At 40.2% G+C, this 121,896-nt stretch overlaps 3 protein-coding genes across 5 annotated transcripts; all 3 read right to left on the reverse strand.

The window, feature by feature from the left end:
* Positions 1 to 43,723: 43,723 nt before the first annotated feature.
* Positions 43,724 to 52,046, reverse strand: LOC124112342. The gene is made up of 4 exons (XM_046472412.2): positions 51,435 to 52,046; positions 48,288 to 49,448; positions 46,048 to 46,135; positions 43,724 to 45,040 (listed from the first exon to the last, which is right to left on the reverse strand). Exons 1-4 carry the CDS (start codon positions 51,508 to 51,510, stop codon positions 44,485 to 44,487), a joined length of 1,881 nt encoding a protein of 626 aa, XP_046328368.2. The 5' UTR covers positions 51,511 to 52,046; the 3' UTR covers positions 43,724 to 44,484.
* Positions 52,047 to 54,044: 1,998 nt separating this feature from the next.
* Positions 54,045 to 92,287, reverse strand: LOC124112341. 3 transcript variants are annotated; one of them, XM_046472408.2, is made up of 10 exons: positions 92,172 to 92,287; positions 90,902 to 90,931; positions 90,382 to 90,507; positions 89,474 to 89,626; positions 88,417 to 88,641; positions 84,819 to 85,046; positions 82,963 to 84,403; positions 81,090 to 81,129; positions 80,480 to 80,507; positions 54,045 to 56,127 (listed from the first exon to the last, which is right to left on the reverse strand). In XM_046472408.2, the coding sequence occupies exons 1-7, from the start codon at positions 92,218 to 92,220 to the stop codon at positions 83,679 to 83,681; spliced, it is 1,536 nt and encodes a 511-aa protein (XP_046328364.2). In that variant the 5' UTR covers positions 92,221 to 92,287; the 3' UTR covers positions 54,045 to 56,127; positions 80,480 to 80,507; positions 81,090 to 81,129; positions 82,963 to 83,678. The 3 variants fall into 3 exon arrangements, with proteins under 3 accessions (XP_046328364.2, XP_048245603.1, XP_046328367.2); XM_048389646.1 differs by lacking the exon at positions 54,045 to 56,127 and adding an exon at positions 80,287 to 80,315; XM_046472411.2 differs by lacking the exons at positions 54,045 to 56,127; positions 80,480 to 80,507; positions 90,902 to 90,931 and having other exon boundaries at positions 80,769 to 81,129; positions 92,172 to 92,284.
* A 3,319-nt stretch (positions 92,288 to 95,606) lies between these two features.
* Positions 95,607 to 116,139, reverse strand: LOC124112340 (neutrophil cytosol factor 2-like). The gene is made up of 7 exons (XM_046472407.2): positions 115,870 to 116,139; positions 110,041 to 110,123; positions 108,661 to 108,769; positions 107,024 to 107,161; positions 104,669 to 104,776; positions 102,447 to 102,503; positions 95,607 to 100,906 (listed from the first exon to the last, which is right to left on the reverse strand). Exons 1-7 carry the CDS (start codon positions 116,047 to 116,049, stop codon positions 100,580 to 100,582), a joined length of 1,002 nt encoding a protein of 333 aa, XP_046328363.2. The 5' UTR covers positions 116,050 to 116,139; the 3' UTR covers positions 95,607 to 100,579.
* Between the last annotated feature and the right edge of the window lie 5,757 nt (positions 116,140 to 121,896).

The following is a 121,896-nucleotide window of genomic DNA, read 5'->3' on the forward strand; positions in this document are numbered from 1 at the left end:
TTATCCATCGATGACATCTGTATATGATAATGCTTATATAATTATTCTTAGATGATTATCCTTAGATATCATCAAATGATTATCTTTGAAACCAACATGCACTGACGTGGTACGAACAAACCTGCGATTATCAGGACTAATAAGGATTTCGACCCAATATCGTTGAGATGCTCATGCTATCAACCATTTTTTCGTGTGTACCAGGCTCGTGCGGTGAGTGTGTTTCAGGTCGCTTTCGGTATTCATTCCAAAAAACCACCACCGGAGACATAAGGAATGGACTCCAGACATTATACCCATGTTGGGAATCGAACCAGGTCCTGCGAACGCTTTCACCACCAGGCTACCCCGTGGCCCCATAATGACTCGTCAGTTACGTCACACGTGACAATCCGATCCTTGTCTTTATATGCTTTTGAGATAATGATCGACGGTCGCCCACGTTTGCACACGACTCTCCATGGGTTAGGACCGCCTCCGTGGTCTAGTGGTAGAGCGTCCGCCCGGAGAGGGGAAGGTTCGGACTTTGTTCCTCGGCCGCGTCATACCAAAATATGTTAAAAGATGGTACTTGTTGTTACCTGCCTGGAGCTCGGCATTAAGGAGCTAAAACAAGGATTGGTCGGTTTGGAGTCAGTATACTGTGTCTGAGTGGGGTATTCATGTTAAACTGCGGCATGGTATCTCAGTGAGCTAGCACTATAAATCGGCAACAGTCCGGACTAGTACAAGCAGCCACACACACACATACACGTGCATGCACATCGCTATATAAGTGCAATAATCTTGGACGCGACGTTAAACCCCATTTCACCTCACCTCAACTCCATGAGTTAGGTGAGTGAGTATTGTTTTACGCCGCTTTCAACAATATTCCAGCAATGTCACGGCGGAGGACACCAGAAATGGGATTCACACATTGTACCCATGTTGGGAATCGAACCCGGGTCCTCGACGTGACGAGCAAACGCTTTAACCACCAGGGTACCCCACCGCCCCACGATGATGATGATGATGATGATGATGATGATGATGATGATGATGATGATGGCGTTCCTCCCATAACAAGCTGACCTGTCGTTATACAACTGAAATACAATTCAAAGCAACAACAAACCAAAACTGTCTATCTCACTCTGAACTCATTACCAGTTCAGACACGGGCTCCATATTGACAAAAGGAACAGTTTTAAATTCACGCTTTTAGTAATATTAAAAACAAGTATTAGCATTAGTATGTCATAAAACATACTTGGGTTTTTTATTATATGCTGACCAAAAACTAGTAATTGCAATCGCATTTGGGGGATTTAAAACAATTCGACTTTTCTGCTCCTGTGATAAAGGAATTAGCTTTGAAATCAGGTCGTTGTTGACACGAGAAATTTAATTTGCACGTGCGAAATTGATTAGGCGACGGAAGAGTCTACTTCTTTATAGGGGACAAATAATATTTTAAACGATTAGTAACGTTAGGCTTCTTTATTTGTACCCTCAGATAAAACACTCAATTTATGCATCGTTATCATCGGAATTTTTTAATGCAACGGGGTAACTGAGGCTTTCAGTGTTGATAATGTACTCTCAGATATTCGTAGTTTTACTGTAAGCAAAACAAATACAAGATGTTGCATGAAAAACACGTGCTGCAAACAATCCTTCACAAATATACACGATATGTTGTCGACCGATCTCGATGGGTATGTGGTGTGAAGTACCCTGTGTGCTTGCTTATGTACCCGAGTCGCCAGTCTCGCGCACAGGGTACATCACACCACATACCCCGAGTGATCAGTTGACAACGAATTCATGTAATCGACGTTCATTCATACAGACCCGGAATATCTGTCTCAAGTTTCACCGAGTAAATCGCTGTGATTCAGCCTTTTGGACAGCTAGCAGACGACGCGAACAAACCGAGTTACTTCCCTTTACCTAATAAACATCGGCTCATTTCAGTTCAACGATACGTGTGTGAGATAAGCAAGTTACATTAGGTGTGTTCTGATTGATTTCTCAGCGGGCTACATGGAAAACTAGATATCTTTCATCCAGATTATCAACACGGCACAATTGTTTTTGTAGCATACATACCTATTGCTGCAAGTACCTACACTGTCATAAAGCGCACGTGTAATCCCGAAGATGAAACAAATTATAATTTGCTTGCGGTACCTCCAGAATCAGGAATGAGAATATGGCACATTTATGTCATATAAAAGTGGAAAACAAACATATTATGAAAACAAACTGATAATATGTTTTCACAACACGTACAATGATTTCTGGAAACATTTGTGAGCGTTGACGATCCGGGTCAGAATAGATCTTCAGTTGCCTATGTTTGTCGCAAGAGGCGACTGTCGGGATCGGGTGGTCAGACTCGCTGACTTGGTTGATGCATGTCACCGTATCCCAATTGCGTAGATCTGTGCTCATGATGTCAATTACTGGACTGTCTGGTCCAGACACAATTATTTAGACCGCCGTCATATAGCTGGAATATTGCTGAGTGCGGCGTTAAACAAAAAAACAAACGGAAATATTTTATTGTTTTCAAGATCATGGATATGGGGTACGAAGCTGATACAATCATAGTGGTATACATGATACTGTTGACACTGATATATCTACAGTGGTAAAGTTATTAATATTTTTCAAAATTTATTTTTTCCATTGTTGTGATATTATTTTATAATGAAGTAGATCTGCATATGGAGACATGAAAATATTGATAAAATTGAAAGCCACAACGTTGGGAGTGTTGTTGTTGTTGTTGTTGTTATTATTATTATTATTATTATTATTATTATTATTATTATTATTATTATAATTCTCTATGGGAGTTACCTCCCTAACGGTAAAATGCATGCTCCTGTAGCCAGACAAGTCAATTATTCACACTGTCCAAAAGTGATGATATCTCGCCATCTTTCGTTTACATCTTTCCAACAATTAGTCGACCCCCTGCTCCTTAACTAATCAGAAGCTAGTCTTTTAATGTGGGTTAGAAAATCACTCCTCGAGATCAGCTGACATTTTCAAATTTAATAATAAACAAACATGTATGTATGTGTGTATTTTGTTGTTGTTGTTGTTTTGTTTGTTTTTTGGTGTGTTTTTTTCCCCGTTGTCACCCAAGTTATAACAAATTACAAATAATTCTAAAAAATGTCATTTGACAAATGATAAAATGTTGCACCTTGGGTAGAGCTTGACAACGGAGATGAGTTCAAATGAGGTGAGGTGAAATGGGGTTACGTTCAATTATTGCACTTGTATAACGACGCACATGCGCGTGTGTGTGTATCTGCGTATGTGTGTCTCTGTGTGTGTCTGTGTGTGTCTATGGCTGCTTGTACTCGTAAGAACAAATGCCGTTTTCATATTGCGACCCAAACAGTCCCTGTTTTATCCCCTAAATGCCGAGCACCAGGCAGCATAACAACAAGTACCAAATCTATCTTAAAGGAACGTCGGATGAAGTTGAGTTTAAATTTCAAAAATATGTCCGAAAATAATATCAGCGACAAAAGCAGCGTGCGTTTCGGTTCCCAGATGAGGAGCAACTTCGGCGAGAGTGAGTAGAAGCTCTCTGGCATCTGAAGACGCGAGATCGAGATCGGATCGATATCTTGGGCAGGTTGCGTTGACATGGAACCAAAGAGGCTTGAACAACGAAGATGTCTGTGTGAAGAGACATGCGATATGAAGCAACAGGCGTTAAGACAGACTGGCATATATTTTATTAAAGTCGAACTACATGTACAGCTTTATAATACACGAAAAAAGCACGAGAACGTAAGAAGATGGTTTGGGCAATACAAACAAATTTATTGGATATAAGGAAACAAAGCTTCCGTAGATCAGTGGCATCTTCATAATCAATATCAAAATAACAGGCCATGCAGTCTAAATAACTTAATCAATTCAGTGATTAAAACTCAAAGGAAATGTTCGCTATTCTGGTGCCAAGTGACACGTGTTTATTTTGCATATTCTGTGACAGGTTTGTTTGTTTGTTTGCTGTTTGTTTGTTGTTTGTTTGTTGTTTGTTTGTTTGTTGTTTCACGCCGCAATTGTCCAGCTATATGATGGAGGTCTGTAAATAATCGAATCTGGACCAGACAAACCAGTGATGGACATCATGAGCATCGTTTTACGCAATTGGGATACGATGACATGCATCAACCAAGTCAGTTATACCTACATCCCAATCCCGTTTGTTGCCTGTTTCTATAAGCATGGGTTGCTAAAGACCAATTCTAACCGAAAACTGAGGGACTGTAATTATACCGGTCAGAAAGTCATTAACTAACCATCAGAAGAAACACACGGATGTCCACATAGGTTAATGCCATGAAGCATGGATGCTAACCAATGGCGTAGTGATTGTTATATACTATTTCAATGAATAAGGACCAACATATCATTTCATATCACTATAATAAATCGGTCATGCCATGACAGATTAACTATAGTAATGTGAAAGAATCGGGTGATATGACAGATTAACTATAGTAATGTGAAAGAATCGGGTGATATGACAGATTAACTATAGTAATGTGACAGAATCGGGTGATATGACAGATTAACTATAGTAATGTGAAAGAATCGGGTGATATGACAGATTAACTATAGTAATGTGAAAGAATCGGGTGATATGAAAGATTAACTATAGTAATGTGAAAGAATCGGGTGATATGACAGATTAACTATAGTAATGTGACAGAATCGGGTGATATGACAGATTAACTGTAGTAATGTGAAAGAATCGGGTGATATGACAGATTAACTAAAGTAATGTGATAGAATCGGGTGATATGACAGATTAAGTCTAGTAATGTGAAAGAATCAGGTGATATGACAGATTAACTCTAGTAATGTGACAGAATCGGGTGATATGAAAGATTAACTAAAGTAATGTGAAAGAATCGGGTGATATGAAAGATTAACTTAATAATATGAAAGAATCGGGTGATATGACAGATTAAGTCTAGTAATGTGAAAGAATCAGGTGATATGACAGATTACCTATAGTAATGTGAAAAAATAGGGTGATATGATAAATTAAGTATAGTAATGTGAAAGAATCAGGTGATATGACAGATTAACTATAGTAATGTGAAAGAATCGGGTGATATGATAAATTAACTGTAGTAATGTGAAAGAATCTGGTGATATGACAGATTAACTATAGTAATGTTAAAGAATCTGGTGATATGACAGATTAACTATAGTAATGTGAAAGAATCGGGTGATATGACAGATTAACTGTAGTAATGTGAAAGAATCGGGTGATATGACAGATTAAGTCTAGTAATGTGAAAGAATCAGGTGATATGACAGATTAACTCTAGTAATGTGACAGAATCGGGTGATATGAAAGATTAACTAAAGTAATGTGAAAGAATCGGGTGATATGAAAGATTAACTTAATAATATGAAAGAATCGGGTGATATGACAGATTAAGTCTAGTAATGTGAAAGAATCAGGTGATATGACAGATTAACTATAGTAATGTGAAAGAATCGGGTGATATGATAAATTAACTGTAGTAATGTGAAAGAATCTGGTGATATGACACATTAACTATAGTAATGTTAAAGAATCGGGTGATATGACAGATTAACTATAGTAATGTGAAAGAATCGGGTGATATGACAGATTAACTGTAGTAATGTGAAAGAATCGGGTGATATGACAGATTAACTAAAGTAATGTGAAAGAATCGGGTGATATGATAAATTAACTATAGTAATGTGAAAGAATCTGGTGATATGACAGATTAACAGTAGTAATGTGAAAGAATCAGGTGATATGACAGATTAACTATAGTAATGTTAAAGAATCGGGTACGGGGTGGTCCTAAACTTCTTTTAGTAGTGTACACTATGCAGTTTAGTTGCTCGAAAATTTATGGTGATTTCTGATTTGTGTAAGGGAACTGATAATTCTTGTTGCTAAAATGAGACACTATACATACACAGAGTAGGCCATTGTACATTAGGTTAGATAATTGGTTTATTCAAATTGCGTCAGAATGTTTGTTTATAATTTTTATAATAACCAAAGAAATAGTGGGATTTCACCAAGGTATGAAACGGTATGTTGTTTGTTTGTTGTTAACACCGCACTCCGCAATGCAAACGATGACATGCATAAACCAAGTCAGCGAGCCTGACTACCTGATCCCGTTAGTCGCCTCTTACGACAAGCATAGTCGCCGATTGCAGCAAGCATGGGTTGCTGAAGATCCATCTTTACCCGGATCTTCACGGGTCAGCTCGTCCTATGTGTTGCGTCAGCAAGCAAATGGATTTCTGGAGCCATATTAGCCGGCAGTTGCGCAACTGACATGTATTATGCATAGATTACGCCATGATCACATACAAATGTATCAACATAGATGTATAGCTTGCGTAAAATCTAATTTTAGTTCCACTGATAGAAGAGGTTTTTCCTTCGCTAAATTACGTCAAATCTATGGTAAAGCAAAGATTAGATTATCCCTTTTTTCAACCATTGATGTCTGACATATATATCGTATATAAAGCATTTAAAACAGTTGAACCTGGAGCCTTGCAACACCCTTCAACAAAGTATTATTAGTGGCAGACAATATATTTTTTGTCCTAACTCTTAAGCAAAATTATTTTTTTCATTTTCGGGGACAATCTATTTTTTTGTTGTGGGATAGAAGCCAGGCCAGACCTAGTGCTCCCTTAACGTAGGAGGGCGGCCCGAATTGGGGCTTTCATGGCCGCTACGTACACAAACATGGTTATCATGTAAGTGAAACTTTCTACGTTTAGGGGCAGACTCTGCAGAAATATAGTAAGCTGAAGCACTTTATTATTATGATGATGATGATTATGACATTGATGATGATGATGATGATGATGATGATGATGATGATACGTTTAGGGACATTCTTTACAGAAATATAGTAAGCTGAAACACTTTATTATTATGACATGATGATGATGAAGATGATGATGATGATGATGATGATGATGATGATGATGATGACGATGATTGATGATGATTTATGATGGATGGATGATGGATGGATGATGGATGGATGATGGATGGATGATGGATGATGATGATGACGATACGTTTAGGGACATACTCTACAGAAATATTGTAAGCTGAAGCACTTTATTAATTAGCATTGATGATGATGATGATGATGATTTTAAGAGATTTTCCGATGGACCCGATTTCCTTCTTTTTCGCGTACGTGTTTAAGAGGTCGCCTTCTGTCGAAGTAATTCCGGCTGACCTGTCGTATGACGATGAAGGTGACGATGATATTGGAGATTTTACGTGCGCTCCCGGAGGACTTGATTTTGCACTCGGCCTGACGTATTCCCAGCAAGCCATGTGTGGCCATGAGAGGCCATGAACCAATGCTCTGATCTCTGGGAGAGAGACGATGATGAGGAACTAGGACACGGACTGGTGGCCTTTCTGCTGTTTGATCGAACCCCTGAAGCTTTGCATATTGTTTGTTTGTTGTTTAACGCAGCCCTCAGCAATATCCCAGCTATATGCCGGCGGTCGATAGATAGATAGATTTTTGTAAATAAACATATTCTTATCCGAACGGTCTTTTCTTACCAACTGACCTTGACTCGGTCGGGGCTATTGGGTAGCTTCATGAATGGATTCCACGAGCATCGATCCACGTAATTGGGATAGGATGACATGCATCAACCAAGTCAGCGAGCCTGACCCCCCGATCCCGTTAGTCACTTCCTACGACAAGCATAGTCACATTTTACGGCAAGCATGGGTTACTAAACACCTATTTTACCCCGGATCTTCATGGGCCTGTGTGTGTGTGGCCGATTTCATAGCGCTAACCCACTGAGATACCATGCCGCAGTTTAACATGAATACCCAACACAGACACATTGTACTGACTCCCATCTTCCCAAGGCGAGGGAGTTAACTGACTTTAAAAGTCCAGTTTCCACCCTTGCCGAACAAGGTTGGAATTCCTGGGCTCGATCGTAGCGCCACTTGTGGTTATAACGAGTTATGTCCCTTCCATGCCTCTCCTATGGACCAATCAGATTCCACCTCTGGTATCACTTGCATTTGCTTCTATCAAAATGTCGGCGCCCAGTCAAGACGATCTGATCGATAATCAAGATCTATATTGTGATAAAACGAGTCTTACATCACGAAGTGTATCAAATCACGTGAGCACCTTGAATTAAAACATGAAAAAAAGATTGAGAAAATATCTGCTGACAACGAGTTTTTCACATTTTGCAAAGCCTTCAATCGACCAAAATTGCATGACAGTTTACGAACCGGCTTTGGATTTCGGTGCGCGATTTTGATTTGCCTATGCATAGACTCGTTAGTCCAGCCAAAATGTAACTCCATAATACCAGCCTATTTCGGCAAGGGTGGAAGTGGACTTTTACAGTCAGTTAACTCACTTGCCTTTGGGAAGATGACTGACTCCGTTAACGACCGGCCCCTCAATATCGAGAACATGGAAGGGTAACAACAAGTATCTTATTTTAACGACCTTGGTGTGACGCGGACAGGGAATCGAACCATGGACGTTCCACTCTCCAGGCAGACGCTCTGTCCTCTAGGCCAACCGGATTTTAAAGAAGTGCTTCAGCAAGTATTTCAGAGACAATGTGTAATGTTTTGTTTTCAGACTTGAACGTGTTGTTTGAATATAGATACTTGGACATTGGTTTGGAACCAGCGGCGCCAATTGATATAAGCACCATCTTGTTGACATACCACTGACACGTTGAGACATACCCAACATACACCCTGGACCTGATATAGCGCAACTGAATAAAAACAGGAGTTGTCTGCCCTTTTTAGAACATCACCGGTGGAGTTTATTTGTGAAGTAACTGTAATTGTTTTTCAAAAGCTGAATTTGTCGGTGAGGAAACTGGTAATCATCTTCAATGTCAAGTGTTTTAAATTACACAAGTGCCTCAAGGATGACCTGCAGGAAGCTGCGAAAACTAACAGTTTGGCCTTCCGTGCGTCACGAAAATACAGCTTGCAACAAGAAAATAGATTGTTGACGATGAATCTGACATTTTTAGAGTTACAGCGACCCTGGTCCGGCGCACCTGAAGACCAAATGAAACCGGAACTTCCTTATGACATGAAGGACAGACGCAGGTGTTGTTCGCAGTGACAGCCAAGGTTATTCCTGATACATTTTCAAACCCTGAAACAATTGTAAAACATTCATTACACAAAATATTAATATATGCTGACATCAAATATTTCATTACATTTGATGATATATACAAAATGCTATAACTACTAATTGATAAACTTACATCTCATCAATTAATCCTATATCATAAACATACTTAACCCGCATATATACTTATATATGTGTATCATATAAATAGGGTAACATAAACGTGACATGATACATTTACTATCATGTTTACATACAATATACAATATATGAGAAATATATATAAAACCTAGTAAACCCACCAAGTGTGTGGACCTGGGTTCATCAGTCCAGACACAGACCTCTGCTCGAGTAATACAGCTACATCTGCACCACAAATAAATGAATATATATACACACTGTGCAGACCAATCTGATAGCAGCAATATTACTACAAACCGATACATAGTGTTATTGCAGAGTAACTTAAAACATTTCTAAAATATAATAGTAAAACCCTGATCCATTCATACATCGTACATTCCTACATAAAACATTCATATATACCAATATGTAACCTAGCAACACATATGTTTCACATTCTTACTTTCATACTTCATACGTTCATACATCAGCTTCACAGTGATTGAAGATTTAGTTAAATAGTATTTTAGACCTAAAGTTAGCTCTAACTGAATTATTTACTTTACGTAAATAATAACACTTGTAATGCTTTCAGAATCACAACTAGTTACTATGATCTAGCTAATATTTACAACATGACAAAAAACAGCCAAATTATCAACAGCATAAACACAATATACCTACAAACCCTAGGAATGCGTACAAACAATAAAATATCATCAAAAGACCAACCTTTAGAAGTGAATTCCAAAGTCAATAAATCAAACACCACAATAAGTCCAAATTGTGAATTCCAAAACGTCCAATGCTATACGTGGGTTCGACAGGAACATCAAATGTGATATAAACTGTAGTAAAAACTAAACCCTTTAAACTGGAGACAGTAAGCTAGAAAGTTAAACACAAAGGGGCTGTGAGGGGCGCGCTTGGGCAGGCTATTGTGTGATAGTGTACTAGGTGATTGAGGCTGTGTAAAGTACTCATGCAGTAAGCTGAAACAGAGAATTAGGAGAGCTGAAGTGTGAAGTATATAATGTTTAAAACAAACTTGACTGAATATTTAATTCAGTAAAAATCTAAAATAATAAAATTCTCAAAAAATATACAACTATCTGATCCTGGCACACCAAGGACAAAGCCAAAACGTTGAACATAGCCACATTTCCTCCTCAATGACATACATATAGCTGGAATATTGCAGCGACATTTGGATAGTTCCGTTTCTCCGAGCCTTTCAAGACCATTTGCCATGTTTAAACAAAAACATCCATATTCATGTGTGTTGATGTTTGTTTGTTGTTTAACACCCCACTCATCAATATTACAGCTAAATGACGGCGGTCTGTAAATAATCGAGACTGGACCAGACAATCCAGTCATTGACATCATGCACATCGATCCACGCAATGGGGATCGATGACATGCATTTGATTTTTGGAGGGGGAAACGTGAGAAACGTGAGAAGCACGAAATCAATTTGTCTAACTCTTACTATGAAATATTAAACTCTGATCAGGTATTACTTACAGGAAGAGAGGGTGTGTCCCACATTCTTAGCCATAACGGAAACTGGATAGAGGGTATTAAATGTTCTGTAATACTTTGGGGAAATACAGTTGTTCTATAAATCACTCGTCTTTTCATTGGTCGCCGGTACGACGTAACATTCGTTCATTCGTTCAACCATCTTCCAGAGGCAAGAGAGTTAACTGACTTTAAAAGTCCAGTTTCCACCCTTGCCGAAAAAGGCTTGAATTCCTGGGCTCGAAAAGGTTAAGAAAATATCTGTTGACAACGACTTCGCTGGGGAACATGTTTTGCAGATGACTGACTCCGAGACGACCGGTCCTTGTTTAAGCCCCTCAATATCGAGAACATGGAAGGGTATATAAGCACCATCTTGTTGACATACCACTGACACGTTGGGACATACCCCACATACACCCTGGACCTGATATAGCGCAATTGAATAAAACAGGAGTTGTCTGCCCTTCTTAGAACATCACCGGTGGAGTTTATTATTGAAGTAACTGTAATTGTTTTTCACAAGCTGAATTTGTCGGTGAGAAAAATGGTTATCATCTTCAATGTCAAGTGTTTCTAATTGCACAAATAACTCAAAGATTACCTCCACGAACCTGATAAAACTAACAGTTTGGCCTTCCGTGCGTCACGAAAATACAGCTTGCAATAAGAAAATAGATTGTTGACGATGAATCTGACACCTGTAGAGTTACTTGTACTCCATGTACAGCGACGCCTGACCGCGGATCCGGCGCCCGTGAAGACGAAGAAAAAGGCCAAAACGTTGAACATAGCAACATCTCCTCCTCAATGACAAACATATAGCTGGAATATTGCTGAGTGCAGCGACATTTGGATAGTTCCGTTTCTCCCAGCCTTTCAAGACCATTTGCCATGTTCAAACCAAAAAATTCATATTCATGTTTGTTGATGTTTGTTTGTTGTTTAACACCCCACTCATCACTATTACAGCTAAATGACGGCGGTCTGTAAATAATCGAGACTGGACCAGACAATCCAGTGATTGACATCATGAGCATCGATCCACGAAATGGGGATCGATGACATACATTTTATATTTGGAGGGGGAAACGTGAGAAACGTGAGAAACACGAAATCAATTAGTCTAACTCTTACTATGAAAAACTAAACTCTGATCAGGTATTACTTACAGGAAGAGAGGGTGTGTCCCACATTCTTAGCCATAACGGAAACTGGATAGAGGGTATTAAATGTTCTGTAATACTTTGGGGAAATACAGTTGTTCTATAAATCACTCGTCTTTTCATTGGTCGCCGGTACGACGTTACATTCGTTCATTCGTTCAACCATCTTCCAGAGGCAAGAGAGTTAACAGACTTTAAAAGTCCAGTTTCCACCCTTGCCGAAAAAGGCTTGAATTCCTGGGCTCGATCGTAGCGCCACCTGTGGTTATAACGAGTTATGTCCCTTCCATGCCTCTCCTATGGACCAATCAGATTCCACCTCTCGTATCACTTGCATTTGCTTCAAACAAAATGGCGATCAAGACGATCTGATCGATAATCGAGATCTATATTGTGATAAAACGAGTCTTACATCACGTGAGCACCTTGAATAAAAACATGAAAAAAGATAAGAAAATATCTGTTGACGAGTTGGCTGGTGAACATGTTTTGCAAATCCTTCAATCGACCAAAATCTGCATGACAGTTTACAAACCGGCTTAGGATTTCGGTGCGTGATTTTGATTGGACTATGCATAGACTCGTTAGTCCAGCCAATATGTAACTCCATAATACCAGCCTAGTTCGGCAAGGGTGGAAACTGGACTTTTACAGTCAGTTAACTCACTTGTCTCGGGAAGATGTTGTTCAACCTGCCATCCACGTGATCATATGGAATGAGACGTGGCATAATTCTTGATTCTGATTCTCAATAGTTAACCACAACTTGACAAATATTCCATATCCATCTGTCCATCGCCGATTTCTACCATGACGCTATGAGGATTTTACGGGACGCTTCAATCACTTACGTCGGGGTATGCTTGTCACGGTGATTGAATTAAAAGTGAAAAGCGCTTCAATAGGTTTGTTTGTTGTTTAACTCCGCTTTCGGCACTATTCCAGCGGTGGTCTGTAAATAATCGCTGGGTCAGACAATCCAGTGATAGTTGCACAATTTGGATACGATGGCATGTATCAACCAAGTCAGCGAGCCTGAGCACCCGGTCCCGTTAGTCGCCTTTTACGCAAGCATGGGTGGCTGAAGACCTGTTCTAACCCGGATCTTAACGGGTCGCTTTATTAAGTTAGGTGAGGTGAAATGGGGTTTAACGTCGCGTCCAAGATTATTGCACTTATATAGCGATGTGCATGTGTGTGTGTGTGTGTGTGTGTGTGTACTAGTCCGGACTGATGCCGATTTATAGTGCTAGCTCACTGCGATACCATGCCGCAGTTTAACATGAATATCCTACTCAGACACAGTATACTGACTCCGAGCCGACCAGTCCTTGTTTTAGCCCCTTAATGTCGAGTGCCAGACAGGGAAACAACAAGTACCATCTTTTAACGTCTTTTGGTATGACGCGGTAGGGGATCGAACCCCGGACCTTCCGCTCTCCGGGTGGACGCTCTACCACTGGGCCACGGAGGCGGTCCGCTTTATTGAGTACCGCGAAGCGCACCCGTCTCGCATACACGAGATGGTAGCTCGGCGTCTTGCGAACACGTCACGTCTGTGACTAATACATCTGAGTTATGAAAGGCCTGCAACACTGGTTTCATAAACATAAATAAAATAAATGACTTGCGACAATTAATTCTATGGATACCACCCATGGATGTGCTATCCCGAACACAGATGGGGTAGTGAGTCGGCAGGATTTTTTTTTTTAAAAAGAAGTTATTTCAGGAAACACCCCATTCCTAAACCCCACCTCAACCCAACCGCCCTAAAAAACCATAATACTTGTTCGCTGGATAAAAAGGGGCGGTCGGGTAGCCTAATGGTTAAAGCGTTCTCTCGTTACGCCGAAGACCCGGGTTCGATTCCCGACATGGGTACAATGTGTGAAGCCCATTTCTGGTGTCCCCCGCCGTAATATGGCTGGAATATTGCTAAAAGCGGCGTAAAACCATACTCACTCACTCGCTGGATAAAAGAGAAAACTGTTTCAAGAGAGCAGAAAAGAATTCATGTTTTGAAGCGGTGACCGTAAAAACATATCCTGTCCCTTATGTCCCTAATGTCCGTAATGTGGTGACACGTGGTCCGGTGCACAGCGCATGGGTCACAAATCAGGCGTGGTTACGCAACGTTGACTCCTGAGAGTTTCTACAATGCCGTTTAAGACATTGCAAATCAACAATGGCTGCGTTTTGACGCAGTGTTTGTCGAATATCAGGCCACCAACATTTTCCAATAACATATATCCAATTTATATACCGGATTTTTTGTGTAGTCAGGTATAATGAACTACATACTACCTGTGCGTTTCTCTTTTTGAAGAGTGTATGTGTATTTTATGTGAGAACAGATTGACACGACAATAAAACCAGTCTGTGATTACCGAACATGCCTAAATAACATTCAAATTAGAGTATATAAGATTATCAGCAGATAACAAATCCTTTAAATTTAGATTCACTTTTTGCACTGTAACACTCTGACGGACATACGTGTATTTTCAGCATATTTCTTTTGTAATTAAGTGTGACTAAATCCGTCTAATTGCAAGGCTGAAATACGCCGCCCTTGATGAACCCAGCCCACGTCAACAAGCTTGTGATTCAGGCCCACGGCTGTTGAAACGCTGAATCATGAATCGAAGCCGTCATGGAGGCCGAAGTTGAGAGTTGAGACGGTGGCGTGGCGAGGATATGCGTCGTGCAACACAACGTGACTGTAAACTATTGATTAAAATATATTAATTGATGCGGATAATTGAAGCAGGCATGCAAACCTTCGATGAAAGCTTTTGTACACTACACACGTCTCTTAAGGTGCGTGGGTGGTGGGGTGGGGTGGGGTGGGGGTGGGGTTGGGGGTCTGACGCATGAGCGGGACCCTGTGTGGATTCCGATTGAGAATAGGAACGAAGCCACGGTATCACCGAATCTGTCCACGTGTTCTTCTTTTTTTTCTGGTCTGCCCTAGTCTTATGCCTAGTCTCTGTAAATATTTCATTTTCATAGAAACAAGCAATTACTTATAGATTAGAAAGGAACCCCAGTTAGATCCCTGAATCTCTGGAAAATCCAGACTTGCTTCATTTAGGGGAAGCAGCATTACAGTGAGGTCAGGATGGAAGGGAACATATCGGGGTTCAAGGACTGTATGTCAGCTCCAACGACACACATGGCTTACCCTCGAAACCCCTAAAGAAACTGTGCTTATGTTTCAGGTCACAGGTAAGTAAGGATAAGAATTATGGATGAACAATTTCTTTATTACAAGTTGTTCATCCATAAATTCTTATCCTTACTTAGTACTCCGACTTCTAAATGCCTATCAAAAAAGTTAGAAGGTCACAGGTACTCTTCTTCGAGAATAAAACACATGTCATTACAGGAGAAAAAGAAAAAGAAGAAGGAGACGAGAAGAGAAAGATTGAGAAGAAGAAGGTGGAGAATGAGAAGAAGAAGAAGAAGAAGAAGAAGAAACAGAAGGAGAAGAGAAGAGAAAGAAGAAGATGATAAGAAGGAGAAGGGTTTTCTTTGTTTGTTTGTTTGTTTGTTGTTTTACGTCGCACGCCGCAACATTACAGCTATATGACGGCGGTCTGTAAATAATCGAGTCTGGACCAGACAATCCAGTGATTGACATCATGAGCATCGATCGACGCATTTGGGATACGATGACATGCATCAACCAAGTCAGCGAGCCTGACCACCCGATCCCGTTAGTCGCCTCTTTCGACAAGCATGGGTTGCTGAAGTCCTATTCTAACCCCCGGATCATCCCGGGTCCGTAAAATAATAATTTTGGAAACATAAATAAATATTAAGATATTCTTTTAAGAATCTCCTGCCAATAAACGACATATCTAGGAATATAAACCATTTACATGACGTCTAGCAGTACGAGTGAATTCAGATTTGCTCAGTTTTGAGGAAAAATATTTTTAATAAGTGTGTAAAATGTTTAAAAATTCCTAGACATTTTTATAAAATGTGTAGGGCAATTTTAAAAACTAGAAGGCAATAAAAAGGAAAATGCTCACCAATTGTTGAAAATGTTTAAGCATTATCTCAGAAATAATAAAGACTCGTGGAACTGATGGTAGAATTTCAAACATTACAATAAAGTTTATAATTAACCATGGCTTGTAGAACAATGACTCAGTACTTGTCCTAAAGGTTCATAACCAAATAGGTAAAAATATGATTTTACCTGAGTTATTTGAATATATTTATTAAATTAACAACACATGAAGCAAGCTGTTATAGATGTTTGCATTACTTTTTCACTTCTTTCCGATTTCTTAAACGATGAACTGGTTGGGTCATGAAAAACAAAAATATATCAACGACACTGAAGCGTATAGAGAAAACTACCGTCAGTACGAACCCCGTATACCCGGATACCCCGATTCCGGACGATTGCGTGAATGTCCGGATAAACGGGATTTCTCTGTACATGTTTGCAATAGGTTCAACATGTGATCAAACACTCAAACGAATAACTTAATTTTCTTAGTACATAATCGCGTGTTGATAGCCGTGCATTTCAATTTATTTCTCGCGATATGATATCCTTGTATGATTGATTATACTTGTATGGTATTCATATATTTATGATTTTTTATACGATATTGTTTGATGATTATCCTCAGATGATATCCTTAGATGATATCCTACTATGATTATCCTCAGATGATTATCATCATATGATTATCCTTATCAATGTCGTTATTTGATTATCCTTTGATGATATTATATATGATTATCCTTATATAATTATCCTCACATGATTATCCTCACGTGATTATCCTTCGATGACATATGTATATGATAATGCTTATATAATTATTCTTTGATGATTATCCTTAGATATCATCAAATGATTATCTTTATATGATAGTGTTATGTTGAGGGAACGTTCAAAGTGACAGTCAGGTCGTACACGTTTGCATCATTGTTGAAACTAACATGCACTGACGTGGTACGAACAGAACTGAGATTTTCAGGACAAATAAGGACTTCGACCCAATGTCGTTGAAATGCTCATGTTATCAACCATATGTTCGTGTCTACCAGGCTCGTGCGATGAGTGTATTTCAGGTCGCTTTCAGTATTAATTCCACCAAACCACCACCGGGGACACCAGGAATGGGCTTCAGACATTATACCCATGTTGGGAATCGAACCAGGTCCTGCGAACGCTTTCACCACCAGGCTACCCCGTGGCCCCATAATGACTCGTCAGTTACGTCACACGTGACAATCCGATCCTTGTCTTTATAAGCTTTTGAGATAATGATCGACGGTCGCCCACGTTTGCACACGACTCTCCATGGGTTAGGACCGCCTCCGTGGTCTAGTGGTAGAGCGTCCGCCCGGAGAGCGGAAGGTCCGGGGTTCGATCCCCGACCGCGTCATACCAAAAGACGTTAAAAGATGGTACTTGTTGTTACCCTGTTTGACGCTCGGCATTAAGGGGCTAAAACAAGGATTGGTCGGCTCGGAGTCAGTATACTGTGTCTGAGTGGGGTATTCATGTTAAACTGCGGCATGGTATCTCAGTGGGCTAGCACTATAAATCGGCATCAGTCCGGACTAGTACAAGCAGCCACACACACACATACACGTGCATGCACATCGCTATATAAGTGCAATAATCTTGGACGCGACGTTAAACCCCATTTCACCTCACCTCAACTCCATGAGTTAGGTGAGTGAGTATTGTTTTACGCCGCTTTCAACAATATTCCAGCAATGTCAAGGCGGAGGACACCAGAAATGGGCTTCACACATTGTACCAATGTTGGGAATCGAACCCGGGTCCTCGACGTGACGAGCGAACGCTTTAACCACCAGGGTACCCCACCGCCCCACGATGATGATGATGATGATGATGATGATGATGATGATGATGATGGCGTTCCTCCCATAACAAGCTGACCTGTCGTTATACAACTGAAATACAATTCAAAGCAACAACAAACCAAAACTGTCTATCTCACTCTGAACTCATTACCAGTTCAGACACGGGGTCCATATTGACAAAAGGAACAGTTTTAAATTCACGCTTTTAGTAATATTAAAAACAAGTATTAGCATTACTATGTCATAAAACATACTTGGGGTTTTTATTATATGCTGACCAAAAACTAGTAATTGCAATCGCATTTGGGGGATTTAAAACAATTCGACTTGTCTGCTCCTGTGATAAAGGAATTAGCTTTGAAATCAGGTCGTTGTTGACACGAGAAATTTAATTTGCACGTGCGAAATTGATTAGGCGACGGAAGAGTCTACTTCTTTATAGGGGACAAATAATATTTTAAACGATTAGTAAGGTTAGGCTTCTTTATTTGTACCCTCAGATAAAACACTCAATTTATGCATCGTTATCATCGAAATATTTTAATGCAACGGGGTAACTGAGGCTTTCAGTGTTGATAATGTACTCTCAGATATTCGTAGTTTTACTGTAAGCAAAACAAATACAAGATGTTGCATGAAATACACGTGCTGCAAACAATCCTTCACAAATATACACGATATGTTGTCGACCGATCTCGATGGGTATGTGGTGTGAAGTACCCTGTGTGCTTGCTTATGTACCCGAGTCGCCAGTCTTGCGCACAGGGTACATCACACCACATACCCCGAGTGATCAGTTGACAACGAATTCATGTCATCGACGTTCATTCATACAGACCCGGAATATCTGTCTCAAGTTTCACCGAGTAAATCGCTGTGATTCAGCCTTTTGGACAGCTAGCAGGCGACGCGAACAAACCGAGTTACTTCCCTTTACCTAATAAACATCGGCTCATTTCAGTTCAACGATACGTATGTGAGATAAGCAAGTTACATTAGGTGTGTTCTGATTGATTTCTCAGAGGGCTACATGGAAAACTAGATATCTTTCATCCAGATGATCAACACGGCACAATTGTTTTTGTAGCATACATACCTATTGCTGCAAGTACATACACTGTCATAAAGCGCACGTGTAATCCCGAAGATGAAACAAATTATAATTTGCTTGTGGTACCTCCAGAATCAGGAATGAGAATATGGCACATTTATGTCATATAAAAGTGGAAAACAAACATATTATGAAAACAAACTGATAATATGTTTTCACAACACGTTCAATGATTTCTGGAAACATTTGTGAGCGTTGACGATTCGGGTCAGAATAGATCTTCAGTTGCCTATGTTTGTCGCAAGAGGCGACTGTCGGGATCGGGTGGTCAGACTCGCTGACTTGGTTGATGCATGTCACCGTATCCCAATTGCGTAGATCTATGCTCATGATGTCAATCACTGGACTGTCTGGTCCAGACACAATTATTTAGACCGCCGTCATATAGCTGGAATATTGCTGAGTGCGGCGTTAAACAAAAAAAAAAAACCGGAAATATTTGTTATTGTTTTCAAAGATCATGGATATGGGGTACGAAGCTTACACAATCATAGTGGTATACATGATACTGTTGACACTGATATATCTACAGTGGTAAAGATATTAATATTTTTCAAAATTAATTTTTTCCATTGTTGTGATATTATTTTATAATGAAGTAGATCTGCATATGGAGACATGAAAATATTGATAAAATTTAAACCCACAACGTTGGGAGTGTTGTTGTTATTATTATTATTATTATTATTATTATTATTATTATCTATGGGAGTTACCTCCCTAACGGTAAAATGCTTGCTCCTGTAGCCAGACAAGTCAATTATTCACACTGTCCAAAAGTGATGATATCTCGAAATCTTTCGTTTACATCTTTCAAACAATTAGTCGACCCCCTGCTCCTTAACTAATCAGAAGCTAGTCTTTTAATGTGGGTTAGAAAATCACTCCTCGAGATCAGCTGACATTTTCAAATTTAATAATAAACAAACATGTATGTCGGGAAACCGTTCCGTTCCCAAAACTAAATTTTTGTGTGTATTTTGTTGTTGTTGTTGTTTTGTTTGTTTTTTGGTGTATTTTTTCCCCGTTGTCACCCAAGTTATAACAAATTACAAATAATTCTAAAAAATGTCATTTGACAAATGATAAAATGTTGCACCTTGGGTAGAGCTTGACAACGGAGATGAGTTCAAATGAGGTGAGGTGAAATGGGGTTACGTTCAAAATTATTGCACTTGTATAACGACGCACATGCGCTTGTGTGTGTATCTGCGTATGTGTGTCTCTGTGTGTGTCTGTGTGTGTCTATGGCTGCTTGTACTCGTAAGAACAAATGCCGTTTTCATATTGCGACCCAAACAGTCCCTGTTTTATCCCCTAAATGCCGAGCACCAGGCAGGATAACAACAAGTACCAAATCTATCTTAAAGGAACGTCGGATGGAGTTGAGTTTAAATTTCAAAAATATGTCCGAAAATAATATCAGCGACAAAAGCAGCGTGCGTTTCGGTTCCCAGATGAGGAGCAACTTCGGCGAGAGTGAGTAGAAGCTCTCTGGCATCTGAAGACGCGAGATCGAGATCGGATCGATATCTTGTGCAGGTTGCGTTGACATGGAACCAAAGAGGCTTGAACAACGAAGATGTCTGTGTGAAGAGACATGCGATATGAAGCAACAGGCGTTAAGACAGACAGGCATATTTTTTATTAAAGTCGAACTACATGTACAGCTTTATAATACACGAAAAAAGCACGAGAACATAAGAAGATGGTTTGGGCAATACAAACAAATTTATTGGATATAAGGATACAAAGCTTCCGTAGATCAGTGGCATCTTCATAATCAATATTAAAATAACAGGCCATGCAGTCTAAATAACTTAATCAATTCAGTGATTAAAACTCAAAGGAAATGTTCGCTATTCTGGTGCCAAGTGACACGTGTTTATTTTGCATATTCTGTGACAGGTTTGTTTGTTTGTTGTTTGTTTGTTTGTTGTTTCACGCCGCAATTGTCCAGCTATATGATGGAGGTCTGTAAATAATCGAATCTGGACCAGACAAACCAGTGATGGACATCATGAGCATCGTTTTACGCAATTGGGATACGATGACATGCATCAACCAAGTCAGTTATACCTACATCCCAATCCCGTTTGTTGCCTGTTTCTATAAGCATGGGTTGCTGAAGACCAATTCTAACCGAAAACTGAGGGACTCTAATTATACCGGTCAGAAAGTCATTAACTAACCATCAGAAGAAACACACGGATGTCCACATAGGTTAATGCCATGAAGAATGGATGCTAAACGTGGCAATGGCGTAGTGATTGTTATATACTATTTCAATGAATAAGGACCACCATATTATTTCATATCACTATAATAAATCGGTCATGCCATGACAGATTAACTATAGTAATGTGAAAGAATCGGGTGATATGACAGATTAACTATAGTAATGTGAAAGAATCGGGTGATATGAAAGATTAACTATAGTAATGTGAAAGAATCGGGTGATATGACAGATGAACTATAGTAATGTGACAGAATCGGGTGATATGACAGATTAAGTCTAGTAATGTGAAAGAATCAGGTGATATGACAGATTAACTAAAGTAATGTGAAAAAATCGGGTGATATGAAAGATTAACTTAATAATATGAAAGAATCGGGTGATATGACAGATTAAGTCTAGTAATGTGAAAGAATCAGGTGATATGACAGATTACCTATAGTAATGTGAAAAAATCGGGTGATATGATAAATTAACTATAATAATGTGAAAGAATCAGGTGATATGACAGATTAACTATAGTAATGTGAAAGAATCGGGTGATATGATAAATTAACTATAGTAATGTGAAAGAATCAGGTGATATGACAGATTAACTATAGTAATGTTAAAGAATCGGGTGATATGACAGATTAACTATAGTAATGTGAAAGAATCGGGTGATATGACAGATTAACTATAGTAATGTGAAAGAATCGGGTGATATGAAAGATTAACTATAGTAATGTGAAAAAATCGGGTGATGTGACAGATTAACTATAGTAATGTGACAGAATCGGGTGATATGACATATTAACTGTAGTAATGTGAAAGAATCAGGTGATATGACAGATTAACTAAAGTAATGTGAAAGAATCGGGTGACATGATAAATTAACTATAGTAATGTGAAAGAATCTGGTGATATGACAGATTAACTGTAGTAATGTGAAAGAATCAGGTGATATGACAGATTAACTATAGTAATGTGACAGAACCGGGTGATATGACAGATTAACTGTAGTAATGTGAAAGAATCGGGTGATATGATAAATTAACTATAGTAATGTGAAAGAATCTGGTGATATGACAGATTAACTGTAGTAATGTGAAAGAATCGGGTGATATGACAGATTAACTATAGTAATGTGAAAGAATCGGGTACGGGGTGGTCCTAAACTTCTTTTAGTAGTGTACACTATGCAGTTTAGTTGCTCGAAAATTTATGGTGATTTCTGTTTTGTGTAAGGGAACTGATAATTCTTGTTGCTAAAATGAGACACTATACATACACAGCGTAGGCCATTGTACATTAGGTTAGATAATTGGTTTATTCAAATTGCGTCAGAATGTTTGTTTATAATTTTTATAATAACTAAAGGAATAGTGGGATTTCACCAAGGTATGAAACGGTATGTTGTTTGTTTGTTGTTTAACACCGCACTCCGCAATGCAAACGATGACATGCATCAACCAAGTCAGCGAGCCTGACTACCCGATCCCGTTAGTCGCCTCTTACGACAAGCATAGTCGCCGATTGCAGCAAGCATGGGTTGCTGAAGATCCATCTTTACCCGGATCTTCACGGGTCAGCTCGTCCTATGTGTTGCGTCAGCAAGGAAATGGATTTCTGGAGCCATATTAGCCGGCAGTTGCGCAACTGACATGTATTATGCATAGATTACGCCATGATCACATACAAATGTATCAACATAGATGTATAGCTTGCGTAAAATCTAATTTTAGTTCCACTGATGGAAGAGGTTTTTCCTTCGCTAAATTACGTCAAATCTATAGTAAAGCAAAGATTAGATTATCCCTTTTTTCAACCATTGATGTCTGACATATATGTCGTATATAAAGCATTTAAAACAGTTGAACCTGGAGCCTTGCAACACCCTTCAACAGTGTATTATTAGTGGCAGACAATATATTTTTTGTCCTAACTCTTAAGCAAAATTATTTTTTTCAAGCATTTTCGGGGACAATCTATTTTTTGTTGTGGGATAGAAGCCAGGCCAGACCTAGTGCTCCCTTAACGTAGGAGGGCGGCCCGAATTGGGGCTTTCATGGCCGCTACGTACACAAACATGGTTATCATGTAAGTGAAACTTTCTACGTTTAGGGGCAGACTCTGCAGAAATATAGTAAGCTGAAGCACTTTATTATTATGATGATGATGATTATGACATTAATGATGATGATGATAATGATGATGATGATGATGATGATACGTTTAGGGCCATTCTTTACAGAAATATAGTAAGCTGAAACACTTTATTATTATGACATGATGATGATGAAGATGATACGTTTAGGGACATACCCTACAGAAATATAGTAAGCTGAAACAGATGATGATGATGATGATGATGATGATGATGATGATGATGGATGATGGATGGATGATGATGACGATACGTTTAGGGACATACTCTACAGAAATATTGTAAGCTGAAGCACTTTATTATTATAACATTGATGATGATGATGATGATGATGATGATTTTAAGAGATTTTCCAATGGAACCGATTTCCTTCTTTTTTCGCGTACGTGTTTAAGAGGTCGCCTTCTGTCGAAGTAATTCCGGCTGACCTGTCGTATGACGATGAAGGTGACGATGATATTGGAGATTTTACGTGCGCTCCCGGAGGACTTGATTTTGCACTCGGCCTGACGTATTCCCAGCAAGCCATGTATGGCCATGAGAGACCATGAACCAATGCTCTGGTCTCTGGGAGAGAGACGATGATGAGGAACTAGGACACGGACTGGTGGCCTTTCGATCGAACCTCTAAAGCTTTGCATATTGTTTGTTTGTTGTTTAACGCAGCCCTCAGGAATATCCCAGCTATATGCCGGCGGTCGATAGATAGATAGATTTTTGTAAATAAACATATTCTAATCCGAACGGTCTTTTCTTACCAACTGACCTTGACTCGGTCGGGGCGATTGGGTAGCTTCATGAATGGATTCCACGAGCATCGATCCACGTAATTGGGATAGGATGACATGCATCAACCAAGTCAGCGAGCCTGACCCCCCGATCCCGTTAGTCGCTTCCTACGACAAGCATAGTCACATTGTACGGCAAGCATTGGTTACTAAACACCTATTCTACCCCGGATCTTCATGGGCCTGTGTGTGTGTGGCCGATTTCATAGCGCTAACCCACTGAGATACCATGCCGCAGTTTAACATGAATACCCAACACAGACACATTGTACTGACTCCCATCTTCCCAAGGCGAGGGAGTTAACTGACTTTAAAAGTCCAGTTTCCACCCTTGCCGAACAAGGTTGGAATTCCTGGGCTCGATCGTAGCGCCACCTGTGGCTATAACGAGTTATGTCGCTTCCATGCCTCTCCTATGGACCAATCAGATTCCACCTCTGGTATCACTTGCATTTGCTTCTATCAAAATGGTGGCGCCCAAGTCAAGACGATCTGATCGATAATCAAGATCTATATTGTGATAAAACGAGTCTTACATCACGAAGTGTATCAAATCACGTGAGCACCTTGAATGAAAACATGAAAAAAGATTGAGAAAATATCTGCTGACAACGAGTTGGCGGTGATCACATTTTGCAAAGCCTTCAATCGACCAAAATTGCATGACAGTTTACGAACCGGCTTTGGATTTCGGTGCGCGATTTTGATTTGCCTATGCATAGGCTCGTTAGTCCAGCCAAAATGTAACTCCATAATACCAGCCTATTTCGGCAAGGGTGGAACTGGACTTTTAGAGTCAGTTAACTCACTTGCCTTTGGGAAGATGACTGACTCCGTTAACGACCGGCCCCTCAATATCGAGAACATGGAAGGGTAACAACAAGTATCTTATTTTAACGACCTTGGTGTGACGCGGACAGGGAATCGAACCATGGACGTTCCACTCTCCAGGCAGACGCTCTGTCCTCTAGGCCAACCGGATTTTAAAGAAGTGCTTCAGCAAGTATTTCAGAGACAATGTGTAATGTTTTGTTTTCAGACTTGAACGTGTTGTTTGAATATAGATACTTGGACATTGGTTTGGAACCGGCGGCGCCAATTGATATAAGCACCATCTTGTTGACATACCACTGACACGTTGAGACATACCCAACATACACCCTGGACCTGATATAGCGCAATTGAATAAAAACAGGAGTTGTCTGCCCTTTTTAGAACATCACCGGTGGAGTTTATTTTTGAAGTAACTGTAATTGTTTTTCAAAAGCTGAATTTGTCGGTGAGGAAACTGGTAATCATCTTCAATGTCAAGTGTTTTAAATTACACAAGTGCCTCAAGGATGACCTCCACGAACCTGCGAAAACTAACAGTTTGGCCTTCCGTGCGTCACGAAAATACAGCTTGCAACAAGAAAATAGATTGATGACGATGAATCTGACATTTTTAGAGTTACTTGACCCCATGTACAGCGACGCTGGTCCGGCGCACCTGAAGACCAAATGAAACCGGAACTTCCTTATGACATGAAGGACAGACGCAGGTGTTGTTCGCAGTGACAGCCAAGGTTATTCCTGATACATTTTCAAACCCTGAAACAATTGTAAAACATTCATTACACAAAATATTAATATATGCTGACATCAAATATTTCATTACATTTGATGATATATACAAAATGCTATAACTACTAATTGATAAACTTACATCTCATCAATTAATCCTATATCATAAACATACTTAACCCGCATATATACTTATATATGTGTATCATATAAATAGGGTAACATAAACGTGATATGATACATTTACTATCATGTTTACATACAATATACAATATATATAAATATATATAAAACCTAGTAAACCCACCAAGTGTGTGGACCTGGGTTCATCAGTCCAGACACAGAACTCTGCTCGAGTAATACAGCTACATCTGCACCACAAATAAATGAATATATATACACACTGTGCAGACCAATCTGATAGCAGCAATATTACTACATAGCGATACATAGTGTTATTGCAGAGTAACTTAAAACATTTCTAAAATATAATAGTAAAACCCTGATCCATTCATACATCGTACATTCCTACATAAAACATTCACATATACCAGTATGTAACCTAGCAACACATATGTTTCACATTCCTACTTTCATACTTCATACGTTCATACATCAGCTTCACAGTGATTGAAGATTTAGTTAAATAGTATTTTTGGCCTAAAGTTAGCTCTAACTGAATTATTTACTTTACGTAAATAATAACACTTGTAATGCTTTCAGAATCACAACTAGTTACTATGATCTAGCTAATATTTACAACATGACAAAAAACAGCCAAATTATCAACAGCATAAACACAATATGCCTACAAACCCTAGGAATACGTACAAACAATAAAATATCATCAAAAGACCAACCTTTAGAAGTGAATTCCAAAGTCAATAAATCAAACACCACAATTAGTCCAAATTGTGAATTCCAAAATGTCCAATGCTATACGTGTGTTCGACAGGAACATCAAATGTGATATAAACTGTAGTAAAAACTAAACCCTTTAAACTGGAGACAGTAAGCTAGAAAGTTAAACACAAAGGGGCTGTGAGGGGCGCGCTTGGGCAGGCTAGTGCACTAGGTGATTGAGGCTGTGGCAAAGTACTCATGCAGTAAGCTGAAACAGAGAATTAGGAGAGCTGAAGTGTGAAGTATATAATGTTTAAAACAAACTTGACTGAATATTTAATTCAGTAAAAATCTAAAATAATAAAATTCTCAAAATATATACAACTATCTGATCCTGGCACACCAAGGACAAAGCCAAAACGTTGAACATAGCAACATTTCCTCCTCAATGACATACATATAGCTGGAATATTGCAGCGACATTTGGATAGTTCCGTTTCTCCGAGCCTTTCAAGACCATTTGCCATGCTCATGTGTGTTGATGTTTGTTTGTTGTTTAACAGCCCACTCATCAATATTACAGCTAAATGACGGCGGTCTGTAAATAATCGAGACTGGACCAGACAATCCAGTGATTGACATCATGCGCATCGATCCACGCAATGGGGATCGATGACATGCATTTTATTTTTGGAGGGGGAAACGTGAGAAACGTGAGAAGCACGAAATCAATTAGTCTAAGTCTTACTATGAAAAACTAAACTCTGATCAGGTATTACTTACAGGAAGAGAGGGTGTGTCCCACATTCTTAGCCATAACGGAAACTGGATAGAGGGTATTAAATGTTCTGTAATACTTTGGGGAAATACAGTTGTTCTATAAATCACTCGTCTTTTCATTGGTCGCCGGTACGACGTTACATTCGTTCATTCGTTCAACCATCTTCCAGAGGCAAGAGAGTTAACAGACTTTAAAAGTCCAGTTTCCACCCTTGCCGAAAAAGGCTTGAATTCCTGGGCTCGATCGTAGCGCCACCTGTGGCTATAACGAGTTATGTCCCTTCCATGCCTCTCCTATGGACCAATCAGATTCCACCTCTCGTATCACTTGCATTTGCTTCAAACAAAATGGCGATCAAGACGATCTGATCGATAATCGAGATCTATAGTGTGATAAAACGAGTCTTACATCACGAAGTGCATCAAATCACGTGAGCACCTTGAATAAAAACATGAAAAAAGATAAGAAAATATCTGTTGACGAGTTGGCTGGTGAACATGTTTTGCAAATCCTTCAATCGACCAAAATCTGCATGACAGTTTACAAACCGGCTTAGGATTTCGGTGCGTGATTTTGATTGGACTATGCAGAGACTCGTTAGTCCAGCCAATATGTAACTCCATAATACCAGCCTATTTCGGCAAGGGTGGAAACTGGACTTTTACAGTCAGTTAACTCACTTGTCTCGGGAAGATGTTGTTCAACCTGCCCTCCACGTGATCATATGGAATGAGACGTGGCATAATTCTTGATTCTGATTCTCAATAGTTAACCGCAACTTGACAAATATTCCATATCCATCTGTCCATCGCCGATTTCTACCATGACGCTATGAGGATTTTACGGGACGCTTCAATCACTTACGTCGGGGTATGCTTGTCACGGTGATTGAATTAAAAGTGAAAAGCGCTTCAATAGGTTTGTTTGTTGTTTAACTCCGCTTTCGGCACTATTCCAGCTTTATAACGGTGGTCTGTAAATAATCGCTGGGTCAGACAATCCAGTGATAGTTGCACAATTTGGATACGATGGCATGTATCAACCAAGTCAGCGAGCCTGAGCACCCGGTCCCGTTAGTCGCCTCTTACGACAAGCATAGTCGCCTTTTACGCAAGCATGGGTGGCTGAAGGCCTGTTCTAACCCGGATCTTAACGGGTCGCTTTATTAAGTTAGGTGAGGTGAAATGGGGTTTAACGTCGCGTCCAAGATTATTGCATTTATATAGCGATGTGCATGTGTGTGTGTGTGTGTGTGTGTGTGTGTACTAGTCCGGACAGATGCCGATTTATAGTGCTAGCTCACTGCGATACCATGCCGCAGTTTAACATGAATATCCTACTCAGACACAGTATACTGACTCCGAGCCGACCAGTCCTTGTTTTAGCCCCTTAATGTCGAGTGCCAGACAGGGAAACAACAAGTACCATCTTTTAACGTCTTTTGGTATGACGCGGTAGGGGATCGAACCCCGGACCTTCCGCTCTCCGGGTGGACGCTCTACCACTGGGCCACGGAGGCGGTCCGCTTTATTGAGTACCGCGAAGCGCACCCGTCTCGCATACACGAGATGGTAGCTCGGCGTCTTGCGAACACGTCACGTCTGTGACTAATACATCTGAGTTATGAAAGGCCTGCAACACTGGTTTCATAAACATAAATAAAATAAATGACTTGCGACAATTAATTCTATGGATACCACCCATGGATGTGCTATCCCGAACACAGATGGGGTAGTGAGTCGGCAGGATTTTTTTTTTTAAAAAGAAGTTATTTCAGGAAACACCCCATTCCTAAACCCCACCTCAACCCAACCGCCCTAAAAAAACATAATACTTGTTCGCTGGATAAAAAGGGGCGGTCGGGTAGCCTAATGGTTAAAGCGTTCTCTCGTCACGCCGAAGACCCGGGTTCGATTCCCGACATGGGTACAATGTGTGAAGCCCATTTCTGGTGTCCCCCGCCGTAATATGGCTGGAATATTGCTAAAAGCGGCGTAAAACCATACTCACTCACTCGCTGGATAAAAGAGAAAACTGTTTCAAGAGAGCAGAAAAGAATTCATGTTTTGAAGCGGTGACCGTAAAAACATATCCTGTCCCTTATGTCCCTAATGTCCGTAATGTGGTGACACGTGGTCCGGTGCACAGCGCATGGGTCACAAATCAGGCGTGGTTACGCAACGTTGACTCCTGAGAGTTTCTACAATGCCGTTTAAGACATTGCAAATCAACAATGGCTGCGTTTTGACGCAGTGTTTGTCGAATATCAGGCCACCAACATTTTCCAATAACATATATCCAATTTATATACCGGATTTTTTGTGTAGTCAGGTATAATGAACTACATACTACCTGTGCGTTTCTCTTTTTGAAGAGTGTATGTGTATTTTATGTGAGAACAGATTGACACGACAATAAAACCAGTCTGTGATTACCGAACATGCCTAAATAACATTCAAATTAGAGTATATAAGATTATCAGCAGATAACAAATCCTTTAAATTTAGATTCACTTTTTGCACTGTAACACTCTGACGGACATACGTGTATTTTCAGCATATTTCTTTTGTAATTAAGTGTGACTAAATCCGTCTAATTGCAAGGCTGAAATACGCCGCCCTTGATGAACCCAGCCCACGTCAACAAGCTTGTGATTCAGGCCCACGGCTGTTAAAACGCTGAATCATGAATCGAAGCCGTCATGGAGGCCGAAGTTGAGAGTTGAGACGGTGGCGTGGCGAGGATATGCGTCGTGCAACACAACGTGACTGTAAACTATTGATTAAAATATATCAATTGATGCGGATAATTGAAGCAGGCATGCAAACCTTCGATGAAAGCTTTTGTACACTACGCACGTCTCTTAAGGTGCGTGGGTGGCGGGGTGGGGTGGGGGTGGGGGTCTGACGCATGAGCGGGACCCTGTGTGGATTCCGATTGAGAATAGGAACGAAGCCACGGTATCACCGAATCTGTCCACGTGTTCTTCTTTTTTCTGGTCTGCCCTAGTCTTATGCCTAGTCTCTGTAAATATTTCATTTTCATAGAAACAAGCAATTACTTATAGATTAGAAAGGAACCCCAGTTAGATCCCTGAGTCTCTGGAAAATCCAGACTTGCTTCATTTAGGGGAAGCAGCATTACAGTGAGGTCAGGATGGAAGGGAACATATCGGGGTTCAAGGACTGTATGTCAGCTCCAACGACACACATGGCTTACCCTCGAAACCCCTAAAGAATTAGGGATGAACAACTTCTTTATTACAAGTTGTTCATCCATAAATTCTTATTCTTACTTAGTACTCCAACTTCTAAATGCCTAGCAAAGAAGTTAGAAGGTCACAGGTACTCTTCTTCGAGAATAAAACACATGTCATTACAGGAGAAAAAGAAAAAGAAGAAGGAGACGAGGAGAGAAAGATTGAGAAGAAGAAGGTGGAAAATGAGAAGAAGAAGAAGAAGAAAAAGAAACAGAAGGAGAAGGGAAGAGAAAGAATGAAAAGAAGATAAGAACGAGAAGATGAATATGAAGAGAAGAGAAAGAAGAAGATGATAAGAAGGAGAAGGGGGAAGAATAATAAGAGGATGAAAAGGAGAAAAGAAGAAAAAGAAGAGGAGAAGATAAAGAAGATGGAGAATAAGAAGACGGAGGAAAAGAAGAATATGAACAGGAGTAGAAGATGGAAAAGATGAGAAGGAGAAAAAGAGGAGAAGAAAAAGAGAAAGAAGAAGGAGAAGAGAAGAAGAAAGCCATAATCATAACAAGAGTCAAACTAGCTAGTTCATTCTCATAAGATTTACGAGGCACAAGTCTACATTACATATATCAAATACCATTAACTAATGTATATACAAGTTTTCACACAAAATGTTTAAACTAAAAATAACAAAAATAATAAAAATAAAATACAACAATGAATAAATTCGAATTGCGAAATTTTACAGAAAAGAGCGTAAATCGGAGTATAAAGAAGAGGAAATTAATAAATGACATTCGTCCTCAACAGCAAATAAATTTCGTACGTATCTACACATGCGATTACCTGGATATGCTAAAGGGATCCGGTGATCAGGTCCGGTTGATGCGTTTCATCGCATTGTCATATAGCTGGAATATTGCCGAGCGCGGCGTTAAACAACAAACTACTCACTCACTCACTCTGAAACGCCGGTCAAGAAAATGACCAATCCCATGTGAAAGTGAACATCGAGCGGCCATTTTACACACACACCGCACAATATTCTGGAAAAATCGCAGAAGGTTTGTAACCTCACGCCTTACATCTTCTACCACAAACCTCTGCCCTGTTTACAGCTAATGCTTGTCACTGTCTATTAGACAGCAAATCCTCTTATACCAGATAGTAGATTTGTGAAGAAAATAAGCGTTTGTTTTGTGATGCAAACATAGTTTCTCTTGTAATGTCTGGACACCTGGTGTGTTTTTTTTATAGTTATGATACTGCCTTGTGTCAGTTTGACAGTGTACTTCGGGCTATCCACCATCATTATGCCGTAGTCTACCTGAAATGTTGTTCAATGCAGCGTTAAACCAAACTCACTCACTCACACATTTGGCAGTGGTGAAGAACTCTGGAACGCCCTCCCAGTACTTACCTGCTGCAAGTTTTGTTGCAAAGGAAGACCCTTCTAGAAGGGACATTTTCTGCGAATGGCACTGAAGAACATACAACGTTCACACTCAATTCTGTTTGATCAAGATATTGTGCTGCTTAACACCCACTAATAAATACGGGTGCGAAAGAGATTTCTTTATGACGTATTCAGGTCACGTGTTACTGTAGGTCTTCTAGCCTTTTAGTACTACTCGATGGTTACCTTTAAATATTTGATTACGTCACCGTAGTCAACCGACTAAATATGCCCCATAATTTCCGTTCAATAAAAAACTAAGTGCACTCAAGCAACTCTAACAATCTTTGCATGGTAATTAGACTAAGTCTTACCTGGGTACGCAATGTCCATAGTGTATGTGGACTCGGTGCAAGAATATTTTACAGACTTGTCATTAAACATTAAGTCAATAAGACATATGGATGAACAACTTGTTTATTACAATTAGGAGCTACTTGTTCTCGATGTTGTTGAGTCGGTTGATGGTTGAGATGCCACGTCTCCATGATGACGACGAATAACCATCATCCACAGATGTATCCTTTCTTAGTACTCCAACTTCTAATTGCCTCTCAAAGAAGTTAATACGTCACACCACGCATATCTATGTTTGTTTGTTTGCTTGTTGCTCAACGCCGCTCTCAGCAATATTCTATCTATATGGCGGCGTTCTGTAAATAATCAATTCTGGACCAGACAACCCAATGATTGACATAAGCATTGATCATACATCGGGAAACGATGACTTGCATCAACCAAGTTAGCGAGCCTGACCACCCGATCCCGTTAGTCACCTCTGAGTGAGTAAGTGAGTGAGGGAGGGAATAGGTGAGTGGGTAGGTGGATGGGTTGGCTGGTTGGTTGGTTGGTAGTTAAGTTGGTTGGTAGTTTAGTTTAGTTCAGTTTAGTTATCGGCACAGGTCTTCAGCAACCCATGCTTGCCGTAAAAGGCGACTATGCTTGTCGTAAGAGGCGACAGGATCGGTTGGTCAGGCTCGCTGACTTGGTTGATGCATGTCATCGTATCCCAACTGCGATGATCGATGCTCATGACGTCAATCACTGGAATGTCTGGATAATTTACAGACCGCCGTAATAAAGCTGGAATATTGCTGAGTGCGGCGTTAAACAACAAAACAAAACAAACAACAACAAAAGTTATCGGTACACCATTTGTCTGGAGCAAGCAATGTCCAGACAAGCGTACCTTGGTCCGCATCTTGGCTTCACTGATAACATAGCCCTAGGCTGCGTCAATCATCAGTGAGTCAAGGTATTTCCCGCTTCAGTAATAATGACTGGCATCCTTTGTTAGAGTGAGTACACATCGAGGCCGTGAATAGGTCGCCAACAAGCACTTGCATCACCACTGAATGCACCCAGCGAGTAACCATCTGTAAGTGTAGTGACTATTCTGATCTACATTTTTTGTCAGTCATAAGTGACTTTCTTTTCTTTGTGTCTTTTCATGTTCGACTGCACCGTGACTAACCTGCCCGAAACACCGCAAACTTGGGTTTTAACACTGTTCTAGCTAACATGGAAATAACGTCAGTTATCATGGGTATATATGAACAAAATCCACAATATTACTGTATTAATAGCGTTAATGCAATCTTGTAGAAAACAATGCTATACATTGAGAGTGAGACATTATATATATATATATATATAGATATATATATAGATATATATATATATAGATATTTATAATACAATAATAAAGTCCACGTTAGTCCATCATCTTCTTTATATCAGTTATAAAGAAGATGATGGACTAACGTGGACTTTATTATTTTAATATATATTACATGTACACCGAGTGAACATTTACCTCATTTTTGTATATAGTCCCGATATATATCTGTTGTAGTTTGGAGAGAATGAGACATCATATATATCTGCTGCAGTGTGGAGAGAGTAAGACATGATATACATTTGTTGCTGTATATAGAGTGGGACATCGTATATATCGTATATATCAGTTGCAGTATATAGAGCTGGACATCGTACATATCAGTTGCAGTATATAGAATGGGATATCATGTGTGAGTCATATCTGACGGTTGTCCAAGTCTGTCTTTGTTCACGTCTACACAAATGCCACATGCCGCATGCCGCATTTTCACAACAGTAAGCCTGTGCAAATTCCCTCCCATGAAAGTCACACTAACTGATTCAACGAGAGTACAAGTAACTCGCCGGACTGATCGTGCCCATCGATTGCCTTCTGTGCACTGCGGACATCACACGCTTGTGAGTACAAGGGTCCGCGACGTTGATACATGGCGTCATGCTTCCGTGGGCCAGAGAAGATTTTTCACATTTCGGAAATAATGACTGATGATACACTTCAAAATAGAAATGATCTACATGTTCTTAATAAGTCATAAGTGGTTTGTTATCCTGTGTGTCGTTTTGTGTTTGGTGTAGGTACGAATGCACTAAGTTCAGCACCCATTCACGTGTACACTTAAGTTCGTTAATTTAAAAGTGAGGTATTGCCACTACTCATTGGAACTAAAACACATGTGAACAGGCGTTACTTACCTATATATGTTGCAGTGTGGACAGGCGTTACTTACCTATATATGTTGCAGTGTGGACAGGCGTTACTTACCTATATATGTTGCAGTGTGGACAGAGTGTGGTACTATACATGTTTGTAGCAGCATACAGCTTGAGACGTCATATATATCTGTTGTAGTGTGGAGAGATTGAGACATCCTATATATCTGTTGTAGTGTGGAGAGAGTGAGACATCATATACATCTGTTGTGTGGAGGGTAAGACGTCATATATATCTGTTGTAGTGCGGAGAGAGTGAGACATCCTATATATCTGTTGTAGTGTAGAGGGCGAGACGTCATATATATCTGTTGTAGTGTAGAGAGAGTGAGACATCCTATATATCTGTTGTGTGGAGGGTAAGACGTCATATATATCTGTTGTAGTGCGGAGAGATTGAGACATCCTATATATCTGTTGTGTGGAGGGTAAGACGTCATATATATCTGTTGTAGTGCGGAGAGATTGAGACATCCTATATATCTGTTGTGTGGAGGGTAAGACGTCATATATATCTGTTGTAGTGTGGAGAGAGTGAGACATCCTATATATCTGTTGTGTGGAGGGAGGGAGACGTCATATATATCTGTTGTAGTGCGGAGAGATTGAGACATCCTATATATCTGTTGTGTGGAGGGTAAGACGTCATATATATCTGTTGTAGTGTGGAGAGAGTGAGACATCCTATATATCTGTAGTATGGAGGGTAAGACGTCATATATATCTGTTGTAGTGTGGAGAGAGTGAGACATCCTATATATCTGTTGTGTGGAGGGTAAGACGTCATATATATCTGTTGTAGTGCGGAGAGATTGAGACATCCTATATATCTGTTGTGTGGAGGGAGGGAGTCGTCATATATATCTGTTGTAGTGTGGAGAGAGTGAGACATCCTATATATCTGTTGTGTGGAGGGTAAGACGTCATATATATCTGTTGTAGTGCGGAGAGAGTGAGACATCCTATATATCTGTTGTGTGGAGGGTAAGACGTCATATATATCTGTTGTAGTGTGGAGAGAGTGAGACATCCTATATATCTGTTGTAGTGTAGAGGGCGAGACGTCATATATATCTGTTGTGTGGAGGGAGGGAGTCGTCATATATATATCTGTTGTAGTGTGGAGAGAGTGAGACATCATATACATCTGTTGTAGTGCGGAGAGATTGAGACATCCTATATATCTGTTGTAGTGTATAGGGCGAGACGTCATATATATCTGTTGTGTGGAGGGAGGGAGTCGTCATATATGTCTGTTGTAGTGCGGAGAGAGTGAGACATCCTTTATATCTGTTGTAGTGTGGAGAGAGTGAGACATCCTTTATATCTGTTGTGTGGAGGGAGGGAGTCGTCATATATTTCTGTTGTAGTGTGGAGAGAGTGAGACATCATATACATCTGTTGTGTGGAGGGAGGGAGTCGTCATATATATATCTGTTGTTGTGTGGAGGGTGAGACATCCTATGTATCTGTTGTAGTGTGGAGAGAGTGAGACATCATATACATCTGTTGTGTGGAGGGAGGGAGTCGTCATGTATATATCTGTTGTAGTGTGGAGAGAGTGAGACATCCTATATATCTGTTGTAGTGTGGAGAGAGTGAGACATCCTTTATATATGTTGTGTGGAGAGAGTGAGACATCCTATATATCTGTTGTAGTGTGGAGAGAGTGAGACATCATATACATCTGTTGTGTGGAGGGAGGGAGTCGTCATATATATATCTGTTGTAGTGTGGAGAGAGTGAGACATCCTATACATCTGTTGTGTGGAGGGTAAGACGTCATATATATCTGTTGTAGTGTGGTGAGGTGAGGTGAAATTTGGTTTAACGTCGCGTCCAAGATTATTGCTCTTATATAGCGACGTGCATGTACGTGTGTGTGTTTGTGTGTCTGCTTGTACTAGTCCGGACTGATGCCGATTTATAGTGCTAGCACACTGAGATACCATGCCGCAGTTTAACATGAATACCCCACTCAGACACAGTATACTGACTCCGAGCCGACCAGTCCTTGCTTTAGCCCCTTAATGCCGAGCGCCAGACAGGGTAACAACAAGTACCATATTTTAACGTCTTTTGGTATGACGCGGTCGGGGATCGAACCCCGGACCTTCCGCTCTCCGGGCGGACGCTCTACCACAAGACTGTTGTAGTGTGGAGAGAGTGAGACATCCTATATATCTGTTGTAGTGTGGAGGGAGAGAGACATCCTATATATCTGTTGTAGTGTAGAGGGCGAGACGTCATATATATCTGTTGTGTGGAGGGAGGGAGTCGTCATATATATATCTGTTGTAGTGTGGAGAGAGTGAGACATCATATACATCTGTTGTAGTGTGGAGAGAGTGAGACATCATATACATCTGTTGTGTGGAGAGAGTGAGACATCCTATATATCTGTTGTAGTGTGGAGAGAGTGAGACATCCTATACATCTGTTGTGTGGAGAGAGTGAGACATCATATACATCTGTTGTGTGGAGGGAGGGAGTCGTCATATATATCTGTTGTAGTGTGGAGAGAGAGAGACATCCTATATATCTGTTGTAGTGTGGAGAGAGTGAGACATCATATACATCTGTTGTGTGGAGAGAGTGAGACATCATATACATCTGTTGTGTGGAGAGAGTGAGACATCATATACATCTGTTGTGTGAAGAGAGTGAGACATCATATACATCTGTTGTGTGGAGGGTGAGACATCATATACATCTGTTGTGTGGAGGGAGGGAGTCGTCATATATATCTGTTGTGTGGAGAGAGTGAGACATCCTATACATCTGTTGTAGTGTGGAGAGAGTGAGACATCATGTACATCTGTTGTAGTGTGGAGAGAGTGAGACATCCTATACATCTGTTGTGTGGAGAGAGTGAGACATCATATACATCTGTTGTGTGGAGAGAGTGAGACATCATATACATCTGTTGTGTGGAGAGAGTGATACATCATATACATCTGTTGTGTGGAGAGAGTGAGACATCATATACATCTGTTGTGTGGAGGGTGAGACATCATATACATCTGTTGTGTGGAGGGAGGGAGTCGTCATATATATCTGTTGTAGTGTGGAGAGAGTGAGACATCCTATACATCTGTTGTGTGGAGAGAGTGAGACATCATATACATCTGTTGTGTGGAGAGAGTGAGACATCATATACATCTGTTGTGTGGAGAGAGTGAGACATCATATACATCTGTTGTGTGGAGAGAGTGAGACATCATATACATCTGTTGTGTGGAGGGTGAGACATCATATACATCTGTTGTGTGGAGGGAGGGAGTCGTCATATATATCTGTTGTGTGGAGAGAGTGAGACATCCTATACATCTGTTGTAGTGTGGAGAGAGTGAGACATCATGTACATCTGTTGTAGTGTGGAGAGAGTGAGACATCCTATACATCTGTTGTGTGGAGAGAGTGAGACATCATATACATCTGTTGTGTGGAGAGAGTGAGACATCATATACATCTGTTGTGTGGAGAGAGTGATACATCATATACATCTGTTGTGTGGAGAGAGTGAGACATCATATGCATCTGTTGTGTGGAGGGTGAGACATCATATACATCTGTTGTGTGGAGGGAGGGAGTCGTCATATATATCTGTTGTAGTGTGGAGAGAGAGAGACATCCTATATATCTGTTGTAGTGTGGAGAGAGTGAGACATCATATATGTCGGTTCTAGTATGGAGGGTAAGACGTCATATATATCTGTTGTAGTGTGGAGAGAGTGAGACATCCTATACATCTGTTGTGTGGAGGGTAAGACGTCATATATATCTGTTGTAGTGTGGAGAGAGTGAGACATCATATACATCTGTTGTGTGGAGGGAGGGAGACGTCATATATATATATCTGTTGTAGTGTGGAGAGAGTGAGACATCATATACATATGTTGTGTGGAGGGAGGGAGTCGTCATATATTTCTGTTGTAGTGTGGAGAGAGTGAGACATCATATACATCTGTTGTGTGGAGGGAGGGAGTCGTCATATATATCTGTTGTAGTGTGGAGAGAGAGAGACATCATATATATCTGTTGTAGTGTGGAGAGAGTGAGACATCATATATGTCGGTTCTAGTATGGAGGGTGAGACGTCATATATATCTGTTGTAGTGTGGAGAGAGTGAGACATCATATACATCTGTTGTGTGGAGAGAGTGAGACATCATATACATCTGTTGTGTGGAGGGAGGGAGTCGTCATATATATCTGTTGTAGTGTGGAGAGAGAGAGACATCCTATATATCTGTTGTAGTGTGGAGAGAGTGAGACATCATATATGTCGGTTCTAGTATGGAGGGTGAGACGTCATATATATCTGTTGTAGTGTGGAGAGAGTGAGACATCATATACATCTGTTGTGTGGAGAGAGTGAGACATCCTATATATCTGTTGTAGTGTGGAGAGAGTGAGACATCATATATATCTGTTGTAGTGTGGAGAGAGTGAGACATCATATACATCTGTTGTGTGGAGAGAGTGAGACATCATATACATCTGTTGTGTGGAGGGAGGGAGTCGTCATATATATCTGTTGTAGTGTAGAGAGAGAGAGACATCCTATATATCTGTTGTAGTGTGGAGAGAGTGAGACATCATATACATCTGTTGTGTGGAGAGAGTGAGACATCCTATATATCTGTTGTAGTGTGGAGAGAGTGAGACATCATATACATCTGTTGTGTGGAGGGTAAGACGTCATATATATCTGTTGTAGTGTGAAGAGAGTGAGACATCATATACATCTGTTGTGTGGAGGGAGGGAGTCGTCATATATATCTGTTGTAGTGCGGAGAGATTGAGACATCCTATATATCTGTTGTGTGGAGGGTGAGACGTCATATATATCTGTTGTAGTGTGGGGAGAGTGAGACATCCTATATATCTGTTGTAGTGTGGAGGGTGAGACGTCATATATATCTGTTGTAGTGTCGAGAGAGTGAGACATCCTATATATCTGTTGTAGTGTGGAGAGAGTGAGACATCTATATATCTGTTCTAGTGTTGAGATAGTGACCCGTCATATGTGTCTGTTCTAGTGTGGAGGGTGAGACATCATATACATCTGTTGTAGTGTGGAGAGAGTGAGGCATCATATACATCTGTTGTAGTGTGGAGGGTGAGACGTCATATATATCTGTTGTAGTGTGGAGAGAGTGAAACATCATACATCTGTTGTAGTGTGAAGAGAGTGAGACAACATATATATATCTGTTGCAGTGTGGAGAGATTGAGACATCATATATATCAAATGCATTGTTTAGAGAGTGAGATATCGCATATATCTCTTGTAGTGTAGAGAGTGAGACATTGCTCTCCTGTATGTCGTATTGTGTAGTGTGTAGGTACGAATGCACTCAATTCAGCATACACTCGCGAGTACACTTAAGTTCGTTATCTGAAAGAGAAGTATTTACCACACCCTAGTTGCATGACACAGCTATTCATTGAAAGTTTCCTTAACAAAATGGCGTTAAACACCAATTCTACGACGAATTTGCAAATTACCTTGTGTACAATTTATAGGTTACAAAAGCAAAGGTGTTGCTACTATAGTTTGTGGCTAAGTTATAGATTTTAGCTCTTCTCCGTGCTTTTAGTGCCTGTCATAACTGGACCAGTATTAGTCCCAGAAATATAGTTACTTTTTGAGCAATTGAGTTTTTACTGTAGGGTTTCTATTTTAATTGGGTTATTACATTTTTTTCAATTGGTAACCAAAATTTTTTCACTCATCTATTCATCACTCTATTGGGTTTTCCCAAAATTAGTGAACATTTTAAGATTAAAAACAAATGAAATAATGTTTTAGATGTATGTAACTGTTCTAAATATATAGGCTTGACTCGGAAAGTAAATTAGCTCGAAATTGTGTTTCGGAAATTAGCTGCTTTGTACGCAAGTTAATTGAAAGTAATTGGGTTTTGAATATGTTTGGGGGTATTTTACGCAAATACCCTGCTTATCTGTAACTCTGTAATAAACATATAAAATCCAAATGGAACCCAGAACGCTACTTAATTTCAGGCAACCCAGCCTTCCCAAATCATAATAGACTTGAGTTGGATTCATTTTTTAATATAGTCTTGGGTCTGGGAGACAGGGGGGGGGGGCACGGGTGTCCCAGTCGTCTAAGGCGCCGCGATTCGCTGTGCAGAGTTGCGTCCCTTGGGCACGCCAGAAACCTATGATTGTGGATTCGATTCCCGGTTCGCCTCGATTATGTTTCTAGGTTTGTCAGCACCATACCCGTGCTCATGGGTTTCACCGAAGTGGTAAACGTCTGAAACCTGCATCACTTCGGGCTTTCCTCCCACATTAAGCTGACACGCCGCGATATAACTGGAATACTGTTAAAAGCGGAGTTAAACCCAACTTACTCACTCACTCACTCACTGGGAGACAAGCTATAATTTCGAGTGAAGTATTTGCAGTAATAAAAACTCCTGGGGCATATAAAGCGCCATATCTTGTTTGAAGGCAGATGTCGTGATTTCGTAATTGAGATTGATAACCCAATCAAAGCATTGAACCCAGCCCTAGCCGCTTCGCTAATTACATGAGCTGATGACCCGTGAAGATCCGGGGTAGAATAGGTCTTCAGCAACCAATGCTTGCCGTCAAAGGCGACTATGCTTGTCGTAAGAGGCGACTAACGGTATCGGGTGTTCAAGACTCGCCGACATGGTTCATGCATGTCATCGTATCCCAACTACGTTGATCGATGCTCATGATGTCAGTCACTGGAATGCCTCATGAAGACTCGATTATAGACAGACCTGGAAAAAGCTGTTAAACAACAAAGCAACAACATCTATGTTTGAATTTGTATTATTCTGTTAAACTGAATAAACTCAATTGGGTTATGCTGTGGATCGCGTCGATGTCTGCCCATTTACACAGGACAGTGAAATATTTCCATTCAAATCAAACGAGTTTTTAAAAAGTCATAAGCCGCAAGTGGTAAATAAAAAACTAAGCTTACCCCCGCGTAATACCAAGTTTGAATAACTTTTCTCTCGTTTCATAAATTTGGCATTTCACGGGAGCTCGTTTAGTGTTCTATATATCTCACACATGCGAAATGTCACGTGAAAACCAGGTTTGGATAAAAATGAAATATGTTTCAGACAATAAATCTTTATAACTTGTGAACTCATCTGTAACATGTGTCAACGCGTTATTCAAAATCCGCATTGCATTATGTTATTGGTTATTATAATCGCTCTGATGCCTCTGAATATTGTTTGGTACACGAAGAGGATGCAAAATTGAAAACAATATAATTTCATCCTTATCTCAACTAAACGCATGGCATAGTGCCCACTGATATGGATCAACATGGACACCCCGGTATAGGCACTATTTTGGTATCATTAGCAATATGACCGCCTCCGTGGTCTAGTGGTAGCGCGTCCGCCCGGATAGCGGAAGGTTCGGGGTTCGATCCCCGGCCGCGTCGTACCAAAAGACGTTAAAAGATGGTACTTGTTGTTAACCTGTCTGGCGTTCGGCATTAAGGGGCTAAAACTAGGACTGGTCGGCTCGGAGTCAGTATACTGTGTCTGAGTGGAGTATTCATGTTAAACTGCAGCATGGTATCTCAGTGAGCGGCATCAGTCCGGACTAGTACAAGCAGCCACACACGCATACACGTGCATGCGCGTCGCTATATAAGAGCAATAATCTTGGACGCGACGTTAAACCCGATTTAACCTCACCTCACACATAAGCACTGATAACCGTCACAGTGTGTGTCTATTCCACGGGTGCCATACAATAGCGTTATTCTGTATAATAGCTAAAATACATAAAGTTTTCATCAAACGCATGTTATCAGATATGAGCGGGCCACTGTAACTTGATAATGCGCTCATATTGCTTGACGACGGGCCATTATCACGCCCGTTGTTTGGTGACGTCATAGGGACGTTCAATCAGTGACATTCGTTGTCTGTTGATTGCAGTCAATTGTTGTTTATTTTTATTTCATAACAAAGTCTATCCAGTTTGTTACAATAACGGTAACTCTTTCGTCGCACGCTTAATGGAAGACCTCGGACTTCTGCAACTGATAATGCCCTGAAAAATAGCGTTACCCTTAAACGTTTGATCGCCGCGAAAGCAACAAGTTTGATGATGCGGTGAAAATAAACATACTCATACTGGTCCAGACTCAAAGAAATTCAAAGAACTCGGCACCGTGGGGATTCTGGGTAAGAAGCAACTTTGAGGCGACACGGTGGAATGGGTGGTCAGGCTCGCTGACTTGGTTGATGCATGTCATCGTATCCCAATTGCGTGGATCGATGCTCATGACGTCTAATACTAGAGTGTCTGATCCAGACTCGATTATTTACAGGCCGCTGTCACAAAACAGGAATGTTGCGGGGCGTAGAAAAACAAACAAACAAATCAATATGTATAAACGAAACACAACAAACGTAGTGTTGGATGGTAAATACATTTTAATATATTCTAATAAATAAATAATTCATACTTCTATTCGATAAAGTTCCTTGAGACTATTTCCAGCCTAAATAGGGATGCGTGAGGGAGCTTTACGCCGTTTTAAACAATATGCCAGCCATATTGAACTGTGGTTACCAAAAATGGGCTTCACGCATTCTGTCCAAGCACGGATTCAAACCCGGGCCTTCGGCGTGACGAGGGAACGCTTTCACCACTAGGCTACCCATCACCGAAAATTTAATTAGGAAGACATCAAGTGCAATTTATTTAGTTCGATAATCATATTTATTCCCGTCCGCTTTCTGAAGGCACTTAGGTCTCAGATCTCACATATTTTCCCTTGTGCTACCTTCACTGGCATGGCACCACACTGTATTTACCAAGGAGTAAACGCCATCATAAATTTCACAACAGCGACCAACACTAAAACAAATACTTCTTTATCAAACTTGAAACGAGGTGACAAAGGTGGTTACATCTACAAGGAAACAACTTAATTGTAAGCAGTTGTAAGCAATTGTAAGCATTGATTTACGACCAAGTTGGTTGGTTGGTTTGTTGTTTAACGCCGCACTCAGCACTATTCCAGCTATATGACGGCGGTCTGTAAATAATCGAGTCTGGACCAGACAATCCAATGATTGATATCATGAGCATCGATCCACGCAACTGGGATCGATGACATGTATCAACCAAATCTGACCACCCGATCCCGTTAGTCGCCTTTTACGACAAGCATAGTCACCTTTTACGGCAAGCATGGGTTGCTGAAGACCTATTCTACCCCGGAATTTTCACGGGTCTGGAGACCAAGTAATGTTTATCGGGGTGCATATTGTAAACAATGTATATTAATACACTCTAAACGTGTTTATGTCCTTTGATAACAATCGCGTGCGGCGTAAACAAAGACAATCAAAATACAAATCTTTACATTATTTTGTTTCCACTGAGTACAATTCTGAAGTTGAGAGAATCGAACCTAGGAATCAGGCGTGACGAGCGACTGCTCTAACCACTGAACTACCCCACCATCGCGATACTTAATTGAATCTGCTTTTACGTTCCGTGTTTAATTAACTCGCGTGGCTGTTTAAGTTAGATTGGTTTTGATACTATTACGTGATGATAACGCTTGCCCGGTTTGTTTTCGGAGTTCGCTTTTGCAAAACGCTTTAAATTTCACCACGGGCATGGTGATGACAATGGAGGTGACGATGATGATGAGTGAGTGAGTGAGTTTGGTTTTACGCCGCGTTTAGCAATATTCCGGCAATATCATGGCGGGGGACACCAGAAATGGGCTTCACACATTGTACCCATGTCGGGAATCGAACCCGGGTCCTCGACGTGACGAGCGAACGCTTTAACCACTTAACCACCCCACGTTGATGATTATGATGATGATGGTGATGGAGGCGATGATTATGATAATGGATGTGGTCCGCATTATAATTTGACGATTCTGAAGCCATAGTGGCTGTCATATAGGGGTTCGTCGTAGTCTCTATTGGCATCCATAGGTCTCTCTATCAACTCTCGGGGTCTCTCCATCACTTCTCGGGATCTCTCAATCACTTCTCGGGGTCGCTCCACCCATTCTCGCGTTCTCTCCATCACTTCTCGGGGTCGCTCCAACCATTCTCGGGGTCTCTCTGTCAATTCACGGGGTCTCTCAATCACTTCTCGGGGTCTCTCCATCCATTCTCGGGGTCTCTCTATCAATTCACGGGGTCTCTCAAGCACTTCTCGGGGTCTCTCAACCCATTCTCGGGGTCTCTCCATCACTTCTCGGGGTCTCTCAATCACTTCTCGGGGTCGCTCCACCCATTCTCGGGGTCTCTTAATCACTTCTCGGGGCCGCTCCACCACCACCAAGTCTCGGGGCCTCTCGATCAACTCCAGGGGTCTCTCTTTAAACTCTTTGGCTCCGCTGTCGCGAGACACATAGGTGTGACGGGAAGTGACGCTCTTTGACCTCAGCTTCTTTCCAGACCTCCTCAGCCTGAAACATTACACACTAACGTTACGAAAGACAATAAAACCTTTATAAGTAGTGTATTGGGCGTATAACTGCATAAATAACTCATTTAACATTTATAAGAAATGATATACTTGGGATAACACTTTCTGAGTAAAGTACAGATTCTCGTTATATTTTGGGTTGAGTCCCGCCCGGGATTCGAACCCACACTGCCCTGGTGAGGCACCTAATCGCCAACCCACAAAGTCAGACAATCAAGTGATTGACGTCTAATGAAGATGTTTTTAAATGGAAAATTTTAAGGACATGAGAATTGGAAACAAGTATAAGCAACTGCAATTCAAAATTCTACACTCCATCATTCCTTGTAATCAGTATTTAAATAGAATTAACATTAAAGAAAGTAATGTATGTGAACATTGTGGTAGTATAGATACTGTTAGACATTACATGTTTTACTGTTCAAATGTATTACCCTTTTGGATAGAATTCTTTAAGTGGGGAAGGTTAATGAACATAATCAGATTTATGATAATTACAGAGATATTGTATTGTATGGTATAGAAGGAGGCGCAGAAGAGTGTACTTTGATGAATTATTTACTACTGCTAGCAAAGTATATTGTGTACAGATGTAAAGTAACTGAAACTGCCTTTTTAGAATATTTAAAAGAAATACAATACAAAGTACTACAGTATAACAATGTTAATCTTGCAGAAAAAATTAAATGTGTACTGAATAATTAGATGAGTATTATTGCTTTAAGCAACTCAAACCCCAATATAAACCCTGGTATGCCAGTCCACGTGGCAATGTACAGGGCCATGTAAAATCGTGGACAATAAACATGAATAAATGATGTAAAAAAAAAAATTAAAAAAAAAACAAAAGTGACTGACGTCTTGAGCATCTATCAACGCAATTGGGATACGATGACATGCACCAACCACCCTTTCCACCGTGTCGCCTCTAAGCTACTTCGTACCCAGAGTCCCCACGGTGCCGAGTTCTTTGAATTTAAAACTTACATCATGATAGTCAGGAGGGCGACGAAAAGCAAACCAAATAGAGCAAGTCCACAGATCAGGCCGATGAAAAGGGCGTCGTTGTTGTCGGCTAAAATAAGAAAATTATTGTCAACACATATTTGTCCATAAAAACCATCATTTCAAAAATTATTTAGCTGTAATCTTCCCGTCGGCAACTTATTGTACAGTAAAACCACGCAAACTGCAAACGTTTCGTTGATCATTGAGTTATCCACTCAGGCACTATTGGAGCGGGTATCGATCCATTTATTGTTTTAATTCCATCTTTGTTTTAATTATTTATTGTTTTAATTCCATATTTGTTATTAATTATTTATTATTAATTCCCTTTGGGCAGATCATACGATGTATATTTTTGAGTGAAATCAACAGCTGTCGTCTATTATGAGTGGCCTTAACGCCGCTTTCAACAGTAGTTCCACTTTGTCACGGCGTGTCAGCTTTATGTAGGAGGCCCGTCAGAAGTGACGTTTACCACTTTGTGAAACCTACGGGAACGGGTATGGTGGTGACAAACCTAGAAACATAATCAGGGCGTATCTAGGATTCTGCCTATCGGTGTCATCATATTACGTCTATATATGCTCTGAAATATCCGGTTATCTATGTTCTAGTTTTCACGTCCATGTTCTTCCAATAGTTAATTTATGCTCTACCTTTGCAGTCTATCTATTCCTACTATTCTTAATCTATGTAATACCTTTGTCTACCTTTGCTCTACGTTCCTGCCAATTTATGCTCTACTCTTCTCTGTATGTTAAACTATTTACTATGCTCTGCTTTTATGTCAATCTATGATCCACTATTGTCTTTGTATTTTCCACTTTTCTGTCTGTGGTCTATTTTTCTTTCTATCTGTGCTCTACTTTTCCTCTATGCTCTACATTTCTGTCTATGCTCTACATTTGTCTATGCTCTACGTTTCTATCTATGCTCTACTTTTCTGTCTATCTGTTCTTTTCTGTCTTTGCTCTACCTTTCTGTCTATGCTCTACTTTTCTGTCTATCTACGCTTTTTCTGTCTATGCTCTACTTTTCTGTCTATCTGTTCTTTTCTGTCTATGCTCTACCTTTCTGTCTATGCTCTACTTTTCTGTCTATCTACGCTTTATTTTTCTGTCTATGCTCTACTTTTCTGTCTATCTATGCTCTACTTTTTTCTTTGTTCTACCTTTCTGTCTATGCTCTATTTTTTTATCTATCTATGCTCTACTTTTCTCTGTCAATGCTCTACTTTTCTCTGTCTATCTATGTAATATACTGAAATATATGTGGTCATCATCATAATGGATCGACGCACAACCCATTGCAAAGGTGAATACGACTTCCAACCTTCAACCTACATGCGGGGATAAGCAATTCATGTTGACATTTCGTATGTAAAGATTATGTGAAGACCGGTTTGTCCGTCGTCCGTCATGCGTCATCCGCCTTAAAAATCTCAGAAACCACTGGACCATTGAATTTTAAACTCCACATACTTGTTTCCACCAAAATGATGTTCAAGACGTTCGTATCCGATTTTAAACATGGCCGTCGCGGCGGCCATATTGAATAACCTCAAAATGGAAATTTTGATCAAAATGTCATACTTTCGTGTGTAGTTGATAGTGGCCTTCAACACATGCGTTCTATTTTGGCGATATTTTGGAGGCCATATTGAAAATAATATTTATGACCATTATTCCGTCATTTTTTTCAAAATGTAATGAAAACTGGGTACACATGTAGTTAGTTGTGGGCTTTTATCGCAGTCATTTCAACTTGATTGACCATTGCCATACTACCCGCCAATATGAGGCTCGCGAAATAAGCCAACATTGTTACCACTGAGCTACCCCACATCCCCTTTACCATCATCATTTTGGTTGTTGTTTTACGCCGCATTCGGCAATATTCCAGATATATGACGGGGGCTTGGAAATAATCGAGTCTGAATCAGACAATAAATTGATTGATATTTTGAGCAAAGATCGCGATGAAGTCGACCGAGCCTGACCTTCCGATCTATTACGACCACCACAGATTGCTGGGGACCAATTCTAAGCCGGAACCCTCACAGAGTTCAACCATCAACGAATCAACCATTAGTATATGGGCAGTTTGGTTGCATTTCCGAAAAATGAAGGGTTTCATACGAATTCGCTGACAAAAATACAAATTTCACCAAACGCTGCATCTCAACGCCGATTGGTTGAATGACTCCACTATGAACTTACATGATAACGCGGCGGGTGAATTCAATACAGTGGGGTCGCCAGTGTTCGCCACGTCGTAGCCGCTGTTGTAGACGCTGTCTGCCATATAGCCGAGGACGGTGAATTTGCTGACGGTGGAGGTGATGGACGTTGAGGATGAAGAGCCCGGTACAACACACGTGCCGACCTTGTACCCGCTTCCCGCAATGTTCTGCCACACTATTGGCAGAGTAGAAGCCGATTGTTTGACCAAGATGTCTGAAGCGCCCAGTGTGGTCAGAATCTTCAACAGACACCTGTCAGGATGGTACAGCTGAGCCTCATTAGTATAGAAAGATGTTGGGGGTATTCGGAGGAAGCCGCTGTACTGGGAACCTCGTCTGCAAAGCATTGCCATCACGGCACTGTTCGACGTAATGTAAAGGCTATCGTTTCGGTTTATAGTCTGCTGAAGGCGGTTATCAGCGCCCAGTACTGACGTGACTCCGTTCGACGTTATTTGAGTGTTGCTAGATTCACCGACGACCTGGAGTTGATATATCATGACGTTATCATCAACAGCTACAACAAACTCCTTCCCATGATGCTTCACCGGCAACAACTGCTCGTAAACGACTTTGTAAGTGCCACTGAAAACTGCAACGTTTTGATCTGCGTTAATTTTTGTTCCCGTCAAATCGGCGTCAGCGTAGAGCGTCAACGTCTGATATGGATCTAAGGTCTGACTAATGGTACCTCCATTCCTGTATACAGTGCTTAGGAAGGTAACACTAGCGGTGCCTGCTAGCGTTAAACTGATTTGAACAGTTGTTCTTTGACTGTGCGCGGCAACGACCAACACTTTGTAAGCGCCATTGGTGGTGATGCATGACGACAAAATGTACGTCGTGCCCAGCGCGGTGACCGGGAGTGGGGAAAAGTAAGAGAAACCATTGTGGCTGTGGACGTTGACGCTGTCGCTCCCAGTGTTGACGAGAATGGATTTGTATTCCACGCCAGCTAATGTCGTCATGCTGGAGTCAATGATGAAGCTGTCGCTACCGTAGCCAGCGAGCTGACGGTTTACTTTCTCCTGCCCTAGGTGGGGGTACCGGATCCTCCACGACCCCCCAGCCGCGCTGGCTGCTGCATAGATAGTGGCGGTGCTCTTGCTGTCTATCTGAGCCAGTAGATATTCATAACCTGTGAAAACAACTGATTATCAACAATACAGAAAACATAGGTTGTTAGATCCATATATTTAGCAATGGGTAAAAATATATTTCTTAGGGACCGTACACTTGACTCTGTGTGTGTGTGTGTGTGTGTGTGTGTGTGTGTGCAACAACAATTACATTGTTGCAAAGTGTGTTTAATATTTTTTAAAGATAGGCTTATAGAAATAAAAGAAATAGAAAAAACATATGTACATTAACATTCGTGTCTCAAACCTTTTTGCCTCAAATATACACATAAATAAATATAAAATCAATGTGTAGACTGACTGAAAGTTTCATTTTGGCAATTCAAAAAACACCTAAACAATTCAGTCATTTTACAAATTGACTGAGCAAAGGGTCCATTTATTTTATAATGATAACGAATTCAAAATGTTGTGATGTTGAATTTCGTTACCCACTGCCTAAAAATGATAGGATTAAAAGAAAACAAAAGTCATTGTACACTATCTTATTATTTGGCTTCTAATCCTAGCATGATTGTGGTGTTTTAAGCCCTCCTGAACGTCTTGATGATTTTAGTCATTCTGTCAAAAGATTAAAATATCCAGGCACATTTTAAATTGCCTAAGTGAATCACATTTTACACATTGACAACATAAATGTGTAAAAAGAGGTTTTAGTCCGCATGATAAGGTAAAGCCGCATGGTCATAAGGGTGGGGTGGTGTGTTTGTGTACGTGGGAGAGGTTTGGGTTGGGGGTGGGGGTGGGGTCGACTTTTGGTCTGTTGATGGTGTGTAGACATACACATCATAAACACTCCCCAGGTGTGCATCGGTATCGCTTCTTGACGTAATGATATGTATTTAGGTGTTTAAGTGCAGGCACTTGATCAGTCTTTTCGGGTGACGTCCGTCGTGTCTGAGAAAGAAGAGTGGGCGATTATTTAGCTTAGTATTGGGTGCCCTGAGAGGGTCACGCTTGAGTTCACATTGTTTAATTCACTGACTTAACTTCTTGAACTAGGGCGGTGGGGTAGCCTGATTGTTAAAGCATATGAAGGCCCAACATAGGTACAGTGTTTGTATTAATGATTTTAAACCTTATTGCCAAGATTCTACCCCAAAATATTGTTTTCTTACATTGGCTTATATACTATACGATGTATACATGATTGATGTAAACATAGTGTATGTTATACACTGTTTACGTAGACATACAGTGTAAACATTTATAAACATAATATAGATATTATCTGTATACATGATATGCTAGTATATACGATACATATAGTGGATGTGTGTACTGTGCGAATATTAAGTGAGTGAGTGTGGTTTTACGCCGCTTTTAGCAATATTCCAGCAATAACACAGAAGGGGGACTACAGAAATGGGCTTCATACGTTGTACCCATGTGGGGAATCGAACCCGGGTTTTCGGCGTGACGAGCAAACGCTTTAACTACTAGGCTACACCACTGCCACGGTGAATATTAAGGACATATCCGTGACGCTACGTCAAAAACATTGCCTAAAGTGACAATATTATACAGTCAACTACGGTTATAACGAACACGCTTATAACGAACTGACGGATACAACGAACTTATATGGTCCCGACTATTTGCTGTAGTTATGCTGTATATAAGCTTATTACGAACTACGGTTATAAAGAACTAAAATTAGTAGTCCCTTTGAGTTCGTTATAAACGTAGTTTACTGTATATTGTTCTGAGACTCCAACACCCCGTATTTCCAACCCTGATGTGCAGTCAATCCCGTCTTAACCGAGGTTAACGATGAGGTGTTAAGTTACAGTTAACTAACTAAAGCCCCATTCACATGGACAAAATTTACTCATGTAAGAAAATGCGTTCACATGCCACCATAAGTAAATTTACTTATGTAAGAATATATACTCACGTAAGTAAAAGTGTCCATGTGAATGGGGCTTTAGTGTCTCTAACAGTATGGTATTATAGTTAACATTATACCAGAAACAAACACTTACCCAGAGCACTTTCAAAGACTAGAAGAAGCTCAAAGACGAACAGTACCGGTCCATCAAACACTCGTATTCTCGACATGACAGGTTATCTCAGTCTTTCAGTCACAGTCAAAGCGCACTTGATATGTCACCGAGTTTATCCAGCGGGGCGGCGATGTGAGATGAGAGAAGGAATATTGTATATGTGCATATGCGAACAACAACTTAGATCAAATGACAACTTCGTCCTTTCTAACCGTCACACCATGCCTGGGCGTTCCTGTCTTGGTTGGTAAATTCTCAAAAGAGATTTTTAATAGGGACAAAAGAGTAGCGACGTCAATGAAAGTATAGTCTTCACACGACCTAAAGGAGCATGACATCGGGTAGTTGCCTTTCGTTATACATCATCGATTTTATTTATAAATTTAAAATGCATTTTTTTTACAGAAACCTAGCAATCTTGGCAAGGTAATTAAATCTGATTATCAACCATGTGAAGTAGGTCAGAAATTTAAACAGCTATAATTTGTATCAATATGACATATGTAGTATATAATATATTCTATGAATTTAATGAGACTGTCCAACATATTGTCATTTGATGTCCAGCCTTGGCACAAACGTATCTTATGGAGTGGCTCGATCCGGGTTGGAATAGGTCTTCAGCAAACCATGCTTGCTGTAAAAGGCGACAATGCTTGTCGTTAGAGGCGACTAACGGGATCGGGTGGTCAGGCTCGCTGACTTGGTTGATGCATGTCATCGTTTCCCAATTGCGTAGATCGATGCTCATGATGTCAGTCACTGGATTGTCTGGTCTAGACTCGATATTTACAGACTGCCGTCAAATAGCTGGAATATTGCTGAGTGGGGCGTTAAACAACAAACAAACTTGGGAGAGGAATCATTGACCATCTTGTGGAAGGTCAGCCCTATAGGTACCTAGGGATGCAGGTAAGGGCCAAACTCCAGAATGTCCATGTCAAGGAAAAACTTCGAGTAGAGTACAAATGTAGACTTAAGAAAATCAGATAGAGTTCAGAGCTATAAAATACAGTCAAAGTCACAAAAACGTGTGTTTTACCCATTCTTTGGTGTTGTTGATTGGACGAAACACGAAATTAAGGGTATTGACAACCTCCCACGAAAAATGATGTCAGACAATAGATCCCACCACCCTTGCTCTTCCCTCAATCCTTATAATAACCAATTATAATTGGAGCGCGGATTTGATTAATGTGAATGCTATTCATGATAGAATTGTAATTCACATTTATTTATCTTATAGTCCTCTTGTGAAGCATGTCAAGACTTTTGATGAAAACAAGGCATTCCAGTTTCCTTAAATGAGCCAAGGATGTCTCAATGTTAATGATGATTTGTTGATGATTCTATACTGCTGGACTGTACAGAAATGAGTGTCAACCAAGAAGTGCCATATCAAATCGTCCAACACAGCTTTTCAAGGACAACCTATCTGATCGACGACTGCATCGAGTTTATGTCAAATGTGTTGAGAAGAGCAGCAACCCTGCGAAGGATAGGCTTTCTGTTTGCTGCTCATGACCAGGCACTTCACACTTGAAACAGTCAATGTGTGATTTTGCATTTAAATGTAAACATACAAGAGCCATCAGAAGATGACAAATCCCCCTGGTCCAACAAATTCGAAAGAAAAAATAATCTGCCTGTTAAGTCCACATAATGAAGAATTTCTATCTGATCTGTCTGTTAGTATACTAGAGTAGTTATTGAGCTTTCAAAACAATACCATGGAATTGGGATTCAGAACACTATATGCTGGGGTAAAAACGTAGATTATGCTTTGTTTGTTTGTTGTTTATCGCAGCACTCAGCAATATTCCAGCAATATGACGGGTCTGTAAATAACCGAGTCTGGATCAGACAATCCAGTGATTGAAAACATGAGCATCGGTCAACACAATTGGGATCGATGACATGCATCAACAAAGTCAGCAAGCCTGACCACCTGATCCCGTTGGTCGCCTTTAAGGGAAAGCATGGGTTGATGAAGACCTATTCTACCCCAGATCTTAAGCAAAGATTTTGGTGTGTCATGAGTTGTTCCTCATGTAGTGACTGTTGTAAACATCTATAGCATGTTTTGATAGGAACATGTATGCCAAATTTCAGCTTCTCTAGTCCAGCAGTTGTTTACAGATGTTTACAGAGCCCAAAATACCTTTTCAGAGAAATTAAGTATTTGGTGAAAAGTAAAGGTCTAATCAAGATAAAAATTTATAACATTGCAAAAACATACATTAGACCCCACTACTAACTACACTTATACCAAATTTCAAAACATTTAAAAACAAAATTGTTGTGGCCATTAATGGTTTTTTTCCAATATGGGCACCATGTTGGCCATACTTAAAATCAGACTGGACTTCCGTGAGCACTTTTATAAAACAACCTAGCTGTGACCATAAATGCTTAGGCTCATATTCATATGCATTGTAGGTTTAGAGGTGATGTAACAAAACGTAAAAGTTAATGACAGACAACCAGATGGATCACTTGACTTTTTGTCATGTAAGCTAAAAATGACATGTTCGAGTAAATAAAATTTGATTACAATATTAAATTAAAAATGACACCAAACAAGATAACAACAGATATAAAAGATTTATTGAGCATGATAACATCAAATCTCAAGCAATAATAACAATTACATACAACAACCTCCATGTTTCTGTTCTCAAACATATACAGGATACTGACTGGTTAATTCGTTCTTTGCCAAGTAAATTAGAGCTTTGATCAGCTTATAACAGGTTTGGCTACAAGTAAACTATTGCTTTCCACTGGCACATCATGCCTGCAACCGGTAATTTCATGGGCAGTCAGTTTCCATCACATATATGTATACCTCTTGACTTGCGATCATCATTTCACCCTTATATGGTAATCCATTCTTTAGGTAAGCTGTAATCTCAATATGGATAACAAAAAACAACAACAGATGTATAATGGAAGTGAATTAATAGGCAGTGATTGCCATTCTTAAAATTCAAGTTGGTCAGAACGTATCTCCAAGTGTTCGGAATTAAAGGTCAATCAGGTGCTCAACCATGCTTTGTTACTTCAACACTTCTCAAAAGCCTAACACAATAATATGTAATATGCTGACACTGTCTGACTGGGCCACACGTTTCATAATTTAACAACATGTGACTTTTTCATTCTTTTTAAAACCAGGACTTTGTTTTATGAGGATGCAGAAGTTTGAATATGAAAGTTTGTAACTTGAAATTGATTGGCACAATTTAGCACTTTCTAGTATTTTCTTATGTCACTGGTAGATAACCTCTGACCATTACATCTTAAAAACAAAAGCAAAATAGACAAACTAATTTGGTGATACAATAGTAATCATTGAAACATTCAATGAAAGAAAGTACAACATTTCATATATTATACAGAAACTTACATATAGAACTGAATATATCTTGGCAAAAGTAGACTTCCCCTTCCACTTTTTGCCATCATCGTCTTCATCATTGCCTTCATCTTCATCATTGCCATCATCATCATCATCATCATCTTCATCATCACCATCAACAACATCCACAGCATTATCATCAGCCAACACTTTAGGGATTTGTGTTTGGTAAGCAAGTTCATTTAAAACTATAGCAAATAACCTTTCTGAAGTTTTGTAAAAATAATTTCAGTCAATGTCTTAGTTGCTCTAGAATCATTACAAATAGGAGAAAATGCCAAAATAATTAAGTTCAAAATGTTAAAAGCATCATTGTAGCAACTGAATTTAAAGAATTCTATTTTGAAGTTAATATATTTGCATCTGTATCCTCACACATCCCCTGGTTACGGCATGTTTTACACCTGCACAATTCCTCACCATCCCAGGGTTGTACTGGATGCAAAATATTTCACCCCAAATACAAACAATGAAGTCCAGGGACACCTGAACAAATTTGGCGGCTTGAATCACTAATACTTGCCAAAACTGTAGATTACATTGTTACAAATACAGTTCATTCGAGGCCACAACATTGGCGCATTCAACAGTGCACTGTATTTAATTCCAGTCTAATAAAACAAATAAAGAATCCCCATACCAAAACAAGGCGAGTTTGTTTTGGTGGAAACCTTGTTAATATTCCAAATCATGTACTCACAAATACTGCGAAACGATAAAAATGGTCCCTATGCAGCTTTGTATGGAGCCGAACTCTGTTTTGTATTCTGCACACTGTATAAGCAATAATCATACACAATGCGATGCTAAGAAACGTTATCAGGAAACTGCATCTAGATATTTTATATTGAGCTCTGTGATTGGTCCATTTTGACAGTAGTAGCCCATCATGATCATTATTTGTTTGTTTGTTGTTTAACACCACATTCAGCAATATTTCAGCTGTATTACGGCGGTCTGTAAGTAATTGAGTCTCGACCAGACAATCCAGTGATTGATGTCATGAGCTTAGATCCAATTGATACAATGACATGCATCAACCACCTGACCACCCGATTCCTTTAGTCGCCTCTTACGGCAAGCATGCGCTTCTGAAGACCTACTCTTACCCGGATCTTCGCAGGTTTGATCATCATTTGAAGTGTGCCACATGTTGCCAGCCGCGGACTTCACTGTTCATGCCTTTCATCCCCAGAATTACAACTGAGAGTTCCCTGGACTCCCAAAATGAAGGACCCATGTAATTCCAATCTATTTCAACCAGAATGTAAAGTGACAGTATTCAACACTATCCAGTTATCTGTGTCATGAGGTTCTGCAGGTCACCGACTCACTGGATGTTGTTCTGATCCGATATACTGATGATTTTTTTTTTATCACATTTTAGAATCAGTTATATTTTGCCACCTAATATCCTAATCAGTAACAGAGCCAAAACAATAATAAATTAAAAATGATCAATCAAACACTGTATATATGACTACAAGTTTCATAGACAAAAAAAAAAGATTTTGAAAAATATGTGTGAAAATGCAAAGACCTTCAGATTATAACAGTACAAGAGGGCCAAGGTCAATGACCCCTGGAAAACATTTTCATAATAGGCCCTCTGGGTATATATTTCAGATACTGGCTTATCAGTTTTACAGTCCCAAAAACAATCAGAAGCTGTGTTCTATTATCAAAATGAAGCAGGTTACAATGGGATTCAATACCGTATTTGACTTAATAAGTGCCCAGAGTGCTCTCAAAATTAGAAACGGGCTCTTATTGGAATATAATTTTGTTGAAAGAGTTGAAAGATCGTAAATTTCATGGTTTATGCTGACAGCCTGAAATGATACAAAAGAAAAGTCTGTGCGTATTATACACAAATAAATAAGTCTTGTGTACATTGATCAATTGGAAGGGTGCCAGTGGGATTGTTCACTAGCCAATATATTAGCAAGTATCGCTGTGGACGCTTATTACATCGAATATATCAGATATTGTTTGATAGCAGAACACGTCATTGAAATTATCACCCATACCTTTAGTTACAGAAATAAGCAAAATCATTTGTTGCACCTACAGAATACTGTCAACGTGAAAACCAGGCCTCCTACTCTGATTAGACACCTCTCTTAATCAAGATCTGTCCAACCTTTGATTGGGGTTCATGTCAGGGGATAACTGTATAATCAGCCAACAATTTGGAGGCTTGGAAGTCCTCATGAGCTAGGCACTTGTAGGAGCTGTCTCTCAAAAAGTATTACCAAGGGTTAGTTCCAAATTGTGAATACTAACAGCTGTGCTATGTTGTGGATTATTTCACAGATTGTCCACCATTGCATCTACACACAAGAGAGTGAACTACTGAGGCAGTCCTCAACATTTCCTCAGGGTTTATCTGACCTAGTATGTATAATGGATGGTTTGCAAGGTATTGACAGAGAGGAATCAAATTTGGAGTAAACTATCTCAATTTAACTGTTCCAACACATTAACATGACTATGAATCATAAAAAGCATTTTACAAAAGGTAATGCTAAGTGCAATGTATCTTGGTCTTGTTTATAGTCATAAAATCTCTAAATCTAGATTTTTGTTTAAGATTACAATTAAATAACAATAAATAGATTTTCTTGATGGTACAATACAGGATTGAGAAGAGGTAAAGCCAACACTGTCAATTGCCAAGGACAGCCAAGAAGAGCTTACACAACAGAGGGTTTCAACTGCCAATAATAACAGTCAAAACTACCAAGAGATCCACCTGCAAAGAATATAAGTCACATCATCATCTAATAATACAGCTATGAAACTTCAAAACAACCAAGGGATTCAACTGCCAAAAAGAGTCACAACATCAATGCATTATTCAGCTTACCCAACTTCAAGACAACCAAGGGATTCAACAGCCAAGAAGAGTCACATCATCAACATATTGTTCAACTTACCAAACTTCAAGACAACCAAGGCAGTCAATTGACAAGAAGAATCACATCATCATCTGATTACATAACTTACCCAACTTCAAGACAACCAAAGGATTCAACAGCCAAGAAGAGTCACATCATCAATGCATTATTCAGCTTACCCAACTTCAAGACAACCAAGGCAGTCAATTGACAAGAAGAATAACATCATCATCTGATTACATAACTTACCCAACTTCAAGATATCCAAGGCATTCAACAGCAAAGAAGAATCACATCATCATCTGATTACATAACTTACCCAACTTCAAGAAATCCAAGGCATTCAACAGCCAAGAAGAATCACATCATCATCTGATTACATAACTTACCCAACTTCAAGATATCCAAGGCATTCAACAGCAAAGAAGAATCACATCATCATCTGATTACATAACTTACCCAACTTCAAGACAACCAAGGCAGTCAATTGACAAGAAGAATCACATCATCATCTGATTACATAACTTACCCAACTTCAAGACAACCAAAGAATTCAACAGCCAAGAAGAGTCACATCATCAACATATTACTCAACTTACCCAACTTCAAGACAACCAAGGCAGTTAATTGACAAGAAGAGTCACATCATCAACATACTACTCAACTTACCCAACTTCAAGACAACCAAGGCAGTCAATTGACAAGAAGAATAACATCATCATCTGATTACATAACTTACCCAACTTCAAGATATCCAAGGCATTCAACAGCAAAGAAGAATCACATCATCATCTGATTACATAACTTACCCAACTTCAAGAAATCCAAGGCATTCAACAGCCAAGAAGAATCACATCATCATCTGATTACATAACTTACCCAACTTCAAGATATCCAAGGCATTCAACAGCAAAGAAGAATCACATCATCATCTGATTACATAACTTACCCAACTTCAAGACAACCAAGGCAGTCAATTGACAAGAAGAATCACATCATCATCTGATTACATAACTTACCCAACTTCAAGACAACCAAAGAATTCAACAGCCAAGAAGAGTCACATCATCAACATATTACTCAACTTACCCAACTTCAAGACTACCAAGGCAGTTAATTGACAAGAAGAGTCACATCATCAACATACTACTCAACTTACCCAACTTCAAGACAACCAAGGCAGTCAATTGACAAGAAGAATCACATCATCATCTGATTACATAACTTACCCAACTTCAAGACAACCAAAGGATTCAACAGCCAAGAAAAGTCACATCAACATACTACTCAACTTACCCAACTTCAAGACAACCAAGGCAGTCAACTGACAAGAAGAGTCACATCATCAACATACTACTCAACTTACCCAACTTCAAGACAACCAAGGCAGTCAACTGACAAGAAGAGTCACATCATCAACATACTACTCAACTTACCCAACTTCAAGACAACCAAGGCAGTCAATTGACAAGAAGAATCACATCATCATCTGATTACATAACTTACCCAACTTCAAGACAACCAAAGGATTCAACAGCCAAGAAGAGTCACATCATCAACATACTACTCAACTTACCCAACTTCAAGACAACCAAGGCAGTCAACTGACAAGAAGAGTCACATCATCAACATATTACTCAACTTACCCAACTTCAAGAGAACCAAGGCAGTCAACTGACAAGAAGAGTCACATCATCAACATATTACTCAACTTCAAGAGAACCAAGGCAATCAACTGACAAGAAGAGTCACATCATCAACATACTACTCAACTTCAAGAGAACCAAGGCAGTCAACTGACAAGAAGAGTCACATCATCAACATACTACTCAACTTCAAGACAACCAAGGCAGTCAACTGACAAGAAGAGTCACATCATCAACATACTACTCAACTTACCCAACTTCAAGACAACCAAGGCAGTCAACTGACAAGAAGAGTCACATCATCAACATATTGTTCAACTTACCCAAATTCAAGACAACCAAGGCAGTCAATTGACAAGAAGAGTCACATCATCAACATACTACTCAACTTACCCAACTTCAAGACAACCAAGGCAGTCAACTGACAAGAAGAGTCACATCATCAACATACTACTCAACTGCAAGAGAACCAAGGCAGTCAACTGACAAGAAGAGTCACATCATCAACATACTACTCAACTTACCCAACTTCAAGACAACCAAGGCAGTCAACTGACAAGAAGAGTCACATCATCAACATACTACTCAACTTACCCAACTTCAAGACAACCAAGGCAGTCAACTGACAAGAAGAGTCACATCATCAACATACTACTCAACTGCAAGAGAACCAAGGCAGTCAACTGACAAGAAGAGTCACATCATCAACATACTACTCAACTTACCCAACTTCAAGACAACCAAGGCAGTCAACTGACAAGAAGAGTCACATCATCAACATACTACTCAACTTACCCAACTTCAAGACAACCAAGGCAGTCAACTGACAAGAAGAGTCACATCATCAACATACTACTCAACTTACCCAACTTCAAGACAACCAAGGCAGTCAACTGACAAGAAGAGTCACAACGTCAACATATTACTCAACTTACCCAACTTCAAGACAACCAAGGCAGTCAACTGACAAGAAGAGTCACATCATCAACATACTACTCAACTTCAAGAGAACCAAGGCAGTCAACTGACAAGAAGAGTCACATCATCAACATACTACTCAACTTCAAGAGCACCAAGGCAGTCAACTGACAGTGAGTGAGTATGGTTTTGCGCCGCTTTTAGCAATATTCCAGCAATATCACGGCGGGGGACACCAGAAATGGGCTTCACACATTGTACCCATGTCTGGAATCGAACCCGGGCCTTCGGCGTGACGAGCGAACGCTTTAACCACTAGGCTACCCGACCGCCCCTAGTCAACTGACAAGAAGAGTCACATCATCAACATACTACTCAACTGCAAGAGAACCAAGGCAGTCAACTGACAAGAAGAGTCACATCATCAACATACTACTCAACTTACCCAACTTCAAGACAACCAAGGCAGTCAACTGACAAGAAGAGTCACATCATCAACATACTACTCAACTTACCCAACTTCAAGACAACCAAGGCAGTCAACTGACAAGAAGAGTCACATCATCAACATACTACTCAACTTCAAGAGAACCAAGGCAGTCAACTGACAAGAAGAGTCACATCATCAACATACTACTCAACTTACCCAACTTCAAGACAACCAAGGCAGTCAACTGACAAGAAGAGTCACATCATCAACATACTACTCAACTTACCCAACTTCAAGACAACCAAGGCAGTCAACTGACAAGAAGAGTCACATCATCAACATACTACTCAACTGCAAGAGAACCAAGGCAGTCAACTGACAAGAAGAGTCACATCATCAACATACTACTCAACTTACCCAACTTCAAGACAACCAAGGCAGTCAACTGACAAGAAGAGTCACATCATCAACATACTACTCAACTTACCCAACTTCAAGACAACCAAGGCAGTCAACTGACAAGAAGAGTCACATCATCAACATACTACTCAACTTACCCAACTTCAAGACAACCAAGGCAGTCAACTGACAAGAAGAGTCACAACGTCAACATATTACTCAACTTACCCAACTTCAAGACAACCAAGGCAGTCAACTGACAAGAAGAGTCACATCATCAACATACTACTCAACTTCAAGAGAACCAAGGCAGTCAACTGACAAGAAGAGTCACATCATCAACATACTACTCAACTTCAAGAGCACCAAGGCAGTCAACTGACAGTGAGTGAGTATGGTTTTGCGCCGCTTTTAGCAATATTCCAGCAATATCACGGCGGGGGACACCAGAAATGGGCTTCACACTTTGTACCCATGTCTGGAATCGAACCCGGGCCTTCGGCGTGACGAGCGAACGCTTTAACCACTAGGCTACCCGACCGCCCCTAGTCAACTGACAAGAAGAGTCACATCATCAACATACTACTCAACTTCAAGAGAACCAAGGCAGTCAACTGACAAGAAGAGTCACATCATCAACATACTAGTCAACTTCAAGACAACCAAGGCAGTCAACTGACAAGAAGAGTCACATCATCAACATACTACTCAACTTACCCAACTTCAAGACAACCAAGGCAGTCAACTGACAAGAAGAGTCACATCATCAACATACTACTCAACTTCAAGAGAACCAAGGCAGTCAACTGACAAGAAGAGTCACATCATCAACATACTACTCAACTTACCCAACTTCAAGACAACCAAGGCAGTCAACTGACAAGAAGAGTCACATCATCAACATACTACTCAACTTACCCAACTTCAAGACAACCAAGGCAGTCAACTGACAAGAAGAGTCACATCATCAACATACTACTCAACTTCAAGAGAACCAAGGCAGTCAACTGACAAGAAGAGTCACATCATCAACATACTACTCAACTTCAAGAGAACCAAGGCAGTCAACTGACAAGAAGAGTCACATCATCAACATACTACTCAACTTCAAGAGAACCAAGGCAGTCAACTGACAAGAAGAGTCACATCATCAACATACTACTCAACTTCAAGACAACCAAGGCAGTCAACTGACAAGAAGAGTCACATCATCAACATACTACTCAACTTCAAGACAACCAAGGCAGTCAACTGACAAGAAGAGTCACATCATCAACATACTACTCAACTTACCCAACTTCAAGACAACCAAGGCAGTCAACTGACAAGAAGAGTCACATCATCAACATACTACTCAACTTACCCAACTTCAAGGCAACCAAGGCAGTCAATTGACAAGAAGAATCACATCATCATCTGATTACATAACTTACCCAACTTCAAGACAACCAAAGGATTCAACAGACAAAGAAGAGTCACATCATCAACATATTATTCAACTTACCCAACTTCAAGACAACCAAGGCAGTCAACTGACAAGAAGAGTCACATCATCAACATACTACTCAACTTACCCAACTTCAAGACAACCAAGGCAGTCAACTGACAAGAAGAGTCACATCATCAACATACTACTCAACTTACCCAACTTCAAGACAACCAAGGCAGTCAACTGAAAAAAAGAGTCACATCATCAACATACTACTCAACTTCAAGAGAACCAAGGCAGTCAACTGACAAGAAGAGTCACATCATCAACATACTACTCAACTTACCCAACTTCAAGACAACCAAGGCAGTCAACTGACAAGAAGAGTCACATCATCAACATACTACTCAACTTACCCAACTTCAAGACAACCAAGGCAGTCAACAGCCAAGAAGTGTCACATCATCAACATACTACTCAACTTACCCAACTTCAAGACAACCAAGGCAGTCAACTGACAAGAAGAGTCACATCATCAACATACTACTCAACTTCAAGAGAACCAAGGCAGTCAACTGACAAGAAGAGTCACATCATCAACATACTACTCAACTTCAAGAGCACCAAGGCAGTCAACTGACAGTGAGTGAGTATGGTTTTGTGCCGCTTTTAGCAATATTCCAGCAATATCACGGCGGGGGACACCAGAAATGGGCTTCACACATTGTACCCATGTCTGGAATCGAACCCGGGCCTTCGGCGTGACGAGCGAACGCTTTAACCACTAGGCTACCCGACCGCCCCTAGTCAACTGACAAGAAGAGTCACATCATCAACATACTACTCAACTTCAAGAGAACCAAGGCAGTCAACTGACAAGAAGAGTCACATCATCAACATACTAGTCAACTTCAAGACAACCAAGGCAGTCAACTGACAAGAAGAGTCACATCATCAACATACTACTCAACTTACCCAACTTCAAGACAACCAAGGCAGTCAACTGACAAGAAGAGTCACATCATCAACATACTACTCAACTTCAAGAGAACCAAGGCAGTCAACTGACAAGAAGAGTCACATCATCAACATACTACTCAACTTACCCAACTTCAAGACAACCAAGGCAGTCAACTGACAAGAAGAGTCACATCATCAACATACTACTCAACTTACCCAACTTCAAGACAACCAAGGCAGTCAACTGACAAGAAGAGTCACATCATCAACATACTACTCAACTTACCCAACTTCAAGACAACCAAGGCAGTCAACTGACAAGAAGAGTCACATCATCAACATACTACTCAACTTCAAGAGAACCAAGGCAGTCAACTGACAAGAAGAGTCACATCATCAACATACTACTCAACTTCAAGAGAACCAAGGCAGTCAACTGACAAGAAGAGTCACATCATCAACATACTACTCAACTTCAAGACAACCAAGGCAGTCAACTGACAAGAAGAGTCACATCATCAACATACTACTCAACTTCAAGACAACCAAGGCAGTCAACTGACAAGAAGAGTCACATCATCAACATACTACTCAACTTACCCAACTTCAAGACAACCAAGGCAGTCAACTGACAAGGAGAGTCACATCATCAACATACTACTCAACTTCAAGACAACCAAGGCAGTCAACTGACAAGAAGAGTCACATCATCAACATACTACTCAACTTCAAGAGAACCCAGGCAGTCAACTGACAAGAAGAGTCACATCATCAACATACTACTCAACTTACCCAACTTCAAGACAACCAAGGCAGTCAACTGACAAGAAGAGTCACATCATCAACATACTACTCAACTTACCCAACTTCAAGACAACCAAGGCAGTCAACTGACAAGAAGAGTCACATCATCAACATACTACTCAACTTACCCAACTTCAAGACAACCAAGGCAGTCAACTGACAAGAAGAGTCACATCATCAACATACTACTCAACTTCCCCAACTTCAAGACAACCAAGGCAGTCAACTGACAAGAAGAGTCACATCATCAACATATTATTCAACTTACCCAACTTCAAGACAACCAAGGCAGTCAACTGACAAAAAGAGTCACATCATCAACATACTACTCAACTTCAAGAGAACCAAGGCAGTCAACTGACAAGAAGAGTCACATCATCAACATATTGTTCAACTTACCCAACTTCAAGACAACCAAGGCAGTCAATTGACAAGAAGAATCACATCATCAACATACTAGTCAACTTCAAGACAACCAAGGCAGTCAACTGACAAGAAGAGTCACATCATCAACATACTACTCAACTTACCCAACTTCAAGACAACCAAGGCAGTCAACTGACAAGAAGAGTCACATCATCAACATACTACTCAACTTACCCAACTTCAAGACAACCAAGGCAGTCAACTGACAAGAAGAGTCACATCATCAACATACTACTCAACTTACCCAACTTCAAGACAACCAAGGCAGTCAATTGACAAGAAGAATCACATCATCATCTGATTACATAACTTACCCAACTTCAAGACAACCAAAGGATTCAACAGACAAAGAAGAGACATCATCAACATATTATTCAACTTACCCAACTTCAAGACAACCAAGGCAGTCAACTGACAAGAAGAGTCACATCATCAACATACTACTCAACTTACCCAACTTCAAGACAACCAAGGCAGTCAACTGACAAGAAGAGTCACATCATCAACATATTATTCAACTTACCCAACTTCAAGACAACCAAGGCAGTCAACTGACAAGAAGAGTCACATCATCAACATACTACTCAACTTACCCAACTTCAAGACAACCAAGGCAGTCAACTGACAAGAAGAGTCACATCATCAACATACTACTCAACTTACCCAACTTCAAGACAACCAAGGCAGTCAACTGACAAGAAGAGTCACATCATCAACATACTACTCAACTTACCCAACTTCAAGACAACCAAGGCAGTCAATTGACAAGAAGAATCACATCATCATCTGATTACATAACTTACCCAACTTCAAGACAACCAAAGGATTCAACAGACAAAGAAGAGTCACATCATCAACATATTATTCAACTAACCCTCCTTAAAGACAACCAAGGCAGTCAACTGACAAGAAGAGTCACATCATCAACATACTACTCAACTTACCCAACTTCAAGACAACCAAGGCAGTCAACTGACAAGAAGAGTCACATCATCAACATACTACTCAACTTACCCAACTTCAAGACAACCAAGGCAGTCAATTGACAAGAAGAATCACATCATCATCTGATTACATAACTTACCCAACTTCAAGACAACCAAAGGATTCAACAGACAAAGAAGAGACATCATCAACATATTATTCAACTTACCCAACTTCAAGACAACCAAGGCAGTCAACTGACAAGAAGAGTCACATCATCAACATACTACTCAACTTACCCAACTTCAAGACAACCAAGGCAGTCAACTGACAAGAAGAGTCACATCATCAACATATTATTCAACTTACCCAACTTCAAGACAACCAAGGCAGTCAACTGACAAGAAGAGTCACATCATCAACATACTACTCAACTTACCCAACTTCAAGACAACCAAGGCAGTCAACTGACAAGAAGAGTCACATCATCAACATACTACTCAACTTACCCAACTTCAAGACAACCAAGGCAGTCAACTGACAAGAAGAGTCACATCATCAACATACTACTCAACTTACCCAACTTCAAGACAACCAAGGCAGTCAACTGACAAGAAGAGTCACAACGTCAACATATTACTCAACTTACCCAACTTCAAGACAACCAAGGCAGTCAACTGACAAGAAGAGTCACATCATCAACATACTACTCAACTTCAAGAGAACCAAGGCAGTCAACTGACAAGAAGAGTCACATCATCAACATACTACTCAACTTCAAGAGCACCAAGGCAGTCAACTGACAGTGAGTGAGTATGGTTTTGCGCCGCTTTTAGCAATATTCCAGCAATATCACGGCGGGGGACACCAGAAATGGGCTTCACACTTTGTACCCATGTCTGGAATCGAACCCGGGCCTTCGGCGTGACGAGCGAACGCTTTAACCACTAGGCTACCCGACCGCCCCTAGTCAACTGACAAGAAGAGTCACATCATCAACATACTACTCAACTTCAAGAGAACCAAGGCAGTCAACTGACAAGAAGAGTCACATCATCAACATACTAGTCAACTTCAAGACAACCAAGGCAGTCAACTGACAAGAAGAGTCACATCATCAACATACTACTCAACTTACCCAACTTCAAGACAACCAAGGCAGTCAACTGACAAGAAGAGTCACATCATCAACATACTACTCAACTTCAAGAGAACCAAGGCAGTCAACTGACAAGAAGAGTCACATCATCAACATACTACTCAACTTACCCAACTTCAAGACAACCAAGGCAGTCAACTGACAAGAAGAGTCACATCATCAACATACTACTCAACTTACCCAACTTCAAGACAACCAAGGCAGTCAACTGACAAGAAGAGTCACATCATCAACATACTACTCAACTTACCCAACTTCAAGACAACCAAGGCAGTCAATTGACAAGAAGAATCACATCATCATCTGATTACATAACTTACCCAACTTCAAGACAACCAAAGGATTCAACAGACAAAGAAGAGACATCATCAACATATTATTCAACTTACCCAACTTCAAGACAACCAAGGCAGTCAACTGACAAGAAGAGTCACATCATCAACATACTACTCAACTTACCCAACTTCAAGACAACCAAGGCAGTCAACTGACAAGAAGAGTCACATCATCAACATATTATTCAACTTACCCAACTTCAAGACAACCAAGGCAGTCAACTGACAAGAAGAGTCACATCATCAACATACTACTCAACTTACCCAACTTCAAGACAACCAAGGCAGTCAACTGACAAGAAGAGTCACATCATCAACATACTACTCAACTTACCCAACTTCAAGACAACCAAGGCAGTCAACTGACAAGAAGAGTCACATCATCAACATACTACTCAACTTACCCAACTTCAAGACAACCAAGGCAGTCAATTGACAAGAAGAATCACATCATCATCTGATTACATAACTTACCCAACTTCAAGACAACCAAAGGATTCAACAGACAAAGAAGAGTCACATCATCAACATATTATTCAACTAACCCTCCTTAAAGACAACCAAGGCAGTCAACTGACAAGAAGAGTCACATCATCAACATACTACTCAACTTACCCAACTTCAAGACAACCAAGGCAGTCAACTGACAAGAAGAGTCACATCATCAACATACTACTCAACTTACCCAACTTCAAGACAACCAAGGCAGTCAATTGACAAGAAGAATCACATCATCATCTGATTACATAACTTACCCAACTTCAAGACAACCAAAGGATTCAACAGACAAAGAAGAGACATCATCAACATATTATTCAACTTACCCAACTTCAAGACAACCAAGGCAGTCAACTGACAAGAAGAGTCACATCATCAACATACTACTCAACTTACCCAACTTCAAGACAACCAAGGCAGTCAACTGACAAGAAGAGTCACATCATCAACATATTATTCAACTTACCCAACTTCAAGACAACCAAGGCAGTCAACTGACAAGAAGAGTCACATCATCAACATACTACTCAACTTACCCAACTTCAAGACAACCAAGGCAGTCAACTGACAAGAAGAGTCACATCATCAACATACTACTCAACTTACCCAACTTCAAGACAACCAAGGCAGTCAACTGACAAGAAGAGTCACATCATCAACATACTACTCAACTTACCCAACTTCAAGACAACCAAGGCAGTCAACTGACAAGAAGAGTCACAACGTCAACATATTACTCAACTTACCCAACTTCAAGACAACCAAGGCAGTCAACTGACAAGAAGAGTCACATCATCAACATACTACTCAACTTCAAGAGAACCAAGGCAGTCAACTGACAAGAAGAGTCACATCATCAACATACTACTCAACTTCAAGAGCACCAAGGCAGTCAACTGACAGTGAGTGAGTATGGTTTTGCGCCGCTTTTAGCAATATTCCAGCAATATCACGGCGGGGGACACCAGAAATGGGCTTCACACTTTGTACCCATGTCTGGAATCGAACCCGGGCCTTCGGCGTGACGAGCGAACGCTTTAACCACTAGGCTACCCGACCGCCCCTAGTCAACTGACAAGAAGAGTCACATCATCAACATACTACTCAACTTCAAGAGAACCAAGGCAGTCAACTGACAAGAAGAGTCACATCATCAACATACTAGTCAACTTCAAGACAACCAAGGCAGTCAACTGACAAGAAGAGTCACATCATCAACATACTACTCAACTTACCCAACTTCAAGACAACCAAGGCAGTCAACTGACAAGAAGAGTCACATCATCAACATACTACTCAACTTCAAGAGAACCAAGGCAGTCAACTGACAAGAAGAGTCACATCATCAACATACTACTCAACTTACCCAACTTCAAGACAACCAAGGCAGTCAACTGACAAGAAGAGTCACATCATCAACATACTACTCAACTTACCCAACTTCAAGACAACCAAGGCAGTCAACTGACAAGAAGAGTCACATCATCAACATACTACTCAACTTCAAGAGAACCAAGGCAGTCAACTGACAAGAAGAGTCACATCATCAACATACTACTCAACTTCAAGAGAACCAAGGCAGTCAACTGACAAGAAGAGTCACATCATCAACATACTACTCAACTTCAAGAGAACCAAGGCAGTCAACTGACAAGAAGAGTCACATCATCAACATACTACTCAACTTCAAGACAACCAAGGCAGTCAACTGACAAGAAGAGTCACATCATCAACATACTACTCAACTTCAAGACAACCAAGGCAGTCAACTGACAAGAAGAGTCACATCATCAACATACTACTCAACTTACCCAACTTCAAGACAACCAAGGCAGTCAACTGACAAGAAGAGTCACATCATCAACATACTACTCAACTTACCCAACTTCAAGGCAACCAAGGCAGTCAATTGACAAGAAGAATCACATCATCATCTGATTACATAACTTACCCAACTTCAAGACAACCAAAGGATTCAACAGACAAAGAAGAGTCACATCATCAACATATTATTCAACTTACCCAACTTCAAGACAACCAAGGCAGTCAACTGACAAGAAGAGTCACATCATCAACATACTACTCAACTTACCCAACTTCAAGACAACCAAGGCAGTCAACTGACAAGAAGAGTCACATCATCAACATACTACTCAACTTACCCAACTTCAAGACAACCAAGGCAGTCAACTGACAAGAAGAGTCACATCATCAACATACTACTCAACTTCAAGAGAACCAAGGCAGTCAACTGACAAGAAGAGTCACATCATCAACATACTACTCAACTTCAAGAGCACCAAGGCAGTCAACTGACAGTGAGTGAGTATGGTTTTGTGCCGCTTTTAGCAATATTCCAGCAATATCACGGCGGGGGACACCAGAAATGGGCTTCACACATTGTACCCATGTCTGGAATCGAACCCGGGCCTTCGGCGTGACGAGCGAACGCTTTAACCACTAGGCTACCCGACCGCCCCTAGTCAACTGACAAGAAGAGTCACATCATCAACATACTACTCAACTTCAAGAGAACCAAGGCAGTCAACTGACAAGAAGAGTCACATCATCAACATACTAGTCAACTTCAAGACAACCAAGGCAGTCAACTGACAAGAAGAGTCACATCATCAACATACTACTCAACTTACCCAACTTCAAGACAACCAAGGCAGTCAACTGACAAGAAGAGTCACATCATCAACATACTACTCAACTTCAAGAGAACCAAGGCAGTCAACTGACAAGAAGAGTCACATCATCAACATACTACTCAACTTACCCAACTTCAAGACAACCAAGGCAGTCAACTGACAAGAAGAGTCACATCATCAACATACTACTCAACTTACCCAACTTCAAGACAACCAAGGCAGTCAACTGACAAGAAGAGTCACATCATCAACATACTACTCAACTTACCCAACTTCAAGACAACCAAGGCAGTCAACTGACAAGAAGAGTCACATCATCAACATACTACTCAACTTCATGGGAACCAAGGCAGTCAACTGACAAGAAGAGTCACATCATCAACATACTACTCAACTTCAAGAGAACCAAGGCAGTCAACTGACAAGAAGAGTCACATCATCAACATACTACTCAACTTCAAGACAACCAAGGCAGTCAACTGACAAGAAGAGTCACATCATCAACATACTACTCAACTTCAAGACAACCAAGGCAGTCAACTGACAAGAAGAGTCACATCATCAACATACTACTCAACTTACCCAACTTCAAGACAACCAAGGCAGTCAACTGACAAGAAGAGTCACATCATCAACATACTACTCAACTTACCCAACTTCATGGCAACCAAGGCAGTCAATTGACAAGAAGAATCACATCATCATCTGATTACATAACTTACCCAACTTCAAGACAACCAAAGGATTCAACAGACAAAGAAGAGTCACATCATCAACATACTACTCAACTTCAAGACAACCAAGGCAGTCAACTGACAAGAAGAGTCACATCATCAACATACTACTCAACTTCAAGAGAACCCAGGCAGTCAACTGACAAGAAGAGTCACATCATCAACATACTACTCAACTTCAAGAGAACCAAGGCAGTCAACTGACAAGAAGAGTCACATCATCAACATACTACTCAACTTACCCAACTTCAAGACAACCAAGGCAGTCAACTGACAAGAAGAGTCACATCATCAACAAACTACTCAACTTACCCAACTTCAAGACAACCAAGGCAGTCAACTGACAAGAAGAGTCACATCATCAACATACTACTCAACTTCCCCAACTTCAAGACAACCAAGGCAGTCAACTGACAAGAAGAGTCACATCATCAACATATTATTCAACTTACCCAACTTCAAGACAACCAAGGCAGTCAACTGACAAAAAGAGTCACATCATCAACATACTACTCAACTTCAAGAGAACCAAGGCAGTCAACTGACAAGAAGAGTCACATCATCAACATATTGTTCAACTTACCCAACTTCAAGACAACCAAGGCAGTCAATTGACAAGAAGAATCACATCATCAACATACTAGTCAACTTCAAGACAACCAAGGCAGTCAACTGACAAGAAGAGTCACATCATCAACATACTACTCAACTTACCCAACTTCAAGACAACCAAGGCAGTCAACTGACAAGAAGAGTCACATCATCAACATACTACTCAACTTACCCAACTTCAAGACAACCAAGGCAGTCAACTGACAAGAAGAGTCACATCATCAACATACTACTCAACTTACCCAACTTCAAGACAACCAAGGCAGTCAATTGACAAGAAGAATCACATCATCATCTGATTACATAACTTACCCAACTTCAAGACAACCAAAGGATTCAACAGACAAAGAAGAGACATCATCAACATATTATTCAACTTACCCAACTTCAAGACAACCAAGGCAGTCAACTGACAAGAAGAGTCACATCATCAACATACTACTCAACTTACCCAACTTCAAGACAACCAAGGCAGTCAACTGACAAGAAGAGTCACATCATCAACATATTATTCAACTTACCCAACTTCAAGACAACCAAGGCAGTCAACTGACAAGAAGAGTCACATCATCAACATACTACTCAACTTACCCAACTTCAAGACAACCAAGGCAGTCAACTGACAAGAAGAGTCACATCATCAACATACTACTCAACTTACCCAACTTCAAGACAACCAAGGCAGTCAACTGACAAGAAGAGTCACATCATCAACATACTACTCAACTTACCCAACTTCAAGACAACCAAGGCAGTCAATTGACAAGAAGAATCACATCATCATCTGATTACATAACTTACCCAACTTCAAGACAACCAAAGGATTCAACAGACAAAGAAGAGTCACATCATCAACATATTATTCAACTAACCCTCCTTAAAGACAACCAAGGCAGTCAACTGACAAGAAGAGTCACATCATCAACATACTACTCAACTTCAAGAGAACCAAGGCAGTCAACTGACAAGAAGAGTCACATCATCAACATACTACTCAACTTCAAGAGAACCAAGGCAGTCAACTGACAAGAAGAGTCACATCATCAACATACTACTCAACTTCAAGACAACCAAGGCAGTCAACTGACAAGAAGAGTCACATCATCAACATACTACTCAACTTCAAGACAACCAAGGCAGTCAACTGACAAGAAGAGTCACATCATCAACATACTACTCAACTTACCCAACTGCAAGACAACCAAGGCAGTCAACTGACAAGAAGAGTCACATCATCAACATACTACTCAACTTACCCAACTTCATGGCAACCAAGGCAGTCAATTGACAAGAAGAATCACATCATCATCTGATTACATAACTTACCCAACTTCAAGACAACCAAAGGATTAAACAGACAAAGAAGAGTCACATCATCAACATACTACTCAACTTCAAGACAACCAAGGCAGTCAACTGACAAGAAGAGTCACATCATCAACATACTACTCAACTTCAAGAGAACCCAGGCAGTCAACTGACAAGAAGAGTCACATCATCAACATACTACTCAACTTCAAGAGAACCAAGGCAGTCAACTGACAAGAAGAGTCACATCATCAACATACTACTCAACTTACCCAACTTCAAGACAACCAAGGCAGTCAACTGACAAGAAGAGTCACATCATCAACATACTACTCAACTTACCCAACTTCAAGACAACCAAGGCAGTCAACTGACAAGAAGAGTCACATCATCAACATATTATTCAACTTACCCAACTTCAAGACAACCAAGGCAGTCAACTGACAAAAAGAGTCACATCATCAACATACTACTCAACTTCAAGAGAACCAAGGCAGTCAACTGACAAGAAGAGTCACATCATCAACATATTGTTCAACTTACCCAACTTCAAGACAACCAAGGCAGTCAATTGACAAGAAGAATCACATCATCAACATACTAGTCAACTTCAAGACAACCAAGGCAGTCAACTGACAAGAAGAGTCACATCATCAACATACTACTCAACTTACCCAACTTCAAGACAACCAAGGCAGTCAACTGACAAGAAGAGTCACATCATCAACATACTACTCAACTTACCCAACTTCAAGACAACCAAGGCAGTCAACTGACAAGAAGAGTCACATCATCAACATACTACTCAACTTACCCAACTTCAAGACAACCAAGGCAGTCAATTGACAAGAAGAATCACATCATCATCTGATTACATAACTTACCCAACTTCAAGACAACCAAAGGATTCAACAGACAAAGAAGAGACATCATCAACATATTATTCAACTTACCCAACTTCAAGACAACCAAGGCAGTCAACTGACAAGAAGAGTCACATCATCAACATACTACTCAACTTACCCAACTTCAAGACAACCAAGGCAGTCAACTGACAAGAAGAGTCACATCATCAACATATTATTCAACTTACCCAACTTCAAGACAACCAAGGCAGTCAACTGACAAGAAGAGTCACATCATCAACATACTACTCAACTTACCCAACTTCAAGACAACCAAGGCAGTCAACTGACAAGAAGAGTCACATCATCAACATACTACTCAACTTACCCAACTTCAAGACAACCAAGGCAGTCAACTGACAAGAAGAGTCACATCATCAACATACTACTCAACTTACCCAACTTCAAGACAACCAAGGCAGTCAATTGACAAGAAGAATCACATCATCATCTGATTACATAACTTACCCAACTTCAAGACAACCAAAGGATTCAACAGACAAAGAAGAGTCACATCATCAACATATTATTCAACTAACCCTCCTTAAAGACAACCAAGGCAGTCAACTGACAAGAAGAGTCACATCATCAACATACTACTCAACTTCAAGAGAACCAAGGCAGTCAACTGACAAGAAGAGTCACATCATCAACATACTACTCAACTTCAAGAGAACCAAGGCAGTCAACTGACAAGAAGAGTCACATCATCAACATACTACTCAACTTCAAGACAACCAAGGCAGTCAACTGACAAGAAGAGTCACATCATCAACATACTACTCAACTTCAAGACAACCAAGGCAGTCAACTGACAAGAAGAGTCACATCATCAACATACTACTCAACTTACCCAACTTCAAGACAACCAAGGCAGTCAACTGACAAGAAGAGTCACATCATCAACATACTACTCAACTTACCCAACTTCATGGCAACCAAGGCAGTCAATTGACAAGAAGAATCACATCATCATCTGATTACATAACTTACCCAACTTCAAGACAACCAAAGGATTAAACAGACAAAGAAGAGTCACATCATCAACATACTACTCAACTTCAAGACAACCAAGGCAGTCAACTGACAAGAAGAGTCACATCATCAACATACTACTCAACTTCAAGAGAACCCAGGCAGTCAACTGACAAGAAGAGTCACATCATCAACATACTACTCAACTTCAAGAGAACCAAGGCAGTCAACTGACAAGAAGAGTCACATCATCAACATACTACTCAACTTACCCAACTTCAAGACAACCAAGGCAGTCAACTGACAAGAAGAGTCACATCATCAACATACTACTCAACTTACCCAACTTCAAGACAACCAAGGCAGTCAACTGACAAGAAGAGTCACATCATCAACATACTACTCAACTTCCCCAACTTCAAGACAACCAAGGCAGTCAACTGACAAGAAGAGTCACATCATCAACATATTATTCAACTTACCCAACTTCAAGACAACCAAGGCAGTCAACTGACAAAAAGAGTCACATCATCAACATACTACTCAACTTCAAGAGAACCAAGGCAGTCAACTGACAAGAAGAGTCACATCATCAACATATTGTTCAACTTACCCAACTTCAAGACAACCAAGGCAGTCAATTGACAAGAAGAATCACATCATCAACATACTAGTCAACTTCAAGACAACCAAGGCAGTCAACTGACAAGAAGAGTCACATCATCAACATACTACTCAACTTACCCAACTTCAAGACAACCAAGGCAGTCAACTGACAAGAAGAGTCACATCATCAACATACTACTCAACTTACCCAACTTCAAGACAACCAAGGCAGTCAACTGACAAGAAGAGTCACATCATCAACATACTACTCAACTTACCCAACTTCAAGACAACCAAGGCAGTCAATTGACAAGAAGAATCACATCATCATCTGATTACATAACTTACCCAACTTCAAGACAACCAAAGGATTCAACAGACAAAGAAGAGACATCATCAACATATTATTCAACTTACCCAACTTCAAGACAACCAAGGCAGTCAACTGACAAGAAGAGTCACATCATCAACATACTACTCAACTTACCCAACTTCAAGACAACCAAGGCAGTCAACTGACAAGAAGAGTCACATCATCAACATATTATTCAACTTACCCAACTTCAAGACAACCAAGGCAGTCAACTGACAAGAAGAGTCACATCATCAACATACTACTCAACTTACCCAACTTCAAGACAACCAAGGCAGTCAACTGACAAGAAGAGTCACATCATCAACATACTACTCAACTTACCCAACTTCAAGACAACCAAGGCAGTCAACTGACAAGAAGAGTCACATCATCAACATACTACTCAACTTACCCAACTTCAAGACAACCAAGGCAGTCAATTGACAAGAAGAATCACATCATCATCTGATTACATAACTTACCCAACTTCAAGACAACCAAAGGATTCAACAGACAAAGAAGAGTCACATCATCAACATATTATTCAACTAACCCTCCTTAAAGACAACCAAGGCAGTCAACTGACAAGAAGAGTCACATCATCAACATACTACTCAACTTACCCAACTTCAAGACAACCAAGGCAGTCAACTGACAAGAAGAGTCACATCATCAACATACTACTCAACTTACCCAACTTCAAGACAACCAAGGCAGTCAACTGAAAAAAAGAGTCACATCATCAACATTCTACTCAACTTCAAGAGAACCAAGGCAGTCAACTGACAAGAAGAGTCACATCATCAACATACTACTCAACTTCAAGAGAACCAAGGCAGTCAACTGACAGTGAGTGAGTATGGTTTTGCGCCGCTTTTAGCAATATTCCAGCAATATCACGGTGGGGGACACCAGAAATGGGCTTCACACATTGTACCCATGTCGGGAATCGAACCCGGGCCTTCGGCGTGACGAGCGAACGCTTTAACCACTAGGCTACCCGACCGCCCCTAGTCAACTGACAAGAAGAGTCACATCATCAACATACTACTCAACTTCAAGAGAACCAAGGCAGTCAACTGACAAGAAGAGTCACATCATCAACATACTAGTCAACTTCAAGACAACCAAGGCAGTCAACTGACAAGAAGAGTCACATCATCAACATACTACTCAACTTACCCAACTTCAAGACAACCAAGGCAGTCAACTGACAAGAAGAGTCACATCATCAACATACTACTCAACTTACCCAACTTCAAGACAACCAAGTCAGTCAACTGACAAGAAGAGTCACATCATCAACATACTACTCAACTTCAAGAGAACCAAGGCAGTCAACTGACAAGAAGAGTCACATCATCAACATACTACTCAACTTACCCAACTTCAAGACAACCAAGGCAGTCAACTGACAAGAAGAGTCACATCATCAACATACTACTCAACTTACCCAACTTCAAGACAACCAAGGCAGTCAACTGACAAGAAGAGTCACATCATCAACATACTACTCAACTTACCCAACTTCAAGACAACCAAGGCAGTCAACTGACAAGAAGAGTCACATCATCAACATACTACTCAACTTACCCAACTTCAAGACAACCAAGGCAGTCAACTGACAAGAAGAGTCACATCATCAACATACTACTCAACTTCAAGAGAACCAAGGCAGTCAACTGACAAGAAGAGTCACATCATCAACATACTACTCAACTTCAAGAGAACCAAGGCAGTCAACTGACAAGAAGAGTCACATAATCAACATACTACTCAACTTCAAGACAACCAAGGCAGTCAACTTACAAGAAGAGTCACATCATCAACATACTACTCAACTTCAAGACAACCAAGGCAGTCAACTGACAAGAAGAGTCACATCATCAACATACTACTCAACTTACCTAACTTCAAGACAACCAAGGCAGTCAACTGACAAGAAGAGTCACATCATCAACATACTACTCAACTTACCCAACTTCAAGAGAACCAAGGCAGTCAACTGACAAGAAGAGTCACATCATCAACATACTACTCAACTTACCCAACTTCAAGACAACCAAGGCAGTCAACTGACAAGAAGAGTCACATCATCAACATACTACTCAACTTACCCAACTTCAAGACAACCAAGGCAGTCAACTGACAAGAAGAGTCACATCATCAACATATTGTTCAACTTACCCAACTTCAAGACAACCAAGGCAGTCAACTGACAAGAAGAGTCACATCATCAACATACTGTTCAACTTACCCAACTTCAAGACAACCAAGGCAGTCAACTGACAAGAAGAGTCACAACGTCAACATATTACTCAACTTACCCAACTTCAAGACAACCAAGGCAGTCAACTGACAAGAAGAGTCACATCATCAACATACTACTCAACTTCAAGAGAACCCAGGCAGTCAACTGACAAGAAGAGTCACATCATCAACATACTACTCAACTTCAAGACAACCAAGGCAGTCAACTGACAAAAAGAGTCACATCATCAACATACTACTCAACTTCAAGAGAACCAAGGCAGTCAACTGACAAGAAGAGTCACATCATCAACATACTACTCAACTTACCCAACTTCAAGACAACCAAGGCAGTCAACTGACAAGAAGAGTCACATCATCAACATACTACTCAACTTACCCAACTTCAAGACAACCAAGGCAGTCAACTGACAAGAAGAGTCACATCATCAACATACTACTCAACTTACCCAACTTCAAGACAACCAAGGCAGTCAACTGACAAGAAGAGTCACATCATCAACATATTATTCAACTTACCCAACTTCAAGAGAACCAAGGCAGTCAACTGACAAAAAGAGTCACATCATCAACATACTACTCAACTTCAAGAGAACCAAGGCAGTCAACTGACAAGAAGAGTCACATCATCAACATATTGTTCAACTTACCCAACTTCAAGACAACCAAGGCAGTCAATTGACAAGAAGAATCACATCATCATCTGATTACATAACTTACCCAACTTCAAGACAACCAAAGGATTCAACAGCCAAGAAGAGTCACATCATCAACATACTGTTCAACTTACCCAACTTCAAGACAACCAAGGCAGTCAACTGACAAGAAGAGTCACAACGTCAACATATTACTCAACTTACCCAACTTCAAGACAACCAAGGCAGTCAACTGACAAGAAGAGTCACAACGTCAACATATTACTCAACTTACCCAACTTCAAGACAACCAAGGCAGTCAACTGACAAGAAGAGTCACATCATCAACATACTACTCAACTTACTCAACTTCAAGAGAACCAAGGCAGTCAACTGACAAGAAGAGTCACATCATCAACATACTACTCAACTTACCCAACTTCAAGACAACCAAGGCAGTCAACTGACAAGAAGAGTCACAACGTCAACATATTACTCAACTTACCCAACTTCAAGACAACCAAGGCAGTCAACTGACAAGAAGAGTCACATCATCAACATACTACTCAACTTCAAGAGAACCAAGGCAGTCAACTGACAAGAAGAGTCACATCATCAACATACTACTCAACTTACCCAACTTCAAGACAACCAAGGCAGTCAACTGACAAGAAGAGTCACATCATCAACATACTACTCAACTTACCCAACTTCAAGAGAACCAAGGCAGTCAACTGACAAGAAGAGTCACATCATCAACATACTACTCAACTTACCCAACTTCAAGACAACCAAGGCAGTCAACTGACAAGAAGAGTCACATCATCAACATACTACTCAACTTACCCAACTTCAAGACAACCAAGGCAGTCAACTGACAAGAAGAGTCACATCATCAACATACTACTCAACTTACCCAACTTCAAGACAACCAAGGCAGTCAACTGACAAGAAGAGTCACATCATCAACATATTATTCAACTTACCCAACTTCAAGACAACCAAGGCAGTCAACTGACAAGAAGAGTCACATCATCAACATACTACTTAACTGACCCAACTTCAAGACAACCAAGGCAGTCAACTGACAAGAAGAGTCACATCATCAACATACTACTCAACTTACCCAACTTCAAGACAACCAAGGCAGTCAACTGACAAGAAGAGTCACATCATCAACATATTATTCAACTTACCCAACTTCAAGACAACCAAGGCAGTCAACTGACAAAAAGAGTCACATCATCAACATACTACTCAACTTCAAGAGAACCAAGGCAGTCAACTGACAAGAAGAGTCACATCATCAACATACTACTCAACTTCAAGACAACCAAGGCAGTCAACTGACAAAAAGAGTCACATCATCAACATACTACTCAACTTACCCAACTTCAAGACAACCAAGGCAGTCAACTGACAAGAAGAGTCACATCATCAACATACTACTCAACTTACCCAACTTCAAGACAACCAAGGCAGTCAACTGACAAGAAGAGTCACATCATCAACATATTATTCAACTTACCCAACTTCAAGACAACCAAGGCAGTCAACTGACAAAAAGAGTCACATCATCAACATACTACTCAACTTCAAGAGAACCAAGGCAGTCAACTGACAAGAAGAGTCACATCATCAACATACTACTCAACTTCAAGAGAACCAAGGCAGTCAACTGACAAGAAGAGTCACATCATCAACATACTACTCAACTTACCCAACTTCAAGACAACCAAGGCAGTCAACTGACAAGAAGAGTCACATCATCAACATACTACTCAACTTACCCAACTTCAAGACAACCAAGGCAGTCAACAGCCAAGAAGAGTCACATCATCAACATACTACTCAACTTACCCAACTTCAAGAGAACCAAGGCAGTGAACTGACAAGAAGAGTCACATCATCATCTGATTACATAACTTACCCAACTTCAACTTCAAGACAACCAAGGCATTCCACTGCCAAGAACAAGAGTCACATCATCAACATATTGTTCAACTTACCCAACTTCAAGACAACCAAGGCATTCAACTGACAGGAAGGCATTTAACTGCCAAGAAGAGTCACTTCATCATTTCAACATCAAGCTTATCTAACTTCAAAAGTCATCAAGGATAAGAGTTAACACAACTGTGACAGTATGGCACTGGAAATTCTGGCAGAGCTGGTGATGGATTGTGCTGGTGAAAACAAGTAATAGCCAGGGGATGTGTGGGATACAGATACCGCTATATACTTAGGGGCTCAACTTGTCAAAATAAGAGTCAAAACACACAAAAAAAAATAGTGATGTATCTGTCAAGATGACGCTTCATGATGCCTACCTGTCCCCAAAGTCCTACTGATGTGGTCTGTAGTGTGAAGCTGAAAGAAGAGATTCTGAGTTAGAAGTCAAGGAATAGTTTGGTCAAAAGAAAAAATAATGCTTATCATTTGTCTTGAGTGTATTTCGAAAAGTATTGACAGAGTAAAAGAGAGTAGGATACATTTTGAAATACACCACTCCAGGTGTAAAAACTGCATCAAACAGGGACGAGTATCAAGGTGAGTCATAAATCGTTTTAATACCCAAAGGATTAGAAATAACTGAATTAATAAAAATCGTGTGTGCACCAGTGCAAACATAATCTCATACACATCAATGTATTGTTTACATTATCCAGTGGGCATTGTTTATGCAATTCAAATCTTTTTGTGACTTAAGGTTGGAATGAAGTCACACTAGAAATGATGGCATAGCTGAAGATTGTTGATGTCATTCGACAATTGCAACCGATGTCATGATATGTGCATTTTTCTATAGGTGAACTTGAAAGGATTGAGAAATAATGGGTAATAAAGAAATTATTACACTTGTTCTCTTTAAGAAAATACAAGAATTCTGACACTCCCTTAGTAACTTAATCAGTATGACACACATGCTCTTATAATAATCTCTATTCATGAATCATCTGTGAAGAGATCACCCATTTAATAACAATACACCTTTATTCAACAGTGTTTAATAAAACCATGTGCAGACAGAGACCATTTTGCATCAGCTGGTCATTAATTATGGCATCAGTAGCACTGTGTAAATATTGATGAAACATCTACTCTATGCACAGACAGATAATCTCCTTCCAACAGACATATTTTTTCAACAACAGAGCTCCAGATAAGCTGCGTATCAGCGTAAAATACGCATCAGATATGCAGAAATATGCAGTAAAATATAATCCAAGCGTATCAAATACGCAACGAACATTACAAAAATAAAACTTGTGTGTATCATCAAAATATTGTGAAGTAACCCTGCGTATTTGATTAGCAAATCAGCAACTTATTTTGAAATTATAAACGGGCATTCCGTCAACCTTGCCAAACTCCGCGATGACAGTTACATCACACTTTCTTGTGGAGGTATCGTGGTATTTTTGAGTCCTATAGAGCTCTCGAACCCACACGACACCAGTTTGCAGGGACTAGATGAAACGTGTTTTTAAATAGTTAACTTAAATACGCACATGTGTAAAAACTAGTGGGTAACAGAAATTTGAATACCCAGATAGAATTACTGATACCCAATGATTTTAAAATGCATGGGTAAAATACCCACAACACCAAAAGCTTATTTGGAGCTCTGAACTGTGAATTTCGAAAATCTGCATATCAATTGGTTGGTCCTTTACAAGACATTTCATTACGACTCAAGCTTCAGGCTTGACATTTTTTTATTTAATTCTCAACATTTTACCTCTGCCAGTTTTATGAGATAGTTTCTGATGTACCATAATACAGTATTTGAAAATAAATTTACCGTATTCAATGTAATAAGCGCCCAAGGCACTCTCAAAATTAGAAATAGGGGTCTCTTATCATTAGAATATAATTTTGGTGAGAAAAAAAACAGAGTTCAAAGATTGTAAATTTTGTGGTTTATGCTGACAACCTGAAATGATATAAAAGAATAATCTGTACGTATTATACACGATAGATACACTTTCCAGAATTTAATTGCCCATAATTAAGTGTAAATATGACACACAACTTCAAGTGCGTGTTATACATGAATAAATAAGTCTTGTGTACATTGATGATCAATCGGAAAGGGTGCTAAAATTGGGATTGTTCACAAGCTAATATATCAGCAAATATCGCCATGGGCACTTATTACGTCAAATACGGTAAGTCATCAAATATATAGTAAAAACTTACATGTTGAAGTGGGGTAAGTTATATAAGCATATGATGATGGCTTGAGAGGAAGATTTGAGTTTCTGTTTTCATTGGTGGAGGAAGAGTATACTTCAGCATGAGTTTCTAAACCAGCTTTCAACAATTCCCATGCTGGTCTGGGAGAGAGAACATCTCTCTCAGAGGAACTTGAACCAGAGGTGTGCACATTTTCCATCCTACTGGCGCTTGGTAGTCTTGGGATCATTCTCCTGTATCCTACAGAGTGTGGCAGTCCATCTTTGACTCCTGCAGGCTTTGTGTTGCTTCTAGTAATCATCATTTCAGGTGTGCATTTAGGTCCACGTGGTGACTGCCATTTGGGAGACTGAGCCTGCTCATAGCCTGTTTGTCTCCTTGCAACAGGTGGCTTATCCACTGAGTTGGAAGTTGAAGGCAATGGAGCTATGCTGTTGAATGACCTGGCATGTCTGCCTGCCACCTTCCCTACTGGTGGACATGGTGCATATGATCTATGGCTGGATTGATGATCCTTTACTGCTGATGTACCAAGACCAAATCCAGAATCCAGGACCATGGCAGATTCCACTGATGTCTCTTCTGGTTCGACTGATGCGGACATCTTACCAAAGGACATGAACTGATGCTCTTTTGGACGTTGTAGTCTGGATGTGGTGGAGTCAGGTTTCTGTGAGTCCACTGTCTGCCTTGGAGATTCAATACTCTTCTCTGACACCTTATTGCTTGGTGCCCTTGAGTGTGGAAACCTTGAAAGAGACCTTGCCCCCCGTCTCTGGTGCCTTTCTGTCAGGTGGAGAAGGATGTAAGGATGGCCTAGGGTTAGCTGTTGGTGGACATACAGATTCAATCCTCCTGTTAGACTCAGCAGTATTTACTGGATCAGGTCCTCTTGATGTTCTTGTATCAAGGTTATTGAAGGATCTAATTCTAACATCTGAGCTCCTTTGTGATGGCTTCCCCATGATTCTCAAGGAATGAATATTCTTCTCCTCTTGAAAAATGGCAGAACCTGCAGATGCAAAGGCTCCACGTGTTGACATGATTTTGGAGGGAAGAAATTCTGATACATCTTGAGGTATCTCTTCTCGCTCTGTGTGACTTGTAGGAATAGGTGCAAGAGGGGATTTTGCTCTACATGACCCATTCATCACTGTTTTCAAAAATTTGGTCTCCTTTGGAGAATTATCAATCAGAACTTTAGGAGGACTATCCAGATCTCGCATGTGCTTCACAGGGGGAAGTGGTTTCCCTTTCTTGAGTGCATCAACAGGTTTTGAATCATCTTCATCAGTACTCTTGCTCATGTCGAGGAGTTTACAAAGCTCAGGTTCTGTAGAGCTGCCTGAATTTGACAGCTGGGAATCCACAAGAGAATCAGAGTTGTTGATAAAAACTGAGGGCAGGTTGGTTTTGGCAGATGCTCGCCTCAAGCTAACTCCATCTGTGAATAAAAAGGGTATTACACATGGTCAGCTATTTCACCAAGATCATAAATGCACACATTGGAAATAGATAAACAGATATCTTTTGTTTTGTGTATTGGTGAGTTGAAAAATTGTTGTTCATCATTAGTCAGATCTGATGACAAGCATGGATTATTGGATGATATTATGCCATAGAATCCAACATGACAGAAAATGTTCTCACTACATATACAGCCTGTGCCAAAAACTTTTTGTGTCATTTCTGTAGACTTTAATGCTAATGTGTGGACTATGCATAGCTATTCTTGTCAGACAGGAAGATGTTTTACTTGACTCTGGCTTCGGGCTAGTGGTTAAGCCAAAGACTGCATCTGGAGCATTTTTGTGTCAAAACATGTCAATATGCTGTTAACATGGAAACTTAAATCTCACCTATCTTGTATTTGCCTGATTTTGGTTTCTCCAATCCAAGAAGTCTGTACATTTCTGCATCTGAGGACAGTTCACTGCTGGAGGTGTCTGGCGTGCACATCTTTACTGGTCTCCTCACTGCCTTCTTCTTAGGTGGAGGGCTTGGGAACAGTTCTCGTGTTAGACCCACATGGCTCTCACGTGCCATGGCAAGAACTCTGTTTGGACGACGTGGTGTTGAACTTTGCTCTGCGATGGGTATATCAATTTTTTATTATCATGATAATCATTGATAGAAGGAATGACAGTCTAAGGATTCTTGTCACAACCCTAAAGTTTAACACCAAAGTTTTAGACTTAAATGAGCTTGAAATACAGTGGCAGCAATCAGCAATTGAGTCTCCCCTCTCCCCTTCCTTAGTGCACAGCTAAAGACTCAGATCCAAGGGGTGTCGCCATTTGGGTCATGTATGGTAGTTATATCCTGGTAACCAGTTATACGCCAACTTTTCAATTATTACATCAATGCTGTTCAAGCTGCATGTATGAGAATGACAGACACTTGGATCATGGGTTATTGCAAGAAAGTGTAAAGTGACGCACTGCTGATATGCACTTTTGTTCTTGGAACTGTACCTTATAATATCCAAGTAGCCATAGCTGGGACTCAATATATTTGTTTGGATAGGTGTCAACTACCTGACACTTGGGGTCAGGGAGAACCATGATGGTGATGTCATTGTATCCCAATTGTGTGGATCAATCCTCGTGATATCAATGATTGGATAGTCTGGTCCAGACTGGTTTATTACAGACCGCTGTCATATGACTGGAATATTGTTGAGTACAGTGTTAAATAAACAAACATGATTGGTGAAGGATAAGAATCACAGGCAAGGGGTAGATTTGATGCTGAATAGGATGGTTGTGTCATAGTAAAATTGCATGAATGTATTCTAACTTTGAACTCAAATCTGACTTAAAACATGTTTTTATCCACATTTGATGTCAAATGTACATGCTATTTTGGGCCAACAATATAATAACTATTACATTTTCAATTCAAAAATAATATGAGATGAGAAATTTATTTCAAACATTGTTAAACAAACACTTGTCTGTCCATTAATGGGATTCATGTGAAGCATGAATATTGCTACAATTTTAAGTATGTAAATTGTGTCGTTCATCAAATAAAGAAGAAGGGAACACACATACAGCAATATTCTTCATCTGTATGTACTTGAGAACAATACAATGATGTGATGAGGCGTGTTTGGTAGTTGGGAATGCAGGGATGAAAATCAGTTAATTAACAGCACCAGTGGTGATGTTTTAACACCAGTCCTTGACAAGTGAGCAGAGCTCACTAATACCCCCGACCTCGACTCCAACTCTGACTGCTCTTTAGGTCAGGGTCGGAGGTATAAAAATATTTCTAAGTTCAAAACATGAAAATAGGAATAATTTCTCAGAAAATCCACTCATCAAAATCAAGCTTTGCACTGCACCTCTCCTATTGATATAGAAACTGTACCCCTAATTGGTAAAGAATACATGAAGTTTTCAAGCTATAGGTCGCACAAATTTTTAAGTAAAAAAATGAGAAATAGCTGTATTTTATAAGAAATCCAAATATAGAAATCAAACTTTGCAATGCACTTCTCCTATTGATATAGAAAGTGTTTACAATGTTTGAAAAGAATCTATGCCAGAGTTTCAAGTTATAGGTTGCACAAAAAATATCCTCGGAAGGATGGACGGAATTCCTTGGTGTAACTCCATAACCTCGAACTAAAAGTTGGCATATAATAACGGATCTGAGCAGTACCACTACCAGTCTGAAGACTATCAAATGTGCTGATAATAACCTATTAAACTTTATGCTTCATCTTTACTGAATGAGTAAATATTTCAGCTATCTCACACCAGGTAAACAAGAGTCATCAGAAAGATGACATATCCCCCCGGCAGCTGTCTGTAAAGTAACCACAAGTAAATGTGCTATTCTGTATTCTGTGTTGTTTTTTTATGCAAACACATGACAAATTACAAGAAACATTGACTAAACAAGCGTACGGTCACGAAGTCATCTATATCCCCCGCCCATTTTAACACGTTATGGTCCAAAACCAGGTAAGTGACCCAACATTTCTTTTAGCCCATTTCAAAATAGCTGCAATGGAATTTCTAAAATAAACATTTCTAAAACTTATTAACTTCCTTAGTATCAAATGGCACCAGTTCAGTATGTGCTTTATATATATATATATATAGACATGCAATGTTTGGCATGGAAATATTTAACAGTTTATTTGTTTTACTCCATAAGTGAACCCACCCTATATTAAAACTTAAATCCATCTTGTTGCCATGGGAACGTAAAATTTATAAAATTCCTAAATAGCAAAAGGCACCAGTTCAGCAAGAGTCTGATAGACATGCAAAGTTTTGTTAGAAAGTTTTGAATAGGTTTTGAGTTATGCTCTGGAAACGAACTCTACCCTATAGAACCTAAGTCCAACTTGTTGCCATGGAAACGTAAAAAATAAAAATTTATAAAATTCCTCAATAGCAAAAGGCACAACTTCAGTATGAAACTGATAGATTTGCCAAGTTTCGATCAAATACACTGAATGGTTTTCGAATTCTGCCCCGGAAACGAACACCATCCCCAATTGAGTCTATGTCCAACTGCATTCCATAAAAAATTTTAAAAAAGAAAATTAGAAAAATCCCAAAATATCAAAAGGCACCACTACAGTATGTGCCTGATAGCTTTGCCAAGTTTCGATCAAATACTCTGAATGGTTTTCGAATTCTGCCCCGGAAACGAACCCCATTCCCAATTGAGGCTATGTCCAACTTCATTCCATAAAAATTTAAAAAAATAAAAATTAGTAAAATCCCAAAATATCAAAAGGCACCACTTCAGTATGTGCCTGATAGCTTTGCCAAGTTTCGATCAAATACACTTAGCCCCGGAAAAGGAAATGATTACGGACGGACAGACAGACTGGCTGATCGCTATATCCCCCGCATTATATGCCGGGGGGATAACAAATGATTGAAAACCATTCATGAGCAACCATCCACTTCATCAGTGTATGATGACTCGCAATCAGACAAATCCCAGAACCCAGTCTGTGTCAAAATATTTTGAGTCTAGTATCCCTAACATGATCATTTTCATTTTCAGTAGAATTTAGAGTTATGATGTGGAGTCATTGTGGACTTTTATTAGCTGAGTTTACAAGACTGAACAGAATGTTTTTTACAATCTGGCTTCTGACCAGTGGCTCAAGTTCCTAATCTCCATTTTAGTCAGTTTGTACGACCCAGCGGACTGTTTTAAAGCAAAAACCTGGACCTGTGCATGATAAAAACACTCACACAAACATTCATTTGTTTGTACATGGTTTGAGGCAGACTGCAAATAATCAAGTCTGGAACTAATAATCCACACCGTTGGGGTACAATGACACCCTGATAACCAAGTCACCAAGTCTGACCACCCTTACAGTCCACATAGGTTGCTTGGGACCTATTCTAACCCAGAACCTCTACAGGGTCTCAAATGTTTAAAAGAACTAGAAATTCAAGCTTAAAAGTAAGTTACCTCTTTCGGTCCTGAAGTCCTGTCCTGCCCAAAATGTCTTGCGAGTATCTGCATCTGAGGAGCAATCACTGCCTGATGATGCAGGTCGGTCCAGGGGGATGGACTTCGATTCAGATGACCTGGTGGCAGGAGGGTAAGGTGCTGGTGCTGGTTCTGGTGCTGGTGCAGCTGAGATTTCAAAGTCAGCATCAAGTGACCTCTCAACCTCATCGACAGGGGGCAATCCTGTGGGACAAAGCACAATATAATCATTTTTTAAATGAAATATGATCATCAATGTGTTGGATGTGGAGGATGATACACTAGGTCCTTATGCTCTATTTTATTCTTAATGTTTGAAAATAACTGGGATGCTGGGGCTTAATGCTCCTGTAGTATTTCAATTCAGGGACCCCAAAACCATTTACATTCAGCATAAGGGAACTGACAAGAAGCCCTCCAATTTTATGCTTTTATTTCAAACATTGGCTACAGTGCATCAGCATCAGCAGGTTGTTTTCCTTGTAACTACCCTGCATGTGCATGTGCATGTGCAGAGGTAGCACAATTCAATTTAGATGCGATGGAATGTAAAGTTTTGTTTCAGAGTTGTGCATTATTGTGTGCAGTGTATCATGATCGAAGCCCACGTGGTGTAAATAGGTTCAAGCTTCCCCCTGCAAGTGATATGACTTCGACAAAGCTCGAGGCTTCATATCACCCATGAGTGGGTCGCTGACATATATACTGGTACTTACACTACTAGGGTGCGTTAAAGCCATTGTTTCAGTGGGCCAATTATCTTAGTAACAACCACAGCATGCACAACATCCCGAGGTCAGACGCTAGGGAAGTGAGCCATGATTCGCAGTTTTACATCATCGTGCAAAGAGTTCGTGGCCAACATAGTGTCACTTGTCACCAAGTGCAAAAATATGTACTTTTACCTGCTCGACTGATGCCATTTCGCCCTTGAGGGGGACGCTCACCTATACACACATATATTCCTATTAAGAAAATATTATCGCAAGTAACAAGAACAAGTGTTTTTAAAATAATTTCACTGTCCAGCACTTACCTGTCCCCAGCTGTGCATATCTGCTTGGAGTCCCAGTGTTTTCCGACTCTGCTGCTACAGATGTCACCTTTGTGTCTTGTCCCTCAAGGGAGATTTCAGAACTAGGCTCTAAAGCCAATGAAAGATGGAGGTCTTGTGCAGGATCTTGACTGTCTATGGATGCGAAGTAAATGACATATGGTATTTATATTTTAGTTCAAGTCGAGTGTTGAGTGAGTGAATGTTGTTTCATGCCACAATCAATATTCCAGCTATATCATGGCAACTAGACTTTCCCAACTCTGTTTGGTTTGTTTGTTGTTTAATACCAAGCTCAGCAATATTCCACCTGTATGATGACAGTTGTATATAATCAAGTCTTGGCCAGACAAACTAGTGATAGATAAAATGAGCAATGACATACAATCAACAAAGTCACCAACCCTGACCACCTAATCAATTTTGGCGCCTCTTGCAGCCATCACAGGTTGCTGGGGACCAATTCTAAACTGGAATCCCCTTATCCCTTAAAAAGGAAATTTTGTTCTGGCGTCTGCCCTCTTATCTCGACAAGTATCTAGCAAGTAGGGTGATTTTATGAGGCTTCATATGGTTTGTTAAGGATGATGTGCAAATCAAGTAACAGGGGTTATCTTTGTTTTAAAAAAAAACTCTTATGGATCAATTATTATTTCCAAAAAAATGACTCCACCAAGTCTACATGGAAACCAATATCCATGTCTGTACCAGGCGAACCAGTGGCTGATAGCAACTGGTTGGGAACAATGACATCCAATCAGCCAGGTCACAGAGTCTGACCATCCAATACTCATTTCAGACAAGCATCAGGTACTGATGACCTATTCTTACCAGAATCAAGAAATTAAAAAAAAAAAAAAAATAGGAGATATGGTATGTATACTACCTACCAATCTGATCTAGAGTAGAAACATCTATTCCAGAGGCTGAGAAGCTTGAAGATTTGGGGCAAACTCGGTGATCCGAGTTGCCTGACTCCACCTCATTTGTATGGCGGAGTTCATCAGGAGATGGTGCTGTGTGGGCAGACAGAAGAATACATGTAAACTTGTTTTGGATAAAAGCATGAAAGCATGGAATTGAAATACTCCCCATCATCAAAAGAATTATACAAAACAGGTTTAGAACAATGGACCACTAACCCAGGGCTAGTACAAATTCCTGTGGGCAAGTACAAATTTCCCTTTTGTTTTCACATTACAAGGACATTCTATCTTAACCCAGGCTAGTAAAGCTTTTGAATTTGGTTCTTACCCTGCAAGATCAGGTTCAGGTTAGTTTCTAGGGTCAGGTGCTGATGAAAACAAGACATTCCCGCTATTTGATGGACCGGAAAAAACAGTGATTGATATTATTTAGTGGTCTCATTAAAAAGATAATATTTCATGCAACAAGTAATGCTGGACTTACCATTGTAGTCATCAAGAGGAGAAACTGCACCTGAAAAAAAAATGAATAATCATATTTATGAACTAATGTGTTGTATTGTGGTATGGTTTCACACTCAGCAATATTCAACTTGTATCAATCTGAGACAAATATTATCCAACACAGGGTCATGGGGTAATCAACTGCCCAAAAGTTAAGGTATCATAAGGACTAGTAGAAATTTGCCCTTTTTAATGGTTTTGCTATATGTTATCATTATAAGGACTAGCCTAGTGGATGAAAACTGTTTGTTTCTAATGCTGGGAATGCTAATTTGCCTGAACCTAGCACCTAGCTCCCTCCAAAAATGCTGCATAGATTCTGTTCAAGCTATAGCAAAGATACTCTATGGTTATTGGTCTGCTGCCATTTCCAGCAGCAGTCTAGGTCTATATTTTGTAGTTTCTCCAATTAAGTGTTACTGTACATTTGTAACTTGGTGGTTTTGAGTAGTTTAGGGTAACTGACTGAAATCAGCTTTAGAAATTGGCACTAGTCTTGTTGTCCTTGCCAAACTGATCAATAGTTAAGGTATCATAAGGACTAATAGAAATTTGCCATTTGTGAGGGTTTTGCTATATGTTATCTTTATAAGGACTAGTGGACTAAAACGGTTTGTTTTTACCACTGGAAATACTTCAGAAAACTAGCAGACAACATCGTTCTTGAACCACCAGAGGACTGACATTTGGGTTGATTTATTTCTTCTTCAAAATTCAAATTGCTGTAACAGACTAGGCCTAAATAGTCTACAGGACAAAAACCTCAAATCTGTATTAGCCTATCTCCGGTTGAAACAAAGTCTTCGTCCATATAGATCTAGGTTCTTATATTGAGAGGCCTTAAAAAACGCACATTTCTACTAGTCAATAAGAAACAGATAGGTCTATGATGTTGTTCAAACTGGTAGTCAAACCAAACAATCAACTAGGCTCTACAAGACCTACAAGACCGCACCAGTCCTACTTGTTCTTCGAATCATATTTTAGCCTAGTTTTATTGCGTTGTTGAAATGCATTTTTAATATAATTTCACATATTTGTATGCTTATTATGTCTGCCTGTAACTAGACTACGTACGTTTAATATAATATACCACAAGTGTGTTGCATTTCTGTCTTTATAAACAAAGGCCTAATAAACAAGATCAGGTTACAGCTAGACCAACTGCATTCAAAAGGCAGCCATCACCAACTCATATTTATCTTCGTCAAGAGATTATAAATGCTCGCTTGTCATAATAAAACACTTACCACTACAACAAACTGGTAGGCAACGCTTTTTACGTTTCTTCTTCGGCATTGTAGCGACTGGCACGAATACTTGCTATCCTGCTGAAAATGCACGTCTGCTCTGGGCAGCGTTGTTCCCGCAGTAACAAATGACCTTGAACAAGGTGAGGTCATAGCAATATCAACCAATGAGAACATCGATATTTGATCACGTGACATATTGAGGTACTTTTTAGACTTACCTCCCCTTTCTTGTCACAGGTCAATGTCATGTCAGCTTGTTTTCTAATAATGCTAATAGCTAGGCTAAACCTCAAATTGTCACGGGAGTGGTACGTTATTCGTTCACACGATGCAGAAGTTAGATCGATGTTCTTTTGTTTCTCTGCTTTGCGCCAGTTTTTTGCCGGAGCCAAACCAAATGATAACTCGGTAACTAGATCTAGATCTACCCAGGTAAGGGAAAAATCTTGAAAATTATTTTATTACATTTTCGCACCTTTTAACATTGAGGCTGGCATGTAGATGGTATTCGAGACTATGTAGTGTGGACGCGAATAAAGTCGTTCAACATTTAAAAACTAATAATTGTGAACGTAAGTATTTACTTTTCATATTTTATTTTTGCGATATTTTTCAGTAATTTTACTTCAAATCGCACCGCACCGCCTACCACACGACTGCGTCCCGAATCCCCTCTAACATGTCAAAACAGACTCACGAATCCCGCGCACCAAAAGACAGTTGGCAGCCTCGTCCCAATTTTGTCTGATGCTTTTGTGCAAAGGAATGGTCTTGGAAAGTCTGAAATGCTTGTGCCCATGTTGTATCAGTGGCTGCATATCACATCTCCTTAGACCGGTCACTATTTTGTCGCAAGAGGCGACTAACGGGACGGGGTGTGTGTGTGTGTTTGTGCGGGGGGGGGGGTGTCACACTCGCTGACTTGGTTGATGCATGTCCTCGTATCCCAATTGCGTGGATCGATGCTCGTGATGTCAATGACTGGATTGTCTATTTCAGACTCGATTATTTACAGACCGCCGTCATATAGCTGGCATATTGCTGAGTGCGGCGTTAAACAACAAACAAATCAGACAGATCATATCCTCCTCCTCCTCGATCACACTTCCAAGCACTTACCAGGGCCAGAGCCATAATAGACTGGAAACAGTCTCAGTTTCCACTATGAATTTTATACAAGCGAATTCAAAACAAATCAAAGAATATATTTTTGTCACGTGTGTGTTGCAAATCAATAAAATCCTCTGCCATTTATAAAAAATCAATTCAAATTTATTTTGTATTTTCATTGTTTGTTTTACATGGATGGCACATTCTTTACATTATCTTTATTATAAAATAGCGACTGTTCCAGTCGAAGTTCCCTGTTGTCAAAGTTGACACTTTTATTTATTTTTACTTTACGGATTTGACATGTCAGTAGCAAAACACCATCAGAAAATCAAATGAAGTAAGTTACAATTATTTAGTATACCCCTACTCTTTCCATCTTTGAGAGATTAAAAAATAAAATTATGAAAAACTACAAAAATGTAACTCTCAATTTATTGAAAGATATTTCGTTTAACACATAGTATAGTCTCTGGCCACTGCAATCTTATAAAGAAGGTATTCTTACCTTCTCCAAAGTAAATCTATTGAGTAACACAAATATATTTTATTTTTGGCCTATTAAAGCAATGTTGTTACCCTATAGCCTGATGAATTTGTAGCACACATTTTTGCCAGTCAACTGAATACGTATCAGCATAAGGTGCTGTAAAGGGTGGTCGATTTCAAACAGTCGAGTGAGTGAGTGAGTGAGTGAGTTCGGTTTAACACCGCTTTTAACAGTATTCCAGTCATATCACGGAGTGTCAGCTTTGTTGGGGAGGAAAGCCCGAAGTGATGCAGGTCTCGGACGTTTACCACTTCGGTGAAACCCACGAGCACAGGTATGGTGCTGACAAACCTAGAAACATAATCGGGGTGAACCGGGATTCGAACCCACAATCATAGGTTTCTTGCGTGCCTAAGGGATGCAACTCTGCACAGCGAATCGCGGCGCCTTAAACGACTGGGCCACCCGTGCCCCCTTCAAACAGTCGAGGCTTCATGACACAAGAGACAAATGATCTATTATTTTGCACTTTAAAAAAGTAGTCCTGAAAATATTACTACAGAAATGTCCTGAAGTTTTCACACATAGAGGTCAAGACCAAAGAGAACATTTGATTAATATATTTTCTTGAACTTACCTGAATTAGGTGATTAAATGTGGAATGCATTTCATATTAGGAGCCAGTTTAAATTGTTAAATTTGTGCCGATATCAAAAAACATATCTCCATATCACCATATGTCAGGGGTCAAGGGTAGCCCAGTCTGAGGCACCGAAATTCGCTTTGCACAGTTCATGTGACAAATGAAAAGGAATACATGCCAGAATCGTGGGTTCGAATTCACCGATCATGTTTCTAGGGATGTCAGCACCACACACATGCTTGTAGGTTTCACCAGTGTTTGTTTGTTTGTTGTTTAACGCCGAACACAGCAATATTCCAGCTATATGACGGCAGTCTGTAAATAATCGAGTCTGGACCAGACAATCTAATTTTTGACATCATGAAAATCGATCATGAGTGAGTGAGTGAGTGAGTTTGGTTTTACGCCGCTTTTAGCAATATTCCAGCAATATCACAGCGGGGGACACCAGAAATGGGCTTCACACATTGTACCCATGTCGGGATTCGAACCCGGATCTTCGGCGTGACGAGCGAACGCTTTAACCACTAGGCTACCCGACCGCCCCGAAAATCGATCATGAACACGATTGGGATATGATGACATGCATCAACCAAGTCAGCAAGCCTGAGCACCTGAGACCTATTCTAACTGGGATCTTCACAGGTAATTTCACCAGTGAGTGAGTGAGTTGGGTTTAATGCCGCTATTAACAGTATTAATGCAATTATATAAGCGTGTCAGCTTAATGTGGGAGGAAATCCCGAAGTAATGCATCTACATCTCTATGATGTTTACCACTTTGGTTCAAAGATATGGTGCTGACAAACCTAGAAACATAATCGGGGTGAATCTTGGATTCCATGTATCAGATCTGTCTGGAGATGCTCTACATAAATGATACAATCATAGGTTTCTGGCATTTTTAAGGGAAGCAACTCTGCACAGCGAATTGCCATGTCCACCCGTGCTCCTCTGAAGTTATGAAAATGTGAACTTTGAAAATAGTCCACATTTTGTTTTTCCTTCAATTTGCATGGGTAACTTAGTTTAGAACCTTCATATTACCTATATCATGGTTTGTGAGGATTCAAACCCATGACCAGTAAATCCTGACACAGCTAAGGGAGACAACTCTTCACAACCAACTTCAATGCCCCCTGTGTTAGTGTCCACAAGAGCCACTTGATAAAACAACATAAGCTGTACATGTGCGTGATAATGTTTTAATAAATTAATTTAATAAACAAAGATTCCGTGAGTTAGCTGAATGGCAAGAATGGAATGATGTTTGACACATTAAGTTGTATAACTACATGGAATAACATGAATAATATTCATAAATATCATGTGACCAGCACAATGAGTCATGATAAATATGTGACATTCAACAACATTCTTCTAAAACCTGTTCAGAATATTTGAGGGAGTGTAGGCCTTCCATTATAACAATACATCCTACCCTGTTTACTAATTCAAGCAACAGAATCCTCACATAAAATACATATTTCAGACTGAATCTGTTTTTCCTTTAAAATCTGAATCTTTGCGTGATTTGAGTATGGTTTTATACCACATTCAGCAATCTTCCAGCAATATCACCAGAAATGGGCTTCACATATTGTACAGATCTAATTAAACCTAGGCTTTCAGCATGAGAGGCAGCTTTAAACCCTGGGTATCCCACCCCATATTTGTTTGAGCCTGTCTAATAATTTTAAAACACTATTTCAATGGGGCATACAGCATCCATCTACTCACACCTCTGTCGTAAGCTTATTTTATTGTATACTGCAGCATTATTCGAGCATTAAGATGGCAACCTGTAAATAATCAAGTCAGGATTAGGTGATCAAGTGATTGGTATTATGAGCCATGGGCGGATACAGCTTTTTTGAAAAGGGGGGTGCACAATTAAGATCTATTTATTGTCTTTGGTGGTAATTTAAACAGAAATAAAGATTTTTTTGGGAAATAAAAAGAGGGGGTGCGCACCCCCGCCTCTGTATCCGCCCATGTGAGCAACAATTGAAGTATGATGTCATGCTATCAATCAAGTGACCAATCCAGACCACCCAATCCTCATCTTCCTGAGGCAAGGGAGGTAACTGACTTTAAAATTCCAGTGGTCTTTTAAGGTCAGTTAACTCCCTTGCCTTGGGAATATGTCCAATCCTATAATTACGATTTGTGATCATCGTGACGGTGAGATTCACAAAGTGAGGTGTATTTTGTCCGTAGGGTTACAATGATACAGTAGGTATGAACATATGGGATGAACATTTGTGGTAAAAAAATCACAATTTATTTATCATGTAGCTTGAAAGATATAAGGGCATTTCAATCAATGAACGATCCATACATTTGATTATTGTGAAATCGGAAACGTTCAGGTTTATAATCTGACAATTGCAGACCAGAAAAACAAAAAAAATATTATATACTGACAAATATAGGTACAATGGATTGATCGAACATAATATTTTCATTAAAAAAGGAGGTTACTCAACTAATGATTAACAAATTTCTGTTCATAATCAGATATCTGGTAACTTCAAGAGAAAATATTTATTCTGCAATAAAATTCATTTTGAGAGAATTCACATCAAAGCGCAAAGGCTGAATAAAAATAGCAACGTACAATATCACAAAATAGGATCATATATGTTGAGCCACACTGCTAACTAGATATATACCAAATTTCATGACATTTTGTAAAAAAATGAGCAAGTAAAGGACCAAAAATGATTTTAAAATATAATTGAAATTTAAAATAAAACCTCTTCAGGTGTCAACATTTGTGGGAACTAGCATGTGAACTTTTAGCTTCATTGGTCCAGTGGTTCCTGGGGAGATTATGTTTACGGCACGGCGGATGCTGGACAAGGAGGCCATCACATAAGCTCACTTGACTTTAATCAGGTCAACTTGGCAACAGATAATCTTTTCACAATTTTAATCAAGGTGCTCATATGATTTGATGCACTCGGAAAGTAAGACCCGTTTTATTACAATATAGATCTTGATCATTGATCAGATTGTCTTGACTGGGCGCCACCGTGGAGGGACTTAAAGGGACATAACTTGTACTAGCCACTGGTGGCACGATTGAGCCAAGAAATCCCAACCCAGTCCGGCAAGGGTGGAAAGTAAACGTTTACAGCCAGTTAACTCCCTTGCCTCAGGAAGATGTGGGCAGAAGGTATTTGGGCCTTGAGAGGAAAATGAAAAATGCTTTAAGGGCAAACTCTTCACAATATACAGGAATAGACATTGCCACGAGCTCATTAGTCCGAGACAAGTGAAAATCTAGACAGAGTTAGTTGTTTCCTCCCAAAATCTAGCTATTGAACAATATCGCTTGTCCAAAATGAGCTGCAGACTGATTGGATATGACAACTGGTCTCACAGGCAGCTTGGGTTGTATACTCCCCAGGGAGCTGAGAATGAAAATCGAGTGCTCACTGATCCATAGACCGGAGTAATAATAGTGTAGCGCTATGAGCATCCACTTGGTGAATGGAATCTGGCGCATTATAAATGCACTTTTTATTATTTTCATTATTATTACCCCTGCTGTCTGTGGAACTACAGCATATGGCTCTGCTCAGAGACACAGTGAGTGAGGGAGTCAGGTTTAACGCCTCTTTGAACAGTATTCCAGTTATATCATGGCGTGTCAGTTTAATGTGCAGGAAACCCTGACGTGATGCAGGTCTGAGGTGTTTACCATTTTGGTGAGACCAACGAGCACGTAGGGTGCTGACAAACCAAGAAACATAATCAGATTTACATTTTATATCCTGATAGTACATAGCCATCCATCAGGCCACTGTTCGGGACTGGGTGGGTTGGGTCACAGGAAATCAGGGGAGGGTCACCAAAAACAAAACAATAATACACACATTTGGGGAGGGTCATGAAAAATTGGACATTTTAATTAAGGAGCTTTAGCTGTCTTTTCATGGGGAGGGTAATCGAAAAATAGGAGACAGTGTTAGAAATTGGCACTAGTTCTATAATCCTTGCCAAACTGCCCAATGGTTAAGGTATCATAAGGACTAGTAGAAATTTTCCATTTTTAAGGGTTTTGCTATATGTTATCATTATAAGGACTAGTGGACTAAAAATGTTAGTTTCTACCGCTGAGCAATAAGGGAGGTTCATTTCTTGCATGAAAAACCTCTGCCATACATCCCATAATAAGTTAGCAGTCCCTTAGACGTTTACCACTGAATGAAAATGAGCACGGATAAGGATAATAACAAAACAGGCATGGCACCCCAACCTGCAGATCTTTAAATCTAAGGGGCACAACACTGCATAGCGAGGTGCTGTAGCTCACCTGCTCACATACAAAAGTCGTGGTGCATACAAAAGACATACATTTGGCATAATTGAGTGATTAGTTCTGATTACAATATTTTGTAAAGACATTTAAGACTAGGTTCTTGTATACAAGTGTATGGGACTGTGGAGATCTTGAGCAAACACATATAAACATACAAAACATACAATCATAACTGAAAACAGTGAATTGCAGGATTGAATGGTGTTCATATACAGAGTGAGTGAGTGAGTTGGGTTTAAACAGTATTAAAGTTACATGTTTCAGTGTTAGCTTAACATGGCAGGAAATTCCGAAGTGATGCAGGTCTCAGACGTTTACCACTTTGGTATGGTGCTGACAAACCTAGAAACATAATCAGGGGATTCAAACCCATGATCATTGGTTTCTGGCGTGCCCAAGGGATGCAACTCTGCACAGCCAAGTGCAGCACCTTAGATTACTGGGCATCGTGTGACCACTTCACATACAGAATGGACTGGTGTTCATATATAGAATAGAAAGGTCTTAACTGTACTCATGTGGAGTGGAGTATACTCGAGTGGCATGGAGTATACTCGAGCCGCATGGAGTGGACTGTACTCATGTGGAGTGGAGTATACTCGAGCGGCATGGAGGACTGTTCTCATGTGGAGTGGAGTATACTCGAGTGGCATGGAGTGGACTGTACTCATGTGGAGTGGAGTATACTCGAGCGGCATTGAGCGGATTGTGCTCATGTGGAGTGGAGTGGAGTGGAGTGGAGTATACTCTAGCGGCATGGAGTGGACTGTACTCATGTGGAGTGGAGTATACTCTAGCGGCATGGAGTGGACTGTACTCATGTGGAGTGGAGTATACTCGAGTGGCATGGATAGGACTGTTCTCATGTGGAGTGGAGTATACTCGAGTGGCATGGAGTGGACTGTACTCATGTGGAGTGGAGTATACTCTAGCGGCATGGAGTGGACTGTACTCATGTGGAGCGGAGTATACTCGAGTGGCATGGAGTGGACTGTTCTCATGTGGAGTGGAGTATACTCGAGTGGCTTGGAGTGGACTACTCATGTGGAGTGGAGTATACTCGAGCGGCATGGAGTGGACTGTTCTCATGTGGAGTGGAGTATACTCGAGCGGCATGGAGTGGACTACTCATGTGGAGTGGAGTATACTCGAGCGGCATGGAGTGGACTGTGCTCACGTGGAGTGGAGTATACTCGAGCAGCATGGAGTGGACTGTTCTCATGTGGAGTGGAGTATACTCGAGTGGCATGGAGTGGACTGTACTCATGTGGAGTGGAGTATACTCTAGCGGCATGGAGTGGACTGTACTCATGTGGAGTGGAGTATACTCGAGTGGCATGGAGTGGACTGTACTCATGTGGAGTGGAGTATACTCGAGTGGCATGGAGTGGAGTGGATTACTGCAGCCATGGCACAAGCAAGGCAAAAACCTATATTTCTTTGTTTGCAGCTATGTAAATTCCTGCTCAATATGTTGGTGTGTATTGTGTTAGTTTGTCTCATCAGTTGTGCAGCTTAACATGCAATGCACAATTTTGTGGTGATAACGTAAATCTGCGTTCAGTGGAAAAAAACATTGGGTGCTTTTCACATTAGTTTTCCAGCTTTTCATTACTGTGAGGGTTGGTAGAACCTGTAAAACTATTTCTGAACTGCAAAATATCTCGACCTGCTTCATTTAATGCTATACCATAACAGTAAGTGATAAAACAGATTTTTGACTAGCTATCAAGAAATAAAATACACATAATTCAAGTTAAAAAAGGTAATAAATTATGAATTTTCTATTGGCATTGTTAAAAACAAGACTGAAATTGACTTGTTCATCACAGCTACACCTTTCGCTTCAATACCGGAGGCGGTGGACGTGGAGGCTTGTCTTTCTTCACTGAGGCTGTCCCATTTTTCAAAACTGGTGGAGCACGACTCGGGGGAATTGGCCTTGACCTTTCACCTGAACTTGACCTTACGTGGCCATTTTGTCCTGAGCTTGTTTGGAGAAATTTATTGTTGAAGTCCCTGATAGCTGTAGGTGGCAGCACAGGAGGAGGTCGGGTCGGAGGTGGAGGGGTCAAGGACCCCTTCATGGCCTTGACATTGTCAACACTTAGATGGTCACTTTTTCTGGATGGATTTGGTGAGGCTGGATTTGAATGGCACTGTATGAAAAAATATAGTGATATGATTATCTACAAGACTGAAATATATTTCAGTAGGATTTGTGTCTTATGAGAATAATATCCATTGAAAATAGTATCAAACATCTTTGAGGTCCTCTCCAAAGATAACTCAATCTAGGCCCACTTAATCCTTAACTTAACAGGTGGGTTATGGACAACTTTAACTTTCAACAGGTGGGTTACGGACAACTTTAACTTTCAACAGGTGGGTTATGGACAACTTTAACTTTCAACAGGTGGGTTATGGACAACTTTAACTTTTAACCCTTCAATCAAAGTGTTAAACTTACGAATTGCCTGCTTCACTCCATCACTTTACAAATCAGATATTTGAAACAATCTTTTGGGCCTGGTAACATAAGCAATCCCCACAATAAGGACGCAATAAGGACAAAGAGGGTATTGTCTTTCTAGTCTTTTGGTTTAGTCAATGGTGAGACCATTCCAGTTATTTGGGGGACAAGGTCATCTGATGATTCACCATCCGAAACTGTACAATCTTTGTATTATGAAGGAAACACCTATTTTTCTTCAGGATTAGAATGCCTTTCTTGCAGCGATTCATAGGGTTCACATGAGTGATGTCTACACTCCATTTGACCTTATAATCTCTCCATCTTCATCAACACACTTGAACCAGAACAGACACCACATGCGTCACTCGTCATGTCCAGTCATCTTCCCAAGGCAAGGGAGATAACTGACTATGGAAGTCCAGTCACCACCCTTGCCAAACTAGGCTGGAATTCTGGAGTTACATTTTGACTGGACTAACAAATCTATGCATAATCCAATGATAATTGCATAATGAACTAGACATCCGGTTCGTAAACAACATGGATTCAACGTTCAGATTTTGGTCAATTGTGTGTCAGCAGATATTTTCCAAATCTTTTCATGTTCTTAATCAAGGTGCTCAAGTGATCTGATGCACTTTCCAAGGTAAGACCTGTTTCATTTCAATTTAGATCTTGACTATCAATCTGATCGTCATGACTTAGTGCTGCCATTTTTTATGAAGCAAATTCAAGTGATATGAGACCTGGAATCTAATTGGTCAATTGGAGGGACATTGAGGGACTTAACTCGTAATAGCCACTGGTGGCGCTATGATTGAGCCCAGAAATTCCAGCCAAGTCCTGCAACTTGAAGCTGAACTGTTACAGTCAATTAACAGCCTTGCCTCGGGAAGATGGGTCCATTTTGTACTTTCACTTTCAAGAAAGGTCAGAGTTACCTACCCTTGGTTAAAATCCAGAAAATTGAAAATGCTAGTGGTTGAAAATGACACAGATATGGACCAGAAAATATCTATTATTGTCCTAAAGGTACTTTGTAACATAATCCTCTGGCCAATCTGTGTCTCACATTGCCTGATCCATCTTTAAGACGACTCTTACAAGAAGCACTGTTTGATGAGGACCCATTCTGAATTGGTCCAATCTGGACAGAGAAAGGTATCAAATCCCTTAAGATTTCAATGGAAAGTTCTTTAAAACTTGAAGGAAATATTTCTCACCTTCCTGGCACCTTCAAATCCAACGAACTTGTCATGCCGAGACATGGACGACACCACCTGTCAATCACACCAAACATGATGACAAATGTTATATTTGGGATAACACTTTATCATCCAAACCTGGCTCCCGAAAGGAGATATCGCTTGGTGAGATCAAGCGATATCTACACTGTAGATATCGCTGTAATGTAATTGCAACCCAATGCTTTGCAGACCATTGTGACGTCATTGGTTACCATGACGTCACAATCAAATGACATCACTAATGGCTGTGCTACAGAAGTTGTTAGCATGTTATCTATGTTATCGGTATACAGACTAAAACTGTTTCTACCGCTGGTATCTAAATCCTTTTTACCAGGTCTCCAGTCAAACCATTTCCAATCTCATGAGACGTACCACAGGTACCTGGGTATGGTCGGGTGTCAGGAGATTGGGTTCTTGTTTGGACTTGTCCAAGCCCTTACCGAGATTGACATCATGAGCATCAAGCTATGCAATTGGGATATAGAGAATCTCACCCGAGTGTCTTTTGATATCAAATATATCAACACGAGTTGATAAAAGTGGAAAAATTCCGAGGCTTGCCAAGGATTTTTGCCACTTTTATCAACGAGTGTTGATATATTTGATATCAAAAGACACAAGGGTGAGATTTTATTTATCATCCAACATCATTCTTCCAACTTTTTCAATTTGTAGAAAGTAATTAGCAGTGTTTTCAGTGTAAAAAGTACTACTAACAGCTTCAGTAGCAGAGCCATTAGTGATGTCATTTGATTGTGACGTCATGGTAACCGGTGACGTGACAATGGTCTGCAAAGCATTGTGATGTAATTTCATCTACAGTGTAGATATCGCTTGATCTCACCCAAGCGATATCTCCTGTGGGAGCCAGTTTTGGATTATTACAATGATATGCAATCAACCAAGACAACTAGTCTGACCACCCGATCAACTTAGTCACCTCTTATGACAAGCATAGATCCTATATTCTTCGGGAACCCCCGAATGGGTTCGACGTCAGCATTAAGAGCTTTACAGCAAATGGGGCATCTTAAACAATTGGGCACCAGTTGCCCTTCTTAAAATCTGAAGTTGATGATTACGTGTATTTAGGCCACATTTAACATGCCTAATATGGAATGTATTTGTTCTTATGCACTGGGTTGAAGACATGTTAAGCTTGAACAGATAGCTAGAACGCAACTTGCTTCGAAGAGAAAAAGGAAAAGTATGACATGGCACGTGCTGTCATGAGAAAAATCGGACTTACTTGAGTTTAGTTCACTTCGGTTTTGAGATGTTGTCGCGTTTGGACGTACATTTGTGACACTGGTTTGATAGTTCGGCTCAATAGGACGTATATTGTTCAGTTTGGTTTGATATGTCGTCGTGATAGGACGTACATTGAACAATTTCTTTTTATAGCTCGTCAAGATAGGACGTAGTAGAATGTGTTACGATAGGATGTCGCAATAGGACACAGCAATGCTAGCCAAAATCAGGGCTAAACTGATAGATTGATAGCAATAGATTTTGAGAATCATATTTAGTTAATTTGTCACATTTACATTTCATCATCTTTTTTAAGAAGAGATTCACGTTTAGTTCCCAAAATTTATTACCGTATTCGACGTAATAAGCGCCCCGCTCTAATAAGAGCCCACGGCGATATTTGCTAATATATTGGCAAGTGAACAATCCCAAGTAGCACCCCTTCCGATTGAACAATGTACACAAGACTTATTTATTCGGGTATAATACGCACTCGTGTGTTATATACACCCTTAATTATGGGCAATAAAATTCTGGAAAAATTTATCTGTCGTATATAAACAGTCAGGCAGTCAGCATAAACCACAAAATTTATCTTTAACTCTGTTTTTCCACCAAAATAATATGCTAATAAGGGCCCCCTATTTCCAATTTTGAGAGCGCCATGGGCGCTTATTACGTCAAATACGGTATCTGAAATATTTCATTATCAAGAACAGTGAGGGAATTCTCATTTTTGTTAATATTTAATATTCCATTGCACAACATGCACAGCGTTAGTCCTGTAGTCCTTGCCAAACTGCGCAATAGTTTATGTATCATAAGGACGAGTAGAAATTTTCACTTTTTAATGGTTTTGATAAACTGTGAGTTTCTATCAATCACTGATGCAGACAAGAAATTGTTTTATATTTCAAATCAGCATATTTACTGAACAGTCCTACCTTTGCCTGGCCCAAGAAGTCCTTTTTCTGTAGGTTGGCAACCAGTGACTTCGCCGGACGGAATACCAACTCCTTTATGGGGAACTCCAGCAGTGAAAGACATGGAGTCTGCAACAAAGTGAAAATCTTACAATAAATTTTATATTTTTTTGTACTTATCCGATCCCAAACAATACATTTCATCCCTCTTGTTTGATCCTGGTGTTGAAATGATCCTAAAAAAAAATTTCCAGCTTCGAAAAACACCTCACCACAACACATCCCAGTTGTCACCATGGTCAAAGCCATAAATACTCTACATTATCAAAATATTTCTTGAGTCATCACTTTACAAATCCTAATGTCACTGTTTAGCCCTTTTCACACACACACACACACACACACACACACACACACAAAACACACACAAAACACACACACACACACCAAAAGAGTTAGGAAGTAATCGTGTGTCGATAGTCGATAATCATGTGTGTGTGTATATACTGAACCACAAAAGAAACGTCACTTCAAGTAACATTGCATGATAAGTTGTCATTTAAATATTTGGGTAATTTTTGTCAAAGTATGCTACCACATACCAAGATTGATGAGGAATCAGCAAAACCAAGCCCTTGGACGATTACATGCTCGACAAACCGCCTGGCAAGAAGCCAATGCATTTCAAGTCCACATAAGGACCATATACTGGCTCCAGCAACGGTACCAGACCGCCAACTCTACAGATGATCGACCACGTAGTGGCAGACCAAGGGTCACCACCCAACGTCAGATTTGTCAGATTGTGCGACAGCATCTTCAAGATCATTTTGTTACTGCTGCGGAAACTGCTCGACAGACCATAGGGACAAACCAGCGACACATCAGTGCGGATACCGTGCGTCGACGATTGACGAGCAGACACCTCCACTGTCACAGGCCACAGCGAGGACCCATTCTGACACCACGTCATCGCCGGGACCGTCTTCAGTTGGCAACACAGCACTAGCATTGGCGCCACCAGCAGTGGAGAAGAGTTCTCTTCTCAGACGAGAGCTGTTACTGTATCTCAAAAGCAGATGGCAGAGAGAGAGTCTCGCGATGCCATAGGGAACGTTATTCCAAGATCATGGTGTGGGGTGGAATTGGCCTTGCACAGAGAGTCGGCCCTGTGGTGTTTCAGAACATCGGGCCAGGGAGAGGCAATGGTGTCACAGCAGCTCGGTACATTGATCAAGTCGCCATACCTCATTTGGCACATCGCCGCAACCACGAGTTCACACGATAACACCCGTGCCAACACTGCGAGAGCAACAAGAGACTTCCTCCAGCAGAATGGCATCAGAACCATGCAGTGGCCTGCACTCAGTCACGATTTTAATCCCATTGAGCACCTATGGAACGAGATTCAAAGACGGCTGAATGACGTCCGACCAAGGCCGACTACTGCAGCTCAGAGTGTGGGTTCAAGTGCCCATGGCCTTCATCAACTGCCTCATCCATTCCATTTATCGACGTTGTGCGGCAGTCATCAATGCACATGGGGGACACACAAGATACTGACTTGTGATGCCATTTTCTCAGAGACAAGTGTTATGTTTTCACCACCATTTTGTTTGATGCAATGTAAGTGACATGAGAGGTGGAATCTGATTGGTCAATAGGAGGGACATGGAAGGAACATAACTCATAATAGCCACTGGTGGAGCAACGATCGAGCCTAGAAATACCAGCCTGGTTAGGCCAAGTTAGAAACTGAATTTTTACAGTCAGTTAATGCCCTTGAATCGGGTAAATGTCAAAAACATGAGAACAAAAACATAAAAAAGGTGGTAGTAAATAACACAAGAAAATATGGCAACAGGGACCAAGCAGTTATAAACATGATCAATAAAGTCATTGATTGATTTTTGTAAAAGGTGATTATATTTAAATATTTTTCCATCGTGCGTTCAGGGCATAGAAATCTGTAAAACAGGTCATTAAGTTTATCCGGACTTATTCAGATATTGGTGAGTTATTACCCTACTACTACTGATACTACCTCCATTGACCTGAAGATCTGGAAAAGATTTTGAATATCGGGTAGAGAATAGGTCTTCAGCAACCCATGCTTTCTGTAAAAAGCAACAATGCTTGTTGTATGAGGCGACTAACAGGATCGGGTTTTCAGGCTTGCTGACTTGGTTGATGCATGTCATCGTATTCCAATTGCGTTGATCGATGCTCATAGCGGTAATATTGCTGAGTGCGGCGTTAAACAACAAACAAACAATCACCACTTCTGCTATTCCATAGATGACAGGACAGCTGACATATTCACATTCATAGATTAGTTTAGACAGGAATTGTGCATGAGATTCTGTAAACACCAACCGGCAAGGAGGACAAGGCAGTGACGACGACTGGTTCATGTTGTGGATCCTTCACAAGTCGAGATGCGTCGTGGACACATTTACACACTCCCTGTGTGTCAGACTGGTTCTGTAACACCAGAGCCAGGTTCATCAGTACCTGTAACAGAAGGATGCAACAGTAACAGAGGAACATGACAGTAACAGAGGAACTAAACAGTAACAGAGGAACATGACAGTAACAGAGGAACATGACAGTAACAGAGGAACTAGACAGTAACAGGAACTAGACAGTAACAGAGGAACATGACAGTAACAGAGGAACTAGACTGTAACAGAGGAACTAGACAGTAACAGGAACTAGACAGTAACAGAGGAACATGACAGTAACAGAGGAACTAGACTGTAACAGAGGAACTAGACAGTAACAGGAACTAGACTGTAACAGAGGAACATGACAGTAACAGAGGAACTAGACAGTAACAGAGGAACTAGACAGTAACAGAGGAACTAGACTGTAACAGAGGAACTAGACAGTAACAGGGGAACTAGACTGTAACAGAGGAACATGACAGTAACAGAGGAACATGACAGTAACAGAGGAACTAGACTGTAACAGAGGAACTAGACAGTAACAGAGGAACATGACAGTAACAGAGGGACACGACAGTAACAGAGGAACACGAACGTAACAGAAGGACGCAGATAACAGAAGGATAACAATGTGATCCAAAATAGCATGAAGTTACTTCCCTTTATATGCGCACACATCTGTCATGGTGGCAATAGGAGTTTGTATGCTTGTGATACATAGTTAGGGAGGCCCATTACGAGCCATAAAATATGTGTCAATTCTGATCATCATGATCATGATGATCATTCGTACAAAAAAATATGTTTGGAGCAAACACAATTTTTACAATGGTTACAATATAATGAGTGTAGAAATTGAGGTCTGTATTTCAAATAGTTTGAACCATCATTTGTGGTGGACATAGGATTACCACAGGGCATCTTCCTGGTAAAACGTGGATGCAGAATAAAAAAATAAAAATAGCATTAAGAATTTTGCTTAAATTTCAAAATGGATCACAGCTTTCAAAATTCAATTGATGGCAGCTTCATGGGTGAGTCCAGATTTACCATCAGCAACGTCTCTCAGCATCCAAGGATCACATAATGTTATACCCGTGAAGATGCGGGATAGAATAGGTCTTCAGCAACCCATGCTTGCCATAAAAGGCAACAATGCTTGTCGTAAAAGGCAACTAACGGGATCGGGTGGTTAGGCTCACTGACATGGTGGATGCATGTCATCGTATCCCAATTGCATAGATCGATGTCATGATGTCAATCACTGGATTGTCTGGTCCAAACTTGATTTTTTACTGCCATTATATAGCTGGAATATTGCTGAGTGCGGCATTAAACAACAAACAAACAAAACAAAAACTTAAGATACATCGCCCCACGTAATCTGGGGTAGAATTACTCCCCAGTAGTCCATGCTGAATCAAACAAAACCAATGGTCGACATTATGAACACCGTCCTAATTTAGTTGCTTTTCACGACAAGCAATAGGGTGCTATTCTAACCTATGTTAAAGAAGCGCAGAACATTGAATCTCGTGACACTGACATACAAGATGGAGACCTCACCTGGCTTGTGTAGAGTTTGATGGGAAGGCCTAGCTGCCTGTAGTCGATCAGACTGCTTCCTCGCATCTTCTCCAGTGTACTCTGAAAGTCCACCCCCGCCTCCCTGTACCTGCAATAATCATTGTCATCAGTTATTTGGCAAAATATTTTTTTTCAATTGATTTACAGATACCCCTTGAAAATGAAAATTGAAAAAATAATATCTGAAAAGCACATATTTACTTTGTGTTTACTTATGTGTTCACCCCTAAAACACAATGAAACATGTTGTGCATCTAATAGGGCCATTATTTGTCTATTTGTTGGATCACACATCCACTGGCCGTCTTTTTCTTCAAAATTGGAAAAAAGAAATATCCAAATTTACACTCTTTTTTTTTCAAAGACATACATGCAAAATTATTTTGAATTGAATCAGCATGATCAGTGTTTTAATTTTTTTTTATAAAACTTATGATGCTCAATTTGACATTAATATTTTGACAAACCATTTAGTTGACAAGTCATAGCAAAATGCCTTGCATAATCATGCAAATATATCTAGAGTTATGTCCCCTGTCTTTGATATACTGACTTTAACTGGCTCCATTTGTAGCAGGGCGTAGAGTCATCCCACAGATGACATCCTTACCTTGTCAGCTTGCTGACGGGGTTAACCTCTTTGGTCATGTGGACAAGGCGTCCAATTTCTGATCAGAAGATCCGTGGTTCGAATCCCACCAAGGGACTCGGAAATTTGAGGGCCGCTACATTGGCACCCGACGTGGGGCTCAGCGCGTTCATATTAAATTTGAGCAAAATAAGCCTCAATCCCTAATATGCGGCCCGGGACATGCCTTCTGTTGACGGGGGAATATGTAGCAGGGCGTAGAGTCATCCCACAGATGACATCCTTACCTTGTCAGCTTGCTGACGGGGTTAACCTCTTTGGTCATGTGGACAAGGTGTCCAACTTCTGATCAGAAGGTCCGTGGTTCGAATCCCACCAAGGGACTCGGAAATTTTATGGCTGCTACACACTGTTGGTGCAGATGCCACACTTGATGAAAGAACTAATATGGTAACCATTATGCAAATGATTATGTTAATTTAGGAGGACTTTTTAAACCACCAGGAGCAAGCCTTCTACATCAGCGGGATCCAGACACTCCAGCATCATTGGTAGAAGGATGTGGACGTCAGGGGAGATTATGTTGAAAAATAATGAACAACCAACTCAATCAACAGAGTCCATAATTGTTAGGCTTGGTATCTATACAACCATCATTGGCCTTGTGGTTTCAAAGGAGATATTGAAAACATAAGCTGGCAATGGAGCAAACACCATGACACACCACTTTCAGTCAAGGAACCAACTTTGTTGGTGTTCATAAAACTCACCTTTGTAGCTTGAGGTATGTGCATCCTCTTTGGAAATAGGCCACCGCCAAGAAGGGATCTTTGGTAATGGCATCGGAGAACCACTGCAAAAACAATACATAATGTGTCATTTACAAGGGAAGGCAAAAATAATTGGAACTGAAATAGGAATAATCAAAGCTAAATTGGGCACTTTGTTAACAATAAACAAAAAGGGAAATCCCAATATCAAAAATAGATTCTGGGAAACAGACTGAGTGAAGAATTTATCTTTTCACATTTTAAATATGATGCAATGCAAATACTGCCATAAACCAGTCTGTTTGAAAAGGGTTCCTCTTCAGTACATCAGACTTTGGTTACTCTTGTCAAAGTTAAAGTTAAATTTTTTCTAATCTAGGAACAATATGGGTGAGCTAATAACTGTAACAACACAGCATTATCATAGAAGCAGCATTGCTTCCCTGGTTTTGCATTTTCAACATAAGATAAATACTGTATTCGACGTAATAAGCGCCCCGCTCTAATAAGCACCCACGGCGATATTTGCTAATATATTTGCTAGTGAACATTCCCAATAAGCGTCCCTTCCGATTGATCAATGACCACAAGACTTATTTATTCGTGCATGATACGTTTGTTATATGCACCCTTAATTATGAGCAATTAAATTCTGGAAAAATATATCTGTCGTATATAAACATTTCAGGCTGTCAGCATAAACCACGAAATTTACGATCTTTCGTCTCTGTTGTTTTTCACCAAAATAATATTCTAATAAGAGCCCCCTATTTCTAATTTTGAGAGCGCCCTGGGCGCTTATTATGTCGAATACGGTACCATCGATTTATCCAAGATCGAAAACTAAAAGCTCTTGGCAGGCAAATCAAGAAAAAAGTTGTTACTTTGTTTAAAATTTTGATTTTTTTTACATGTGACAGGATAAAATAGTTTTATATATTTTGGGAATTCTATTAGTTTTTATCTTTCTACTGAATTAAATATTCAGTCAAGTATGTTTTAAACATTATACGTCACACTTCAGCTTTCCTAATTCTCTGTTTCAGCTGACTGCATGAGTACTTTGCCACAGCCTCTGGTCTAGTGCACTATCACTGCCCAAGCGCGCCCCTTACTGCCCCTTTGTGTTTAACTCCATAGGGGGGCACGGGTGGCCCAGTCGTCTAAGGCGCCGCGATTCGCTGTGCAGAGTTGCGTCCCTTGGGCACGCCAGAAACCTATGATTGTGGGTTCGAATCATGGTTCGCCCCGATTATGTTTCTAGGTTTGTCAGCACCATACCTGTGCTCGTGGTAAACGTCTGAGACCTGCATCACTTCGGGCTTTCCTCCCACATTAAGCTGACACGCCGTGATATGACTGGAATAGTGTTAAAAGTGGCGTTAAACCCAACTCACTTAACTCCATAGCTTACTGTCTTCAGTTTATAGGGTTTTGTTTTACTACAGTTTAGATATCACATTTGATGTTACTATCAGATGATCACAAGTATAGCATTGGACATTGTGGTATTCACAATTGGATAAGTCTTGTGATTCATTCATGGACAATTGGATTCATTTCTAAAGGTTAGTCTTCTGTTGATATTTTATAGTTTGTATGTATTCCTCGGATTTGTAGGCATTTAGAGGTTATCACGCTAGTGTGTTTGGGGATGGTAAATGGGACGGGTAACGCGGGTACTCGGGTCGGGTGGGTATTGAGTAGAACCCGGGTACTCGCAGGACTACCTGGAACCGTGGTTAGTCACGTGATATATTGTTTAATGACAAAAATTATCTAAAACTCTGTGGTTACACTACAAGTCACTAATGTTCCCTTTTCTTTCTGACTATGCACCCATTCCTTCTGACTTGTATATGTTGGAATAAAGATAAAACTTCATGCAGTAAACTTCAGTGTATGCATGACCTGATCGTTTAATATGTGCATCTGAATACATTTTGCGAGGGCAAACTTTTCCCATCAGACTGTTTGTGCCTATCTCTTGAGACCTACAGTGGGTACCCGGGTAGGGTCGGGTAATAGGATACATTTGGATATGTAGCATATTCGACATAATAATCGCCCAGGGCGCTCTCAAAATAAGAAATAGGGGGCTCTTATTAGAATATTATTTTGGTGAAAAAACAGAGTTGAAAGATAGATTTCGTGGTTTATGCTGACAGCCTGAAGTGTTTATGTACGACACATATATTTTTCCAGAATTTATTAACCCATAACTAAGGGTGCACATAACACACAAGTGCGTATTATACGTGAATATATAAGTCTTGTGATCATTGATCAATCGGAAGGGGTGCTGGATTGTTCACCAGCCAATATATTAGCAAATGTCGCCATTGGCGCTTATTACGTCGATTACGGTATATCCAATACATGTATGTATTAAGTAGGTTTATAATATGAGATTAATTAAGTGTTGACGTAATGAAAGTTTATCTATTAGCAGTTATAACATTTTGTATATCATCAAATTGAATGATATATTTGATGTCAGCATATATTTATATTTTGTCTAATGAATGTTTTACAATTGTTTCAGGGTTTGATTTATCAGTAATAGACTTGGCTATAACTGCGATCAACACCTTTGTCTGTTCTTCAAGTCAAGAAGCAGTCCCCGTTTCGTATATGTTCCTTTTTTCCTTAAATTCAGGCGTGTTTTATCATTGTATATTAACATTACATTCAATAATGTAAAACTTATCATTAAGCCTCCTACCCAAGGGCGTTCCTGCCAAAACATAACTCCGGAATTCCAGCCTAGTCTGGCAAGGATGGAAACTTCATTTTAATGGCCACTTAACGCCCTTGCCTCGGGAACATCCACAAGTCATCACAAAAGATAAACGATGTTAAATGAATTGGGAATGTTTTAATTCCAATTTGGGAATATCAATGCCATTAGCTGTTATTAGTTGAATATCAGCCTCTGAGCAGGTCTAGATAAATCCCAGAACACATCACTCTACCACCTATACTACTGATCTCGCAAATAAATAATTTCTTCTTTCATATTTAGCAAGTTCATTAATATCCAATCTGCCAACAGAGGGTGCTAGCCTAACATGTGGTTTGAAAGAAACAGACGGACATGAGATTTATTATCTTCCTCGTATATTTTTTTTTTTATTCGAGTTCACAAATGATCGTCACTCGGCATATTTTGAGTAACGACAGAATGCAAGAGGTTTAATTCATTCAGACCTGGATTTCCATGTTGTTTTCTGTTCTCACAAGAATATGCCATGCTCTTTAGGCCAAAACAAATACCGTATTCGACGTAATAAGCGCCCAGGGCGCTCTCAAAATTGGAAATAGGGGGGTCTTATTAGAATATAATTTTGGTGAGAGAAAAAACAGAGTTGAAAGATTGTAAATTTCGTAGTTTATGCTGACAGCCTGAAATGATGCAAAAGAAATGTATGTGCGTATTATACATGACAGATATATTATCCAGAATTTAATTGCCAATAATGAAGGGTGCATATAAAACACGAGTTTGTATATACACGAATAAATAAGTCTTGTACACATTGATCAATCGGAAGGGTGCTAAGTCGGATTGTTCACTAGCCAATATATTACAGAGCTCAAGATAATCAGAAATGCAGAAATACACAGTAAAATATAATCCAAGCGTATCAAATACGCAACGAACATTACAGATACGCTACAAAAATAAAACTTGTGCGTATCGTCAAAATATTGTGAAGTAACCCTGCATATTCGATTAGCAAATCAGCAACTTATTTTGAAATTATAAAGGGGCATTCCGTCAACCTTGCCAAACTCCACGATGACAGTTACATCATGATCATTTGCCATCACACTTTCTTGTGGAAGTATCATGGTATTTTTGAGTCCTATAAAGCTCTCGAACCCACACGACACCAGTTTGCAGGGACTAGATGAATAGTGTTTTTAAATATTTAACTTAAATACCCACATGTGTAAAAACTAGTTGGTAACAGAAATTTGAATACGCAGGTAGAATTACTGACACCCAATGATTTTAAAATGCATGGGTAAAATACCCACAACACCAAAAGCTTATTTGGAGCTCTGATACTAGCAAATATCGCCATGGGCGCTTATTAGAGCGGGGCGCTTATTACGTCGAATACAGTATGTCCACTTCCTACTTCAGTCAGAAGGGTGTTAGAGGTAGTCATCAACATTTGAAACATTCCACATGTCACAGGCCAATAAACATGATAAATCATCAGGTTGTCAAAATAGTTGGACAGCTTATTAATCTTTCACTGACATTGACATTGTTCTGCGTACCACTTCATGGTGAGGGTAATCAACTACATAGAGACCGTCAGCAGCTTCACAATATTTGACTACTACAACCATGCATTAATGCTGGATTTATCATTATTCATTGTACAAAACCCATGTCAGCTAGATAACGTAAATGTATATATGAAAATATGAAAACACAAAAAGTTAGAAATCATACAAGAGTTCACAGATCGGGCAATGTGTGGTGTTTCATTAAGTATCAAGAAACTAGGTAAAACACATGCCAGTTTTCTTCAAGTTTAGGTACAGTACAATGAAATGGGATTTTATGTCGTGTCCAAGATTTTTGCACATACATAGCGATGTGTGTGTGTGTGTGTGTGTGTGTGTGTACGAATGACGATTTTATAGTGCTAGCCCACTGAGCAGTTTAAGAACTAAGACACAGTATACTGTCTCCGAGCAGACCAATCCTTGTTTTATGCCCTTAATCCGAGCACCAGGATGGGAAACAACAAGTACCGTCTTTTTGTATGACGCGGCCGGGAATTGAACCCCATTTTGGTATGACGCGGCCGGGGATCAAACCCTCGACCTTCCGCTCTCCGGGCGGACACTCTACCACCTGACCACGGAGGCGGTTGCTGTGAGTGAGTGAGTGAGTTGAGTTTGATTTTACGCCGCTTTTAGCATTATTCCAGCAATATCACAGGGGGGGACACCAGAAATGGGCTTCACACATTGTACCCACGTCGGGAATCGAACCCGGGCAGGGTGTGGCGAGCGAACGCTTTAACCACTAGGCTACCCGACCGCCCCGCGGTTGCTGTGAAACAGAGTGTTTGTTTTTTAGCTGTGAGTGGTTGAAAAGGTAATTGTTCTAATTATTATGTCTTACAGTAACCTAATAGATATTGTATTTACTGCAGTATAATGCCGAAAGCAATACTGATTACCACATCAATACACATCATTCTTTCTGTATCATGTAACATATCATATGTTTGTTTCTTTTGTCAGCAATATTCTAGCCATAAGACAGTGGCCTGTAAATACTCAAATCTGGACCAGACAATCCAGTGATCGATATTGCGATCAGCGATCTATGCCGTTGCATACAAGGACTACCTGATACGATGTCATCATGCCTGACCATACGATCCATTTGGTGGCCTCTTACTAGGGACCACTTCGAGCCCGGTATCCCCACAGACCCATATATAAGCAAGTGATTTACGGTTCAAGACCAAAATGTTTTGTAATGCAACTGGCCAATGTCACTGTAGCCTGACGTGTTGGTCCTAGTCGGATTGAAATATTGTTGATCTAAAAATCACCGTGCGATTATAGAATTTGTTTGTCACCTAATAGTTTAATAAAAACTAGATATATCTCAAGAAAAATATCTAGCGTCGCAAAATACATATTTACGCGCGCCTTTTCGATCTTTGGGGTAAGTTGTAGTAGTTTATCCCCAACTCTATCCTTAGCGCTTGGACATTGAATAAAAATAGTGGCAAACATATTCTATAGCTGCTCCAAAATCACCATTTCCATAGTTTAGTTTCCTCTCACCTTCAAAGCCTGGTCGTGATGGGGTGTTGCTGCTGCCAAATAGGTTACACCTATGTTGAAAAGGATTTTCGCTGATGGGTCGACGATTTGTCGAAATTTATCAATGGCTTCTTCAAATTTGCCATTTTCAAAATAAATGATTGCTTCATTCCATGTCGTTAATATCTCTTTCAGTGACATCTCCGCCGCTCTTTCCTCCCTGGCGACATTTAACAGGCATGCTACAGTTCACTGAGGTGTGATTACGTGATACATCAGCTTGGAGGGCGTGGGAATTCCCCAGGAATGCCGGAAGCTAGTTTAGAGTATTTGTAAAACAACTATTATTATATTTTTAAAAAGAAAGAATGTTTAATTGGAGTATGGACTACTATGTCATTAAAATACATAACTACGTTTAAAACAAACGAATCATTAAAATTTAAAATCATATGTAAAACTGTAACACTTGATTGGGTCAGCACGAATATTTTCACTATCATCATAAATATTAGTTGTTGTCCAGATAGTATAACATTTATGACGCCTGTGAATGACATCGAGGCCGAGGATATCCTGTCAATGTGGTCGTCTCAAAGAGCAAAGAGTATAATATGTATTATAAATGTAACTGAACCGGGAAAAAACATGTTTGAAATCGTGTTCCGTTCTGAAACAGTAATATGAGTAACAGGCATATGAGTCGCTATAATGACGAAATAGTCACTGTAGATCTAGCGCAAATTTGGCTTACAAATACAAGTACGTATCTGTTTTCGAGTGGTCATTAACGATCGGTGACTTGACTAAATCAGTATTGACTATAATTATCATCGTACCCCTTGGGACGTTGCTCATGATATCAATTACTTAATTGACTCTATTATTTACAGGCTGCCTCATACAGCTGGAGTAGTGCGACTTTAAACACGAAACGAGTATATAGCTTGAGAAAACTTAACTTTGCACACCATCTGATATAAACCGACACAATCTGATACAAACCGACTTACAGATTACCAAGACTTGAAAAGATGGGTGATGTTTCATTAACTGCACACACCAAATCCCTTTTAATATTAGTGAGCATTTGATTTAGGAAATATATGTATATATCTATTTAGGGGGGGGGGGGGGGGGGGGGGGATAGAGAGGGCATGTATGTAATTGTCCTCTACTGTTAATCCTCCACCTACTATATATATTCTGTACAAATTTCCTCGTTCTTCATCATGCACTCAAACTCATACCGGAACTTCGGAAGCAAAGGCAGTCGTCCTATCAGACTCGCTAAGTGCACTTCAAGCCGTCAGTGGTAGAAACTCAAACTCCAGGCCAAACACAGTCAACAATATTCTATACGAATATACAAAACTATCGGACGAAAGGCAACAGGTGGAGCTGTGTTGGATCCCCTCTCACATAGATATTCATGGAAATGAAAAAGCACACTCACTGGCGAAGCTAGCTCTAGACAAAGCGGACATACAGCCTATTCCCTGTAGTAAACTATTGATAAAAAGCAAAATCAAAGCCTCTATAGCAGAAAGATGGCAAGCCCTATGGGACGCAAGTAAGATTGGCAGATGGCTATACAAAATTCAACCCAAGGTCCAACAATAGCCAAACTATACTCAAATGAAAGGAAAATTGAAATTGCCATCTCACGCCTCAGACTCTGTCACAAAAAGCACTATGACAAGGTTTGTTCATCTTGCAATCAAGCTGAAACCATTGCTCACGTGTTACTAGAATGTCAAGACCACGCCCCAGCCCGGGCTAGGTTAAAACAAGAATTGCAGTTAGATCCGCTATCTGTCATAGATCTCCTAAAGCCAAGAGATGCAATAGCGAAGGCCAAACTATCTCTATTTCTGAGAGATGGACAGCTACTCGAACGTTTATAAACAGAGCAGCTAAGGATAAAAATGAAATAACAATATAAGAAAATAGAAATCATATCAATACAAAAACAGAAATTATGTGAACACCAAACTCACAATAGATATGTGTACCCTACTCACACACAGGAGTCCCAAAGAGGGACAGGTCAGCCGAAATTGCTTAGGCAGAAGGCAACCTCTTAACTGGGCTGATAGATACGCTGTAAATGGTTGTAAAAATTGGAATGGTAGGGTAAGAAAGAAGTTTACTAATATGGATTTAGGACATCTATTAAACGCCACAGGTTTTATTGATAAATTTTTCTGTTTGTACACAGGTGGAACAATGGTGTAAAAATGAATATGTTACCCGTTGGAGTGATATGTTAAGAAAGGAAGAGGGGCGAAATGGGCTTAATAAATTGAGAATGTATGGATGTTACAAACAAGTATATGGGACAGAATACTATGTTTCAAATAAGATGCCCAGAAACTATAGATCGGCACTAGCCAAGTTTAGATGTGGCGTGGCTCCTATTCGAGTGGAAACCGGTCGATACGAAGGTGTACCTGTCAATAATAGAAAATGTTTTCACTGTAATGACAGCGTAGAGGACGAGGTCCATGTTTTGTTTCACTGCGTATTATATGATGATATCAGGGCAACTCTTTTTAATGAATGTATTGCTAAATCTAAATTTTTTAGATATACCTGATATCGACAAACTTTGTTTTATTTTCAGTGACTCCAGTGTGTGTTTTATACTTGCCAAAGTCTGCTTTTTAATTCTTAATCGTAGAAAACATCTTTTATATTGATAACTTTTTACTATATCATCTTTATATCATTTATGTATAAAGTCTGTGATAATTCGTCTCTCATTATTCTATTGAATGGTTCTGTACATTCTATCTATGTCAAGTTGTATAAAGCTGTTTTATGTATGAACAGGAGTGAGACGTTAATAAACTATTGCCTGTCTGTCTGTCTTAAACACCTAATGCAACAATAACATCCTCAGTCCTGCTTGACAAAGGTAATAGGATCTATACCGAAACGTCGCCTTTACAATATTAAAGAAGTTGTTAACCATAAATTGTGTCTACTTTAACTGGAATACTGTTAAAAAGGGCGTTAAACCCAACTCGCTCACAATGAGACCAGTATAAGTAAGCAAGGAATAAATATTGTTGTTAACATAATTTTGTTTTTGTTGTTTTCACTGGGATAGACAACGACAAGGTGCAACGAACCAAGGACGTGTTGTTGTAAGTTGTCCTTCAGACGGGATGTAGGCCTGGGCAACTATAGATCGTAACCATGGTAACTAAATAATGTTTATTCGCGGATTACACCCTCCGAGAAATGTCGACGTCAAGCATATTTGTTCAATTCTCCTGTATTTTCAAATACGTGGATCCACTAAGCTCTTCTAAAGGTCAACCATTCAAATACATGTAGGCTTGCTCGGTATTTTTCACAAGCCCTGCTGTCCGTAAATCAAACAAATGATTTAATGTTTCTTCAGGAAATGTCTGTCCACTTGTGTCATGATTATTTTCGATTATTTCTTAACATGACTCCGCGCTGATGCTGGAAAATGTAATAATGCGGCGTAAATGAGTGAGTGAGTATGGTTTTACGCCGCTTTTAGCAATATTCCAGTAATATCACGGCGGGGGACACCAGAAATGGGCTTCACACATTGTATCCATGTCGGGATTCGAACCCGGGTCTACGGCGTGACGAGCGAACGCTTTAACCACTAGGCTACCCGACCTCCCCTATTGCGGCGTAAAACACCATTCAACGTTTTATCTTAATTACTACTTTGACATTTTGGAATATCGGAGAAACAACTTGGGGGACAAGTTTATAGTGAGATTTATGCGGTAATCGTTATTGAATAGTGAGTATGGTTTTACGCCGCTTTTAGCAATATTCAAGCAATATCAGAAATGGGCTTCATATATTATACCTATATGGGGAATCGAACCCGGGTCTTCGGCGTGACGAGCGAACGCTTAACCACTAGACTACCCCGGACACATAAGATTGTTCGCCCCGATTATGTTTCTATAGGTTTGTGAGCACCATATCCATGCTCGTGGGTTTCACCAAAGTGGTAAACGTCTAAGACCTGCATCACGTCGGGCTTTCTCCCACGTTTAGCAGACACGTCGCAGTGAAGAATACTGTTCAAAGCGGCGTTAACCCAACTCACTCATGTGAGAAAACGTTTTGTTTGTTGTTTAACTCAGCAATATTCCAGCTATACGATGGAGGTCTGTAAATAATCGAGTCTTGACAAGACAATCCAGTGATTGACATCATGAGTACCGATCCACGCAATTGGGATACGATGACATGCATCTACCAAATCAGCGAGCCTGACACCCGATCCCGTTAGTTGCCTCTAACGACAAGCCATTCGTGACCAACTCGTGTTTTTCCAGGACAAGCTGAATTACGGAAAGGGGCGAGTGGTGACGAATGACGACAAGCATGGTCGCCTTTTACGGCAAGCATGGGTTGCTGAAGACCTATTCTCCACACGGATCTTCATGAGTAAACGTAACTATGAATGCAACATCATCCATAGTGACATGTCAATTATGTATTTCCGTTGTCATGGCAACTAGAGCATAGTAAGTATATGCCGTAAAGATAGGACAACGACATTCCGAATGTAACAGGACACATGCAGGATTCAGGACACTGGTTTTCGAGTACATAGAGATCCCCGCTCTCTTATCTTTAAGTGGCAAAGCTCTGAGATATTCGGAAGCAACAGTTGGCATGTCTGATAAACTGTTAGCCTCACAGTAAAGGGCTGCATTCTGTGTGCCTACTCTTGGAAAAGGATAACCGTATAGAGAGAAACACAGCTGGGGAGCTTTCATTTGTTTTTTTGTTTTGTTTTTTTTGTTTAACGCCGCACTCAGCAATATTCCAGGTATATGACGGCGGTCTGTAAGTGATCGATTCTGGATCAGACAATCCAGTGATTGACAACATGAACATCGATCAAAGCAATTGTGATCGACGACATGCACCAACAAAGCCAGCGAGCCTGACCACCCGATCCCGTTAGTCGCCTCTTACGACAAACATAGCCACAGGGAGCTTTCAGATTCATAGTGAGTGAGTGAGTTTGGTTCTACGCCGCTTTTAGCAATATTCCAGCAATATCACGGCTGGGGACACCAGAAATGGGCTTCACACATTGTACCCATGTCGGGATTCGAACCCGGGTCTTCGGCGTGACGAGCGAACGCTTTAACCACTAGGCTACCCGACCGCCCCTTTTCAGATTCATAACAGCGGTTTGATGAAAATAACAAGTATCATTTTCTATCCGATATTTCGGCAGAACGAGAAACGGTGCCAAATTATTTTTATTACCTATGTCACCACTTTGAGACTTGGCAACAGATCGTGTGCATTTGTTCGACGATTTTCAAATTGTTTTATAATTGCTAACATGCACAGTGTGGAAGATTTAACGAGCGCTTCACGCTAAACTGACTTCACACTCTTGTGTCATAAGAAATTAATGATTTGGGTAACTCACAATAGCCGCATTCAACAATATTCCACATATATGACGGCGGTCTGTAAATAATAGATTCTGGACCAGACAAGTCCGTGATTGACATCATGGACATCGATTTACGCAATTGGGATACGATGACCTGCATCAACCAACTCAGCGAGCTTGACCACCCCATCCCGTTAGTCGCCTCTTACGGCAAGCATGGTTTGTTTAGTTTAGTTGTCAACATTAATGAACATCGTCAGCGAAACAGGGCGGGTTCCAAGATGGCATAAAGGGTTCATTCATGTACGGGGGCCCAGTCGTCTAAGGTGCCGCAATTCGCTGTGCAGAGTTGCGTCCCTTGGGCACGCCAGGAACCTATGATTGTGGGTTCGAATCCCGGTTCGCCCCGATTATGTTTCTAGGTTTTTTTTTTTTGCTCGTGGGTTTCACCGAACTGGTAAACATCTGAGACCTGCATCACTTCGGGCTTTCCTCCCACATTAAGCTGACACGCCGTGATATAACTGGAATACTGTTAAAAGCGGCGCTAAACCCAACTCACTTACTCTTTCAAAATTGATAGGATTTCTGTGTACTGATTTTTTTCGATACCACCAGGTGTC

This window comes from Haliotis rufescens, unplaced genomic scaffold, assembly GCF_023055435.1.
Source record: "Haliotis rufescens isolate VD_foot unplaced genomic scaffold, xgHalRufe1.0.p SCAF_8, whole genome shotgun sequence".
Taxonomy (NCBI): domain Eukaryota; kingdom Metazoa; phylum Mollusca; class Gastropoda; order Lepetellida; family Haliotidae; genus Haliotis; species Haliotis rufescens.

Bases quoted from the DNA above. Each gene is read 5' to 3' on its own strand.
- LOC124112342 (XM_046472412.2), bottom strand. From the start codon at position 51,510: ATGTCGAGAATACGAGTGTTTGATGGACCGGTACTGTTCGTCTTTGAG. The intron at 49,449-51,434 runs GTAAGTGTTTGT...TTGTTTTCACAG, and splicing joins AGTCTTTGAAAGTGCTCTGG to GTTATGAATATCTACTGGCT. The intron at 46,136-48,287 runs GTAAGTTCATAG...TTCTTATTTTAG, and splicing joins TTCACCCGCCGCGTTATCAT to CCGACAACAACGACGCCCTT.
- LOC124112341 (XM_046472408.2), bottom strand. From the start codon at position 92,220: ATGCCGAAGAAGAAACGTAAAAAGCGTTGCCTACCAGTTTGTTGTAGT. The intron at 90,508-90,901 runs GTAAGTCCAGCA...CTGCCCACACAG, and splicing joins TCCTCTTGATGACTACAATG to CACCATCTCCTGATGAACTC. The intron at 84,404-84,818 runs GTGAGATTTAAG...TTTTATTCACAG, and splicing joins ATCAGGCAAATACAAGATAG to ATGGAGTTAGCTTGAGGCGA.
- LOC124112340 (XM_046472407.2), bottom strand. From the start codon at position 116,049: ATGTCACTGAAAGAGATATTAACGACATGGAATGAAGCAATCATTTAT. The intron at 108,770-110,040 runs GTGAGTTTTATG...TGATTATTGCAG, and splicing joins ACATACCTCAAGCTACAAAG to GTACAGGGAGGCGGGGGTGG. The intron at 102,504-104,668 runs GTAGGACTGTTC...TGTGATTGACAG, and splicing joins ACTTCTTGGGCCAGGCAAAG to GTGGTGTCGTCCATGTCTCG.